Source organism: Dama dama, chromosome 5, assembly GCF_033118175.1.
Source record: "Dama dama isolate Ldn47 chromosome 5, ASM3311817v1, whole genome shotgun sequence".
Classification (NCBI taxonomy): domain Eukaryota; kingdom Metazoa; phylum Chordata; class Mammalia; order Artiodactyla; family Cervidae; genus Dama; species Dama dama.
In genome coordinates, this window is record NC_083685.1 from 114,528,494 (window position 1) to 114,648,920 (window position 120,427).

The 120,427-nt window shown below is 50.4% G+C and overlaps 2 protein-coding genes, 1 long non-coding RNA gene and 1 other non-coding gene across 17 annotated transcripts; 1 reads left to right on the top strand and 3 right to left on the bottom strand.

The window, feature by feature from the left end:
- Positions 1 to 18,028: 18,028 nt before the first annotated feature.
- Positions 18,029 to 55,416, bottom strand: ARHGAP27 (Rho GTPase activating protein 27). 7 transcript variants are annotated; one of them, XM_061144266.1, is made up of 18 exons: positions 55,215 to 55,415; positions 54,132 to 54,265; positions 52,187 to 52,861; positions 28,288 to 28,701; positions 27,849 to 28,031; positions 27,566 to 27,646; positions 27,404 to 27,493; positions 26,981 to 27,048; positions 26,594 to 26,684; positions 25,999 to 26,103; positions 22,140 to 22,238; positions 21,061 to 21,166; positions 20,800 to 20,922; positions 20,628 to 20,726; positions 20,358 to 20,435; positions 20,123 to 20,257; positions 19,864 to 19,969; positions 18,029 to 19,757 (listed from the first exon to the last, which is right to left on the bottom strand). In XM_061144266.1, the coding sequence occupies exons 3-18, from the start codon at positions 52,841 to 52,843 to the stop codon at positions 19,580 to 19,582; spliced, it is 2,613 nt and encodes an 870-aa protein (XP_061000249.1). In that variant the 5' UTR covers positions 52,844 to 52,861; positions 54,132 to 54,265; positions 55,215 to 55,415; the 3' UTR covers positions 18,029 to 19,579. The 7 variants fall into 7 exon arrangements, with proteins under 7 accessions (XP_061000249.1, XP_061000248.1, XP_061000250.1 ...); XM_061144265.1 differs by having other exon boundaries at positions 28,288 to 28,704; XM_061144267.1 differs by lacking the exon at positions 27,404 to 27,493 and having other exon boundaries at positions 28,288 to 28,704; positions 55,215 to 55,416.
- LOC133057594 (uncharacterized) lies at positions 33,572 to 37,406 on the top strand. Of its 2 annotated transcripts, none has more exons than XR_009693051.1 (2): positions 33,572 to 33,664; positions 36,187 to 37,406. It is a non-coding gene; the product is annotated as an uncharacterized LOC133057594 (long non-coding RNA). The 2 variants fall into 2 exon arrangements; XR_009693050.1 differs by having other exon boundaries at positions 33,583 to 33,664; positions 36,044 to 37,406.
- LOC133058083 (U6 spliceosomal RNA) lies at positions 48,112 to 48,218 on the bottom strand. The gene has a single exon (XR_009693207.1). It is a non-coding gene; the product is annotated as a U6 spliceosomal RNA (small nuclear RNA).
- Positions 55,417 to 56,886: 1,470 nt separating the features above from the next.
- On the bottom strand, positions 56,887 to 113,385 carry PLEKHM1 (pleckstrin homology and RUN domain containing M1). Of its 7 annotated transcripts, XM_061144277.1 has the most exons (15): positions 113,263 to 113,363; positions 112,777 to 112,907; positions 110,246 to 110,408; positions 107,448 to 107,604; positions 106,664 to 106,752; positions 103,051 to 103,298; positions 100,706 to 101,332; positions 92,139 to 92,544; positions 76,476 to 76,737; positions 72,432 to 73,352; positions 69,685 to 69,830; positions 66,182 to 66,375; positions 60,720 to 60,783; positions 59,824 to 59,981; positions 56,887 to 59,091 (listed from the first exon to the last, which is right to left on the bottom strand). In XM_061144277.1, the coding sequence occupies exons 5-15, from the start codon at positions 106,709 to 106,711 to the stop codon at positions 58,980 to 58,982; spliced, it is 3,186 nt and encodes a 1,061-aa protein (XP_061000260.1). In that variant the 5' UTR covers positions 106,712 to 106,752; positions 107,448 to 107,604; positions 110,246 to 110,408; positions 112,777 to 112,907; positions 113,263 to 113,363; the 3' UTR covers positions 56,887 to 58,979. The 7 variants fall into 7 exon arrangements, with proteins under 7 accessions (XP_061000260.1, XP_061000256.1, XP_061000257.1 ...); XM_061144273.1 differs by lacking the exon at positions 107,448 to 107,604; XM_061144274.1 differs by lacking the exons at positions 107,448 to 107,604; positions 112,777 to 112,907 and having other exon boundaries at positions 113,263 to 113,385.
- Positions 113,386 to 120,427: the final 7,042 nt, after the last annotated feature.

Below are 120,427 nucleotides of genomic sequence, written 5' to 3' on the forward strand. Positions count from 1 at the left end.
GCCTCCTGAAGGGTGTGGCATCACACAGGAGGAGGTACTTGAGATGGGCACTGAAGGATGGGCTGTGTGACCATCAGATAGAAGGGTGTCCCAGAAGAACAGACACTTGGGGATGCAAAGAGGTGTGAAACAGCAGGTCTTGTGCAGTGAGCATCAGGCAGCTCTGGGTGTGGCTCCGTTTATCATGGCCATCCTGTGTGCCCAGCACTGGACCACACTGTTTCACTAATCAAACCCAACTCGAAAGTGATCTATAGATGGATAAGCTGATGCCCAGAGTAATTTGTCTGACGTCCTATATAGCCAGTGACAGAGCTCAGGTTCAAATTCAGGCTCGTCAGGTTCCAAAATCTGTGCTCCTAACCACCACACTGAACTGCCCCATGACATGATACCTGAGAAGCTAGGGAGGACCATTCAGACTTGAGTACCAAGGGCAGAATTCCCTGAACACGTGCCATTTGAGCTCCATCTTCAGGAGACCTGTCATATCTTCAAATTTTCATTGTCTAAATGCTTCTCTTTGTTTTAAAATTTTTGTTTCTTTAGACTTAGGGACATGGGGAGAGGGGAGGAGAGGGTGAGATGTATGAAAAGAGCAACATGGAAACTCACATTACCACATGTAAAATAGATGGCCAACAGGAATTTGCTGTCTGACTCAGGAAACTCAAACAGGGGCTCTGGATCAACCTAGAGGGGTGGGATGGGGAGGGAGATGGGAGGGAGGTTCAAAAGGGAGGGGATAAAGGTATACCTATGGAGGATTCATGTTGAGGTTTGACAGAAAACAACAAAATTCTGTAAAGCTATTATCCTTCAATAAAAAAACAAATTAAAAAGAAAAAAATTTTCTTTCTTTATTTTTTTAAACTGCAGTCAGGATGATTTATAACGTTGTGTGAGTTTCAGGTATACCGTAAAATGATTCACAGTGATTCACAAACCTATTCAGGAAAAAAAAATACACACACACAAAAAAACCTATTCAGTAGGTTCTTGTTGGTTATCTAGTTTATATATAGTACTGTGTGTATGTTAATCCCAAACTCCTCATTTTTCCCTCCTGAAATGCTTGTCTTTATGTGTTTCACTTTTAAAAACTCAAATTTAAGTCATTTCTTCTTGACATACAACACATATGACGAAGTACACAAATCAACTAACTTTCACTCAAGTAAGAAAAAGCAATTTTTTGCCCAGGTCAATAACGTTATGAGCCCTCCGCCGCTGGCCTGGTACCACCTCCTAGACACAGACCCTCAGGTTACCACTCTCTGAGTTGTAACAACACAGATTAGTTTCATTTGCATTTGAACTTCTCATCATGGAACCATAAAGACTGCTCTTTTTATGTGTCTGGCTTAATTTATTCATTTGTGTAGTTTAATTTATTCATTGTCACTTTTATACAGTATTCCATTATGTGACTATAACAGGATGCATTTCTCCATTCTACTGCTGACATGTAACTTGTTTTCAGTTTTTGGCTATTATGAGTAGAGCTGCCATGAGTATTCTTATGCAAGATTTTTGGTGAACACACATACTCATTTTTGTTGGGTTTATACCCAGGAGTTGAATTCCTGGGTCAGAGGGCAATATGGAAATGCCCAGGTTCAGTGGATGTGGCCAGTTTCCCAAAGTAGTTGTTATAAATTACATCCTCACTACCAATGAGTCAGAGTTCCAATTACTCCACAGTCCTGTCAACATTTGATATTGAAAGTCCTTTTTCTTTTTAGTCCTGGTGGGTGTACAGGGATATCAAATTGTAGTTTTAATTCACATTTCTCTGATGACTAATGTGGTTGAGCATTTTTCATCTCTTCATTGGTCCCTTATATATCATCTTTCTTTGAAATGTTTAAGCCTTTTTTCCTCATTTTTCTATTTGATTTTTCACTTCTATTCATTTTCCTTGTTGACAAGAGTTCTATATATAATTCTGGATGTTATTCCTTAGATGGATATATGATTTATGATATCTTTTCCCAAATAAATTTATTTTATCGACCATGATTACTATGAATAAAAAAATCAATATCACGTGTCATGGATAGTAGGTAATTGCAAAATACAGAAAATAAAAAGCAGACAATGTTACTATATTCTAGCTAAATATCACACAGCTGGCAGCATGGCTAGAATCCTGTTAAGAGATTAGCAAGTGAAAAAGAGGTGTTAATGACATTCTAGCAGCACGTGGAGACTTGCCCCTTGATATCTTCAGAAGGCTGGAAAGAATTAGTGGTCTTCCCTGGCGGTTTCCTGAGTGGTGCAGTGGTAAAGAATCCACTTGCCAATGCAGGAGATGCAAGAGACTTGGTGGGTTCCATCCCTCCAGGGGGTTTAATCACTGAGACAGGAGGATCCTTTGGGTAGGAAATGGCAACCCATTCCAGTATTCTTGTTTGGTTCCCCGTTTAGGAGAGATCCTACATGTTGCATGGTGCACCCTATCACCAGATGGTCAACACTGAAATCAAATTGATTATATTCTTTGCAGCCAAAGATGGAGAAGCTCTATACAATCAGCAAAGACAAGACCGGGAGCTGGCTGTGGCTCAGATCATGAACTCCTTATTGCCAAATTCAGACTTAAATTGAACAAAGTGGGGGAAACCACTAGACCATTAAGGTATGACCTAAATCAAATCCCTTATGAGTATACAGTGGAAGTGAGAAATAGATTTAAGGGACTAGATCTGATAGACAGAGTACCTGATGAACTATGGACGGAGGTTCGTGACATTGTACAGGAGACAGGAATCAAGACCATCCCCAAGAAGAAGAAATGCAAAAAAGCAAAATGGCTGTCTGAGGAGGCCTTACAAATCACTGTGAAAAGAAGAGAAGTGAAAAGCAAAGGAGAAAAGGAAAGATATACCAATTTGAACGTGGAGTTCCAAAGAATAGCAAGGAGAGATAAGAAAGCCTTCCTCAGCGATCAATGCAAAGAAATAGAGGAAAACGATAGAATGGGAAAGACTAGAGATCTCTTCAAGAAAATTAGAGATACCAAGGGAAGATTTCATGCAAAGATGGGCTCAATAAAGGTCAGAAATGGTATGGACCTAACAGAAGCAGAAGATATTAAGAAGAGGTGGCAAGAATACACAGAACTGTACAAAAAAGATCTTCATGACCCAGATAATCACGATGGTGCGATCACGCACACTCATCTAGAGCCAGACACCCTGGAATGTGAAGTCAAGTGGGCCTTAGGAAGCATCACTATGAGCAAAGCCAGTGGAGGTGATGGAATTCCAGTTGAGCTATTTCAAATCCTAAAAGATGATGCTGTGCAAGTGTTGCACTCAATATGTCAGCAAATTTGGAAAACTCAGCAGTGGCCACAGGACTGGAAAAGGTCAGTTTTCATTCCAACCCCAAAGGAAGGTAATGCCAAAGAATGCTCAAACTACCGCACAATTGCCCTCATCTCACACGCTAGTAAAGTAATGCTCAAAATTCTCCAAGCCAGGCTTCAGCAATACGTGAACTGTGAACTTCCAGATGTTCAAGCTGGTTTTAGAAAAGGCAGATGAGCCAGAGATCAAATTGCCAACATCCGCAGAATCATCGAAAAAGCGAGAGTTTCAGAAAAACATCTATTTCTGCTTTATTGACTATGCCAAAACCTTTGACTGTGCAGATCACAAAAAACTGTGGAAAATTCTGAAAGAGATGGGAATACCAGACCACCTCACCTGCCTCTTGAAAAACTCAAGAGATCAGGTATGCAGGTCAGGAAGCAACAGTTAGAACTGGATATGGAACAACGGACTGGTTCCAAATAGGAAAAGGAGTACATCAAGACTGTATATTGTCACCCTGCTTATTTAACTTATATGCAGAGTACATCATGAGAAATGCTGGGCTGGAGGAAGCACAAGCTGGAATCAAGATTGCCAGGAGAAATACCAATAACCTCAGATAGGCAGATGACACCACCCTTATGGCAGAAAATGAAGAAGAACTAAAGAGCCTCTTGATGAAAGTGAAAGAGGAGAGTGAAAAAGTTGGCTTAAAGCTCATCATTCAGTCAACTAAGATCATGGCATCCGGTCCCATCACTTCATGGCAAATAGATGGGGAAACAGTGGACACAGTGGCTGACTTCAGTTTTGGGGGCTCCAAAATCACTGCAGATGGTGACTGCAGCCATGAAGTTAAAAGACGCTTACTCCTTGGAAGAAAAGTTATGACCAAACCTAGACAGCATATTAAAAAGCAGAGACATTACTTTGTCAACAAAGGTCCATCTAGTCAAGGCTATGGTTTTTCCAGTAGTCATGTGTGGATGTGAGAGTTGGACTATAAAGACAGCTGAGCACAGAAGAATTGATGCTTTTGAACTGTGGTGTTGGAGAAGACTCTTGAGAGTCCCTTGGACTGCAAGGAGATCCAACCAGTCCATCCTAAAGGAAATCAGTCCTGAATATTCATTGGAAGGACTGATGTTGAAGCTGAAGCTCCAATACTTTGGCCACCTGATGCAAAGAGCTGACTCATTGGAAAAGACCCTGATGCTGGGAAAGATTGAAGGCAGGAGGAGAAGGGGACGACAGAGGATGAGATGGTTGGATGGAATCACTGACTCAATGGACATGGGTTTGGGTAGACTCCGGGAGTTGGTGATGGACAGGGAGGCCTGGCGTGCTGCAGTTCACAGGGTCGCAAAGAGTAGGACACAACTGAGGGACTGAACTGAACTGAACTGAACTACATGTTGCATGGTGCACCCTACCCCCAAAAAAAGAAGGTTGGAAAGAATTAGAAAAGAAATAACTTTCTCATTTTGCAGCTCTATGTTAATTATCACCTCAGTCTATCCTTTGTCCTGAGCCTTCTATAATTATACCACCCACCGTGTGAGGTGGGCATAACTGTTAGGAGAGGTGGTTGCAATGAGGATTTTTAAAAATTGTAACTAAATTAATTAAGTTATTTTTTGGCTCTGCTGGGTCTTTATTGTTGTACAGGCTTTTCCCTAGTTGCAGTAAACAGGGGCTACTCTCTAGTTGCGGTGTGCAGGCTCCTCATTGATGTGGCTTCCCTTGTTGCAGAGCACCAGCTCTAGGGCGCTTGGGCTTTGGTTGCGGCTTGCTGACTCAAGGCACAGGTTCAGTAGTGGTGGTACATGGGCTGAATTGCTCCGCAGCATGTGGGATCTTCCCAGATCAGGGACCGAACTCATATCACCTGCTTTGGCAGGTGGATTCTTTACCACTGAACCACCTGGAAAGCCCCAAAGAGGTGTTTTTTTGTTGTTTTTTTTTTAACTAAGGGGTTGACATATTGAAGTTAATGTTTTAGAAAAATCATTTAGATGACAATGTGAATAAAGAGCAGAAATAGAAGTGAGGGACCCAAGTTAGGAGGAGATGAATAAGTCCAGGTGGTAAGGGTCAAGGGTCTAAAGCAGGAGTGAGCCAGGGACTGCGGTGAATGTGGGGACTGGAAAGAGGTAGAATCAGGAACAACGCAGTGGCTGTTGATTTGTTGAGAGAGTAAAAGGAGATGTCTAGGGAGACTGTGGGGGTTTTAAGTTGGAGGACTGGGAGGAGGGAGGTAGCAGAGACTGAAGAAGCAAATTGCATGAGGGAAGAGATGGTGAAATCAGTCTGTGATGTGTGAAAGGACAGGACTGTTTGCAGGACTTCACAGGGAGAGTCTCCCATTTCTTTATTCATTCATTCATTTCACAAATATTCACTGAGCACGTATGGGTGCCAGAGGTGCAGCAGTGAATCCAATGAATAAGACTTCTGCTCTGATGGACCTTAACATTCATGGGAAGGATGGGTGGTGGGAAAGACAGATAAGAACAAGCAAAGAATGCACAGGGCTCAGGGCTGTGGGGAGAACTGGGGCCCTGATGGAGTAAGCGCAGCAGATAAAGCTGTCGGTGTGAGTGAGCTTGCCTAGGGGGAAGGGCAGAGCGAACCAGAGGGGAGGGTGAAATGCCAGTGTTCAGGGGCAGCAGGGGAAGGAGCACCCTTTAAGTAAACCACAGAGGAATAATCAGAAGGGGAGGAGGGCAGAAGTGGATCACAGGAAGAGGGTCTCAAAGATCTTTCAACAGATGCATTCATTCATTTATTCAATCAGACTTTACTTGGCACCTTCTGAGTACCAGGCTCTGGGGAACCAGAGATGAATGTGAAGTCTCTGGGGGGAGGCAGTCGTGTAAACTACCAATGATTAGGCTACAAGAGAAAATTTCCATTATGGAATACACACAATGTATGTCCTGGGAGCACAGAGACTGGGAACTCCCACTTTTTGGACCTACTATGTGCTGGGTTTCCTAGAGGAGTGGGCACGGAGTTAGAGAATGGGGGGAGGGGAGGCAAGGGCATTGACAGAGGAGGACCAGCTTGAGCAAGGGCAGGAGGTGGTGAGTTCTGGCAGCTGGGCATCCATAAGCACCAGAGGGTGGAGCAAGCCAGAGGACCAGAAGGTTGGGACCGCCTTAAGATCATGCCAGGAGAGTGGGCTGAATTCAGAAGATGATGGAGCCTCTGCAGGTTTGGAAGAGAGTGCCTGCCAGTCGACACTGTTCCACCAGGCCCACAGGAGCAGAAGCCCCTGGGGACCGCACTTCTCTGCCCACCCCCAGCAGTTAGGGGGCGCTGCATAGAGGGCTGCTAGTGCCCACTCCGCAAGCCCCACAGAGCCCAGAGCCCCCTGGATGAACCCCGGGAGAGGGGGTGGGCTCGTGCTGAAAGGCATCTTTCAGAGAGGCATGCGAGATCCGGGTAGACTATGCAGAACTCCAGCGTCTTGGGAGCATTCTTGAAAGAGTGGGCTGAGAAGTGAGGGCACCTGTCAGGGATGGAGAAGAGTGGATGGGGCAGAAGGTGTCAGGGTCCAGCCTGGTGACCTGAGCTCCGAGCCACCCCCTGAGCAGGAGCTCTGGGCTGACGAAGGGCCAGAGCCCTCTCCCTCTGCATCTCCTCTTGGTCCACGTCTCACCTCACCTTCTCCCTCATGGCTTCCCTGGGGGCTCAGACAGTGGAGAATCTGCCTGCAATGCAGGAGACCGGGGTTCGACCCCTGGGTTGGGAAGATACCCTGGAGAAGAGAATAGCTACCCACTCCAGTATTCTTGCCTGGAGAATTCCATGGACAAAAGGGTGACTTAGAATACACACGTGCCTCCTCCCCTTCTATACAGTATCAACCTCATCTCCCAGCCTTGCAGTTTGGGGCTGTGCTGAAACTTGGGGGGTTGGGGGCTCTAGGGGGACAAGACTCTAGGTTCTCTTGGCCAACGCCCACAGAGGCCTAAAGCTCTGGGCAAACCCTCCCGGGTATTCAGGTTTGGGACTCACCCTTTGTGGAAAGGAGAAGGCAATGGCACCCTACTCCAGTACTCTTTCCTGGAAAATCCCATGGAAGGAGGAGCCTGGCAGGCTGCAGTCCATGGGGTTGCCAAGAGTCGGACACGACTGAGCGACTTCACTTTCACTTTTCACTTTCATGCATTGGAGAAGGAAATGGCAACCCACTCCACTATTCTTGCCTGGAGAATCCCATGGACGGGGGAGCCTGGTGGGCTGCTGTCTATGGGGTCGCACAGAGTCAGACACGACTGAAGCGACTTAGCAGCAGAAGCAGCAGCAGCTTTAGGGAAAAGACCTCTGGCGCCCCCTACTGCCAGCTGGGCTTCAGCAATCCCAATCCTCTCTCTCCCACCCGACCCTGACCCCTGAGGCCAGAACACACTGAGGCAGTGTGTTTCAGTGGCAGGAAGTAATGTGGAACCTCACGGGGACCCAGGTCTGGCTTTTGATGTTTACCTGGACTCTGGCAGCTTCCGAATTGATCTCCCTCCCCGCTTCCTCCACTCACAGATTAAAGAGAATCTCTTTAAAAGCATAACTGTGGAATCAATTCAGTTCAGTCCCTCAGTCGTGTCTGACTCCTTTCCACCCCATGGACTGCAGCACGCCCCTTCTCCCTGTCCATCACCAACTCCCAGAGTTTACTCAAACTCATGTCCATTGAGTTGGTGATGCCATCCAACCATCTCATCCTCTGTCGTCCCCTCTCTTCCTGCCTTCAATCTTTCCTAGCATCAGGGTCTTTTCAAATGAGTCAGGTCTTCGCATCAGGTAGCCAAATATTGGAGTTTCAGCTTCAGCATCAGTCCTTCCAATGAATATTCAGGACTGATTTCCTTTAGGATGGACTGGTTGGATCTCCTTGCAGTCCAAGGGACTCTCAAGAATCTTCTCCATCACCACAGTTCAAAAGCATCATTTCTGCGCTCAGCTATCTTTAGAGTCCAACTCTCACATCCATACATTACTACTGGAAAAACCACATCTTTGACTAGACGGACCTTTGTTGGCAAAGTAATGTCTCTGCTTTTTAATATGCTGTCTAGTTTGGTCATAATTTTTTTCCAAGGAATAAGTGTCTTTTAACTTCATGGCTGCAGTCACCATCTGCAGTGATTTTGGAGCCCAGAAAAATAAAGTCAGCCACTGTTTCCACTGTTTCCCCATCTATTTGCCATGAAGTGATGGGACCAGATGCCATGATCTTAGTTTTCTGAATGTTGAGTTTTAAGCCACCTTTTTCACTCTCCTCTTTCACTTTCATCAAGAGGCTCTTTAGTTCTTCGTTTTCTGCCATAAGGGTGGTGTCATCTGCATATCTGATGTTATTGATATTTCTCCTGGCAATCTTGATTCCAGCTTGTGCTTCATCCAGCCCAGCATTTCTCATGATGTACTCTGCATATAAGTTAAATAAGCAGATTGACAATTTATAGCCTTGACATACTCCTTTCCTGATTTGGAACCAGTCTGTTGTTCCATGTCCAGTTCTGTTGCTTCTTGATAACAAGTAATGAACTACCCAGCATGCAACGACTTAAATGGCTCTTAAGGACATTACGCTGAGAGCAAAAAGCCAACCTCAAAAGGTTACATACTTTATGATTCCATTACATAACATTCTCAAAGTGACACAATTGTAGAGATGGAGAACTGACCAGGTTGCCAGCCATCCAGGAAGGGGAGGGAGGGCGAGCCTGTAAAAGCGCAGCAGAAGCCATTTCTTTTAAGGTGATGAAACAATCCTGTATCTTGTTTGTGACGGTGGTTTGATGAATCTAGACATGTAACAAAATGCCATGGAATTATATGCAAAGACACACAAAAAATAAGTGCATGCCCAAAATGGTGAAATTGAGAGAGGTCTATAGTCTAGTTGTGTCTAATGTCAATCACTTTTCTGGCTTTTGTAACAAGCTACAAGTATGTAAATTGTCATCACTGGGGGAAGCTGGGTGATGTGTACATGGGACTTCTTTGTACTATTCATGTGACTTCTTTTGAGTCAATAATTCTTTCAAAATAAATAGCTTATGCAAAGGGGAAGAAAGCACACCTTTGTGTGCACAGCCGTATCAGCTACCTGTTTATCTCTGCCTTGTATCACCCGGTGGCCTACAGAGGATGAAGTCCGGTGAACAAAAAGTGCCACCTCCTTCAATAAACCAAGCTCTCCTCTGAGGCTGGCAAGGGAAGAATACTCCCTCTTGGAGGTCACAGGGGGCTGGGCCCCACAACATGGGGGTTGTTGTTCAGTTGCTTAGCCATGTTCAACTCTTTGCGACCCCATGGACTGCAGCACGCCAGCCTTCCCTGTCCTTCACTAGCTCCTGGAGTTTGCTCCAACTCACGTCCATCCAGTCATCTCATCCTCTGTGGCCTCCTTCTCCTCCTGCCCTCAGTCTTTCCCAGCATCAGGGTCTATTCCAATGACTCAGCTCTTCGAATCAGATGGCCAAAGTATTGGAGCTTCAGCTTTGGCATCAGTCCTTCCGATGAATATTCAGTGTTGATTTCCTTTCAATCCTAAAGATGCTGGATGATCTTCGTTTTTTGAATGTTGATTTTTAAGATAGCTTTTTCACTCTTCGTTTTTTGAATGTTGATTTTTAAGCTAGCTTTTTCACTCTCCTCTTTTGCCTTCATCAAGAGGCTCTTTAGTTCCTTTTCGCTTTCTGCCTGGGGAAAATTGCTTGTTAATTCCAGTTGGTCCTCTCCTGTATTGGCCTGAGAGAGCACTCTCTCACCTCTGATGCTCTGGTCCTCAAGTGGATAAAGCGCCCTTCTCTTAACACTGGGGGCTCAGTACTTTTTTAAAAAAAGTTTTTCTCTTAAAAATTTTTAACGATGACGTAAATTTTGTAATCGGAAACAAATTTTTTTAAGTTAAAGAATTTTGAGACATCTCAAGCTTCATATCCAGATACAGTCATGTATGAAAATCATATCTGAGCACTTAAAAAAAACTTAATTGATTTACTTTTGTTTATTTTTGGCTGTGCTGGGTCTTTGTTGCTGTGCTTGGGCTTTCTCTAGTTGAGGCGAACAGGGGCCACTCTCCAGTTGCAGTCCGAGGGCTTCTCTTGTTGCAGAGCGCAGACAGTAAGCGCACAGGCTCAGTGGTTGCAGCACGTGGACTCTAGAGTTCGGGCTCATCGTGTGACCCACGGGCTTGGTTGCTCCTCGGCATGTGGAATCTTCCAGTACCAGAGACTGAAACCATGTGCTCTGCATTCACAGGCAGATTCTTAACCACCGGACCACCAGGGAAGTCCTTAGCACTTTTCTATATCACTCTAAATCATTTCAATGGCTGTGTTCCTTTATATGATGTTCGAAGGCTAATTAAGCATTGAAAGGCAAACATTTCACCAGCTAAATATTTAGTCCTATTTCAGTAAGACATTTTATTTAAACATATTAATAAAATTTCACAAGAATACAGCCTGGGAGTGGGAGAACGATCCAGTGACAGAAGCTGCTTACATGTGTAACACAAGAATAAGCCTCTGTGAAAATGCTTCTGCAGGGGATGCTGGTATCCTCCTGGGTATCACGAATACATTCCTGGGGCTCAATCTTAGAGAAAAGGCTGTTCTGGACCGCCAGGAAACAAAAAAGCCATAGCCCAGTGTGCTGTCCTGCCCCCTGCCTGCACCCTGGGGGCTCCTCCAGGATGCTTCTATGGGTCCCATCATAGAGACTGTCTTGCCCCAGGACCCAGGACTCTCCCTGGGTCCGAGGAAGGAAGATTAGCAGGACTTCACCATGTTCCAGCACTAGTTTCTGGGCCACGTGTGTTGCACGTATCTCATTTTATAATCATAAGAAGTCTCCAAGGCCAGTGTGAATGTCCTGACCGTCCATATGAGCTATGGAGCTGTACAACCTGGCCAAGGTCCCTTGATGGGAAATGAGAGCTGGGTCTTGAACTCTGACTCTCTACCTTTTCATGTATTGGTTCATTAATGAGTATCTACTGAATACCTATCACGTGCCAGGCATTATGCTAGGTGCCAGGCATACACAGGTGAGCAATAACAGATTCCTCACCCTTCTGGGGCTTATAGTATCATGGGGGGTGCGTGTGAAGTCTCTAAGTCATATCCAACTCTTTTGTGACCCTGTGGACTGTAGGCCTGCCAGACTCCTCTGTCCAAGGGATTCTCCAGGCAAGAGTACTGGAGTGGGTTGCCATGCCCCCTCCAGGGGATCTTCCCAACCCAGGGATCGAAGCTGCCTCTCTTTTTATCTCCTGTACTGGCAGGCGGGTCTTTACCACTAGTGCTACTGGGCGTAGATAACAATAAATAATCATGATATATGGTTGTAAAATGCCAAGCTGAGATAAGAGAGGCACATGGGTCTCCAGTGGTATATAACCAAGAAAACTGACTGAGCTGGGCATTCAGAGGAGCTGCCTGAGGAAGGGTTGCCTAAGCAGAATGCAAAAAGAGGACTGAGCAAGCGGAGAACAGAACTGCACTCAGACCACTCCGACTCCTTGTGACCCCATGGACTGTAGCCCGCCAGGCTCCTCTGTCCGTGGGATTCTCCAGGCAGGAATACTGGAGTGGATTACCATTCCTTTTTCCAGGGGATCTTCCTTGACCTAGGGATCGAACCCAGGTCTCCAGCCTTGCAGGAATATTCTTTACGGTCTGAGCCACCAGGGAAGCCTGGAAGAGTGAGCAAGGACTGCAAATGGAGAGGAAGGAGCCAGCTGGATGTTGTGGTACCACCCAGGTGCCCCTCCAGGACTGAAGTACTAATTGCCCCAGCTTCAAGAAGGTTGGCAGCTGAGAGCTCTCATCTGAGCCTGTCTCTGGGACGAGCCCTGAGCTATAGAGACCTCTCTGCTCAAATTCATGCACCCCACCGCCAGCCCCACCTCCCCCAATTATCCGAAGCAGCCTTGATCCAATGACTGGTAGATAAGGCCTTTTACAGTCCTGGCCTCATTGCCACAATGGGGGGCCTTGCTGAGCGTGTCCCAGCCTCAGTTTCCTGCGGGGTTGGCTGAGGCCTGAGATGGGCCTGCATCACAGTTCAGCTTTTCCCTTGGTCCAGCCCTGTCACCGCCTTTATCCCACACAATCCTTGAACGCCCCCCAGTTAACTGCCTACAGGCTTCTCTCTGTATCCTGCAGAACTCAACCCGAGACAGCAATTAAAAGCAGAAGAGAGGAAATGGCCAGTGATGGGGGATACTCTCTGAAACAAAGGCAGGAGATGAGCTGTATGTACCCTGGAGAGAGGTCTGCTCTGAGGTATCAGGGGCAAGGAGGTGAGGGGGTTGTGGTGAGGGAGCTCCGAGCTTGATGGTGGGATGTACAAGAGTTCCCATCTTTTCTGTGACGTAGTGAGGTCACCTGTTGAGAGAGAGAGAGAGTGGGGGCAGGGGGCTGGGGAGAATGAAGGCTTCAAACAGATGTCACAGCCAGTGATAGAGAACAGAAACCTCCCACGTTGCAGGTTGGGAATGTACAATGATGCAATCAGCGGAGAAAACCAGAGTTTGACCAAAACTGCAGTTAACAGTTCCTCAAAAAGCTAAACATAGTTACTGTATGATCTAGCAGTTCCACTCCTAAGTATATATGGAAGAGAGTGAGACATATTCCTATGAACTGACTGTGTCCCTCCCTAAGTCATGTGTTGAAGTTCTAACTCTCCGTGTGACGGTGTTTGGAGGCGGGGCCATTGAGAGGTAATTAGGTTAGATGAGATCATGAGGGTGGAGCCTCAGGATGGGATTAGTGTCTTGATAAGAAGAGGAAGACATGGCTGATTCATGTCAATGTATGACAAAAACCACTACAATATTGTAAAGTAATTAGCCTCCAACTAATAAAAATAAATGGGGGAAAAAAAAGAAAGAAAAGGACCGGGAAAAAAAAAAAAAGAAGAGGAAGAGATGAGTACATTTGAAACTAACCCAACATTGTAAATCAACTAGAGTCCAATATAAAATAATTAAAAAAAGAAAGCCCTTACCAGAATCATTTTTAAAATAAACAAACTGATAAATTTGGCCCTGTGCGGTGCTCAGCTCTGTCTGACTCTCTGTGACCCCATGGACTGTAGCCCACCAGGCTCCTCTGTCCATGGGGAGTCTCCAGGCAAGAACAGTGGAGTGGGTTGCCATGTCCTCCTCCAGGGGATCTTCCCAACCTGGGGATCGAATCCAGGTCTCCGACATTACAGGTGGATTTTTTACCATCTGAGCCACCAGGGAAGCCCAAGAATACTGGAGTGGGTAGCCTATCCCTTCTCCAGGGAAACTTCCCAACTTAGGAATTGAATCATGGTCTCCTGCATTCCAGGCGGATTTCTTTGCCAACTGAGCTACCTGGGAAGCCAAATTTGGCCCTAAAATGCATTAATTTTCTTCACTATAGAACTATGCCACAAAAAGCTTGATTATAACTTTTCAATTGAATCACATGTACTATAATTAATTGGTTGATTCCTCTTATAGATAAATTCATAAAGGTGAAGCTGAAATAAATTATGTTTTCAGACAATGCAAAGTAAGTTTTTAAGGATATTGAGTGAGGCATTATAGTGAATTGGCTGGTTCCCATTTTACAGTGCAGCAGAAGATAACCAGAATGAATTCTCAAGACTTCATTTTCAAGACTTGAAAATGAAACTGGCCAATGGTAGTCAGTACTTGGCTATTGTTAAGTTTACCCCCCAAAATATTTGATAAATGAATGAATACTTTTTACTCTTTATTTTGAACTTTTTTGACTCAAAAAAAGAAAAAGCAAAGAGTAAGAGATGAACTTTCTCTCTCTCCCTGCCTCCCTGTCTGTTTCTCTGCTATATACGGACACAGCAAGAAGGCAGCCTTCTGCAAGCCAGAAAGAGAGCCCTGTCTACAACCCCACTGTGCTGGCACCCTGATCTCAGACTTCCAGTCTCCAGAACGGAGAGAAATGATTTCTGTTATTGAAGCTACCCAGTCTATGTTATTTTGTTATAGAAGCCCAAGCTGACTAAGACAGTATTTCCACATTAAAAACTCATGCCTGAATGTTCACAGCAGTATTATTCATAACAGCCCCCAAATGGAAACAATCCAAATGTCCATCAATTAATGTATGGAGAAAAAAAAAATGTCACACACATGTTTTTTTTTTCAGTAGTCATGTACGGATGTGAGAGTTGGACCATAAAGAAGGCTGAGCACCGAAGAATTGATGCTTTAGAACTGTGGTATTGGAGAAGACTCTTGAGAGTCCCTTGGACTGCAAAGAGATCAAACCAGTCAATCCTAAGGGAAATCAACCCTGAATATTCATTGGAAGGACTGTTGCTGAAGCTCCAACACTTTGGCCACCTGATGTGAAAAGCCAATTCATTGGAAAAGACCCTGATGGTGGGAAAGACTGAGGACAGGAGGATAAGAGGGCAACAGAGGATGAAATGGTTGGATAGCATCATTGACTCAATGGATGCGAGTTTGAGCAAACTCCAGGAGATGGTGAAGGACAGGGAAGCCTGGCGTGCTGCAGTCCATAGGGTCGCAAAGAGTCGGACGCGACCTAGCAACTGAACAACAACAAAATCTGTACAGTGGAATGTTATTTGGAACACGATGTAGCCCATGTAGCCAGGGGCTATATGGATGAATCTTGAAAACATGTAGCCCGTAGCCTAGTGGGGATGGCGAGGACATGGAGGCACAGTTACATCACAGGGAGGCAAGTGTGATGAGAGAGAAAGGCCTGTATGATCTGAGAAGAGGTCTGAGATCTGAGAAAGGGGGTGGGGGCAGGTGTGAGCTGAGGCTGGCAGGAGGAAGAGGAATTAGCCAGGGGAAGAGGAGGAAGACGGGAGACTGTGGGCCCAAAGGCAGGGAGGCAAGGAACATTCTGGAGTGGGCTGGGAGCTACACCCATGGGCACAGAGGTGTGCAGAGGCAGGAGGTGTGGCTGGGAAAGGCCTCAGGGATCTTGGTCAGATGGCTAAGGGGAGGATGGAACAGGAAGGGAAGGAGCTGGTCCGGATGAGAGGTTGAGTGGAGGTGGGAGAGGCGGAGTTGGGAAATATTTAGAAGGAAGAAGATAGGGACTTGGTGGCTGACTGGTTACAGAGGGAGAGGCGCCTCGGGTGCCTGGAGGTGCTGTGCCCTGAAATAGGGGGAGGGGCTGGTGTCAGTTTTGTTGCAGGCAGGCTGCACTTGGGGTGCCTGGCAGGCACCCATGTGGGTGGACATTTGCACTTGGAACTCGGAAAGAGCGCTTTGGGCTGCTTACAGAGATCTGGGTGATGTACATGCTGGCTTGGTGACTGAGTCCCCAGAGTGGATTGAATGAGGATCGTCAGGGAGGATGGAGGGAGAGAGTGGTGGGCCGGGGACATTTACAGGCTGGGCAAAGACTCATGTTGCTTTGAGCAAAGAATGGTGTGTCTCTAGGATGACAGGCAGTTCAGAAGTCCACTCATATGAGAGCTGGGCATGACCAACAGACTTAGCATCCAGGCAGGCACCAGAGGCTGTTTCTAGGGCAGCATCAGGGCAGATACCCGGCTGTCGGGCTTCTGCTGAGAGGGAGAGAGAGACTTGGGAAGGGGGCCCCCTGTGACAGCCCTTATCAGCTGTGCTACCCTCACTTATTTTTGTCTGTCCCCCGACCAGATGGCACTTCAAGACAGCAGATACTATTTCTATGTATCTTTATGTCTTCAGACAAAATCCAACTCATCTCATATGTATTCACTGTATACCTTCTGGCTTGCAGTGGAGGGTTTATGACTGAGCTCAGACTTCTGGTGGGCTCACAGTAGATGCTCAGACCGTGTACATGAAGCTCTGCTACCAACCTGCCCTGTGACCTCAGGTGAGTTATGACATCTCTCCAGGAGTTTGCTCATTGGTAGTAGGTAATTTCTTTCCTTCTTTCTCTTTCTTTTTTAAAAAAATAATTTATTTGGCACCAAGTCTTAGTTGCAGCATGCAGGATCTTTTAGTTGCAGTACGCAGAACCTAGTTCCCTAAGGATGGAACCCGGGTCTCCTGCATGGGGAGCTTGAAGTCTTAAGCACTGGACTACCAGGGAAGTCCCCAAAGCAGTGCTTTCTGAAAGAATGTGATAGAACATGATGATTTCGGGACTTCTGTGTCTGTGGCTATGTTACTGAACACCCGCCAAACTCCTGGCAGGGTCAAAAACCCAGCCCACAGGGGTGGGCTGGGGTGGGGAGCTGACACTTCCCAAGACCTTCCTGCCCCAGGTCCTCCTCCCACTGTCCTGCCACAGGTCCCCCTCCATCGTGGTCCCAAGGCCCTGAGCACTCTGCCCTCTGCCGGCCTCTCCAGCCTCACCTTCCACCCATGCCCCTGGCTTTGTGGGCTCCGGTCACCATAGTCTTCCCTCAGATTTTGTTCTCCCCACAAGCCTCCCTGCTTCAGAGGCTTTGCTCATGCTGTTCCCTCTGACTAGACACCCCTTCCCTGACTTCCTCAGCCTGTTGACTTCTCTTTGTTCTCTAGTGCTTGGCTCAGATGTGACTCCTTAGAGGCATCTTGGGCCTCTGGGGGATGGTCACACCCCAGTGACACGCCTTCAGAGCGCCCAGCTCCCATACAAACATGCTTAGCCAAGGAGTTCGGTGCCTAATATCCATCTAGTTCTGCCCTTAGACCTGTGAGAGGGGGTCCCTGCCCTGACATGGGTCTCACTTTAGATGGTTCTACTGTGGTACTGGAGAAGACTCCTGAAAGTTCCTTGGACAGCAAGGAGATCAACCAGCCAATCTTAAAGGAAATCAACCCTGAATACTCACTGGAAGGACTGATGCTGAAGCTGACATTCCAACACTTTGGTTACCTGATGCAAATAGCCAACTCGCTGGAAAAGATACTGATGCTGGGAAGGACTGAGGGTAGGAGGAGAGAGGGGCAAGAGAAGATGAGATGGTTGGATGGCATCATGGATTAATGGACATGAACTTGGGCAAATTCTGGGAGATGGTGAGGGACAGGGAAGACTGGCGTGCTGCAGTCCATGGGGTTGCAGAGTCGGACACGACTTGGCAACTGAACAATTCTGGACATTCTCTGTACCTCTCCACCCAGGATGAGGAATCTGTGGGGTCCCCTTAGAGCCTAGGCCCATCCCTTTAGACCATGCTCCTGACATGTGGGACCCCACGTCCCTTCCCTCAGAGAGTGGACCATGTGGGGTGACCAGGGAACAGCAGTTTGCACTCGTGGTTGGAATATCCACATGTGTGTCCCTCTCCTTGGGCCAGGGTGCCCGGAGGGTGGGAAGATTAGGGGTGGGGCTGGGTTGAGAGCAGAGCCAAAGAAGTTAACGTTAGAACCTGGCTTTCCAGGTCATTGTAAAAGTCTATTTGTCAGAGTAGGAGAATTACGACGTCCCTGGCGGTCCAGTGGTTAAGAAACCACCTGCCAATGCAGGGGACGTGGGTTCGATCCCTGGTCTGGGAAGATGCCATAGGGCAACTAAGCTTGGGCGCCACAACTACTGAGTCTGCATGCTGTAGAGCCTGTGCTTGGCCACAAGAGCAGACACTGCAATGAGAAGCCTGCGCACCGCACCTAGAGAGCAGGCCCCGCTCTCTACAACTAGAGAGCCGGGGCAGAGCAGTGAAGATGCAGCATGGACAAAATAAGTAATTAAATAACAATAACAAAGTAGGAGAATAGAACACATTTTATTGATTTAGCCTGACTTATAACTTTACAGCATGTTGACGTATGATATGAAGCCTCATTTGTACTCTTGCCCCAGGCCTGCTGGCAGTAGGGGTGGGCTTGGCTCAGTCCCGCCCACCAGGCCAGAAGCTCCACCAGGGAGGCAGAGGGCGGTACCCCTGCCCCACAGCACAGTGCCTGGCACAGAAGAGCAGATAATAAATATTGGCTGTGAGAAACAAGGGAGGTAATCCAAGTAGAATGCTTGGCATGGTACAAATGTCAATAAATACTAGCTTCTGTTGTTTGAACGCATCAACGGGTGAGCGGGGGAAGGAGGCTGAGACCCATAACCTGAGGTGGTTTGTGTTTAAGAAGGGAAGCGGGGCTGATGACGCCAAGGTCGGGTTCACACTTCCTTTCCTGAGGTCGTGCCTGCCTTCCCCCTACCCTGCAGATCTCTCTCCCAGTTCTTCACCACAAGCTGGGCACCAGGGAGGCACATCTGTCAGGGACGGCACTGAGCGGGCTAGGATAGCTCCTGCCAGTGCCATCATGCCCCCGCCCAGAGAAGAACGGCTGGGGCAGACTCCCTCTTTGCCCTCAAGGAGCTCCTCAGACAGAACCCACCAGCTTAGCTTCACTGCTTTACCCATTAGGCCATGCTGGTGGGGGGGGGGGGGGGCGGAATGTGGGGTTAGCTGAGAGGGCTGGTGTCAGCTTCACAGGAAGTTGTGCCCTGGTGTGACAGAAGGCTGAGCTGGGGAGTCCAATCACCCACCAGACCCCGAACAAGTCACTTTGCCTCTGTAAGCCTCAGTTTCCTCATCTGTAAAATGGGATTGTGAGTAGAAATGGTGTGTGTCAAGTGGCAGGAGCAGGGTACACATTTAGTGACCAGGAAGAACCGTCGCACAGAGCACAAAGTGGATCAAGGGAAGGCAGAGGACCCAGAACTCCAACTGGGAAAGTGGATGAAAATGGTGCACAGCCAGCCAGTGGCTAAGCCCGGCAGGAGCTTCGGCCCAGAAGCCTGGGGAAAGGCAAGTTCAGCCGCCCACTGGAGGCCCGGATCAGTCCTGTTTCCGCAGCAGGGAAGCTGTGGCTTGCTGCTTCATGATGGCACAGTGCCACGCACAGGGCCGGGGGCCCGCAGGGTCTCCGTGAAGGCCTCCACCAGGTGCAGGCCTAACGAAGCCAGGAAGGCCCTCAGCCATTTCCGCCCGGCATCAGCGGCTGTCCCAGAAAACTCGCCCCCAACCCTGCATTCTCGGACGTGCCCAGTAGGTGGCGCTGTGGTAAAGAACAGGCCCCAATTAACCTACGAACAGGCCAACTCCGGCGGAGGCGGGGGAAGCGCAGTTTGCGAACTGCCCACCAGGGGTCACCATACCCTCAGAACCGAGGGGGTGCACCCGCCTACGGTCTGGAGGGAGGCGGAGGTCTCAGAGATCAACAGTCCAGCCGCGTGGCCTCCAGCTGCCCATGCAGGCCCACTGTCGCCGCCCCCACTCCCAGGTCCAGCAGCGGGGGTGGGGCTGGGGGCCCGCGGTCAGGGCGGCGGGAAGATGTCCGAGCACTGCTGTAGGATGAGCTCTACCACCTGGTTCTGGAACACCATGGTCATGGGCATGCTGGCTTCCTCCGTCTCGGGCCGCAGCAGCGTGGGCCCGAAGACTATAGCCACGTTCTGCACGGACATGCGGTTCCGTTCTCCGTGCTCGATCACCCTGCAGCGGGGGTGATGGGGTTGGAATCAGGGCCCAGAGCTGGGGGGAGAGGGGTCGGGTCCCCTCAGGCCCGCCTGCCCATTCCCGCGCAGCTCCCAGCGCTCACCGGCACAGATGCTGAAAGAGCGCCCGCAGCGTGTCGTGATTGGGGGCGGGCAGCGAACGCACCAGGTCCCGCACACAGCGGAAACGCTTGGCCGGATCCTGCAGCTCTGGGCAAGGGACGGGTCAGAGGGAGGAGGGGGGGAAACAGAGGGCGCTGACTTCGGTATTTGGGGGAGGGGGGCCTGGTCACCGCAGGAGCGTGCGTGAGGCAGCCCAGCCCCACTCGGACCCCATCCGCCCCACCTCCCCCAGGCGCTCACTGATGGCCGCGAGGAACTGGCGGAAGTGTGAGAAGGGGAAGAGGGGCTCGGGCAGCTCTCGAAAGAAGAGTTTCAGGGCGCCGGTGATAACATGAACGTCCTCCCAGCGCCCGTCTTCCAGGTCCAGACGTTCATCTGCGGCGGGGGGTTGGGGGGTAGGGGGAAGGGAAGAAGAGGTCAGCTCATCCCTTCAAGCGCCTTCAGGCCTGGGGCAGAGCCAGGGGGCGGGCCTCACCGTGGTCCACCTTATAGCGCAGCTTCTGGATGGTGGCCAGATTTCCACTGATGCGGTACAGACCGTCGATGTCCAGCCCTGGAGCGGAGGGAGGTGCTGACCCCGGGTTCGGTGGGCTGGCGCTAAAGCCCTTGCTCTGATTCCTGCTCAGAAGCTCCCGTTCTTTCCCCCTCGACCCTGCGCCCCACCCCCTCCCTGGAGGTCCCCGTCTGGGGTTCTGGAAGGAGGCCTTCGGGCTCCGGGAATGCCCGGCCGGACGCGGTTACATACCCCGGGCCTCTACGGCGCGGATGCTCTGCTGCACGAAACGCGGCACTAGGCTCTTCTCGCGCTCACACAGCTCGGCCAGAGGACAGCCGAACACCTGGTCTGGGGGAGAGGCTCGTCAGCGCCGCCTCGCCCCTGGGCCACCGGCGCCCCGCTCTCCGGGTCCCTCGGGTACCTTTGATGTAGCCCTTTTCCCGCAGCGACTGCAGCGTGGGCCGCCTCAGCAGGAACTTGCGGAGCTTCTGCCGGACCTTGCTGATGTCACTCTCCAGGCCTCCGGGCCCCGGGGTGGGCGGTGCTGCCCAAAGCCAAAGGGAACGCGAGGGCTGGGTCAGTCGCTGGCAGCACGGCCCGGTGGCCCCAGCCGGGTGATCGCCGCTCCCCTAAAGGATGTCTGCCGTCCGCCTCCACCCGCCTCACCCCCACCCAAGCACACCTGCACCAGGCCGTGGCTCATCCTCCCGCCAGCTTCCTAGGCGCTCACTGGACCCAAAGTCCACGCCGCTGCTCTCACTTTCCTCCTCGGGAGACAGGTCTGCGGACTAGAATCACACAGTCTCAGAGAGGCAGAGTTTGGGGCCAACTGGCGGGGGCGGGGGGGTGGGGAATCCTTCTGGGATGGGGTGAGTGACTGAAATGCCCTCCCAGCAGGCCTGGACTGAAGACCCCTAGGCAGAGAGTTCTCTGTTCCCTTATCCAGGTCAACTCAGCTTTACTTCCATCAAGGAACCCCATTCACGCCCCACCCCTTAGCTGCATGGAGCCCTCCAGGTGTTGGAGTCAGGCATCCTGTTCTCCCCCACCTTTTCTCATCCTGACTACCCCTACCCACCTCCTGGTTCCTGGTCCCCTTTCACCATCATTTTCCTTAGCTCCTCTGTACACACTCCACTAGGTCAGCATTTCGCAATACGTGGCTCCCAGTTCAAGTTTGCAGTGTGAACTGGGACCAGAGCACTGCCAACCACCTCACCAGCATCATCTCTCTGGATCTGGATTCCTACCATTATTAATTCAGCCAAGCAGGGCATCCAATGTTGCCTATTTCCTTAATAGGGAATTAAGGATCAAAAAGCCCCAGGCTGTTTCCAGGTGAAGACTGGGCCTGCCCCATCTCTGCTTATGCAATTGATATATTGAACTTAAAAAAATGGTAGACCCATCAATTCAGTCCTTTTAAATGATGTCTTCTGGTTTCAGCCTTTCTCTCCAGCTTGAGGTTGTTTACCAGAGTATTTACTTTTCTCCTGCCTCAGCGTGGAATGGGTCACTACTCTAGGATATGTTCACCTGGACAGGCCTCCCGTAGGGCCAATCCCAGGGGCTGGATTCACTTACTTAAGAAAGGCTGTTTCTTCAGCAGCCCATCTGCATCTGCAGAGAGGACTACTTACCTACCAGTGTCATGGAGCTCCCAGTACCCAAGTGGAGGGCCCCACCCACAGTGGGCAGCTGCCCTGCATAATGGCTGGCCATCCCCTCGCCACCAGCGCCGGCAGCCCCAGCTCTGCCTACCATCTCCTGGATGCCCTGGGTGATGGCACTGTGCCAGGTGCTGATGATGGCCTCCGAGTCATGCTGGATCAGGTATTCTGAGCCGTCTCGGGTCCGAAGCTGGTGGGACACAAGTCACTCAGTCATCTCTGGTTTCCTGGGCCTGCCCCAGGGCTAAGCCCCAAGGGGGATACAGGGGTAGAGGTGATCTATTCCTGTCCCCAGGAACTCAGAGACTAATAGAGCCAGGGCCTTTCCCCAAGCCAAGGTATTCCATCTCCTTAAAGAAGTAGGTAACAGCATCTCTGTGTTACAGATGAGCAAACAGGCTCAGTGAGTTTAAGCAACTTCCTTGTGGACACACAGCCAGTGACTGATGGAGCGAGGATCTGGGTGCAACAGAACTGCATGGCTTAGCCATCTGGTGTGCCTTCCCTTACCCCATCCTGCCTCCCCATGGCAGGCCTACCCAGAGCACCAGCCAGCAAAAAATCAATGAAAGGAACTCCATGTGGCAGGCCCCGAAGCCACTACTCTATACTATTGAGTTGCAAGCAGATATTAACAGCCTGGGTTCTTTATCAGTTGACTGTTGTTTCCGTAACAAAGTCTACAAAGAACAAGGCTAACTTGGATGGATCTCTCTTCGGCCTCTGGCTCTGTGAACCAAGCCTTCAAGGTAGGTGGGAATGGTTGGTTGCGGCAGCTCATACAAGCCATGCCTTTGGGTCCTGTGACTGTCAGAGTCAGGAAAAACTGTCTGAGTTTCTTCCCTGGTGGTCCAGTTAAGAATCTGCCTTGAATGCAGCAGACACCAGTTGGATCCCTGGTCTGGGTACTAAGATTCCCCCATGCAGCAGAGCAACTAAGCCCATGCACCCCAACTAGAGAGTCCATGCACTGCAATGAAAGATCCAATATGACACAACAAAGAACCTGTATGCTGTAACTAAGACTCGACAAAGCTGAATAAATAAATAAATAGATAAAACTGTCTCAGACAGGTTATAGCTTCCAGACTCAGCGCAGTGCTTTGGCTGTCTAGTTATTTAACTTAGACTTGAATGGAATTTAAAATGCTTTCAAAGGCAAAACAAAACAAACCTGCATGTTCTACTCCATCCTCCTCCCTGCAAAGACCAGAGAACCTTCCGTGGGCAGAGAGCACAACCTCATTCTAATCTAAACTGACAGGGGCCCTATCTGTTATTCCAGAGAATGAATGGCCTAACAATGCTTCTAAAACAATTGCCATTCTTTTCGGCAGCTGTCTCAAAAGCGGTAATCAGTTCACATTCGAGTTTCATACAGAAGGCAAATCTGTCTAGTTATGTATCAGTATATTGTACAAGACATTCATTCTGTTGAATGCAAAGGCAGGCAGAACTCAAGCCAGCCATTGTCAGGGGATGCTAGGACAACTCGGAAGACTAGCCATCCTTGATGATACAGTATTCAGGGCGGTCTCTTGTAAAAGGGCTTCCCAGGAGGCACTAGTGGTAAAGAACCTGCCTATTAATGCAGGTGAGATGAAAGAGTTCTATATCTGGGTTGGGAAGATCCCGTGGAGGAAGGCATGGGAACCCACTCCAGTATTCTTGCCTGAAGAATCCCATGGACAGAGAAGCCTGATAGGTTATAGTCCATAGGGTCGAAAAGAGTTGGACACGACTGAAGTGACTTAGCATGCACACATGCTTGAGAAAAATCTGAAGTTGCCTATAGGTGGCAGGATTCCCTGAGAGCTCAGTTGATAAAGAATCTGCCTGCAATGCAGGAGACCCCGGTTCAATTCCTGGGTCAGGAAGATCCTCTGGAGAAGGGTTAGGCTACTCACTCCAGTATTCTTGGGCTTCCCTTGTGGCTCAACTGGTAAAGAATCTTCCCACAATGCAGGAGACCTGGGTTGGGAAGAGCCCCTGGAGAAGGGAAAGGCTACCCACTCCAGTATTCTGGCCTAGAGAATTCCATGGACTGTATACCCATGGGGTCACAAAGAGTCAGACACAACTGAATGACTTTCACTTTCACTTTCTTTCCACCTCTGAGTGGAGGGAAGATGACTGCCAGCCAGTGGGAAGCGGGGGACTCGAGGATTTCCATTCTAGACTGTCAGCCTTCCTGTCAGCTTGAGGCGCTTCCAAGAGCACCATCTGCCTTCTGGTCTTTGCCAGAAAAGACAACTCAGAAGTGTCTACTCTGAAACTTTCATCAAAAACCCAGTCAGAGAGGTGACATTCAGAGAGCACTGTTTGAAGACTTGCCCTCCAGTTCAAATATGATGTCCCTCCTCAATCGGATGTTCACAACAGACATAGCTAGTCGATCACAGAACTCTACTCGGTCGAGTCTGGAGAAGGCTCCAGACCTACTGATCAGAGCTCAGGAGATAGAACTGGTTTCCAGCTCTGCTCTGTGGATTGTTGTTGTTTAGTTCTTAAGTCATGTCACACCCCATGGACTGCAGCCTGCCAGGATCCTCTGTCCATGGAATTCTCCAGGCAAGAATACTGGAGTGGGTTGCCATGCCCTCCTCCAGGGGATCTTCCTGACTCAGGGATTGAACCCATGCCTCCCTCATTGGCAGGCAGATTCTTTGCCACTGAGCCATCAGGGAAGCCCCTGCTCTGTGGATACTCTGATTCTAAAACTGAGTGAAGCTGGGTGAACATCATTACACAACACACTCAAGCTCTTTGCAGAATTGCTTTTTCTGAGCTGAAATGGAAGGTCATGCATTTTTTGGCTTTCAGCAAAGGTTACCTGAAGCAACCCCAAGAGTCCCTTACTAAACTAGAATAAAGCTGCGCACTAAAAATTTCTTCTAGAGCCAAGGGTTAGGAAAAAGCTTTGATTTCCCTCAAAATCTACAATGGTTTCCTCCTCACTCCCCTGACCCAATAATGAGAGCCATGTTTCACTTTGGCTGCCAGGAAACCAGAAGCTGACTTTTTTTCAGCAACAATAACTGTAGTATCTGTACGTCCCCTGTTTCCTAATCCCACTCCACACTGCCCTCTTCCTCTAACTTGTTTTTCCTGCTCCTGGCTTTTCAGTAGCTTTTACCACCTCACCTATATGCATTTTCATTGTGAGCTGCCTCAAAACACTTGGAGACTGAGGTGAGGGTGCGTGCCTGTTTAATTTCTGTCATGTCTGACTCTTTGCGACCCCATGGACTGTAGCCCACCAGGCTCCTCTGTCCCTGGAATTTTCCAGGCAAGAATACTGGAGTGGGTTGCCACTTCCTATTCTAGGGGATCTTCCCAATCCAGGGATCGAATCCACATTTCTTATGTCTCCTGCATTGGTAGGCAGATTCTTTACCACTGTGCCACGTGGAGAAGCCCAGATGAGGATAAGAGTAGTTTAAAAACAAGACAACACATGGACAGTGCAGGGTGGGGCCTGAGAGGCTCTTGCCTGGGCCCCATCTGGCCTCTCTTCCTGAAGGGGAGCCTGAGAAATGTGTCCACTGTCCTGCCCTGGTTTATTCACTTCCGATTGGAAGCTGGGCTCTAATCAGCCAGAGGAGGTGTCCCAGGCTATCAGCCTGAGTAGGGGGGACCCAGCATCTCCTTCTGTCTCAGGCCAAAGCAGTGGGATGAGGACTGCCCTTCCAGGCATGACGGTGTTATTCCCCAGGGACCCCTACTCGGGGACAAAGGACTCCAGGGAGCTCCACTCCTGGAGAGGGAGCAGCAGAATCTTGATGCCTGGAAACACTGTGGACAGGTCCCCAAGGTGGGGGCAGCTTTGGTTTTGAGCCCCGAGAATTCCAACCCCAGCTCTGCCAGGGTCCCCCTGCTCAGGGCTTGCTTAGTGAGGGCCCCAAGCCATCAGTAGGCTCCTTCTCCTTCTCCTCACCCCCACCACTCACCTCCAGCACATTCTTCTTGCTGGATTTGTCTTTGGGGGCCCAGGCGAGAGAGGCCCCCTTCAGGTCCACCGTGAACTCAGGGGTGGAGAACTTGGAAGGCTGCCTCTGTGGAGAAGGGAAAAAGGGTTGGAGGGAGTATGGTTTCAGGACACCCACACCTCAGCTCTGGTCTGTCACAGCATCCTGGCTCCAATCCACCAGGCTGCCTTGGCTCTAGGCACAATGGGGGTCATGGCTCTGGAGGCAAGGGACCCAAGAGTTCCTAGAACCATGGAGCCTGGGGGCTGGCCGGTTGTTTGCTCTCTGCCCACCTAGGAGAGGAAAGGAAAAAGGAGTGCAGTCCCATCTCTGCGAGCAGGTACGTCCGGTTTCCAGCTTTCCCTGCCCACCAGACTGGAGCTGTCCATCCTCAAGGACTGGTTCCCACACCCGATGTGGCTGGACCTGCTTGTCCTGGGATGACCTGCTCTCATTGCCCCCTGGACCCTCAAATTCCATGGTCTCAGACCTAGCCTTTGGCAAACCTGATTAAGCAAAGCCCCTCGGGAGTCAGGAGCAGATGGGGTGGCCCCTGCCCTGGAGGTCTGGGCCTTACCAGGCCACCGGCAGCTGAGTTTTTCGAGTCTTTGAAGAAAGTCAGGACTCCGCCCTCCAGCACTGTCCAGGAGGCGCTCCAGTGCTTCTTCCTGGGTAGCGGCGGTGGTGGCAGGGCTTGGGTTGGTCCTGGGTTGAGGTGCCCCACCCCCACCCCCAGGAGCAGGGCACAGAGTTTAAGAACACAGCTTGGGGCACCCAGCCATGAGAGGCGGACTCCCAGGGCTAACACCTGGTAGTCAAGGGGCGTTGGGCAAATCATGTCTCTGTGCCTCAGGGTCCTCCCAGGACCTCATAAAGGGTTAATAAGAGCTTGGCATACTGGAGGTGCTCAGTGAACATCATCATTAAGGCCCACCCTGGGGTCTGGAGGCAGCTGAGCTCTCACCGGAGCCGCTTTCCTTTGTCCACTATCTTGGTGCGATGGAGCACGCCTGCCTTGTCCAGGGTCTTGATCTTAGAGAAAGAGGGTGAAGGAGGAGGCAGTTAAGGGGAGGAGCCACTCTTCCTCTTAGCCAGCAGCTCCCTACAGGTTGGGCCTGAGTCTCCACTGAACCCTCTTTGCTGGCACCTGGCCAGTGGTGGGGGGTGCTTGCTCCCACAGAAGCCCCAGAAGCAGGAGAGACATCCTTCTAGTTCCCAGCCTTGTCCAGCTCTGAGCCTGGGACAACCCAGAACCCAGGTTCCTTTAGCCCAGGGTAGTGCTTGGGCCTATGGTGGAGATGTGCTTCCAGACCTAATCGTAGATCCTCCAGAAACACCCCAATTTTTCTGTGGGGTCCTGCCAGGTCCTACATGCCCCCTCCCTTACCTTCTCTTCTGGGGGGGTGGCCTGGGCTGGGGTCTCACTGTTCTGGTTGGATTTGTGGATGTTTCGAGGGGCAGGGACGGGGACTGGGACCTGAGGAGAAAGACACTGTCATATTGAGCCCCCACCTCTCTCCCAGGCACTCTCCTTTCCCCAGGTAGTTACCTGGGGCAGAGCCCACTGAACGGAGGCGTCATCTGGGTTGTAGAAGTAAGGCTTCCCATGTTGGTTCTCCAGCCTCACCCACTGTGGGGAGAGGGATGGTCAGGCCGCTTAGCTCACAGGACAGGGGAACAAAAGTTTCCCTCCAGAGCCCCAAGGAGTTTAGAGGGGCAGGCGTGGGACACACAGTCTTGGGCTGGCATGGAGCCCGCGCGGGAACTTCAGCATAGGGTGTTTAGGGGAGCGACCCCACGGCTGTCTGCGCCCATCTGCCCGCTGCCCCTACCTGTTCTTCGGTGATGTTGTTGGTGTACACCGTCTGCCCATCTGGGCTCACATGGCGAGACCAGCCTGGGGGTGTGACAGAGGGAGAGGCGGGGCCGGGCTCACTGAGGGAGCCCACGGGGGAATAGTCTTCCTCTGGGTAACTGGCCAGCAAATCGGGGTAGTCCGTCTCGGGGGTGGGGGGCTGCAAGGAGCAGAAGAGCCAGAAATTCTCAGAGCCAGGAGTGACACCTGGCGCCCCGCCCTTTCGGCCCATGCCACGCCCCCCACCCTAGTTCCCCCAAGTTGAGAGAGGCGGGGTCAAAGGCCCTCAGTGATAGCCCCACCCACCGACGGCCAAGGCCCCTCCTTCTCGGACCCCAGACTGTGCGGGGGCAGGAGGCGGGGTCAGAGGCCCTCTAAGTCAGCCCCGCCCATCCTGACAAGGCCCCGCCCCTCACCCTCTGGTCCCTGGGGCTGCTGGGGCTCAGGCCCGGCTGCATCTCCTGCTCGTCCTCCGGCTGGTCCTCGAACTCGTCCTCCCAAGCCGTCTCTCCCGTCAGCGGGTTGTAGAAGAACACCCTGCGGCTCTCCTCATCCCAGTACTGGCCCCACTCGGTCTCGAGGCTCTCGTGGCTGCCCACCGAGGCCGGGGACGTGGCCGGGCTGGCGGCGCCCTCGGCAGCCTCGAAGGGCGACTCCCAGGTGGTCACGCCCGTCTCCGGGTTGTAGTAGTAGGGGCGCCCGGTGCCCGCGTCCGTGTGTGTCTCCCACACCGAGTCTCCCACACTGCGAGGGGCGGCGGCAGCGCGGGGCGATGTGGCCGGAGGCTGCCTCTCTACGTTCGCGTACACGGGCTCCGGGGGCTCGTCCACCTGCTCGAGGAGGAAGGAGACGTGACCTTCGGGCCTGCTCAGCGGTCACACTGTCCCCACTCGCACACTCGCCACTCGGGCGACTTTCAGCAAGTCTCAGCACCTCTCGGCCTCGGTTCCCCCAACTGCAAAATGTCTGCCCTGCCCTCGCTCTGGAAGTCGTAGTGAAGAGAGAATGAGGACTTGTTCTGGAAAGTGCTTTGCAAAATATGAAGTGCCCTAGAAGCGTGGGGCAGCTACATTAATTATTAACAATTGGAGAAGGAAATGGCAACCCACTCCAGTATTCTTGACTGGAGAATCCCAGGGGTGGAGGAACCTGGTGGGCTGCTGTCCATGGGGTTGCACAGAGTCGGACACGACTGAAGTGACTTATTAACAATAGTAAAATACTAACAGCTAAATTCTCCCAGCTGCACACTCACAGGTGTGAGTCAGACTGCGCAGGAACAGCGAAATGGCCTCAGGACACTTGGGGGCAGGGCCCTGCTGCCTTCTACAACCCCCACCAAGAACACCCAGCCCTCCCTCTTCCTTCTCCAAAAAAGGTCCGGAACTGGAGCCCACACTGCCGCCTCTGGTTTGGGGTTTGGAACTGACACTTCCCCAACACAGGGATTGCAGACCTCAGAATCAATTCCAGACAAGAGAAAGGGAAAGTGCCAGACGGGAAGGAAGAAAGAAGGGCAAAAAAAAAAAAAAAAGGGTTTGCGTCTCTCCCCACCCAACCAAAGCAAAGTGAAGGGGGAGAGAGAGGCGGGGTCAAGAGCCAGATCCGCCCACTCTGGCTAGGCCCCGCCCCTCAGATGAGGCCCCTCCCCTTACCCTCTGGAGGGTCCAGTTACACAGACTATAAATCTGGTCATGCTTAACGGCCTCAGGGTTCCCTGCTGCCTTCTGGGCAAAGTCTAAGCCCTTACCAGGGCACCAGAGGCCGTCCATCACCTGACTGTCTCCCCCCCATATTTCCTGCCACTCCTGGCCCTCGCCTTGAACTTTAAGCTCCAGCAGCACCCAGTTGCTGGAGGCCCCCACCCTCTCTGCTGAGTCTGCTACGGACGTCAGCTCATCCACACCCTGAACCTCTCCCCTACCCCTTTCTCACTTGGCTGACTCCCATTCCTCCTTTAGGACTTAGCTCAGGTGTCAGGTTTAAGATCTTTCCTGAGATTTCTCCTGTGTGACCACCACACCCAGCCTGCTGCTGCTGCTGCTGCTAAGTCGCTTCAGTTGTGTCTGACTCTATGCGACCCCATAGACGGCAGCCCACCAGGTGCCCCCAGCCCTGGGATCCTCCAGGCAAGAACACTGGAGTGGGTTGCCATTTCCTTCTCCACGCACACCCAGCCTAGTACCCATTAAAAAGAAAAATAATGACACTATCAAACTCCAGACAGCAGATAGCATGAGATTAATACTGTGTTCTAAGAATGCATAATGGTACAAGGGAAAAGCAGATTTCAAAATGGTAAACTCAGGGACTTCCCTGGTGGTCCAGTGGTTAAGAATCCATCTTTTCATGCAGGGAACAAAGATTTGAACCCTGTTCAGGGAACTAGGATCCCGCATGCCAAGGAGCAACTAAGCCTGTGTGCCACAACTACTGTGCTCACGAGCTTTAAAGCCCATGAGCCCCAACTAGAGGGAAGCCTGTGCACCCACATGCCATAATGGAGATTCTGTGTCCTTGCTGCAACTAAGACCCGATGCAGCCAAATAAAAAAACAAATTTTTTTTAATCGTAAACTTCGCACAATTTCCATTTTTAAAGTAACTCTCTGAAAAAAAAAAAAAGTAACTCTCTGAAATGTTAACAGTGGTTATCTCTGGGTTGTGTAATTATAGGAATTGGATTTGGTTTTGTTTCATTTTTTTTTTTTTCAGCAACAAATTTTTTTTTTTTTTGACAATAAATCTCTTTAAAAAAAAAACAAATCATAGAAGTTCCTCCACTGCTGTAACACCTTCACTCAGCTATAAACTACTCAAGAGGGGAAGTGTGTCCTGCTCAATGCAACCTCTCACTGGGCCTCCAAAAGCACCCATTTGGCCAGCAAAGATCTGCCTGCTCTGTGCCGGGCACAGGTCTGGGCATTGGGAATGCAGCTGTGGACAGTCAGACACAAATCTGCCCTGGTGAGGCCGCTACACTAGTGCAACACGCGTGTGATTGGTGGTGGGGTGAGCAGGGAACCCAGCAGAGCGGTAAGGAAATGCACTGCGCCTCAGTGATGACTGCTGCTGACAAGAAAGCAAAAATAGAAAGGGGTGTTACCAGTTTAGACAGTGTGACCAGTCCCAGGCCTGGAGGTGGCAAGAAGACTTGAGCATTCCTCCCAGTCCACTCTGCTCCCTCGCCCCACAAACTCCTGTCTGGCTGAAATGGGACCTTCCACACCACTTCTTTTTTCTCTCTGTCCACAACAGCTCTCCTGTGACATCCTGTATTCCAACCACACTGGCCTGCTGACCCTCCCCCAGACATAAAAGGCATCTTCTTAAACCAGTTCTCCCCCACCCCCAACCTGTGCCTTTGCTCCAGATGTTCCCACCCTCTGGAACCACCCCCGGTCTCAATTCCCTGTCCGTCCTGATCCTCTGCTGGTGCTCAGCTCACAAGTTTCACCTGGAGGAAGCATGCTCCCTCCGGTGAGAAGTCTAACCAGCTGGCACTCTGCTTAGTCACTCTGTTGGGCCCAGTGGCGTTCTGCCTTGGTGGTCTGTTCGTTGTCCATCCATCTGTCTACCTTCTCTGCCCCCTCAAAGGAAGGAGATTCTTGAGATCTAGACCCAGGATGATGTAACTGACCACAGTTGACCCCCCAGCAGATGATCCAATGCCCTGAGGCACACAGCCAATCCACCAAAAACACTCACTGCTTGAGTGAAAGTGATAGTGTTAGTCACTCTCTGTGATCCCATGGACTGTAGCCCACCGAGCTCCTCTGTCTATGAGATTCCCCAGGCAAGCATACTGGAGTGGGTTGCCATTCCCTTCTCCAGGGGATCTTCCCGACCCAAGGATTGAACCTAGGTCTCCTGCATTACAGGCAGATTCTTTACAGTCTGAGACACCAGGGAATGCAAGTCAATTCCATGCCAAACTTAGCGACAAGCAAAAACCAAGCATACCTAGCACTTGTGTGCCGAAACTAGAGAGTCTGTGAGCTGCGACGAAGGATCTTGCAGGCTGCAACTAGGACCTGACACAGCTAGATAAATATTAAAAAAAAAGAAAAAAGAAACCCAAACACACCTGACACTACAGGAGAGACTGGGGTTAGCTCTGAGCAAGAACTTCCTGAAAATGAGCATTCAGGTACAGAAACTAAGAAAATCCTTGGGAGGACAGGATGGAGGCAGCAGGTGGAGGCAGGTGGATACTTAGACATACCTCCTACCCACCCCAGCTGGACCCACTGCGGCAGTGGCCTTGCTCGTCCCTGGGACAGGAGCTGGAAGGGAACCAGTGAAGGAGACAGGCTCTTAGACATGGGGATTTGCACTTGGCCAGGCTGCTGGCCTTGGCTGAGTCCACGGGGAGTCCCAGGCTGGTCGGGCTGATGGGAATCTTGTACAAGGAACACCCCCAGCTGGTACAGAGGAGATCTGGGAGGTAGAAATTTAGAATCCCCTTGTGACAGGGCTGTCAGCAGGAAGAGAAGACACAGAATTACACCGTAGGGCTCCACACTGCAATCTGAGGCCAAACGGGGGCCGGGCAATGCACCTTAGAGGGAAGCTCAGTCTAAGGATTGGCGCTGCCCCAGAGACACAGGCTGCCTGGGCAGGTTGTGAGGGACCTTCTTGCGAGGTAGGCAAGTGGAGCCCAGCCCCTGCTAGGGTTGCCGCAGCCCTGCAGAAAGAGCTGGGCTGAAGTAGCCCTAAGGCCCCTTCAAACTCTAGAACTCTCTGTACAGCCCCCACAGTGCTACTAATAAAACAGAGGTGCCTTCCTCTCCTGGCGCAGCCACAGCCAGGTGCAGACTGGCTCTTGGAAGCCAGGTGGAACCAGGCTCTCCAGGCCCTCAGGCCTTCCAGGGGGGAGCTCGGCCAGACTGGAGTGGGGCTGCCTCCCCGCCCCCTACTCCTGGAGGCACAGGCCAGATGCAGACACAGCCCGTCCACCGGGCCTGCCTGGGGCACCAGGGGCTCTGGGGGCCCACACGGCAGGCAGGTGAGAGTCACAGGGGACACTGAATGGGAACGAAGAAGTGGTCTCCCACCTCAGAACCGAGAACAGAGCCAAGAGGGGCCCGGCTGTCACCACACCCAGCTACCCAGGTCCCCCAGCCCGCCAACCGTTCTCATCACCAGTCTTTCCTTTGCCCATAAGCAGGTGACAGGCTTGCCCCTTTCTCTGCCCCACCTCCCCACTGTCCACCATCCCCAAGCCATCACCGCCTCTCAGCATCCCTATGCCACCCCCGGGGAGACAGGTGGGGTCTAGGAGAAGGAAAGAGGAAAGAAGGGAGGAGTCCCAACCTCCGTGAGGCTCCCAGTTCCTGACTCTGCTCCCTGAGCTCCTAACGGAGCCAGAGGACGGAGGCCCGACCGGCAGCCCCTGGGCCCCACAGGTCCCTCTGCCATCCCCATCAGAGGCTAAGCTCACCCCCGGTGCCAGGGTCCCCTACCTGTCCCCGCAGCTCCCGACTCTTCCTCTTGGTCAGTTTGGAGATGATGTCCACCATCCTGTTCCCTCTGAGCTGCTGGGATGCAGCCCTGGGAAGGCTCTGGGGGGTGGAGTTAAGGGGTACAACCACAAGACTGGCACAGGCAACAGGGAAACAAGAAGTTGCCTTGAGATGGCGGGAGGCTGAGCCTCCAGCCCATTTCCTGTCAGGTCTGCGGAAGTGTTGCCTGAGACGGAGGTTGCCTGAGACAGGGTGGGGGTGCCTCCGGTCGGGGGTATTTTTATGTCCAGGGAAACCACGGACCACCCCACTCGGCGCTCTGATTACCAGTGAGTTCTGAATCCCAGGCCCAGACACAGCCATGGGGCAGGCTTCATGGAGGATGGCATTAGGCCTGCGGGGGGCGGGGGGGAGGGTGGGCTGCACAGATGGGGGCTGCCAGAGGGGGCAGCTGGAGCCTGAGCTGCAGGAGACTGGACAATGAGTGGCCATCGACTCCCCTAAGGCCCAGGGAGGATGTGACGGAAAAGAGGAAGCTTACATGTGGGGGGGGGGGGCGGGGAGGAATATCTCAAAGAGGAAGGGGTTTGGGCAGATGTGGTCTCAGAGGGAGCTGGGTCCGGATCCCTCCAGCCACGTGGAGGACCGGAGGGGTTCTGACCACACCGCCATCTACCCGCCTGACCGCCTGGGTCTGCCTCCTGCAGCCTTGGTCACCCAGACGCATATGTCCACCCCCGCGGGCGTGCCCACACACATGCACAAGTATGCCCAGGCCCCATCCCCACTCTCCATGGGCCAGAGAAAGGGGGCATGGACTAGCTCTCCCATCCAACCCTGAGAGCTTCCTTCTAGCCTCTTGTCTCTTCACCCCTCAGCAGGTGGGTGCTCACAGAGGACACAGCCTGTCTGTGGTCTGTCCTCCAAGCCCTTGGGTCCATCTTGTCTTCATTAACCCCCTCAGAGGTGCTTCCTCCTCAGCCCCAAGTGCCCCCGACCCGCCAGCCCGAAGGCGCTCCAGCAGTGGCTAAGCAGGAAGCTCTGACCTTCACCCTTTCACCGGGATCCCAGGGCCCTCATCTCCCATATCAGTCATCCTCTAGCCCCGAGCCCTGACTCTCCTTTCTCCCCGGCCCACATCCCCCGGCTCTCCTCCCCTGCGCCCACTGTGGGCTCAGCACGGGGACACCCAAGCAGAGCCAGGCCTGGCATGGATTCGGGGTGTGGGACACTTGGGGAGACCCCATCCAGAGCAAGTCTGGGGCCTGTGCCCTACTCTGCCCTCAGAGTTCCAGTACCGCCTCTCTACCATCGCCTGTGCCCCAACCTAGAAGCCAGCAGCCCAGGGACACACTCATCCCCTCCGAGAGGCCTGGAGTCCTCACACTTGTTACACGTATGACACGTCACTTTGTCTCCACCCGGAGGGCCAGGGTACACACACACACACACACACACAGCCACCTAGAGAGGTGCAGTCAAGCCGGAAGACAGATGGGAAGAGCCACTGTAAATTCCAGGGCAACTGACCAACTAGGGAGGAGCTGGGGTGGGGAAGGGAGACAGGAGGACAGGGGTGGGAGCCCAGGCCCTCGGTACTGTCCTGCAGGTGCAACTGGGGAGCAGGGTCTGCTTGCGGCAGGAACCAGGAGCGACAGGGTCTCCTGGAGGCAGAGGCCAGGATTGAGTGGCGGGAGGAGGCTGGGACCACAGGAAAGGCAGCCAGCACCCCACCCCCTCCCCTCCTCTGTAAGAGGCTTGGCTCCCAAACCTGGGCTCTCCCCCTGGGCTCTGGCCCCACACTCCAGGGATGGAGCCAACCCCACACAGATCCGGCAGGTCTGGGTTACAGAGGAGGCTGCCCCTCCCCCAGTGAGAGGAGGTGGTGACCACCGCAGCTCCCCCGGGACTCCCCGGGGTCCTCCTCGCTCACCACACCCTCCTGCCTCCAGAGGTACATGCTGGGGGAGGGACCAGAAGAAGTCAGCAGCATCTCACCCATCTTCCCAAAACCCTCACTGACATGTCCGGCCGGGAGCAGGTGCAACCGGAAAATCCCTTCCGGTCTCTGGGGCCAGAGGCAAGAGAAATGTCTGTAGACCAGTGCCTTAGCCCAGGGACTGGCCAGAGGGGCTGGATGGAGGAGGCGGGACAGGACCTCCTGGGCTGACTCTGGGCCTGAGAGCCTGCTTTCTGCCATCCAGCTGGGATGGGTGGGTGGTGGTGAGGAAATGAATGGTGATCTTTGCCCCCAGGGACTTAGCCGTGGACAGAACCGCCCCAGGTCTGGCGTCTGCCCCTCCTCTGAGCACGCCTTCTCCAGGACAGAGTCCAGGTCTCACTCCGTACCCACCCCTAAGCCAGAGCCACGCTTTCACCAACGTGCGGTGGGGAGGCTGGGGGTCAGCCGGCAGGGGTTCTCAAACCTTAGACTACAGGTAGCCATGCCTGGCCCCACCCCACCAGAAGCATCTAGTGTGATGAGATTCCAAATGTAAATGACCTGGGGTGAGGTTCTTCTGGAATTGGGGCAGAAGCTCCATTCAATTAAAAGGAAAAAAGAACAGAGATGGAGTCCAGAAACCTGGCATCTTGTGTAGACTCTGCCTCAGCTTCTCTCTGGGAGACCCCTGGGATCTCTGGACCCCTGGGATCTCTGGGCCTCAGTCTCTTTATCCAATGGGTTGTCATTCTCTCCTCTCTCATAGGGTTGGTTGGTGTGAAGGAGCCAAGCTGATGCCCTAGTTCCCACACCCGCTTGCAGTTGTGGGGAAGAGAGCAGGGTTACAGTTCTGCTTTTCTTTGCTTTGGGTTTTGATTGAGTGCCCTTGGTTTTGGACTCTGCCCCTAGCCTCTTGGTGACCTCGAGAAGCTGTCTGGTTGGCCTGCTCCTCCCGGGTGAGGCCTAGGGTGGAGCCCCTTCACCACTCACCATCGCCTGGGCTCTGAGGAAGGCTGGCAGACACCCAGGAGGTTTCCTGCTGCCGGGCTGGGAGGAATCAGAAGTCGTCTATCGGACTTCCCTGGTGGTCCAGCGGTTAAGAACCCATCTGCCAGTGCAGAGGACATGGGCTCGATCCCTGGTCTGGGAAGATTCCATGTGCCACGGGGCAACTAAGCCCATGTGCCACAACTACTGTGGCCTGCAAGAGAAGCCACCGCAAAGAGAAGCCGGAGCACAGGCATTAGAGAGTGGACCCCAGTCACCACAACTAGAGCAAGCCTGCACACAGCAATGAAGACCCAGTGCAGCCAAAACAATTAATTAGTTAAAAAGAAATGGCTCAAGGACCCTCCTGAGCCAACCTCAGGAGGTGGGACAATGTGGCAGGGTGGTCATCTTCTGCCGCCCCCTTCAGCCAATCTGCACCTGTGCTCACCTTGCCTTCTCCCTCCCCTGATGGGGGCTCAGGGTCCGCCTGTCCAAGCTGACCTCCCCAAGCTGAGCCCTGGGAACCCAAGTGACTCTCATCTGCTCAGGAGCTGCCTCATCTCAAATCTCCAGTCCCATCCACCTGACTGCCTCTGTCCCTTTGGCATTTCAACAAACTCAAGGTCTCTCCACCTTGGAAAAAAAAAAGTGTGCCCCTGGTGAAGGAGGAAAAAGAACAGGCTCTGTCTTGAAAGCAGGATTCCATCTTGGGCCAGACTGTGGACTTTGAGCCACAATCTCTGCGGTTTGCCCAGTATCTATGGAAACCACATACCAACTGGAAAACCAGGCCCCCGGAAGGAAGAGCCCCAGGGCTCTCCATCCCTAAAAGAATACCCTAATTATCTGTGAAATCGAATAGAATCATAAATTCTATTATGCTTATTGGGGTATGACCACAGGCCTATTGATAATTGTCCACTGTTAACTACCTAGGCTTAAGGCATATGAATCACAGGTTAACTTGGATTGTATCTTTCTTTTTCCTTTGTTCACACTAGGTTCAGGGAGTCTGGAGAGGTGGGTTTGGGCACATATGCTTAGGGTATATAAGGTTTTCACAAAAACTGGTTGGGGTCCTTGGCTAAGAAGAGACTCTGCCTTGTGCCCTCCGGTGTAATAAACTGAACTCCACTATCTGCATTGTCTTTCTGAGTGAGTTTGTTTGCTGGAATGCATGGCTACAACACTGGAACCAGCCCTCCCCTCCTTCTGTTCAGAGCCAACTTCTCAAAGGAGTCTGTTCACCTAGCATCTCGCCATCTGCTATCTCAGACCTCCTCAAGGTCTCAGGTCTCCCTCCCTCCCTCAGGTCTCCCACAACCTCAAGGGCAAGTTTGGTCCCGGTCTGGCCTGGCTCATCTCGTAGGTAGTCTTTATCATCCTCCCGCTCCTGGGTGCCTCAGGCTGTGGCCTCTTGGTCTGCTTCCTTCCTCTGCCCGTCTCCTGAGTGCTTGCTATCTCATCTCTGCCTCTCACCCGACTGTCCCGGGAAAGGTCAACCCACTCTATTAGGTTAACAACTTGCAACTGTATTTCCAGGTTGAGCAATCCAACTGCCCGGGGATGTCCTTGATACACTGAGAAGATACGCAAACTGAGTTCATCTTCCTCCTTCTCCCCATCTCAGCATCACCTCTGGTGCTCAAGCAGAGACCTACAGTCACCCTTGATTTCCTGTTTCTCTTGTCTCATCTGTCTCAGAGTCCTGGTGACCCTACTTATGGAAATCTTTCAGACTCACAAGTCCCCAGGTAACACCAGGGTTAGAGGAACATGGGAACATCACCACAGGAAGCCAACATTCAAATCTAAAACAGACATTCTGGGATGTCTCTGGTGGTCCAGTGGCTGAAACTTCGAATTCCCAATGCAGGGAGCCTGAGTTCAATCCCTGGTCAGGACACTAGATTCCACATGCCACAACTAAGAGTTCACACGCTGCAACTAAAGATTTCATGTGCTTCAACTGAATATTCCGCATGCCACAACTAAAAAAGATCTCCAATGCCTCAAGGCAGATCGAAGATGCCATGCACCCACTACTAAGACCTGGTGCAGCCAAATAAATAAATATTTTAAGAATAAATAAAATAAAACAGACATTCTACAGGAAAACTGGTCTGGTCTCTTTATCCATGTCAGGGCAGAAGGAAAAGGAAGGGGTTGTCTAGGGAGAGTTCAATCAGATGCAATGAATGCATAGGATTAGATCCTGGTTTGAACGGGCTATGAGAGACTTGTCTTAGGATAATGGGGGAAATTTGACTATGGCCAGAATCTTAGACTACATTAAGGCATTAATGTAATGGTATCACAGTTACAGAGAAAAAGATCATTTTAAGGAGATGCATGCTGAAGTTTTCAAGGCAAGTGAAGTGAAAGTCGCTCAGTTGTGTCCGACTATTTGCAAGTCCATGGAATTCTCCAGGCCAGAATACTGGAATGGGTAGCCTTTCCCTCCCTTCTCCAGGGGATTTTCCCAACCTGGGGATCGAACCCAGGTCTCCCTCACTGCAGGTGGATTCTTTACCAGCTGAGCCACAGGAGAAGCCCAAGAATACTGGAGTGGGTAGCCTATCCCTTCTCTCTGACCCAGGAGTCGAACCGCGGGCTCCTGCATTGCAGGTGGATTACTTTGCCAACTAAGCTATCAGGGAAGCCCTGATATCAGGAAAGTTTTCAAGGGTGAAATATAATGAAGCCTGGAATTTACAACTTTTATAATTTTATTCTTGGCAAAAAAGATAGAACAAACATGGAAAATAGTAATAATCTAGGTAATAGGTATAATTATATTCATGTCAGTATTCTTTTTTACTTTTTCATATGATTGAAAAATTCCATAATAAAAGGCCAAGAAAAAACCTTCAAAAAAATTTTTTTTAACTCTTCTTGTGTTACTACTCCACAAGGTATTCATTATTTCTTATCTGGAAACAGACCAGCCCTTCCAGCTCCCCTCTGTTCCCAATCTATCACAGACAAAGGAATTTCTCTCCCTTTAAGACACAGTTCTGGGGCCAAGGATTCTGGAAATATGGCAGCTTAAACATGCCCTGCTTCTCTTGCCCTCCTAACTGCTACCCTCTACTGCCCAAACCAAGTGGGGCCTGGGGAAGATGAATGGGTGGGACCTGGCTGGCACAGGTGAGAGGCCCTGAGACAGGCTGGGACCTGGGAAACCCCAGGGCAAACTATGCCTGCCATGGGACCCTGGAGTGAAGGCAGGGTGAGCCTTGTCCAGACCCCTTGCCCCCAGGAGCTAATGGGGAGCCAAGTAGGTGGGCCAAGCAGCCTCTGTGCTTAAGGCTGGTCTTGCCAAGGAGGCGGGAGACCACTACTGCTCTAGGGACCCCCACGAAGTGGGGCGTTCTAGCATCTCACCTCCAGCCCTGATGAGCCAAGATATCACTTGGCTCTAATCACTCCTCTGATGGGGCTGGAGAAAGGTGGGACAAATGGAGCTACCAAACAGGCCACTGCTATCAGACCCCAGCATGACCAGGACTCAGGACACCCTAAAGACACCATCACAAATCATGGCGGGAAGAACTTGTCAGTATAAAGGGGGATGGGACAACTGGGTGACCATCCAGGAAAAAAAAGACAATTAAAGATGAGTCTATACCTCACCCTGTCCACTCAGACATACCCCCAAAGCATCAAAGATTCATGTTAAAAGTGAAGACATAACAATACTCAAGGAGGAAAATATGAGCAAAATTCTCTATTAAAAAAAAAAAGCCTTTGTAGCAATGTTCTAAATCTAAACACCATAAGATAAGTGGTTTATACACTTGGCTACACAAATGTATTTCAAGAAAACTTGAGTGGCAAAAAAATATCATTAGCAAAGCCAAAAGATGAACTTTGACAAGGGATTACAGCTCATGTAATAGGCAAAGGGCTATTTTCCCTATAGAAGGACCACCTAGAAATCAATTTAGAAAAAAGACCAATAACTCAATATATAAATGGGCCAAGGACAGGAACAGACCATTCACAGAAAAAGAGAAACAAATAGTCCTCAGATACATAAAAAGATGCTCATTCCCACTGGAAAGAGAAATGCAAACTCAAGCTACCTTAAGATAATGTACTTTATGATCAGATTGGCAGAAAATGATATTTTGATGACACTCAGTTGGCAAGGCTGAGGGGAGACAGGTGTGTTCATTTGTGTTGGTGGGAGAGCAAATTGATATAAGCCCTGAGTGCAGCAATTTGTCAACATCTAAAAAATACCTACTGTTTACCCTTTGCCCCAGCAACTGTACTTTTGGGATTTCACTGTGATTTACCTGTACAGGTTTAAAAGATTATTTATTATAATGTTGTTTGTAATAGCAAAAGATAGGACACAATCCAAGCGCCCATCAGCAGTGGTTTCTGGTTAAATGATTTAAGCTACGTCCCTACAATGGGAAGCCATGTAGCTATAACGAAGGATACTTTCTATGTACAAGCTCCAGGGCACACGGTTAAATAAAAAAGGCAAAAAATAAATAAATAAGAAACAAGATGTCCTGCATACTATTGTCAGGCGAGTGTATGCTCCTCGGTTCTTTGTCTCGTCACAACAAAAATTTGGAGTGACGGACCTTAAAGCCCCCTCGGCGGGTTACAGCTCTCGGGTCTCGAACGGACTGTGTTATAGCTCTTAAATAAATCAGTGTTACAGCTCTATTTTGTTTAGATAATGGCAGGAAAATCCATCTTCCGAGGCATGAGGGCACGTCGACCCAAAGACGCGAAGAGAAGAGCACCCCATCGCGCGGGAGAGAGACAGAGAGAAGAGGGCTTTGGCTCCTCTTTTTATGTTTCTCTGTTCCTGGGCCTGTCCTACGTAAATTGGGCCAGCCAGGAGTGTTGTTTGTTTTACCTGAGGTTCTCACTCTGGTCCTCGGACCTTCCTTTGTTCTATTTTCGCGGGCTTTTCCCTTTCAGTTCTTTTTAGCCACCGCCATTCTGGACTCCTTTTCCCTATTCTAACTAACACTATCTTTGTGTAAGACAGACAGAAAATAATCAATATATTATACTAGTCTGTGTTTGCAGAAAGCAATTCTGGGAGAATAGAGAAAGAAATGATTAAAGTGGTAACTTTTAAGCTGATAAAGAACAGGGCAAGGAAGCCATGATGTGTATGAGAATTATTGCTATATACTTTTTAATGCTTTGATTAAAAAAAAAAAAAACACGTAAGCATATAACCTAGTTTAAAAGAAAAAATGCGTACCTTGAGGCTATTCGCAAGATAGAGGGCTGGAAAATACAATTACAATGTGAACAACAAGAAGAAAAAACTCTCTGAGATTCAAGTAAGGCACAAAAGAAGAAGAAAAGGACTGCTTTAGAACTTTAAAATATAGTGTTGTACTACTAATTGGAGGAGAAGATAGTTACTCTTGATTTCAAATGTGTGGCCTGGGAGATCAGGCCACACATATCTCTATATCTCAAACCTCAGAGCAAAAGCACATAGAGGTGGAAGTGAAGAGGGAAAAGATAAGAAACTGGGAGATCCAGCCAGGAGAGCCAACATGCAAAGGAAAAAGGAAAAGAAACAATAGTCATGTTAACAAGTAGATTTCCCTAAGCTGAAAAACAGACCCAAGTCTACAGACTGGCAGGGATCTGTGAGTTCCAGATGGGTCGCTGAAAAAAAGAATCCTCATCACACACATGCTCTAGAACACATTGGATTAGGAGCCGGAGGGAAAAACAGAAGCCACTAATAATGAGGAAAGTACAGAAAGACAAGAGATTAACAGAAGGAGAAAAAAGGGAATCAGTAGCAACCTCATCGAAGGGGAAAAGAATACCACAAGGTAAACCAATAAATGTAACATAAACCACTAGTAATAAAATCAAGGACAGTGTATCAATTGTTAAATGAAATGTGAACAGACTGAATTATCCCATTAAGAGACAGCTTGGGTTTAAAAAGCAGTGATATGATACACACAAGAAATATGCTTTTTTTTTCAATTAAAAAATGATAATGGTTGAAAATAAAAGGACACAGAGAGATACAAACAAGTGAAAAGCTTAAACCTGAAATTCTACCTTTCTGTTATTAATATGGTCATACTTCCTTTTTATTTCATTTTATTTTACCTTTTCACTTGCTGGTATCTCTCTGTGTCCTTTTATTTTCAACCATTATTATTATTTTTTTTTTTTTTAAAGAAGGCTGAGTATTGAAGAATTGATGCTTTTGAACTGTGGTATTAGAGAAGACTCTTGAGAGTCCCTTGGACTGCAAGGAGATCAAATCAGTCAATCCTAAAGGAAATCAATCCTGAATATTCATTGGAAGGACTGATGCTGAAGCTGAAGTTCAAATACTTCAAATATTTGAAGCTGAAGTTCAAATACTAATGCGAAGATCTGACTTAGAAAAGACCCTGATGCTGGGAGAGATTGAAGACAGGAGGAGAAGGGGATGACAGAGGATGAGATGGTTGGATGGCATCACCGACTCAGCGGGTATGAGTTTGAGCAAGCTCTGGGAGACGGGGAAGGACAGGGAAGCCTGGCGTGCTGCAGTGCATGGGGTCGCAAAGAGTCAGACATGGCTGAGCTACTGAGCAACAGGCACTAAGCAGGATAAAAAGGGATATGACATAGTGATGCTGCTGCTGCTAAGTCACCTCAGCCGTGTCTGACTCTGTGCTACCCCATAGACGGCAGCCCACCAGGCTCCCCCATCCCTGGGATTCTCCAGGCAAGAACACTGGAGTGGGTTGCCATTTCCTTCTCCAATGCATGAAAGTGAAAAGTGAAAGTGAAGTCGCTCAGTCGTGTCCGACTCTTAGCGACCCCATGGACTGCAGCCTGCCAGGCTCCTCCTTCCATGGGATTTTCCAGGCAAGAGTACTGGAGTGGGCTGCCACTGCCTTCTCCTATGACATAATGATACAAAGACACAATTTGTGATGACAAGACAGTCAAAATCTGTATGCTCCCAATAGCATTATAGTTAAATCGAAGAAGCAAAAACTATTACGAGAAAAGGGTTTCCCTGGTGGTCCAGTGGTTAAGAATCCAGTTGCCAATGCAGGGGACATGGGTTTGATCCCTGGTCTGGGAAGATCCCACATGCCGTGGAGCAACTAAGCCCATGAGCCATAACTACTGAGCCTACTCTCTATAGCCCATGCGCCACAAACAAGAGAAGCCCCCACTGTGAGAAGCCAGTGCACTGCGATGAAGAGTAGCCTCCACTCATCACTACTAGAGAAAGCCTGTGCATAGCAATGAAGACCCAGTACCACCAAAAATAAAAATAAATGAATAAATAAACCTTTTTTTAAAAAGCACATGAAGCACTTTATAGAGAGAATTTGAGATGGAGATTTAATAAATCTCTATCAGAATCAGAACAAAAGAAGAAAAGAAGCATATAAAGAAAATGTATTTGAATGATCAATAAACTTGATTTGATACATATGGAACCTTACATCCCTTAAGTATACAAAAATATTTGTATAGAAAATATACAGGGACTTCCCTGGTGGCCCATTGGTTAAGAATCCGTCTGTCAATGCAGGGGACACAGGTTTGATTCCTGGTCCAGGAAGATCCCACATGTAATGAACAACTAAGCCTGCAAGCCACAACTAGAGAGTTTGTGTGCTGCCAAGATCCTACAGGATGTAATGAAGATCTGATGCAACCAAAGAAAGAAAGAAAATGTACAGGTTTTCCCTGTCTTTGAAGAACTTTGAAAACTTAAAAAGAAAGATTATTATTAAAAAAAGAAAAAGATTATTTACTAGGCCAGAAGGAAATCCATAACAAAAGTAGAACTTTTACAAATCTAGGAAAAAAAGGAATACTAACTTGGTAAAATAAAAAAACTGCCAAAAATAAATAAAATAAAAAGTGACATGGCCAAAATTAACTAGCGAACCAGTGGAAAACCTGAAAAGACTAATTACCATTGATGAGCAAAATTAATAAATAAAATCTGCCACTGACAAAGCACCAGGTCCAGAAGGTTTCTCAGGAGGCTGAATTGTAGAAGTCGTTAGAATTCACCTCTGAGATCACCTCCTTGGACAGGATTGTAGATTTCCCTCTCACCTGAGAGAGTGGGATGGGGTGGGGTGCTTCTTGGACGTGTCCCCCCATAGCACTCTGCACTGGAATTCAACACAGAATAGTGTAACTGTCATTTATTTGTCAGTCACTCCTTCTGGAATGTAAGCTACCTTCATTCCAGGGACCGCCTCTGATTTTTCATTGTCTCCATTACCTGCTTTTTACTGAATCAAGAGATGTGGAAGCAAAAAAGTGCAGCATAACTGTCAGTGTACACTGGGACAATCCTATGTCTGTAAAACTCCCCAACATGTAAGCCTAGGAAAGCAGAATGGATGGAGAGAAACCACAACCCCGAATCATTAGATTGAAATCCCCCCCATTATCCAAATATTTGTAATGGGGTTAAACTACCTTTATGGGTTTTCCTAGTGGCTCAGATGGTAAAGAATCCACTTACAACGCGGGAGACCTGGGTTCTATCCCTGGGTGGGGAAAATCCCCTGGAGGAGGGTATGGCAACCCACTCCAGTATTCTTGACTGGAGAAACTCCATGGACAGAGGAGCCTGGTGGGCCACAGTCCATGGTCACAAAGAGTCGGACATGACTGAGCGACTAAACACACACACACACAAACTATCTCTATAGGGGAACGTGCCTGCTCACGCGCTTCAGTCGTGTCTGACTCTGCAATCCCATCGACTGTAGCCCTCCAGGGTCCTCTGTCCATGGGATCCTCTGAGGCAGAATGTGAAGGGAAAGTGAAAGTCGCTCATTGTGTCCGACTCTTTGTGACCCCATGGACTATACAGTCCATGGCATTCTCCAGGCCAGAATACTGGAGTGGGTAGCCTTTCCCTTCTCCAGGGGATCTTCCCAACCCAGGGATTGAACACAGGTCTCCCGCATTGCAGGCGGATTCTTTACCTGCTGAACCACAAGGGAACTGGGAGGTATTCTCCAGGCAATACACCCCATGCCCCCCTTCAGGGGATCTTCCCCACCCAGGGATTGAATCCATGTCTCCTATGGCTCCAGCATGGCAGGTGGATTCTTGACGCTGAGCCACCGGGGAAGCCATAATGGGGGAAACAGTACTTTGCAAATTCAGACCAGGCAACAATCCTCCAGTTGTATAATGAGGAAGGAAGATGGCTGGCAGGATTGGAGGCAGGCACCTCTCGGGCCCAAGTGCCTGCAGCCTCCAGGACAGACACGAAGCCTAGACACATACCCCTGACCTGCTCCCCTTCATGCTTGCTGTGGACCTTCAGGCAGCGGAAGGAGAGATGCAGGGCGGCCGCATGGAGCCCAGAGCTGGGGCTGGACAGAGGGCCCTGCAGACCTCACCTTGCCAAGGCAGCAGCTCTGGAAATCCCCCAACACCACAATCCTTCCTCAGTTTGGAAACAGAGTCTCTGAGTGTTAGCAAGCACCCCTCCCCGGGACCCAGCCCTAGCACCCCCATTACCCTGGACACCAACAAACATCAAGTGTCCCCTCACTGCTCAACCTAGTAAAAGTGGTGTTAGTCGCTCAGTCTTGTCCGACTCTTTGTGACCCCATGGCCTCACCAGGAGCTCACCAGGCTCCTCTGTCCATGGAATTCTTCAGGCAAGAATACTGGAGTGAGTAGCCATTCCTTTCTCCAGGGGATCTTCCCGACCCAGGGAACGAATCCCGGTCTCCAGCAAGCAGGCAGGTTCTTTACCATCTGAGCCACCAGGGAAGCCCCACCTAGATCCAGCTCCAAATCGCCCCAACACTGCTGTGGAACCGCGACCGTGTTCTGACCACCAGGTACCCCCAGTCATGATCATGGGCTTTCCCGTGCCCAGGACCTGACGCTGACCGGCCATCGGGGTTGGCATTCAGTACCGACTGCCCATCCTCTCCCACTATTGGACCGACAGCTCCAGGAAGAGCAGAGCAAATAAGAATAGGGTGAAGCAGGCTGCCGGAGCTGAGGGAGGAAGTGGGGAAGCAGGTGGGCTTGCCACGGGATTGTCTCAGGAGGCCTGGGGGCTGAAGGGAACCAGGTGAAACGAGACCCAGGCTAGGGGTGGGGTTGGGGGAGGGGGGACCACCCAGCGACAATAGTCTGCAGGGCGGGAGGCTGTGCCTTTCCACCTTGGGAACAGTGGGCAGGGAGGGCTCTCAGTGGCCAGGAATGTGGATAAGCATGGGAGGGAGGGTCCCCTAGGACCTACTCTTTCACAAACCAGGTCACAGGCTGGGCAGCGGGGCTCTTGGGTCAGCTTGGGGCTGCAGATGAGTCATGGGAGGGTGTGTTCAGGCCAGGTGTAAAGAAACCAGCCGGGCCACCCTAGGACAGCTACCCTAACAGGGCAGTGGGGAGAGCTGTTAGAAGAGGGGGAGGACGGACAAGGGGACGCGTCAGTCCCTCCACTTGGCCTCCGCGCCTCTGTTCTGACCAGCCCCTCCTTTTCAGAAGCCCCCTCTCCTGCCGGCTGGTCCCAAAGGGGGATCTACCTGGGTCTGTCAAAGATCAGTTCCCTCATCTCGGTCACAGCTCCCTGGGGCTGCCCTTGGAGTCTGTCCCATGGAGTGTGGGCCGGGATCCACAGAGAAGGGCAGGGCTCGTGGCAGCAGGGGTCCCCGGGTGGGTTCTCTTCTGGGATGGGCTCACGGAATGATCGGGAGGGCACTCAGGAAGGTGTGAGAAAACCACTGAGGCGCGCCCCTCCTCCCCCAGGGTCCCGACTCCAGGGCACATTTCCTGGTCACTCACCAGTCCTGGCTGAGGAAGAGGAAGGAGCGCCCTGGGGCTCCTAGCAGTCTGGAACCTGCTCAGGTGCGGCGCCTCCTGGGCTGTTTGCCTGAGACACTGCGGAGGCCGGGGCTGTGACCCCTTCCTGCCAGTGGCCAATGCCCGGCGGCAGGGGCGGGCTCCAGTCCAGGTGGCCGGCTTGGCCCTTCCCACCTCTGAGTCATTCTAGGGTGTGGTGGTGACCACACCCTGGAACCCCCGGGGCAGGACGGCCCCTGGCCCAGGGGTGGGCCCTGCAGTAGTCTCTGGGGAGGAGTCACAGAGGCCCCTTCCTCACCTGGCTTCCCCAGGCTCCCAGACTGCCTCCTGGCAGCACACGTGTGTGTGTGTGTGTGTGTGTGTGTGTGTGTGTGTGTGTGTGTGTGAATGGTGGGGGGGTGCGGGGAGGGCGGGTAGAGTCCTCCACTTTCCTCCCCCTCCTCCCTCTCTCCCTCCTCGGAAGGGGTGCTTCTTCCTCTCTCCTGTTTAGTTACCGATTGTGTCCGACCCTATGGACTGTAGGCTCCTCTGTCCATGGGATTTCCCAGGCAAGAACACGGGAGCAGGTTGCCATTTCCTTCTCCAGGGGATCATCCTGGACCAGGGGTCGAACGCGTCTCCTGCATTGGCAGGCGGGTCCCTTATCACTGAGCCACCAGGAAGGTCCTCTACCCTCTCCTGGGACATCTCATTCTCCCACCTCACCATCAGGCGCAGAGAATTCCTGCCTCCTCCCTGCCCTGGTGCCCATGACAGGGCACCTCTGAAAGGTGAACACGTGTTTGCTTTGGGCTTGTACTGTCCTTGCTGAGGGGAACGGGGTGGCCAAGGCTGAAAGCCTGGGACTCAGCCGGGGTTTGGGGTCTGGAGGAATGCATCTGATCTTGACACCGCCTCCTCCTGGCTATGTGACCTTTGGTCAGTCACTAAACCTCTTTGAACCTCTGTCTGTACTCAGGGCAAATGTGGGGTGTGCCCAGGCCTGCCTTCCGAGCCACTGGGAATGAGTTGTTTTGTTTTTGAAATATGGAACACTTCACGAACTTCCGTGTCATCCTTGTTCAGGGGCCATGCTAATCTCCTCTGTATTGTTCCAATTTGAATTTATGTGCTGCCAGGGTGAACACTGGGAGGGTGAGAACTCACAGGATGAATGAGAGCTCATAGAACTGTTAGCCCCTTTGAGACAGGGGTTGTTGCGTCTTCCCAGGCCGTGTGTCCCAGTGGCCAACCCACAGCAGGTGCCCACCATGTGCTAACCTAGCTGAGTGACTGGTGAAATGCCCCAGGTGGTACAGTCCCTGCCTCTGCCAATCATCCTGCCCTCCTCACCACCCTCTCCCGTCATCCGACGGTCCATCCACTGGACACTGTCCCCACCTGCTCTGATGACCCCACGTCACCTCCATCCACACATCCCTCCCCCTCCTCCCCTTCCCCCCTCCTCTCCCCCCTCCGCCTCCTCCCCCTTCTCCCCCTTGCTCCTAGCCTCTGCTCCTCACTTCTTTCTCCTGGGGTGGAATCTCTTCATTTACCTCCTTGCCATCCTCTGCCTCCTGTCTTCCTGCCCTTCTCAGGAGATTCTGGGGAGCCTCCACCCAAGATTTACACCCACATCTGGCCACACAGCGTCTCCCCTGTCTAGTTTCTGAGAATTGTCTTCACTCTGCACCTGTGTCCTCAACCTTCATTCCTCTGCCCCTTTGCTCTCTGCCTTCAGCAACTCCTGGACCAGCTCCTGATAAGGTAGCTGCGGACCTTCTGGCGGCCGCTTCTGATAAAAGCTCAGTGGCCTTTATCTCACTTCTCTTTTCTCCTGGACACTCCTTGGCTTTGGGGCCAGTACTCTGCTCGCGTTTCCTTCTTGTTCCCTGGCTGTTCCTTCCTCTTTCGCTCCTCTCTCCTCCCTCTATCACCCAAACGCTGTGGCCCTGGGGCTGTCTCGAATGCAGTGGCCCCGGGACTGTCTCAGGTGCTCTTGTCCACACCCATCGCTCCACTATCACACACCGAGGGCCTCCTCCTGGGCAGCAGTCCTAGCTGTCTCAGACTGGAACCAGGCACGGACAGAGTGGGCATCGCATCTTTCCTCCACCGCCTCCTCCCCGGTTATCCAGGCCTCAAACAGCACCACTGTCAGGGCCAGTGTGAAAACTGGGAGACTGGAACTCCTCCTGATTTCCTACCCACCCCCTCAGCCCACTGGCCACCAGGTCCCACCCAGCCTGCCTCCCAAATCTTCCGCCATCGCTGCATGCCTGGGAGACCATGAAGGTCCTCATCATTCTCCAAGGCCCAGCCGCAGAGGTCTTCCCTCAATCCCCTTCCCCTCTCTGCTGAGAGCTCTCCAATGGCTGCAGGATAAAGTCCAAATTCCTGCCAAGAGCCCATGAACCCCTGCTCAGCAAGACACTATCCACTCCCGACCCCACACTCCCCTCCTGAGCCCCACCTGTAAGATCCCAAAGGTGCCACATCTTCTCACACCTCGCCTCTGCCCACGCATCTCAGCACCTCGAGTGTAGCTCCATCACAGACGGCCTGTGCCCCACACTGAAGATCTGTCCCTTCCTTCCAGTCTCCCAACCCAGACAGTGAACCCCCCCAGAGCTGGAGCTGTGCCTCGGTCGCCTTTAGATCCAAAGGCGGGTATTCCATCAATTCATACTTAGTGAATGGAGGGGAAAGGTGGGAACTTTCTCCTCCAAGGAGGTTATGGGCAGGCTCGCCTTTCAAGAAACTCCTTCTCTAAGTGCTGCTGTGAACAGAGAGCAGGGTGGGACTTCCTTCCCAGGAGGGAACCAACTCCCTTCCCCTGGAGTTTGTCCTGGATGGAGTGTAAAGGGAGGCCGATAGCTGACACTCAAAGAAAACATGGCCACAGGGAGTGTGGTCTTATCTCCACTACCCCAGGGAGGAAACAGGACCAGAGATGCTAAGTGACTTGTTGAGGTCACACAGCGAATTAGGGCCAGAGCGGAGGCTGAGCAGAGCATCTCGGTGGAAACCCAGGTCTCTGGCAGACACCCCAGTTCCTCCCTGCACAAGCCCTGATCATCTATGTCCATTGACTCCTACATACCACTGCAGCTGTGGGAAGCTGGAGGCTCGAGGCGGAGTGACCCTGGCAGCTGGGATGAGTTTTCTTTGAGCTCAGGAGGTACTGGGATCTGGACGGGAGGTCTTCCTCTCCCACCGTGGTCCTGGGTTCTGCCGTGGTGCCCCTTGGGCAGACTTGCAGAGCCTGGGTTCATGGTTAAGGGAGCTGCCTCTCCTCGTCCCTCCTCAGCACATTCCATAAGGCTCTGGCTCAGGCTCGATGCCAGGAGCTGGGGTTCAGAGAGCAAGGCCAGTCCCCCACCTCTAGAAGGGAGGAGTGCACCTCCAAAAGCCAAATAGATATTCCCACCATCACAAGGTCAGAGAGTGTGGAGAGGTGCGAGAGCCTGCCGAAGAAACGGAGCGGCGCCGAGGGCAAGGAGAGCAGGCGTGCAGCCATATATTCCAGAGAAGATGGAATAGATAGATGGTGGGCTGGCAGAGGCGCTTGGCGCAAAGGTTCCACTCCATCACCCTCCACCTCCTCTGCTCTCTCCCCTCCTGGTCCGGGTCCTGATCTCGTTCCTTACACGCCGCACGTTGTTCCCCATTCTGGCCACCAGAGGGCGGGTTGCCTCTTGCAAAAACTGTAGCAAAGGCGGAGCGGGCCCAGAGGAAAAGATACCCAGTGGGACCTCAGCCAGTCTTGGCAGACCGCCTACTACGTGTCAAGCACGTCCACGCTTCACCTCTTTTAAGGCTCTGAACAACTCGAATCCTTTGATATTGTTCTGCGTGTACACAAGAAGGCGCCGTGGTGGGGGGAATGAAGTGACTCGTTTAGCAGTTGGCAGATGACCCAGCAGAGTCAAATTCGAGTCTGTGTAGCCTCAGATCCTGAACACTGCACTATAAGAAGGCCAGGGGCCTCGCAGATGGGGACGGTGCCTCCTTCCTCTGGGCATCCCAGACTCAGCCTCTGCACGTGGCAGGCATCAATATTTATTATAATCATATCGGGTCCAAAAAAGGAAATCAGAGACTCACAGGTTTCAAGAGTCATCTCTCCACCGTCCCCTAGCCTCTTGGTCTAAACGCAAACAGACTCTGAGAGAGGAAGTGGATTGCCCATAATTACACAGCTGCGGCAGATGTCAGAAGGGGCCCTGTGCAGTCCCCCCCACCCCGCCCCCCGCCCTCACCCCATCTCTCCCGCAAAAGTCCCTAAACTTGAATAAGTCTGGGCCAGCAAAGGATTCTGAGGTTGTAAGACTTTTTAAAACGTGCCCCTGTTTTAAAAATAATATTTAAATATTATTTCAGAAATCCCCAAATTTACATAACCCGATTCTGAGGCGAAAAGAATATCCTCACTATAACTGGACTTATTTCTGAAACAAACCCATCGAAATTGAAAAAAAAAAAAGGAACTAAAATGTTGGAACCAGCCAAAAAAGGAAGCAGACCCCTGACTTTCACATCCATTATCACCTCCGACACTCAAGCTCATGTGAGAAACGCGCGGCAGGTAGAGCCGGCGGCGGTAGTCCGCCACCATCTCTTATTTCATTCCAGATGTGTTTTGGAATGGTTTGGATTTTAGAAGGGTAACGGGCCCGCACCTGCTACAGGTGACGTAATGCTCCCAGCAAGGCTTGGGCGGCACCGTATGATCGGGTTTACTTGCATTTCTACAGCAAAACTTGAATATTCACACTAAATGGGGTATATTAAGGCTGCCCACGGCCGCACATCGGTTCAAGTTAAATTCTGCCGTTAACTGAGTTACAAAAGCTCTTTGAGCGCCAGGGAGCCTTGGCATTTGGGAACTGGAGATAAGAAATCTTGAGTGAGTCTGTACCCCTCTGGTTTCGTGGTTGAGCAAAGTTAGGCTCGGCGAGAGCGAGCTGGTCCAAAGCCGGCAGACACTGCTGCTCCGTCGAGCCGAGACGTAAGGCTCAGGGGGGTCTCCCAGCGTCCAGGCTTTTAGCCGGCGGAAGTAACCCCCGCCCCCCCGCCCCGCCCAGTCTCCCCACTCCCGGCTCCGGTGGCGTACCTGCTCCGGCCGCTGCTCCGTCGGCGGGCCGCGCACGTCCCGGATGGCCTCGTAGACGTTCTCGGAGTCGCTGCGCGCCAGGGGCCGCGGGCACACCCATGAGCCGGCCACGCTGCAGGCCTTGAAGCCGCCCCCGCTCCCGAGGAGGCCGGCAGGGGGCGCCGCGGTGCGGGCCAGGTCGTCCAAGGACTGCGCGGGCCTCACGGGCGCCGCGGGCCGCGTGTACAGGCAGGCTGGCGAGCCGGGCGCCAGGCTTCGACGCTGGGTGGCCGCGCCCGGTCGAGCTCGGCCGCACAGGGAGCCCGCGCGGCCCCGGGGCTCGGCTGGGGCGCCGTCGGGTTCGGCAGGCGCCGACGCGCTCACGAAGCGGTAGTCATAGGCGAGCGGTTCGGGAGCTGCGGGGCCCTGGAGGGGCGCGGGCGGCGGCGGGGCGGGCGCGGGGTGGCCGAGGGCCGGCAGCTCGCGCACGTACTGCGCCGGCAGGTAGAAGGGGCGGCCGCCCGGCTCGCTCCGCACGTGCCACCAGTGCTCCGTGCTGCGGCGCAGCAGTCGGTAGCGCTCGTTGGGCTGGATGGCGACGCGGCGCCCGTCCTTGCCCGTGTACTCGAAGGGATGCTCCACCAGCACGTACACGTCCCCCTCGACGTCCGCCGCCATCGCGGCCGCCGCGTGTCCCTGTGGGCGACGAGGAGGAGGGGCGCGGAGGTCAGGGCCGCCGACAGGGCCGCGCTCCGCACAGGGGAGCCCGAAGACTTCGAGTCCCGAAGCTACAATCGTTGTGTACGTTCGGGCCTCGGTTTTCCTATCTCGAAAACGCGGGGCTTGGATGAAATAAATCTCTACGGTTCTAATTCTTACACGCAGCGATGGAATTAAGACAGCCCGTTCATTCTGCGGCCTGGAGTATAAAATTCTATCCCTCGGTGGGGAGACGGTGGCTAACACCGGTCCGGCTTTAAAGCCAGGGAAGCGTTAAGGCTGGTTGGGGGGGTACTGCCCGTGATAAAGTTGACATCACCTGTGCATAAAAACTGACTGGGCCTCAGTTCCCGCATTTGTAAAGTGGGAAAAATAGCCTATACCTCCATCCCGCCCTGTCCCGACACTTCCAGGAGGCTTCAGGGGATCGCGTCCTTGGCAGCTCCTCTCGCCCCAGCTACGCACCCCGGCGCGTGCGCCCCAGGCCCGAGGGGGACAGAGTTGGGGCGCCAGGTTCTGGGAGCGGCCCCCGCTTCGCTCTACTCTGGGAGTGTCCCTGCCCTGCGTAGTCCAAGGGCCTTGGCATAAGGGGCCGCGACTGCCAAGGCCGGGGAAACCGGTTCTCTTGGTTTCTCTTTACTTCCCCGGCGGCTTAGCCACAGATGTGACCCCGGAGCCCCGCCCTCCCAGACCGACCAGCACCGCCCCCTGCGCTCCGGCTCCCACCTCCACGTCCAGAGAGAGGCTTGGCCTTCGCGGCCTGCCCCCTGCCCGCGATCTCTATATTGCCCCACGAGAGTGGCCCCTAGAGAATGCACTCTTTGATAGTGACTATCCGTGCGGTGTACCCAAGGGACCTCCTAAGTTCTCCCGGAGTGAACACCACAACCCACTCTCCTGGTGTGTCGGGGGAGCGGCGGTCACAGCCCAACTGGAAGCCCGTCTATGAGGCTGGTCCCTCCAAGCCTTTACATCGGCCACACCGACTGCCCCACGATGGTGACCTGGGACCAGCAGGTGCAGGTGGGAGCGCGGCCTCTGGTTGAGTCTGAGGGACCCGAGGCACGGGGTCTGGCCGCGGGGCGCCCAGCGCTCCTTCTCTACTTTCTCAAGCTTTCCTCGACGGGGAAGGAGTGTAAACTGAGCCACTGAGCACTCTGGGCCCTGGAGGCGGGGTCCTTGAGCTGACTGGAGCTAAGCCAACCCTTCTCGCCACCTTCCCCCGGAGCCCCTGCCGCTCACTCACGTCGGCAGGGCCGGCCTCGCGGAGCCCATGGGCGGGCTGGGTGGAGCCGGCGGATGGATGCAGGTTAGGGCCCTGCCATCTCCTTGGGCGGGGTTTTCAGACGGCTTGGCTGGAGAGACTTAAGGGAGCTGGAGCTGGCAAGGAGAGCAAAGAAGGTGAGCGACGCTCGGAAGGACCGCCTTCAATTCCCGAAGCGGCGGTGTCTGGGAGGGGCGAGGCGGGGCCTGAAGAAATCCGCCTGGGCCGGTGGGGCCTTGGAGGCGGGACCCGAGCAGGAGAAGGCCTGAGGGAGGGGCGGGGGCAGGGAGGGCTGCGGCCGAAGGGGCACGGAAGGTTCACGAGTGGAGCCAAGGGAGGATAGGGTCCGGCCCCCGCCGCGCCCCACCCCCACGCTCGGGATACGGCTTCCAAGAGGTTCTGCGTCCAGCCGACGCGATGCTTCAGGACTGCTCGCCCTGGCTTGCGGTCTAGCCGGAGCGTCCCCAGTTCTAGCAAGGTTATTTGCATCCTGAACCACCCAGATTGCAGGCACTGCCGCTCTGGTCCCATCCTCGTCCTCCCCAGGCCCTTTCCGAACTCAGCTCGGCCAGGCCTGGAAAAACTTGGAGCGGGGTTCCCACTGCAGAGACGCTCCCCGGAGCGCGTGGTCACTGACTGGGTGGGGAGGGGACCCGGTCCTCGGCTCCTTCCCCGATCCTGGGGGGAGCGAAGAGGAGAGGGATCGGGGAAGAGGGGAGGGTCCCTGGAGCGCGAGGACCGACCCTTCACCAGGAGGTGCCCTGCGTCCACGGCTTGGGAGACAGACAAGAGTCGCAGCGGCGCCCACGCCTGGGTCGTCGCAGGGGGCCTGGACCTGGGCCCCTCCTGCCCCAGGACGGCGGGCAGCCCTTCGCTTCCCACCTCCTCCCGAGCGAGGGGAAGATCCGTCCCGAACCGCCCTCCTTCCAAGACCGCGCAGCTCCCGCTTCTGCGCGGTGTGCGAAGGGCTGACTCTTGGTGCTGCCGGGTGAGGACCCCGCCACCTGCAGTCCCCCTCCCCACCCCAGATCAGCACCCCCGCCCAGTCCGGCCCGGCCCAGGCACCTCGGGGTGTCCGCTCGCTGGCCTGGCCTCCACTTGTCCTGGCAGGCGCGCGGGGGGCTCGGCGTCCCGTGCTCCCTCCTCCACAGCCCAGCTCCCGCGCTGCCCTGTTTCCTGTTCAACAATATAGCGAGGGAGGCACCCGCGGAGAGCACCCGGCAGAACTTCCTCCCGGGGCTGGGGCTGCGGCTGCGAGAGACAATCCCCGGTGTCCTGGCTTCCTGTCCTCTCTGGGACGGGCCAGCGCCCGAGGAGCGCAGACGCCACCCCCTTCCCCTGCACCTCCCGGGGATACTGGGCCACACCTGGCTGTCTCCTGGAGGAAGGCAGCAGAGCCAGGACGGTGGGATGAGCGGGGAGGAAGCCGGGCCAGATTTCCCTCCACTGCTGCTCTACTCCATCCCCTTTCCCCCACCCCTGGCCTTGATCCTTGTGGGGGAGGAGCCCCCCCCCCCCCCCCCCCAGCCAATCTGTCAAAGCTCAGGGCAACCTCCGGGGGTTGTACTCAAGATGCTTACCTTATCTCTGCATCTCAGTTTGCTGTCATGTAAACTGGGGACAGTAACACCTACTTCATAGGATTGTTGTTGTTGCTGTAAGTTGTGACTCTCTGTGACCCCATGGGCTGCAGCAGGTCAGGCTAACGTATTATTATCATCACATTGTAAGAACACACATCTGAAGAGTTATTATTATCACTAGTTTTACTATGAGATGAGCCCTCCTCTTTGGGGTTGAACTGGGGTCTCCAAACTCCCCATCTGCCATCCTCCTTTAGGCAGGAGGGGGAAGGGAGAAACAAGTATTCTCAGAAACACCTTGCTAAGGATGGACAACTGAGTGTAAAGGCAGCGCATAGGCCGTGTGCTCTTCTGGGCCCGGCCTCTTCACACCAGGTCCCTCAGGGCTCCTTGGAGCCCACCACCTCCTGCCCTCGAGGGAAGCTGGGGCTCCTGTGATGGGCAGAGGGCACTCCCTCAAAGGCTGAAAGGCTGCCTCAAGGACAGGAAACTGCAGACATCAATCTTTCAGTCCCAAGTTCCTGCACCCTGATTTCCCTGGGAATTAGCCTGTTTCCTTCTTCTGTCTTTACAAGGGCAGCAGTGGGCTTCCTCCTGCAGGCCCTCCCCACCCCCAGACTTCTGCTGGAACTTCAGAGGAAAGCTGGCAGCCAAGGCCAGGTGGAGCCCTAAAACCATGAGCCCTGAATCTGGCCCTGCTCACAAGCCTTTCCTTCCGGAGCCTCTTCTCTCACCTTGGATGACCAATGGGGAATGGTTTCACACGTTCCAATGTCAGGGGTCTGTGCTTTGACATTTAAGGAACAGGAAAGAAGCCATCACAGTGGGATTCCAGGCATTCGCTTCAGTTACATGAGTGTATGTGAATAAACCTCCCCAAAGGCCCTGAAATCCTACCCCATGGTGGGGGGAGGGCTGACTCAGAGGAGAGGCCAGGTGGGGGACAGACTGAAGAATTACTTCTACTATTCTCCATGCTCACTCCTGGCACACAAGCCCCCTGCTTGCAAATGTTTACCTATAACCACCCCCCTCCAGCCCTCCCCTGTGCCCAGGGACTGACTGAGGCCAGTGGAGGCTATCAGACAGTATCTGAGCGCCTGTGGTCTCCCCCAGTCAGTGACAGCTTTCAGATTCAGAAACCAGACCACAGATTAGAAACAGCAGGTCTTTACTGCAAAATCACTCAAAAGTCACATGGCCGCAGTTCCTCCGATACATGGCAAAGCACTTCTCAGGGCCAGGGCCCTCTAGAAACAGGTTATTGCATAAAACGAAATTTTAAAAATAGTGTGGGCACTACTGAGGTTCATACCAGCTTTCCACTGGAGGTGAAGAGGGTGAATCAACTCATCTGAAAGCATCAGCAGCTTTTTGGTGGTAGGGAGGGGGGCGGTCAGCTTTAATGCTACTGATCCCGGAGAAGGTAGGGAGTGTGGTATGCCAGCCCCCACTGAACCAAAGTGGACTTCTCCAGGGCCTCACTCCCGCTGCCGCCTAGGGATCTTCTGGGATACAGAATACACTCACAGGGCTGGGCTGAGGCAGTGCTGCCCGCCCCAAGCCCACCAATTATGGCTCTGATCAGGCTGTGTTTCTGGTGGAGCATTAATGCTGGCTGGGGGTGGGGGTGGGGGTGGGGCTAAGGATCCACTTTCTGGTTTAGGAGGCTGAGCACAGGTGTGCACCAGCTTCCGTGATGGGGACAAAGAAGCTATGTGACAGCCCCTTCCCTGACCCGCCCACCACCTCCTCCATTCTATTGCACAATTTATCCAGCTCTACAGGGCTGGGCAGGTGACTCAGCAGCCGAATCACCCCAAGGGAGAGGTGGGAGTGGGTTCGTCTCTTGACAGTGAAGGGGGATATCTACCTGAGGCCTCCAATCTCAGCTGAGCACAGATAAGATGGTCAGGAGGGCACCAGGGCTGAGGGGGGCCTGCTGGGTCCAGGAGAAGTGGGGGGAGGCAACAGAGAAATCATGCCCCCCCACAAAGCCCCAGGGTCTAAATATCGCTTTGAAAACAATTTCAGGCTCCACCCAAAGACCCCCTCCAAAGGCAGTTGTGCTCCAGTGAAATGTTCCAATCTCTTGGCAGCAGCCCTCCTGGGTTAGTCCAGCAGAACTTTGTGAACTCATGGCTTCATAAACAGGCTGAGCATCCTTCCACGGGTGGCTTCTCCTGCATGTCCTTGCGCATCTCTGCAGCAGGGCTGGCGCTCTTCATGGAAGGACGGCGGGGGGCAGTGTGGACACAGTCTACCTCGGTCCCGGCGGGGTCCGTCAGGCGGGGGTGCATTCCTGAAATGTGTCTGCAGCAGCCCCCTGCCCATCTGGCTGCCAGTCGGGGGCAGGAGTGAGGAGGGCAGGGGGCTGAGGGGTGGGCTAGATGACGACGATCCTCCCCTGGACCAAGGAAGGCTCAAAGTGCTGACAGTGCTGGTTCCGAGTCATAGCCCTCCTCCGTCGGGACCAAGATCCCAGGCTACAGGAGAGCCGCAGGAGGGGTGGGGGGTGGGTTTGACACAGAGAAATTGACGGGCTTTTCAGGTGGAGGGGGGACCAGGGAGCAGATTGGGGGTGGGTGGAGATCGTGATCCTCAGGACTGAGCCCGCCTGGCCCAGGGCAGTTTGGCACCTTGTACAGGAGCTGTCAGCAGCAAGCGCCCGGTGAGGGCGAAGGAAAGGCACCCACCAGCTGGTGGGCTCTGTCCTGGGGGGCCTGTCCACCCGGCCACCACCCACCTCCAAGCTGGGCCTGAGCGGTTTCTACACATCCGCTCAGGGTGAGAACCTGGATTTCCTGGGTGACTTGTGGAGGGTCAAGAATAAAAAAATATTTTCTGTCGAAATATGAAGGGAAAAAAAACCCACCTTAAAAAAACTAGACCTTTTAATCAGGAATGTGGAATTGAAAATGCTCCCAAGTCTTGTTTCCACAGTGTTGAACAGCCCTCATGGAGATGGGGTGTCAGTGAGGGGAGCCGGGCCGATTAGTGCAAAGCCCCCCTCCGCCCACACCCTCGGACAGGGGGCACCTGCTGGTGTCCGCACCTCCTGGAGCAGGTGGGTGGGGGGGCAGGAGGTGTCATCAGGGGCTCCCGGGGCTCCCTCTCGTAGGCCAGTGCTCTGGTCTCATCCGAGAGTTTTCCTGGCTCTGTGACACCTTGAGAGTGTGGCCAGGCTGGTGGCCAACCCAGCTGGGATGGCTGAGCCCTGGGTCCCGGGTGGGGACAAGAGGCGGGATTAGGTGAGACTGCTCTGCTCCTGGTATTTGCGCCGGCGGGCACAGCGGGGGCAGCCCTTCTTGACCACGGCCTGGCAGGTCTGGTGGAAGACAGTCTTGCATTCGCCGCACCTGGGAGAAAGCCGCAAGCGCAGCTGGGACCTCGAGCCTCTGGGGCTCGAGGCTGTTTGGTGCTCCTGACCAGAGCCAGCCACCCAAGGCATGCGGCACTGCCTCTCCATCCTGGGAAAAAAGGTTCTCGCCGCGGTGCTGATCTCTAAGCCCCACGATGCACACAGATGCCCTCTATTGTATTTCCCTTCTTAGAAATACTGCGGAGACTCAATGATTCCTTGCCTGTGTTCCAAACACTCTACTGTTTAAGAAACTCAGCCCTAGGTCTTTTCGGGGGGGTTGAGTCTGGGTCTGGGGACACCTACTGAAAATGAATGGATGCTCCCACTGGCTCAGTTTTCCACTCCCAAATGGGTTGGAATGGAGGCTTGGTGGAGGCCTCTTTCCATTTAGAGGCTTCTGATAATGAGGGATGACTGAGGACAATCGTTACGGGGCAGAGGCAGTGGCAGGTACTGCCCACCAGGTGCCCACTTTGTTCCCGGCCTTGTGCCAACACTCTAGGCCAGTAACTCACCCAGCCCCTCCTCCACCTGTTTGCAGAGGACAAAACCAAGGTCCTCCCATGCGACTCAAAGGGGCAGCAGCTACCTCTTCTCTAGGAAGATGGGCGGCTCGGGGGAGGCAGGGAGTCCTTTGAGGGCTTGGCTTGACCCCTCTCAGTGGCCCCTGGGACTCGCCCCCCACCCAGGGGTGGGAAGCAGGGGGGCTGGCAGAGCGTCTGCATACCTGACTGTGGTGTCAAACTCAAAGGGGAAGATGATGTCATGGTGGTGGCAGATCTGGCAAATGAAGCCACGCTGGGTGCACAGGTCGCAGTGGTAGACATGCTGGGAGGCAAACTCGATCAGGGCCTTGAGGAAGCCTTCGTACACCCCGTCCGCGATCTGTGGAGGGCAAGCACCGGCTGCCAAGGCCTTCTGAGAGGCCGTGTCAGGCCCGAGGCTGTCTGCAAGATGTGGCCTGCTGCTCCTCCTGGCATCCTGCCTGGAGTACTCCTACTCCAAGAGAAGTTTCCTTCCACTTGGGCAACAAAACCTCCCCAAGTGAGGCCGAGCCACGCAGGCGTGCAGTCCTTGTGCACACAGGAATCCACGGTCCCCTCCCTCGAGGAAAGGAATGTCCCAAACCCTCACCCTCCCTACGCCTTCGCAGCCTGGAAGGGGGCTGAGCCCTGTGATCCTGGGCTTGGCTGTGGTGCCTGCCTGTCCCAGTGGGGCCAAGGGCTCAGTTACTGCCCCAGGAAGCGTGGACGGCCAGACACCCATTCTGAGCTGCTGAAAGGCTGAAGATGGGTCGTCCTGCCTCCATAAACTGCAGGCAGCAGCCCCCGCCCCAACATCTCCCTTTCTGATTTCTCCAGGAATAAGTTTCTAGGAATTAGGTTCCTCTGGGCTTCCCTGGTGACTCAGACAGTAAAGAATCTGCTTGCAGTGTAGGAGACGCGGGTCCCATCCCTGCATCGGGAAGATGCCCTGGAGAAGGGAATGGCAACCCACTCCAGTATTCTTGCCTGGACTCTTTGTGACCCTACGGACAGAGAGCCTGGCAGGCTACAGCCCATAGCGTCGCAGAGTCGGACATGACTGAGCGACCGACACACACCTCAGGGGCGGCGTTCTCACCTGCTGGAGGTCGGCGACACTGTACTTGTGAGGCGACTCCAAGAGATAATTCCTGTGGTTGAGCCTTCAAAGAAAAGACAAGAGGTTCCTCAGAAGGAATCTGGGCCCACCTGTGTTTGTTTTCACTCCCTCTGTGCTACTAACCAGGGAGAAACAGCTTCAGCCTGGGCTCGGGACCTGGACTTCCAGGTGACCAGGACCTTGGGCAAGCTCCTTAACCTCTCTGAACCTCAGGTGTCCTCACCTGAGCAAGAGAGCTCTTTTGGGGATTAAATAATTTATTTAAAGCATTTGGCACAGTGCCTTGTACATAGTAAATGAATAATTATTAACCACAGTTGATAGCATTGTATTGTATAATTGAAATTCAAGAACAGAACTCAAATGTTCTCTCTCTCTCACACACACACACTATACAGGTGGCTCAGATGGTACAGAATCTGCCTGCAATGCAGGAGATGCAAGTTCAATCCCTGGGTCGGGAAGAACCCCTGGAGGAAGAAATGGCAAGCCACTCCAGTATTCCTGCCTGGAGAATTCCATGGACAGAGGAGTCTGGCGGGTTACAGTCCCTAGGGACACAAAGAGTTGGGCATGACTGGGTGACTAACACTTTCACTTTTCATATATACATTATGTATAATATGTATAAAATATGTGAGGATGATGGATGTGTGAATTAATAAGATGGGAGGAACTCTTTCACAGTATAATTATATATCAAATCATCACAAAAAATACTATAAATATCTTACAATTTTGTAAATTTTACTCAATAAAGTTGAAAAAAAATTTTAAAGGTATTTTAAAAAGTCTAAAAAATAATGAGGAGGAGGATGATGAAAGCTAATGCTTGGAGCCAAGAATTGGACTAAGAGCTTGATATATTAATTCATTTAATTCTCACAAGAATCCTCTGAGGTCGACGCTTTATAACCCTCATTTGAGAAGAGGAAATGGAGGCACAGAGAAGTTAAAGAACTTGCCTGTGGTCACACAGCTAGTAAGAGGCACAGCTGGAGTCTGAAAGCAGTAGGCTGGCTCCAGAGCCTGCGTCCTTATCTCCCAGGTGAATGCCTAGAGGCTGTTATTAATAGTTGTCATTACTGCCACTATCACATACCATGGACAGTGCTGGGACAGAAATGTACAGGACATGGCCTCTGCCTTCCTACTGTAGCCTCTGGTCTAGCTTGCTGCTGCTGCTGCTAAGTCACTTCAGTCGTGTCCAACTCTGTGCGACCCCATAGACGGCAGCCCACCAGGCTCCCCCGTCCCTGGGATTCTCCAGGCAAGAACACTGGAGTGGGTTGCCATTTCCTTCTCCAGTGCATGAAAGTGAAAAGTGAAAGTGAAGTTGCTCAGTCGTGTCCAACTCTTAGCCACCCCACGGGCTGCGGCCTACCAGGCTTCTACATCCATGCAATTTTCCAGGCAAGAGTACTGGAGTGGGGTGCCACTGCCTTCTCCATGGTCTAGCTTAGGGACAGACATTTAAGCATCTGGTTTTGGCGCTCTGGGAGAGGAGTGGAAGTGTCCTGAGTGCATAGATCCCATTTCAGCGGTAGGGGTGGGAGGCAGAGGACGAGGGCTTAGCTGCCAGCAGCCTGGCTCTAGTTGCCACCTCACCAATGGCAGAGATCCCAAGGGTTACATCCTGAGAGATGGACAGGAAACACCTGCAAAAAATTCCTGCCTGGCCTTGCTGTGTGTCTGTACGGTAGTGGGGTTGGGGGTAGAATTCTCCCAGTTCAAGGACGTGCAGGAGCCTGCCCCAGGGTGCTCCGGACATCTGGAGGCAGGAAGGTGCCCGGCCCCGCGGCATCTGGAGTGGGTGCTTGGCTGTGCCCACCCCAGGGCACGGCCCCGGTTCCAGGAGGAACCCCACCAGGGGCCGAGGTGGCGAGTTCCACCAGGCAGCCCGTGGTGTGCTGCCAAGTGGCCACTCAGCGCAACGTGCCGGTCTCCCCGGGAAACTTCCGGCTTTCTGGGAACCGGAAGCTGCCGTTTATCACCAGGAAAACGCAGGGGGAGGGGCAGAGGGGGCGCACAGGCTGTTCTGAGCCGGCAGGAAGGGTGGATGGAGAGTCCTCTCTGTCGTCTGCCCTCTGCTCAGAGTCGTGGAAGCCCAGGGGGCCAGCCAGGCCACCTACCCTGGGCCTGTGAGGCCCTCAGTGAGGCCCTCCAGCTGCTGTGGAGGGGAGGTCAGGGCAGCCCCCTGAGAGAAAGGGGATCCCAAGATCTGCCGGTTTCTCCTCAACCCTTCCTGTCCTCTCAGCCTCCACTCCAACCACCTCAGTCCAGGCCTCCTCACCTCCTGCGCCAGGTACCACACCAGCCCCTACGCCCCGCTGCTGCCAAACTGCTCTTGATGGGAGTGTGACCATCCCGTGCTCAAAACTCCTCAACAGCTCCGACTGCCAGCAGAATAAAATCCTATGCCTTTGTGGTGGCACAGAGGGTCTTCGAGGTCTAGCCCCTGTACCCACAACCTGGCTGCGCTGAGCCCTGCGAAGGTCCTGGCAACCCACGCTACCCCCCTGACTCCCCACCCCCACAGCATGGGTTCCCTGCAGAAAAGCCCGCCCAGGTTTCCTCTGGTTCTTTCGCCAAACCCTGGTTCACCACACGCCATTTGTGTTGGGGCAACTCCGCTTTCCTGTGAGTGAGGACAGAGTGTGATCTGGAAGTGCTTACAGTACCGACAGTGGCCGGACTGGAGAAGGGTGACCCCAGCTCTCTGCTTGGTTCTCTTTAACACTACTTGAATACTATGTTTGTAAAGAAGAAAAGCATTTTTTTTTTTTTTTCTTTTTAAAAGGAAAAAGAAAACTCCACAAACCTTCAGCTGATGCCACTTCCTCCAAGAAGTCCCCCTGGCTCTCTGCACCCTGCCTCCTTCCCTCACAGCACACGCCTCCCTCACCCAGGGCCATCTGTTCACCTGTCTCTGTCCCTCCCTGGACACTGGGCCCCTCATGTGGCCCTCACCACAACTCCGGCAGGTCACATGAACATGGGGATCACTGGCCCATTTTATAGACAAGAAAACTGAGGCTCAGAGAAGTGAAGCCACTTCCTTGAGTCACACAGCAAGTCTGGGGCCAGGTGAAGGCTGCTCCTGAGCTCTTTCTTCACCCTATGCTGCTTCTGAAATGGGACTTCTGCAGGTCTGGTCCTGCTTTCATGAAGGCTGGAAATAGCAGCCAGAGAGAAAGAGGCAAGACAGTCCCCAGTGCCCCGACAGGGCAACCTGGACAGGCCAGTAAGGCTGCTGACCAATCTCAGCAGGGTAGGGATGGGCAAGTGAGGCTGGCACCCAGGACCCGCCCTACAGGCAGCAGGTCTACTCAGGTCTGCAGACATCCCTGAACTGAAGAGGGTCGCAGGGTCCCACCTGACCTGAGATTTCACCACCCTGGACAGGGGGGCAGGAGGGCAGACTCTGGGGCCCTGGGTCCTGGAATCTCAGAAAGGGGGAGTGAGTGGGACCCAGGAGCCACTGATGATGGAGACAGCAATAGCCTCTCCAGAAGCAGCCATCTGGGTCCCTCATGGTGGCCCCCAGAGGGTTTTCTGCTCTTCCAGGCCCTGTGCAGGAGACCAGGGATCAGCCCGCTGCTCTGAGAGCCTGTGATGGGCCAGCCTCTGTGCTTTGCCTAAGAGAGGGCTCCCCACAGCATCTCTCTGATGCAGAGCAGCCCTGGGAGGACAGGGACCAGGATTGAGCAGGGGAGCCCAGGAGACAGGGGGTCTGTACCAGCCCTGTTGGGAGGCTGCACGGGGAATGTGGAGGGGCTTGTGAGCTGCTCCAAGTCCCCAGAAACCAGGAATGAAGCCTAGCTGGGCAGCAGGCACCAGCTTGTGCACCCGAGGTCTGTCCTCCTGGGGCCCCAGGACAGCATAGCCCCACAGAAGGTGTCACTCCTCACCCCCAACTGAGCACTGAAAGTCCCCCCAGGCACTGGGTACCAAGCAGCTTTGTGAAGGGCATCCTGAGGGTCCCTCCCCAACCTTGTCCCCTTGCAAGGATTTGGGGAGGGCTGCTGCAAAGCCGCCGTGCGGCGGAGGGCTGATAGGAACCTGGGGAACCAGGAGACCAGTCCCTCTGACGTCTCTGGTCTCCTCTCACCACATCCCCACTTCCCTTCTCACTGCCCAGAAATTTCTCCCTCTTCTTTCCACACATGGGGCCTTCATCCACAGCCCATACACATTCACTACTTCTGTCTGGAACACTCTTTCCTGCAAATCCCCTCTTTCCCATTCATTTCGCAGGTCTCACACTGGAGGTCAGTTCTTCCAGGAAGCCCCCCACCATCGGCCCCCTCCAATATGGGTCAGACCCTCCATTCCGCTGTACTTCCAAGGGCGTCCTGCTCTCTCCTCCACCCTCACTCCTGGGGGTAGCCGCGGCCCTGCTCCTTGCTGTGCCCTCCAGAGGGCAGAACCCAAGTCCACTGTGCTCAGCCCTGGGGCCCAGACCCCTCGCTCGGCACTGAGTGCGTTCTCAATAAGCACTTGTCAAATGAATGAATGCATTACATGCACAAATAAAAGCCACTTCTAAACGCAGAGAGGGAGTCCTCCACCCAGCCCTGGCATTTCTCCCAAGAAGTTGCTTGTGCACTGACCCTGTGTGTAGTATATGTGTGTGTGTGTGTGTTTGTGTGTGTGTCTGTGTGTCCCTGTGTCCAGGCACTGAGCAAGCCACTCTTATGTGTGTCTGTGTATGTGTGTGTGTCTCTTTGTGTGTGCGTCTCTCTGTCTCTGTGTGTGTGTATCTGTATCTCTGTGTCTGTGTGTGTCTGTATCTGTGTGTGTGTCTGTTATCTCTGTCTGTATGTGTGTGTCTGTCTCTGTGTGTGTGCGTCCCTGTGTGTGTGTGCACCTGTGTGTGTGTGTCTATATCTGTGTTTCTTTATGTGTGTCTTTGTGTGTGTGTCTCTGTGTGTCTGTCTCTCTGTCTGTGTGTGTGTCTGTCTCTGTGTGTCTGTCTGTCTGTCTGTGTGTCTCTGTGTGTCTCTCTCTGTCTGTCTGTATCTCTGTGTCTCTGTGTGTCTGTCTGTCTGTCTGTCTCTCTGTCTGTGTGTGTGTCTGTCTCTGTGTGTCTGTCTGTCTGTCTGTGTGTCTCTGTGTGTCTCTCTCTGTCTGTCTGTATCTCTGTGTCTCTGTGTGTCTGTCTGTCTGTCTGTCTCTCTGTCTGTGTATGTGTCTGTGTGTGTCTGTATCTCTGTGTCTCTGTGTCTCTGTGTGTGTCTGTCTGTCTGTGTCTCTCTCTGTCTGTCTGTATCTCTGTGTCTCTGTGTGTCTGTCTGTCTGTCTGTGTGTCTCTGTCTGTGTGTGTGTCTCTGTGTGTCTGTCTGTCTGTCTGTGTGTCTCTCTCTGTCTGTGTGTGTGTCTCTGTGTCTCTGTGTGTCTGTCTGTCTGTCTGTGTGTGTCCCCGCCGTCCCGGTGCTCACCTCTTGCTCAGCTCCTTCAGGGCTCCGCTCCGGCACAGGCCCAGGTAGTCCCCCAGCAGCTTCAGCTGCTCCCGGCTCCTCCCGATGAGGCGCATCTGCTCCACGTGCTCGTATAGCGACGCGTTCACCAGCTGCAGGTTGATGAGGGGCTGGGCCCGGATCTGTGTCAGGAACCTCAGGGCCTGCCTGCAGACCTGAGGATACCACGGGGCGGCGAGGGAGAGACAGGAGGGCCATCTGGTGAGCGCCTGAGGTCGCCAGGCGCTGGGTCACCTACTCCCTCCCTCACCCCTCCAGCCACCTGCCGAGGGAAGCGGTACCATCTTCATTTTACAGATGAGGAAACTGAGGTTCAGAGAGGGGAAGTGACTTGGCCAAGGCCCACAGCTCAGATAAGTCAGGATTCAAACCCAGTTGATCTGGCTTCCAAACCCGCTCTTCCCCTTTGGCACCAGCGGCTGCCCCTCCCTGACCACGCGGGGAAGGGAAGGAGGGTCCACACGCCTCTCTGCCTGGGCCTCACAGATCCTTGCCACTATTTCCTGGCCTCCCCACCCCCACCACCATTTTTCTGCTGAAAGGAAACAGACATTACCCTGGGCCGACTCAGGAACCAGGTGACCGATCTGAGTCAGGCTCCAACCACAGGAAACCATGGATCAGATACAGCTGAACCAGAGGTTTCCCGAGCTGCTTCTGTCCTCACTAACAGCACCAACCAGGGCAGGGCCTCCCTCCAAGTCTCCATATGGAGTTGAGTGATCGATCTGGGTTTCTCCCACTTGATAGACATGGAAGGTTCTACCCTCAGCCCTGACCCTAATGCCAATTACTGAGCACCTATAATTTGCCAGACACTGGGTTAAGGACCTTGACCACATCCTTTCTTCATCCTCACAACAACCCAGAGGGGAAAGTGTCATCATCCCCATTTTACAGATATGGAAACTGAGACTCAGAGGAGCTAAAGTGACTTATCAAAGCCACCAGAAAGAAAGCAGAGCCCAGGTCTGAATTGAGTGCTATCTCTGCACCCTTGGCCTCCTCACTTACAAAGAGAAGTCCCTTCCCCTGCAGTCTCTTTGGGGAGGATAAGCATGGAGGAGCTGAGATGTTCTCCACCATCAATCACTCTGCAGTGCTTAGTCCGGCTTTGGATCCTGGCTCCACCCCTTCTCAACTGTATGACCTCAAGAAACTTACTTAACCTCTCTGTGATTCAGTTTTCTCATCTGTAAAATGGGGGAAAGAAAAGCACCTACCTCATGGGATTAAGTTTAGATTAAAAGAAAATCCAGGTAAGCAGCTTCTCTGTGAATGGGAGCTGCCATCAGACTCTGTGGGTGTCTGTATGGTTCAGGCATCTGTCCCCTGGGCCCGGGGGATGGGACAGGGCCAGCAGGAGACTGTTAGGCCAGGGGCTGCTCTACCGGCTTCACCAGCATTTCTCACCTCACTGATATCTCCATCTTTCCCCATTTCCCAGAGCCCTGAGGAACCAGCCCCCAGCCGACAGGCATCCCACTGGCAAAGGCCTGGTGAGTCACTGACTCAGGTCAGACTGCTGTTGCCCAGCCCTTCCCACAACTCAGCTCCAGGCTTAGGGTGAGGCCCAGATGAAATAACATGCAGGAATTCGCGCTGAAAACTGCCAAGTACATAGACAGGCATGAGCTTTGAGCTCCCCTGGGACTGTTCCTCCCCTACGGGTGGAGGAGACAGACAACGGGAGAAGCGGCAGGCTGGGGCTGACATCCTGCCAAGTGCCAGCCAGGCCTTGCAAAAGTGGGTCAGCCAGACAGTGGAAAAGGGGCCCCGAACCTGCCAGCCAGCCACTTCCTATTCTGAACCTTCCTGTCTTTCCCAGGTCTGGCATCTTTGAGAGAGTTGGATGCTTCCTGACCTTAGGTATGCCGAGGGAATTGTTAGAATTTTCTAGTTGGAAAAAGGAAGTGGCACCAAAATTACAGCAGTGAATAGGGAGATGGCTCAACAGGGGCATCCGGATGTTGTAAATGGTGAGAGTGTTTTATGTCCAGAGGGTTCTTTGCATTTGTGGTCATCTTGAGGTTTAATTTTTCTCCATGTAGTTAGTTAAATACTTAACACTGAGGGCAGGGGTAAGGATGAGGTAACCAATAAAAAAGCCAAAGTGATGCTAATGTTGGGACTTCTCTAAGCTAATGTGGCCCAGTGGTTAAGATTCTGGGCTTCCAACGCAGGGGGTGCAGGTTCGATCCCTGGTGGGGAAACGAAGATCCCATATGCAACATGGCCAAAAAAAGAGAAAGAGAACCAAAGGGAAGCTAATAGGTGTTCCCATCCCCAGGGGTGGAGGTCAGGGTGGTACTGGTTCTGAGAATTATGCTCTCTGGGCTCTGATGGGGACACATGAGGAGACAGTGTGGCTGGCAGGCCTGGGTCTCAAGAGAAGTAAACAGCTACTTCCTCTGTTTCTGTGTCTTGTCTTAGCAGAAATCTGTGCCTTTGGGAGAAAGCCGAGCCTGCACCCCTTGAGGCAGATCCTGACCGAATGAATCAGGGGCAGAAGGTGAGGCCTTAGCAAAGGGAAGGAGCACCATCTAAGTGACTGGTGGTTCTGTTTCCTTTAGCCCTCACTGCCCAGAGACAGGCACTGTAATTAACCACCCTTGATGGACGAGGAAACGGGAAGTGGAAGAGTTTGCTCAGGGTAACACAGCTATGTAAGTAGATAAGCTCAGCTGAAGAAGAGGAAAATCTGAAAGACTGTAGAATACATCATATTTAAAAGCATTTGGTGAACATCAAAAAGTATCCAAGATGTAATCTTAATTGAACAAACATGTTATAAAGCAGTATGAGCCCAGTATGATTCCAAAAGTAACAAAAAGTAGATGCCTGTATGCTTGGAAAAGGTTGACTGCTCCCAGGGGGAAGTGTGCCAGCTGGCTGGCCAATTCATCCATCCATCCATCCATCCATCATCTACCCATCCATCCATCCATCATCTACCCATCCATCCATCCATCTACCATCCATCCATCCATTATTTACCCGTCTACATATTCATCCATCCACCCATCTATACATTCATCCACATATCTATCCATCCATCCATTCATATCCATCCACCAAGCCACCCCTCAACCCATGCATGCAACTACCCACCTAACCCATCCACCCATCCTCTATATCTGATCTATTCTATCATTTCTGCCTATCTATCTATGCTGGTGCTCTAAGCAGTTTTATCTGTGCCCATGGAGAGCTACAGTGAACCATCCTGATTCCCACCTGAGGGCCAAGGCAGGCGTGGACAGAGCTCTGCCCAGGTGCTGTAGACCAGCACCAAATTACTTTTTTGGTCAGCTCCCCCACATCATGGGGCCTAAACTAGTGACCCTGGCTTCTCTAGAGCCAAACTCCCCCAAACATATGAACGGCAGCAGCAAAGAGGAGCAACCACTTCCCTGTCGCTCAGCAGCCCTGTATGGCCATGACAGGCTGGGCTCAAGACTTACCAGGCGCTTGGTGAGGTCCCAGTTGTGGATGATCCTGGCCGGGATCACTGAGGCATCGTCTTGATGGCAGATGTCACAGTAATACAGGCCAGAGAAGGCACAGAGCTTGGGTCGTACAAATGAGAAGCCGATCTGCCGGGAGCAGCCTGGGGAGAGGAACAGAGGGAGGGTGAGCAGCGGTGGGGCCAGAGTCAGCTCCTGAGCCACAGAGCAGCTGCCAAGGTGAAGGGCCTGCTAGCTAGGGAAAGCAGCCAGATTAGAAAGGAGAGCGTGAAGATAACAACTGCCATTCATACTCCCACCAAATCATAATCAACTCTGGTAATTAACCTTTATGACAAAACTCTGTTAAGAATTATTGTCACTGTTTCCCAGCTGAAGAAACTGATGCAGAGAGGTTAGGAAACCTGCCCAGTCACACCACAACTGGGTGCACAGATGGAGTCAAGTTTGGGTCAGGTTGGAGCAGAGCCCGCGTTCTCTCATTCCTAACTGCCTCTGTTCGATGTTTCCACTGCTTGTCCACCAATCCCAGCCTCCGCCAGGCTCACCCCTCCACCGGGGCCCAGGAATGGAAGCAGGGAGTCAGGATCTCGGCAAGGAGGACAGGAGCTGGGGACACGGGGCTGGACACAGGGAGCCAGAGGGGAGGCCACCTGGAGATGGTGGACATGGTCTGGTGCCAGCTTGAAGCCAGGGCCTGTTACCTCGGAATGGGGTGCAGGGCCCAGATTCAGCCCCTCTGCTGAAGCCCCCCAAAGCAGGGGGCAGAGGGGATAAAGTAGGGTGTGCCCAGGGCGCCAGAGGCAGGGCTGAAATCCTGAGCACAGGCCCTGCCTCCTACAGGGCCAGGAGGAGTCCCTTCAGCCTCCTGGAGACTAGAAGGGCTGGTTCTTTGGTGTATGCGCTGTCTCATCCTGACCCTCACCGAATTTTTGCAAGGTTCCAATTCAGCTACTATTTGCTACTTTGTGGGGGTTATTACAAAGTTTAAATGAGGTTTTGAAAGTAAACTATGAGATACAAGTCAGATGTCAGAGGCTGGTGGCCGGACCACAGAGCTCTGTGGGCAGAAAGAAGGCCCAGGCTCCCCCAGTTTCAGCCTGGCTGGCTGGGGGCTGGCAGGGGTGGAAGGAATAGTGGTGGCAGGGGTGGGGAGAGCTGCCTGCCAGCATCCACATCCCCAGTGGGGAAGCCCTCCTCCTAGCCCTGGGGGCCTGGCCTCCTCTCTGAACCTGAAGCCCGTGGGTTAAAGGGCAAAGTGTGAGTGTTAGGGGCTGGCAGGTGGGGGAGGGGGGCAAGGGGTGAACAGGGGCTTGAAGACTTTTTTCTGCAAGAAGCGCTGCTCTGCATAGCTTCTCCATCCTCCGGGGGTGGGGGGAAGGGGGACCAACCGCAGACCACTTCCTTCAGATGCCTGAAGCAGGCTTTCCCCTCCAGTCCCACATGCTCCACCCCGACGGGACGGCTCCTAGACCGCGCACAGCTGCGTCTCCCCGTGCAGCAGGGCCACCTCCTCACAGCTTAGCTGGAGGGCCCGGGCTGAAGGAGATGGGTGTCTGGACTGGGAAGAAGACCTAGAAATGGGAGGTGAGCAAGGGAATATCACGCGGCCTTGAAAGCACGGGAGTGGAGAGGCCCTGTGGACGTCTGGCTAAGAGCACAGGTTCTGGGACCACTAAGTCCTCTTCTGGATCCACCATCACTGGCTGTGTGAACCTGAGACAGGTACTTACCAGTCCTGTGACTCAGTTTCCTCAGCTATAAATAGAGACAAATCCCAAGGGGGTTGTTGTGAGGATTAAACGAGACAATCCAGGGAACACATGTAAATCCATGGCTGATTCATGTCAATGCATGGCAAAAACCACTACAATATTGTAAAGTAATTAGCTTCCAACTAATAAAAATAAATGAAAAAAATAAATAAATAAATGAGACAATCCAAAGAAAGCATCTGGCTCAGTGCCTGGCATGGAAGGACTGGATCTGATGATGCTAATGACAGAGCAGAGGTACTGATGTAGAAGAACATGCATAACATATTCCTAACTGGATTAAAGCCAAGCTGCAGAACCATAGATATAGCTGAGCTGTCTAAAGTTGTGGCCACAAGCCACAGGTGCCCATTTAAACACATTATTAAAAAGGATTTCCCAGGTGGCTCAGTGGTAAAGAATCTGCCTGCCAATGTAGGAGACCCAGGAGATGTCGGTTCGACCCCTGGGTCAAGAAGATCCCCTGGAGGAGGAAATGGCAACCCACTCCAGTATTCTTGCCTGGGAAATTCCATGGACAGAGGAGACTGGTAGGTTTCAGTCCATGGGATCGCAAAGAGTCGGACACGACTGAGCATGCACATACATATATTATTAAAACCAAATGAAAATTTAGTTCCTTCCACACTAGGAAGCCACACGAAGTATTCAGTAGTCACACATGGCTTGTAGCTACACTATTGGATGGCACAGATTCTAGAACATTGTCATCGTCACAGAAGGTTCTATTGGCCAGCATGTAGTATGAGCCTATTTTTGTAATTAAATACCTGTGTATACTTGTAAAAGCATGCAAAAATACTTGAAGCCCTGGCTCCAGAAGAATATAATATGATCATGGAACAGCTTAATTTGCTGCAACATTCCCGGGGCAGTACGGGGGCACCTGTGGGGAGCAGGAAGGAGTGCAGAGCCTAGAGCAGGAACCCCAGTGCGGGCAGGCTGGAGGTGGGGACAGAGAGTCAGCACCTGCACAGAAGCAGCCCTGGGAGTCGAGGCCTTTCTCTGTGGGGATGGCCACCAGGTACTGCAGCAGGAAGCCATTCTCCCGCGTGGCGAACTTCAGCACCTCCTGACAGTTTTCATCCAGGCTGCCGCCGAGAGTCACCGCCTCCTCGGCCGTCTCCAGGTAGGACGCCAGGACCTTGCGCAGTACATCCCTCCACAGGGCGGCCTCCTCGGCATTCCCGGCCTGCAGCTTCAGGATGGCCTTGGCCGTGATGATTTTGAAGAAGGCTGGGCCCCCGAGGCTCGTGTCCGGCAGGATGTCTCGGATGGTCTCAACTCCGTGGCTGTCACTTAACATCTTCTCGTTGTTTCTCACGCGGAAGCACTTGAGGGACTCCAAGGACAGGGAGAAGATGTAGGGCATCCACATGCGGTCCGTGTACAGGTAGAGCAGGGACTCTTTGATAGCATCGGGCTCAGGCACCTGGGAGAAGGACCAGTCGAACTGCGGGCCCTGGGGGGTTTCAGCCTCCATGTGCAGATCCGAGGGGGCGGGGTGGCCACCCTGGGGGGCCTCTGGGGGGTCCTCGGGCTGCTCTGGGTACTGGATGGTCACCCACTCCTCCTCCTGCTGGGGCCGGTACTTCTGCAGTGCCTCTCGCACCCGGTCCAGCCAGTCCTCGGCTTCATCCCGGGACGAGGCGCGCAGGGTCAGCTTCTTGCCAGAGAAGAGCAGCTCGAAGCGGCCGTCGCTGTGGGCCGGCCCCACGGACTCGCAGCGCAGCAGCGAGCAGGTCTCCATGCAGGTGCGCTCCTTGCCGCTCAGGTAGAGGCGCAGCTCCAGCGGGGACAGCTCACAGAAGAGTTCCTTCCAGATGCCCATGGCCCCCCGCCGCTCCACCGTGCCCAGCTTCAGGAGACCCCGGAATGGGTTGGACAGCCCTGCGGGCAGAAAGAGGTGCTTTAGATGATAGGCCTGGCCCTTCACCACCCTGGATAATCTCCGGGACCCGAGTCCTGTCGTGGGTGTGGACTCCGTGACCACCCAGAGAACACAGGCCACCACCGGCTGGATGGGAACATATTTTGAGAGCCTCCCTCCCAGCCTCACCCCAGCTGATGATTGAGTTCCTGAATTTCACTGAGAAAATAAAAGCACTTCAACAATCACCTCTGTGTGCGCTTTATTACAATACACTTGCCCCTTCCAGCATCTGCACCCACACTCTGAGCTCCATCGCTGGGGATGAACTGACTGTGCTCCTTTCTGAGGCCCCCCTCCCATCTGTGCAATTGTGCAGGGGTCCCCCCACCACCACCCTTCCTACTCAAGGACAAGGATGTTTCTCCAGCAATCTTCTCTGCCCCTCCCACGTCGCTGTCTTCTCCCTTTCTCCTGGATCATTCCCACCAGCCCACAAACACGCTGTTATTTCTCCCAGCATTAAATATCTCTCCACTCTACTCGCATCTCTAATTACCACCCTGGGTCTCTGTCCCCTTTACAGAAACCCCCCTGGTGAGGTGTGGGAATGTCTCTGGGCCCCCCTCCTTCTGTTCTTTCTTGAACCTCCTCTGAGCAGCCTTCTGTCCCGAGTCCACAGAATTTGCCCTTGGGAAAGCTACCAGGCCTGCCTTGTTGCCAAGTCCTAAGGCTAGTCGTTGGTCCCCAAGTGGCCTGGCCCATCAGCATCACTGCACACAGCAGAGCCCCCCCTTTCCTGGGGTCTTCTCTGTCATCACTGGCCCCCCTCTCCCATCTCCCGGATGCTCCCTCCTCTCACTGGCCTCTTTATGGAGGCCCTGGACTCAGCCCTGGTTCTCTTCTCTACTAATACCCACTTTTCCTAGCTGATCTTCCCTGGTCTTGGGTCTTTATGCCAACAACTCCTCAGTTTTTATCTCCAGCCTGGACCTCGCCCTTGAGCTTTAGATTCCGATCTCCATCTGCTCCGTGTATGTCTAATAGGCTTCTCAAAGTTGACACGTCCAAAAACATGTTCCTGATTCTCCCACTCCAAACCCACTTCTCTCCTGATGTTCTTCATCTAGTAAAATGGCAAACTTCAGCCTCCCAGATGCTTGGGCTAAAAAGTTTGGAGCTATCCTTGATTTTTTTTTTCCTTTCACACCCCACATCTAATCTATCAGCAAATCCTCTTGGTATATCCAGAGCCTCCCTCCACTTCTCACCGCCTCCACCACTACCTCAGGGGCTTGGTCCACCATCATTCTTGGTCGGGCTTATGGCTGTGGCCTCCTGACTGGTCCATGTCCCCCTGAAGCACCTCAAGAAATGAGCCAGGATGACTCCCCCGGAGAGTCCCCCAAATCAGATCACATCTCTCTCAGAGCAAAAGCCAATGTCCTCACTGTGGCCCACGAGGCACCCCATCACTCTGACATCATCTCTAGCCACCCTCTTCCCATCGCCTCTGTTCCAGCTACTATGGTCTCTGCTGCTTACTGGACACATCAAGCATGTTCCTGTCGCAGGGCCTTTGCACACATTCTCCCTGCTTGAAATACAACGATCGCCTCGTGCCTCTCCCCACCTTTCAAGTCTCCTCAAATGTCACCTAATTTGTGAGGGCTTCCTTGGCCAGCCTTTATTTATTTATTTACTTTCTGGCTGTGCTATGCAGCTTGCAGGATCTTCATTCCCTGAACAGGGATGGAACATGGGCCCCAGCAGTGGAAGTGTGGAGTCCTAACCGTTGGACCATGAGGGAAGTCCCTGGCCATCCTTCATGAAATAGTACCCTGCCCACCTCCCCAGTTTACTATTCCCCACAGGAATGATCACCTGCCCCCACTATATGTTTACTTGTTCATCTGCTTATTTCTTGTCTCTCACACTAGAACACAACTCCCATGAAGATAAGGACCGGGCTTCATTTCCTGTTGTGTCCCCAGCACCTAGAAGAGTACCTGGCACATCGCAGGTGCCCAATAAGTATCTGTTGAGTAGGGAGTATGTGTACCACACAGAGCCCAAGGCTCCTTGATCCCTGGGGGCTAGCCACGTTCCTGAACAAGGGGGTCCAAAGGACACACAATTCTCTATCCCAGCTTGGACTAGCCTTAGAGATTTCAAACCATTGTGTAGGGTCTTCCTATCCTTCCATACCTGATGATGCAGGCATAAAGCACACCTTCTCTGGTATGGTTGTAACCATCACATGGGCTGAAAGAAAAACCTAGGAGGAGGTGGCATGGAAACCACAGCTGTGCCCAGACTCCCCGAGCCAGGGCCCCAGAAACCCAGCCAGCATTCTCTGCTGGGTCACTGCAAACAGAGAACGAGGAGAGAAACAGACGGACTCTAGGACACACTTGCACATTTGTCTGTTTCTGAGGGTTACAGAAAAATTAGGTTATGGTTAGTTAATGCTTTATGGAATTTCACAGGGTGTGGAGGCCAAGCTGGCCTCCTTGTGAACTGCACACAGAGGACACCCAACAAACTGTAGATTTGATAAACCCCACCGGAGCTGCTAAATAAACCGTCTGAGAGAAAGGCCTTAGGGAGGAGCAGTGGAAACATCTGAGCCTTCAAGAGGCGGGGCTTTCGTTCTGGGCTCCAGAGTCCAGAGGCCTGTATAGTCATAAGATTATCTTACGTATCTTACATATAATCTTATATATAATCATTAAGATTTATAGAAGAGTTTCAGGGAAGTTATTTTCCATTTCTGTGTATGAAACAGTATTCGTGTACTCTGTAGGCAGTTTTGAGCATTACTTTCTTAAGACTTGAAGAGTGGATGTATGTATCTGTGTGGCTGATTCACTTTGCGGTACATCTGAAACTAATACAACATAGTAAATCAACTATATTCCACTAAAATTTTTTAAAAAGATTTTATGAGAAAATACACTGCTCTTCCCAAAATGCCTTCCTGAATTACTCTGCAAGGGTGCTCCTTATTACATTTTGGGATGAGGTTTTTTATGGGAGAAGATACTGCCCAAACGGTAACGCAAAACAGGACTTGCCACCTGCGCTCCGCAAGGCACTGCTCATGCGCAGTGCGGCACCCAGAAGCCCGCAGAGCTGCCTACCCATCTGCCGGCGATGCACCACCCTGAAGTTCCTGTGTTCCGGCGGCGCCGGGGCAGCCCTGCTTCTCCCGCTTCCTGGGGAAGGCGCGCAAGCTTTGTCTAAGGCCTCCATGGAGCAGCTTCGTCTTGGTTCTTGCACCAGGAGGCCAGGCCCTGACTCAGGAATCCCCCTGGGAGAAGCTGTGGCGGCATCAGGACTGTCTGTGGGCTGTTCCCGGGGAGGCCGGTAGAAGTCATCTTCTGAGATCCAGCTCTTGCTTTTCTATTAGGAAAGAAGGAAAGGCAGGTTTGTTTGTTTTTAAAAACACCTTTATTGAGACACGATTCACATCATAAAATTAAACCATTTAAAGTGTATAATTCAGGGACTCCCGTGGCAGTCCAGTGGTTACGACTCCCACCCTTCCACTACAGGGGGAGTGGATTCCATCCCTGATTGGGGAACTAAGATCTAGTATGATGTGACCAAAAAAAAACAAAAAAAAAGTGTGTGATTCGGTAGCTTTAGCATATTCATGGAGTTGTGCAACCATCACCACAATCTATGTTTAGAACATTTTCATTGTTCCATAAGGAAACCCCATCAGCAGCCACTCCCCGTTTCCCCTCAACCACTCCAGTTCTAGGCAATCAATAATCTACTTTCTCTTTCCATGTGTGAGGGCTCAGTTGTGTCCAACTCTTTGTGACCCCATGGACTGTAGCCTGCCAGGCTCCTCTGTCCATGGGATTCTCCAGGCAAGAATACTGGAGTGACTTGCCATTTCCTCCTCCAGGGGATCTTCCTAAGCCAGGGATCAAACTCACCTTTCTTGTGTCTCTGCATTGCAGACAGATTCTTTACCCCTGTGCCACCTGGGAAACCCCCTCTGTTTCCTTAGGTTTGCCCATTTTGAATATGTATAAATGAAATTTTACAACATGTGGTCTTTTGAAACTGGTTTCTTTCCCTTAGCATGATGTTTTCAAGGTTTATCCATGTCGTGGCATGTATCATTACTTCATTCCTTTTTATTACCAAGTAATATTCCAATTATGGATTTATCATGTTTTATATATCCACTTCTCAGAAGATGGACATATGAGTAGTTTTCTACTTTTTGGCAATTATGACTAATGCTGCAGAGAACTTTGATGTACAAGTTTTTCTGTGGACCCATGTTTTCTATTCTCTTGGTACACACCTAGGAGTGGAATTGATGGATAATATGATAACAAAAAAAATCTTAATGACCCAGATAACCACGACGGTGTGATCACACACCTAGAGCCAGACATCCTGGAATGCAAAGTCAAGTGGGCCTTAGGAAGCATCACTACAAACAAAGCTAGTGGAAGTGATAGAATTCCAGCTGAGTTATTTCAAATCATACAAGATGATGCTGTGAAAGTGCTGCACTCAATATGCCAGCAAATTTGGAAAACTCAGCAGTGGCCACAGGACTGGAAAAGGTCAGTTTTCATTCCAATCTCAAAGAAAGGCAATGCCAAAGAATGCTCAAAGTACTACACTCATTGTACTCATCTCACACACTAGCAAAGTAATGCTCAAAATTCTCCAAGCCAGGCTCCAACAGTACCTGAACTGAGAACTTGTGTTCAAGCTGGATTTAGAAAAGGCAGAAGAACCAGATATCAAATTGCCAACATTTGTTGGATCATAGAAAAAGCAAAAGAATTCCAGAAAAACATCTACTTCTGCTTCATTGACTATGCTAAAGCCTTTGACTGTGAGGATCACAACAAACTGTGAAAAGTTCTTCAAGAGACAGGAATACCAGATCATCTTACCTGCCTCCTGAGAAACCTGTATGTAGGTCAAGAAGCAACAGAGAACCGGACATGGAACAACAGACTGATTCCAAATCGGGAAAGGATTACGTCAAGGCTACATATTGTCACCCTGCTTATTTAACTTATATGCAGAGTACATCATGAGAAACACTGGGCTGGATGAAGCACAAACTGGAATCAAGACTGCCGGGAGAAATATCAATAACCTCAGATATGCAGATGATACCATCCTTATGGCAGAAAGTTAAGAGGAATTAAAGAGCCTCTTTATGAAAGTGAAAGAGAGTGAAAAAGCTGACTTAAAACTCAACATTCAAAAAACGAAGATCATGGCATCTGGTCCCATCACTTTCTGGCAAATAGATGGGGAAACAATGGAAACAGTGACAGACTTTATTTTCTTGGGCTCCAAAATCACTGCAGATAATGACTGCAGCCATGAAATAAAAAGACGCTTGCTCCTTGAAAGAAAAGCTATGACCAACCTAGACAGCATATTAAAAAACAGAGACATTACTTTGCCAGCAAAGGTCCATATAGTCAAAGCTATGGTTTTTCCAGTAGCCATGTATGGATGTGAGAGTTGGACCATAAAGAAAGCAAGAAAGCTGAGTGCCGAAGAATTAATGCTTTTGAAATGTGGTGTTGGAGGAGACTCTTGAGAGTCCCTTGGACTGCAAGGAGATCCAACCAGTCAATCCTAAAGGAAATCAATCCTGAATATTCACTGGAAGGATTGATGCTGAAGCTGAAGCTCCAATACTTTGGCCACCTGATGCGAAGAACTGACTCATTAGAAAAGACCCTGATGTTAGGAAAGATTGAAGGTGGGAGGAGAAGGGGACGACAGAGGATGGGATGGTTGGATGGCATCACAGACTCAATGGACATGAGTTTGAGCAAGCTCTGGGAGTTGGTGATAGACAGGGAAGTCTGGCATGCTGCAGTCCGTGAGGTCACAGAGTTGGACACAACTAAGCAACTGAACTCAACTGATGATAACTACGTCTAACATTTGAGGACTTTCCAAACTGTTTTCCTAAGTGGCTGTACCATTTTACCTTCCCACCAGCAATGTATGAGGGTTCCAATTTTTCCACATCTTCTCCATCATTATTATCTGTACTTTTGATTATAGTCAGATGAATGTATGGCTAGAATATGAAGTGTAAGCTTACAGTTTTGATTTGCATTTCTCTGATGTCTAAAAACACTGGGCATGTTTTCATATACTTATTGGCCATTTGTATATTTTCTTTGGAGAAAGGTCTATTCAAATCCTTTGCCAATTTTCAAATTGGTTTATTTGTTCTTTTGTCATGTTATGGGTTGAATTGTGTGTGTCCCCCCCACAACCCTGCAAATGATATGCTGGAATTCTATCCCCAAGTACCTTAGAATGTGACCTTATTTGAAAGCAGAGTTGTTGCAAATGTGTTAAGATGAGGTCATACTGGGGTGTGGTGGGCCCTTCATCCAATGTGACTGATCTACTTATAAGAGGAGAAAAGAGAACACTCAGAGAACACCAAGCGAAGCCAGAGAGACAGAGGGAGAACCCCGTGTGATAAGAGGCAGGGCCTGCAGTGATGCGTCTACGAGCCAGGGAATGCCCAAGGCTGCTGGTGACACTCCAAGATGAGAGAAAGGCATGGAACAGATTTTTCCTCAGAATCTCCAGAAGGAACCAACCCTGCCAGCATCTGGACTGTGAACTTCTGGCCTCCAGAACCATCAGATACACCAGTTCCCCCTTATCTATGGTTTTAGTTACCCACAGCCAACTATATTTTCCACAAAAACATTAAGTGGAAAATTCCAGAAATAAACAATTCACAAGTTTTGCACTGTGACCATTCTGGGTAGTGTGATGCAATCTCTCATCGTCCTTCTCCATCCTGCCTGGGACGTGAATCACGCCTTTGTCCCGCCATTAGTCACTTTGTTAGTAGCCCTCTTGGTTACCAGATCGCCTGTTGTGGTATCGCGATGTGTTCATGGAACCCTGATTTACTTAATAACGGCCCCAAAACATAAGACAAGTGATGCTGGCAATTCGGATCTGCCAGAGAAGTCATAAAGTGCTTTCTTTAACACGGTAAAAGTTCTCGACTAAATAAGGAAAGAAAGAAATGGTATTCAAAGTTTGTTAAGATCTACGGTAAGAAAGAGTCTTCTATCTGTGAGATTATGAAGAAGGAAAAACAAATTTGTGCCAGCTTTGTTGCTGCACCTCAAACTACAGAAGTTATACCCACAGCACGTGAATAAGTGCTTAAAGTTAAGATGGAAAAGGCATTACATTGGTACAGTAAGATATTGGAGGGGCTGAGAGATCACATTCACATAACTTTTGATTTTTTTGGTCACCAGGCATGTGGGACCTTAGCCTTCCAACCAGGGATTGAACCTGCACCCCCTGCGTTGGAAGGTGAAATCCTAAGCACTGGACCACTAGGGACGTCCCTTACTGTGCCTAATTTATAAATTAAACTTTATCACTGGTATGTATGTATGGGAAAAAGTATAGTACATATAGGGTTTGGTACTATCCACAGCTTCAGGCATCCACTGGGGATCTTAGAACATATCTCTGTGGACTTCCCCGGTGGCTCAGACAGTAAAGCGTCTGCCTACAATGCAGGAGACCCAGGTTCAATCCCTGGGTCGGGAAGATCTCCTGGCGAAGGAAGTGGCAACCCACTCCAGTATTCTTGCCTGGAAAATCCCATGGACGGAGGAACCCGGTAGGCTACAGTCCATGGGGTCTCAAAGAGTCAGACATGACTGAGTGACTTCACGCACTATAATACATTTCTGTGGTTGCAAGCCATCCAGTCTATAGTCCTTTGTTACAGAAGCTGCTGCTGCTGCTAAGTCACTTCAGTCGTATCAGACTCTGTGCGACCCCACAGACAGCAGCCCACCAGGCTCCCCCATCCCTGGGATTCTCCAGGCAAGAACACTGGAGTGGGTTGCCATTTCCTTCTCCAGTGCATGAAAGTGAAAAGTGAAAGTGAAGTCGCTCAGTCGTGTCCGACTCTTAGTGACCCCATGGACTGCAACCTCCCAGGCTCCTCTGTCCATGGGATTTTCCAGGCAAGAGTACTGGAGTGGGGTGCCATTGCCTTCTCCGGTTACAGAAGCCCTAGGAAGCAAATACAAGTTGCAAGGTTTCTTTATAAGTTCGGGATACTAGGCCCATATCAGATACATGATCTGCAAATCATTTCTCCAGTTCTGTGCGTTACCTTTTAACTTTTTTGATAGTGCCCTTTAAGGCTTCCTTGGTGACTCAGAGATTAAAGCATCTGCCTGCAATGCGGGAGACCTGGGTTCGATCCCTGGGTCGGGAAGATACCCTGGAGAAGAGAATGGCAATCCACTCCAGTATTCTTGCCTGGAGAATCCCACGGACGGAGGAGCCTGGTAGGCTATAGTCCACTGGGTTGAAAAGAGTCGGACACGACTGAGTGACTTCACTTTCACTTTGCACTTTCTTTCTTTAAGGCAGAAAATTTTAAAATTTTGATGAAGTACAATTTATCTGTTTTTTCTTTTGTCTCTATGCTTTTGGTATCACACTTAAGAACCCACTGCCTGGGCCTTCCCTGATGGTCCAGTGGTTAAGAATCCACCTTCCAATGCAGGTGACGCAGGTTCAATCCTTGGTCAGGGGACTAAGACCCTATGTGCCATGGGGCAACTAAGGCAGCATGCCACAACTAGAGAGCCCCCGTGCTGCAATGAACAGCCTGCGTGCAGCAATGAAATGCAGCATGGGATTCCACGTGCTGTGGCTAGGACTCAGTGCAGCCAAATAAATATATACATAAACATTGAAAAAAAGAAGAAAAGAAATCATTGCCTAAGCCAAGGTTACAAAGATTTACTCCTATGTTTTCTGCAAAGAGGTTTACAGTTTTAGCTTTTATGCCTAGATCTATGATCGATTTTGAGTTACTATTTGTATATGGTGTAAGAAAAGGATCCACCTTTATGCACATGGATATCCGGTTGTCCCAGCACCATTTGTTAAAGGGATGTTGAATTTTTCAGCGCTGCTTGTAGGGTTTGAGATGGAGGAGGCATGGGCAGGCAAGACCCAGAGATATCACTAGCTCCTCTGCCTCTGCTTCCCATTTCTGAGCAGGTCCCCAAGGCTCCAGGCAGCCAGGCCATGCCCCTTCCCTTCTGCTGCTATCTCCCTGAATCTGATGTCGCTCCCTGGGCTGAGGGAAGTGCAGTGGGGGTCAGGAGGCTTGTGGGAATGAATTCTGGCTCTTTTTCTTCACTATTTCAAGTGCTCCCTGTCTTTTTGTGCCTAAGCATCATGGGAGAGCAGAGGCAAGGAAGCTGGCTGGGTGCCCTCGGTGGCTGCCTACAGAGAGGAAATGAGTCACCCAAGGGCTGCGACCAGCCCAGCTGTCACGTTAAGTGCCAGAAACCTCACCCTGATGTTGCTATTTCCAAACCCTAAATTAAGACTGCCCTCCCCACTCCCACAGACAGGGAAGGGGAGCAGGGCCGGAGCTGCCCAGGACGTCAGAAGGATTGGTTTGAACTGCTTAATCCATTCAGAGGCTCTCAAGTTCCTTAAGCCAAGAGTGGTTAGTTCGGAGTCAGGAGCTTGGTGGCAGGGAGGCTCACAGAGCTTGGCTTCCAAAGCTTCTTCCAAAACCCTCAGAACCAGCAGGTGCTTCCTTCTGCCAGTGACAGGACAATGTGTCAATCAGGGTGACTGCCAGGGACCACTCACAACTCAGGATTCTGAACAAAGCCTGTCTAAGTCATCAAGACCCAGGGGAACTCCCCAAGGAAAATGGGCTGCAGGAGCAGTCCCACGGCCCTCCAGGGAAATTCCTGGAGCCTGGTGCACACAACCTGGGAAACCCTTATGGGAGAGACCACTCTTCCTTAAGACTCAGCTCAGAGGTCATTCATCACCTCCTCCTGGAAAGCTGTCCTTACTCATCCTCAGCCTACACCCCCTCCAACCCACCCCCAGGTAGGTTTGAGATCCCTTCTGGGCTCCTATGGCATTTTACGCTTACCTCCATCCTAGTACCTACAAAGCTGTTTGGAATGGCCATTCTTTGTGCCTGGCACAGAGTTATAAAAGATGAGGGGGGTACTTCCCTAGTGGTCCAGTGGCTAAGATTGTGCACCCCCTAAGCAGGGGACCTGGGTTCGATCCTCGGTCAGGGAACTAGATTCCACATGCCACAACTAAAGATCCTACATGCTGAAACTAAGACCCAATGGAGCAACTAAGACCCAACACAGTAAAAAAAAAAAAAAAAGAAAAGAAAAATATATATGTATATATATATATTTAAAAAGTATATATACATATATATATATGTATATATATATATGTATATATATATTTTTTTAAAAAGATAGGGTGGGAATTCCGGGGTAGTCCAGTGGTTGGGACTTGGTGCTTTTCACTGCTGAGGGCCCAGGGTTCAGTCCCTGGTTGAGGAATTAAGATCCCACAAGTCACAGGCATAGCATGGTCCCCCCAAAACCCCCAAAAGATGAGGGAATAAATCTTGACTATCCAAATGTTTTCAATGTAAAATAATAAAGGTGGGGTGAGGAAACAAGGAAGGAGACAGATGTGGATTTTGTGATGCTGTATGCTGCTGTACCATATAATTGCCCTTATTTCACACGCTGCCAACATTTATTGGATCGAGAAACATCTACTTCTGCTTTACTGACTATGCTAAACCTTTTGAATGTGTGGATCACAGCAAACTGTGGAAAATTCTTAAAGAGATTGGAGTATGAGACCACCTTACCTGCCTCCCAAGAAACTTGTACGCAGGTCAAGAAGCAACAGTTAGAACTGGATATACAACTGACTGGCTCAAAATTGGGAAAGGAGTGAGTCAAGGCTGTATATTGTCAACCTGCTTATTTAACTTATAGCAGAGTACATCATGCGAAATACTGGACTGGATGAATCACAAATTGGAATCAAGATTGCTAGGAGAAATATCAACAACCTTAGATATGCAGACAATACCACTCTAGTGGAAGAAAGTGAAGAGGAACTAAAGAGCCTCTTGAAGAGGGTGAAAGAGGAGAGTAAAACAGCTGGCTTAAAATTCAACATTGAAAAAACTAAGATCGTGGCACCGGGTCCCATCACTTCACGGCAAATAGAAGGGGGAAAAGTGGAAGCAGTGACAGATTTTATTTTCTTGGGCTCCAAAATCACTTTGGACAGTGACTGCAGCCATGAAATTAAAAGACATTTGCTCCTTGGCAGGAAAGCTATGACAAACTTAGACAGCATATTAAAAAACACAGAAAAAAAACACAGACATCACTTTGCCGACAAAGGTCTGTATAGTTAAAGCTACTGTTTTTCCAGTAGTTATGTATGAATGTGAGAGCTGGACCATAAAGAAGGCTGAGTGCCAAAGAACTGATACTTTCAAATAGTGGTGCTGGAGAAGATTCTTGAGAGTCCCTTGGATTGCAAGGAAGTCAAACCAGTCAATCCTAAAGGAATTCAGCCCTGAACATTCATTGGAAGGGCTACTGCTGAAACTGAAGCTCCAGTATTTTGACCACCTGATGCGAAAAGCTAACTCATTGGGAAAGATCCTGAGGCTGGGCAAGAGTAAAGGCAAAAGGAGAAGGGGGCAGCAGAGGATGAGGTGGTTAGATAGCATCACCGACACAATGGAATTGAATCTGAGCAAATTCCCAGAGATGGTGGAGGACAGAGGAGCCCGGCATGCTGCAGTCCATGACTTACCAACTGAACAACAACATGCTCACTGGTGAGGGCCTCTCTCTCCATGGAGAAGAGGGAGACTGCTGAGAAGTGTCCACACATGGCCCAGTGACCACAGGCTGTCCACCAGGAAATAAGACTCTGGGGAAAACATTTTGTTCTCTTAAGTAATAGAGAAAAACAGTGGGAACACTGGATCCTTGGAGCTTCTGCACATGGGCCTGGACTGAGCTCTATAACTGTGCCCCACTCCAGGATCCTGAGTTATTATAGGGAGTGGGGAAGCACACCACTGTCCCCCCTCCCCCCACCACTTTCCTGCCTCCTGCTCACTCAGGGCCCCCATCTGGCCCGTTCCCTGTGGGGGGAAATCACCACTGACCCAGGATCTAAGCCACAGCAGCACCTGCCACCAGCACCCAAGATGGAAGAATGCCACGTGGAGTTACTACAGGTACCAGGATGCCACGCACAACAGCTGAATCCCTGAGAGGGGTCTGGCAGAGGAGTGAGATGTCAGGTCTCTAGACCACTTTCAAAACATCCCTTTTATTCAGTCTGTCCTCATCATGTCAGGTGAAAGGACTGCCTGTAGCCTGACTTGGCGGAGGGGACCACATTCCAGAGGTCAGTGGTCCCTGAAGGGAGTGATTAGAGCCAAGTCTTAGAAGTCAGACTGTCCTCTGGGAGTCAAACTGAGAAACCAACTCACAACCTTCCAGATGCCACGTACGCAGAGTCACTCCAGTCCTTCCCAGCGCTTAACACAGGTGTAAGTATGATGCAGAAGGCCTTTGTCTAACCCAGTGTCTGTCTCCAGAGAGCAGGGCCTCTGTCCTGCTCCATCACTCTACCAAGCGTAGTGCTGGGCCCATAGCTGGGGCTCTGAATAAAACTAAGTTTTAAAGAAAGGCTGAATGGCTCTGGGATAAGCAGCAATGACTAAGTGTGAGCAGCATAGAAAGAGTCGAATCCCCGGGGCAGCACAGGGGCTGTCTCCTGAGCGAGGGGGATGGATGGGCACACAGCTGCCCCTGGGGACAGGCCCTGGGAGGGACCAGCACCTTACACTGGGCTCGGCGTCTGGTGCTCTGATGCCCTGTTCCCCAAGCAACCCTCCAGCAACCAGACTCCCCTGAGGCTGGCCAGGAGGCAGCGGGTGACCTGGTTGGACTGACCTGCCTGCCCCATGCACCCAATGGAGCATTCCTCCATGTAAACTTACAAGCTGGCATCTTGAGAGTCTTTGGAGAACTTAAGAACTATTCACTGATACCTACTCTCTCTCAGGTACAGCGCTCAGAGCTAAGGGACCAGGCATGGTTTTTTGTATCATGCAGATAATATTCTAGACAGAAATAAGGCAATAAACAAGTAGACAAAGATGTAACAGAATCTAAGCAAGTGAGGAGTGTCATAAAGTGAAGCAGGTGAGAGGGAAAGAGAGTCACTGGCGAGGGTGTTTTTGAAACAGGGTGGTCAGGGAAGGTTGAAAGGACACAGGAAAAGCAGTGAGATGGGAAACAGTTCAAGCAGAGGGAACAGCAAATGTAAAAGCTGGGGGGACTTCCCTGGTGGGCCACTGGTTAAGAATCCACCTGCCAATGCATGGGACACAGGTTCGATCTCTGGTCCAGGAACTAAGATCCCACATGCCACAGGGCAACTAAGCCTGCAAACCACAACTACTGAAGCCTAACAGCCTAGGGCCTGTGCTCCACAAGCGAAGCCACCACCATGAGAAGCCCGCGCACTGCAACAAAGAGCAGCTCCTGCTCACTGCAACTTGAGAAAGTCTGTACAGCAACGAAGACCTGGTACAGTCGAAAATAAATAAATGAGTAACCTTATTCAAAAAAATGTAAAAGCCGGGGCTGGAAGGTGCTAGGTTTGTAAGCAGCTGCATGGAGGCCGCGGTGGAGTCGGGGGAGGTGTCAAAACTTGGTGAGCAGAGGAAGATTTTTGTTGACAAAGCAAGCTGTCCCATCCACCAGCTTTGGGACCCTGGCAAGACAGGATGTCTGAGCCTGCAAAGCAGAAGCCAGCCCTGGACAGGAGTGAAGGCACCCCGGTCAAGGCCACTCTGGGGAACCCTGTTGGAGCCCACAGCCACTGACCCCAGGGCACATCCCTCTCCTTTAGTGGGGGCCACAGAGCCTTTCTCTTCAACCTCAGCGTGTGCTGCTGGTTTCATAGTCACAGACTTCAGGGCCTTGTGACATTCTGGGCTTGAAGTCACCTTTGGGATGGCAAAAACAGAAAGTCTGATCCACACGTACATGGCTCCATAATTTATAGTCGTATTCAATAAACGGCGCGAGGTCAACCTGACATCCATGTGGAAAACACCTACCTCATACCAGATCTAAATAAGCTCAGGCGGATCATATACCTAATTGTAAAAGGTAAAATAAGAAAGCTTCTAGAAGAAAATACAGGGATTTCCACAGCCTTCATAGCCTTGGGGTAGAAAGAGATTTTAAAAATAGACATGAAACACATTGATTGAAAAACAGAAAGACTGATAGGACTTTCCTGGTGGTCCAGTGGCTGAGACTCGGCACTCCCAACGCAGGGGGTCCCTGGATCAGGTCTGATCCTGCTCAGGGAACCAGACCCCACATGCTGAAACTATATTAAAAAAAAAAAAAAGACTCCACATGCCACAATCAAAGCCCAACATAGCTAAATAAATAATACTAAAAAGATACCATTGAGAGGTTGCAAAGAGTCGGACACGACTGAGCGACTGAACTGAACTCAAAGGCCAGCCATAGATTATATGAACTTATTTGCTATATATATATATACACACATATATATATATATGTATTTTTTTTCTCCAATAAAAGACACATCCATAGTATATAAAGAACTGCTACAAATCAATAAGGAAAACACACAATTCAATTCAAGAATGGGACAATGACTTTAAAAAATGCTTCCAAAAAGCAAATGAAAAGCTATCAGTATCATTAGTCATCAGGGAAACGCAAATTAAAACCACAGTGAGACCCCACTATATACCTACCAGAGTAGCCAGAATGTAGAAGATTGACAATACCACTGACTATGACGAAGGACAATGAAAATGCTCACATTGCTAATGTGAGTATAAGTTAGTACAAGCCCTTTGAAAACTGTTTGGCAGTATCTTAGTTCAGTCCAGTTCAGTTCAGTCACTCAGTCACGTTCGACTCTTTGCGACCCCGTGGACTGCAGCACGCCAGGCTTCCCTGTCTAGAGCTCAACACATGCCTACCCAGTGACCTAGCAACTCCATTCTTAGATGCACACCCAGAAACGGATGGAGAAGGCAGTGGCTCCCCACTCCAGTGCTCTTGCCTGGAAAATCCCATGGACGGAGGAGCCTGGTGGGCTGCAGCCCAAGGGGTCGCTAAGAGTCAGGCATGACTGAGCGACTTCACTTTCACTTTCCACTTTCATGCACTGGAGGAGGAAATGGCAACCCACTCCAGTGTTCTTGCCTGGAGAATCCCAGGGACGGGGGAGCCTGGTGGGCTGCCGTCTCTGGGGTCACACAGAGTCGGACACGACTGAAGTGACTTAGCAGCAGCAGCAGCAGCAGAAACGAATACATGGATTCACTGAAAGGCAAGTATAGGAATGCTCATATCTCCTTTCTTCGTAATAGCCCAAACCTGAAAACAACTCAAACTTCTGTGAATACATTACGGGAATTGAATATACGGGACGTTGTGATATATTCTATGGGCTTCCTAGGTGGCGCTAGTGGTAAAGAATCTGTATTCTTATGGTGGCATACTACAGAACAATGGAAAAGAACCTCAGGCTATAGATGAATCTCACATATATAACGTTCAGTGAAAGCACTAAAAGAATATATACTATGTGATTCTATCTATATAAAGTTCAACAACAGGAAAGACTTTATGGGCTACAAGTCAGAACTGTGGTTTCCTTTGGAGTGGGGGGGCAGTGAGTGGAAGAGGGCAGAAGCGAAATTTCTGGTGGCTGGAAATGTTCTATATCTCAATCTGGATGGTGGTTACAGAGTGTGTGTGATATATAAGCATCCACTGAGGTGTACACTGAGGATCTGGGTGCTTTAAATACATTATTCCTCAAAAAAATGTTTAAAGGGGAAACTGGGGCAATTCAACAGGCAAATAGTAGTCTTTCCAGGGACTTCCCTGGTGGTCCAGTGGTAAAGAATCTGCCTCCTAATGCAGGGGATGTGCGTTTGAGCCCTGGTTGGGGAACTATGATCCCCAACTAGAGAAGCCCTTGAGCTGTGGTGAAGATCCAGCACAACCAATAAATAAATAAAAATGTTTAAAAAAAAAAGTCTTTCCAACAAATGGTGCTTGTATAACTGTATAAGCACATGTAAAAAAATGAAGTCAGGTGCCATTCTTTTACCAAATACAAAAATTAACTCTAAGTGGATCACAGATTTAAATGTAAGAGATGAAACTATAACATTTAGAACACATGGGAGTAACTTTCCATGACCTTGGATTAGAAAAGGAGTACTTAGAGATAAAACCAAAAGTACAAGCAACAAAAAAGAGACTACATCAAAATTCAAAACTTTTATGCTTCAAATGATACCATCAAGGAAGTGAAAAGATAATGCACAGACTGGGAGAAAAATCTGCAAATCATTTATCTAAGAAAGGCCTAGTGTCTAGAAAATACAAAAAAACTGTAATTTATTACATAACCCTATTTAAGACTGGGTAATCTTTTTTTGGCCGTGGCATGTGGAAATCTTAGTTCCCTGACCAGGGACTGATCCTGTGCCCCCAGCATTGGAAGCACACAGTCTTAACCACTGGACCACCAGGGAATTCCCAAGAATGAGCAAATGATTTGAATAGACATTTCTTCAAAGAAAAACACAAATGGTAATAAGCATATGAAAAGATGCTCAACATCATTAGTCATCAGGGAACTATAAATCAAAACCATAATGAGATACCACATATAATAAAAAAAAAACAAAACAGCAAGAACTGTTGGTGATGATGTAGAGAAATACACTGCTGGTTGAAATATAAAACAAGACAACTGCTTTTGGAAAACAGTTTGGCAGTTTCTCAAAAGGTTAAATATAGAGATACAATATGATCCCAAAATTGTACCTCAAGCTATGCATCCAAAAAAGTTAAAAATATATGTCCAAGCAAAAAATTATACATGAATGTTCATAGTAGCATTATTCATAACAGTCAAAAGGTAGGAAAAATGCCAATGTTCATTAACTCATGAATGGATAAATAAAATGTGACACATCCGTATGATGGAACTTACAATGGGATATTAAAAAAAAAAAAAGACAAAGTACTAATACATGCCACAACATGGATGAACTTTAAAAACATTTTGCTAATTGAAACTAAGCCAATCACAAATGTGATTATACAATTCTACACATGTAACATGTCCAGAACAGGCAGATCTATAGACAGAGTAGATTAGTGGTTGCGTGGGGTTGAGCAAGGTGAGGAGAGGCAGGAGTGGGAGGAAAGGACAGGAATCATTGCTAATGGGTAGGGGGATTCTTTTATGGAACATGAAAATATTTAAACTGAGACTGTGGTGAGGGTTGTACAACTGTGAATTAAAAAAAACTGAATTATACACTTGATTAGGTGAATAGTATGGTATGTGAATTGTATCACAATAAAGCTGTTAAAAGAGGGGGTGGGGGTGTCTCCTATAGTCTATTTCACGGCCCTGGCCCATCCTGAAAATCTAGAAGCTACAGGCCAAAGGAGGGACGTTTGTGGATGGAGCTGAAAGAGTAAGACTGTATGCCCAACACGAGCCCCAGACACAGCTGGGATGAGCTCTGGGTTTTGTGTGGGTACACGTGCACTCCAGTTCCTACTTCTGCTTTTCATGACCCAGGAACAAATGTGAAATGGCATAAGAACTCGAGTTCACAGTTTGACTACTGCTTCACAGTAGTAGGGCCCCCAGTTCCAGCCTCTACCCTCAGGGCTTTTTCCAGGCCAGTCCCAGCGCTGGCTTCTTCAGGTCATCAACACACTAGAATAGCTTATTCCAGAACAGTGTCGTCCCACATAAACAAATGCAAGCCACACAGGTCATCTTAGATGCTCTAGAACCCACATTAAAGAAAGTTAAAAAAAAAAAGTGAAGTTAATTTTAATAACTTTAATTAAAACCTTAATTAAAGTTTTATTTAATTAACTAAAACTTTAATTTTATATTTTATTTAAAATACATATTTAAAATGCTTTCATTTTAATGTGATCAGTAAACACACCTATGGTTGCCAAGGGGAAGAGAAGGGATAGTTAGGGAGTTTGGGATGTTATATTTAAAATGGATAACCAACAAGGACCTACTGTATAGCACGTGGAACTCTGCTCAATGTTATGTGGCAGACTGGATGGGAGGGGAATTTGGGGGAGAATAGATACATGTATATGCATGGCTGAGCCCCTCTGCTGTTCACTTGAAACTATCATAACATTGTTAATCAGCTATACCCCAATACCAAATAATAAGTTCAAAAATTAAAAAAAAAAGAAAAGACACAGTGGCAAAAAAAAAAAAAAATCTGCCTTGCAATGTAGGAACTTGGGCTTGACCCCTGGTTGGGGAACTAAGACCCCACATGCTGTGGAGCAAGTAAGCCCACGCGCCACAACTAGAGAATCCCTGCACCACAACAAAAGATCCCACATGCTCCAACTGAGACCTGAGGCAGCTAAGTAAATAAATAAATAGTAACAAGCACCGAGGAGGAGACCAAAGCTCAGTGAGGCAGAAGCTGGGTGAGTGTCCGTGGTGAAGAGCAGAGCCTGTGGTCGGGAGAACTACCTTCTCCAGGGGGCAGGTGATAGGAGACACCCGTGGGAAGTGATGGGCAAAGAGCCCGGCTTCCATCCACTACTCACACCCCATAGAACATTAGCTCCATCACCTCAATGTTCTATTAATACCAAACCATACGAGGCAAGGGGGCTCAGAGGGAGAAGGCAGAGACCACCTGGGGTCACTAGCTGGGGAAACCCCACACTGGTTCTGAGACAAGCACCAACACCCTCTCTCCTCCCGTCCCTTCCCCCCAAAACTCAGCTTATACCACTCACCGGACTGGTGGGGGAGGGAACTGCAAGGCTGAGCCAAGGTCCGTCATCCTCCGTGGGCTTCTGCTGGCCGCTTTCCTGGCCAGCTGCTCTGGTGGCCTCTCTCACGGGACGAGAAGGCTGCTGGCCTGAAGCGCTCCCCGAAAGGACAGCTTGGGCAGGACCCAGCTGCGGCCAGCCCAGGAGGCCAGGCGCCTGGGCAAGCGGCTCCCGCTTGTGGTCCCCATCTCCAGTCCCAGGGGAGGCCTGGGCATGGCGGGGCTCTGCTGGTTCCTCCAAGTGCAGGGATGTGCTGGTGTCGAGGCCAGGGAGGGGGAGCGGGGCCTGCAGCGTGGGAACCTCCGTTTCTCGGCTCAGTCCGTTGGCTGGCACAGAGTTTACCTGGGCTTTGCTGAATTCCGACAACACCCTAGAAGTTTTTAAACAAAGAAACCCGTGTGATGGGGCTGTCAGCTGGAATGCCCAAGGCTAAGTAGAAAACTGCTGTTTTGTGATTGAACAAAATAACCCCCTTGGTCATGGCGGTGCTCCCAGCTCCCACACACAGACCCTCCCACCAAAGTTTTTCTCCAGCTGGGACTTGGGCAGGTTTGGTGACCAGGTGAGTTGTGCGGCCCAGGGTCTCAGGTGACAAAGCTCACAAAGCTTTGAGGAAAGGACTCGAGGCGAACAGGAACTGCCTGTCTTTTACCCTCTGAGCAGGCTGACAGTGGGTCTGGCGAGTCTGCTCAGCCAAATGGCTGCGTGGCCTGTCCCCGCCCCACGCCGCCCTTGGCAGAGCCTCGGTGAATGGTGTCTCCGGGCTGGGCTCCAAGACTGCTCCCTGGGATGTGGACTGGGGTGAAGTGAGGATCCTCTTTGTCCCTGGAACAGTAAGTAACTGGGCAGCAGGGTTGGGGTGACGGGCTGGGAGTGGAGCCAGAGAAGCCTCACAGTTCGAGAAGCTGCTGCTGGAGAACAGTGTATACACGCTATGTGGTGTGTGTGCCCACGTACACGGGGTGTGTGCCTGATGGGACTGGCACTTCCTGCCCCTCAGTGGTACGTCTGGGGCCAAGGGAGCCAATGTCACTGCCTTTGTGTACACACACACACACACACACACTGCTATACCTTCTGGAATGTGCACTGGCTAGTAGCTGCTCCTCCCTCCCTCCCTCTCCTGAGGTTTCAGAGAATCCAAGTTCTGTTTCTGAAGTAAACCTATTTGCTGTCTCCACCTCTGCTTATGAATCCAGTGAGGAACCCATAGACAAATGCAGGTTCTAGTGTCAAAAGAGCTGTCTGGAGCCCAAGAGATTGCACACATCTGCCTTAAAGGCTTAGAGTGGGTGCAGAAGACACATCAAGCTCCCCTCCATGTGGGCTTATGGAAACAAGGATTTCAGATCTCAAGTTTTCATCTGACCGCCTTCTAGGTGAGCTCTGCTCTTATTTATGCCATCATAACCCCAAACAACATCTTAAAGCATTCTAGTTAAGAAGAGGTGACCAACCCATGCATTTCTGGGCAACTGATTTTCAGTATAGCTGCTGAGACATTTCAGTGGGGAAAGAACAGTCTTTTCAACAAATGGTGCTGGAATAAGTGAATGGTTCCATGCAAATGAATGAAATTGGACCCCTATCTCACACCACAGAAAACAATTAACCCCAGGGGACTTCCCTGTTGGTCCAGTGGTTAAGAATCCACCTTGCAATGCAGGGGACGTGGGTTCAGTCCTTGGCTGGGGAACTAAGATCCCACGTGTCACAAGCAACCAAGCCCACAAACCTTAACTTGAGAGTCTGTGTGCTGCAACTACTGAGCCCATGGACCACACCTGGAGAATCTGTGTGTTGCAATGAAGTTCCCACATGCCACAACTAAGGCCTGATGAAGTTAAATAAATGAATGGTGAAGAAAAAACAAATTAACCCAGGTAATTTCCTGGTGATCCAGGGGTTAGGATTTGGCCCTTTCATTGCCTTGGCCCGGGTTCAACACCTGGTCTGGAAACTAAGATCCCACAAGCTGCGTGGCACAGCCAAAAAAAAAAATGTAACCCCAAATGGATCAAAGACCTAGAGGTAAGAACTAAAACTATAAAACTCTTGGAAGGAAACAAGCATAAAGCTTCATATCTTTGGATCAGGCAATGGTTTCTTAGATATGACATCTAATACATAAGCAACTAATAAAAAATATATCTAATAGAAATATTTGCATACAAAATGTGCAAATATTACCATATATCCAAGGGTCTAGTACCCAGAATATAGAGCTCTCACAACTTAATAATAAATAACCCAATTTAAAGCCATTTAAAAAATAGGCAAAGGGTTTGAATAGATATAACTCCAAAGAAAGCATACAAATGGCCAACAAAGACAAGAAAAAGTGTTCAAAATCATTAGACGATAGTGTAATGCAAATCAAAACCACAGTGAGGTGCTACTCTATGCCAGTAGGATGGCTATAATAAAAAAAGGCAGAGAATAACAAGCATCAGCAAAGATGCAGAGAAATTGGAACTCTTACACATTGTTGGTGGAAATGTAAAACGGTGTAGCTTCTGTGGAAAACGATTTGATAGTTCCTCAGGATATTAAACATAGAGTTACTACTGGACTCAGCAGTTCTATGCTTAGGTACATATCCAAGAGAATTAAAAACATGTCCACACAGAACACTTGTACATGATTACACATAGCAACATGACAGCTAAAAAGCAGAAAAAAAACAAATGCCCATTAACTGATGGATAAATAAACTGTCGTATATTACACAATGGAATATTATCTGGCCATGATATGTGCTGTAATGTGGATGAACCTTGAAAATATGGTACTCAGTGAAAGGAGACAGTCACAAAAAGCCACATATTGTACAACTTGATTGACATTAAATATCCAGAATAAGTAAATTTATAACTAATGGGTAAGGGATGAAAATATTCTTGAATTAGATAGTAGTAGATGCTGGGGGATCTTCTGGTGGTCCAGTGGCTAAGACTCTGCACTCTCTGTGCAGGGGGATTGGGTTCGATCCTTGGTCAGGGAACTAGATCCTACATGCTGCAACTAAAGATCATGCAGGCTGCAACAAAGATACAAGATCCTGTGTGGTGCAACTAATACCTAATGCAGCCAAGCAAATATTTTTTTTTAAAAGATCGTATAGATGTTGAATTCACAACCTTGAGACTATAGTGAAAACCACTGAAAACTACACTTTATTTATTATTATTTTTTTTTTAACTACACTTTAAAATGGTGAATTTTATGGTATGTGAATTCTGTCTTGATAAGTAATTGCGGGAGACCCGGATTCGATCCCTGGGTTGGGAAGATCCCCTGGAGGAGGGCATGGCAACCCACTCCAGCATTCGTGCCAGGAGAATCCCGACGGACAAGGAAATCCATGGGGTCGCAAAGAGTCGGACATGACTAAGCAACTAAGCATGGCACAGCAAATAAATGGATGAGTCGTCAGAGAGAAAGGTGCGGTTCTATTTGTGGGAGAGTTATGGGGGAGGCAGGTGGGGGCTCATTCTTGCTCTAAAGCTGCACTCTAAAAGAGGCCCATGAGAAATCCAAGAGTGCGGCTTGTAGGGAGAAGGCAACGATGAGTTCTGGAGAGAAAAGGGGACTTTCCACCAGCAAAGGAGGAGGGGACATTTGCTAACCAACTGTATGTGTCCAAACCGCTGGGACAGAATGGGACCTCATCTGAAATGAACTAGCGAGGCAGATTTTTGACAAGGTCCTCTGTGAGGTCTCAGGAGGTGTTGTGGTGAGTGATTAAGAGCAGGGCTCCCCGAGTCCACCTGGCCTTGGTTAGCATGTGGCTGTGGGCCCCACAGTGTGAACATGAAGTTCATGGACATAATTCCCTTATCTGAAAAACAGATGTGGTAACAGCATCCACCTTTTATGACTCTGACAAAGATTAAATGAGATAATACAGGTAAACTGCTTAGTATGGGGTTTGGCACAAAGTAACACTAACCTCATTATCACTGATAAGGCTGCTTAGCCTCCCTGTACACAAACATAAAAATGTAAGCAAAGGAGAAGATTTATTGAAACACTCACTAGCATTGCCAAAATGGTTATCAAATAGACATGAATCCTGATCTATAAGAAAGATTTTAATGACAAGAATGGATGGGGTGTTAGAATAAGTGAGTGATTTAATGCCTAGAGAAATGCCACCAAACGGCAAGAAGCCTGTGTGATCAATTACAGCTTCTGTCAAATCAAAACTAAAGGCAAGCTGAAATCAACTTCACAGAGCTTCACCAGAACTGGTACCAGTCTTCAGGACCCAGTGAGAATAAGAGATATGTACATAGAGTGGGGAAAAGGGATAGAGATGAGATTGTGAAGCAAAGGCAAAGAAAGAAAACTGTCAAATATTTTGACAGTTTTATATTTGTATTTATAAAATACAACACAGAAATGAAACAGTGAAAAAAAAGAAAAACCAAGAAATGAAACTGTGAAACTGCTACAGTCCTTCCACTGGGGTCTGGTGCAAGGCCCTGTTTACCAAAAACTTTCTATTTGAAAAATTTCTAACTCCGTGCTTTCATTTAGAGAGCAATCTGGTGGGAAAATATATGTATTATGAGTACTTATATGTGTAAAGTAAATAAAAAGCATGGCCTGGAGAGTCTGAATGGTCACCTTATAAAGGACCCCTGAGGAGCAATTCTGAGCCTGTGGTTTTTTTGAACATGCGAACTGTGGTGGTGATATACGGTACTATTTGGCAGTCAAGAGCCACTAATAAAAGCACAGAGGTGGGATGCATATACTAAGAATCATTTCTCCCCTAAGGGAAGGCCTCATGACAGTGACCTCTGACAAATATTACTAAGCAAGGTTTTTCAGCAGTGGATACGGGGACAAGCAGAGCTGATATCACAGGTACCCAGAAGTTAAATGACACCACCACGTGGTCAGCAAGCATGCCGAGTCAGACACTGTTCTAGGCATATGAAGGTCTCTATTTGCCGCATTACCCCAGCATTCCTTTGAAGCATTCTCACCCCCATTTTACAGATGAGGACATCAAGGTCAGAAAGGTTTACTAACTTGCCTGAGGTAGCAAAGCTGGTTGATGGAGGACTCAGGCAGTCTGGCTCTTGAGTCTACACTCTTTACCACGAGACTGTACCTGTGCTTCTCAGCGATAATTATAATTCAGACCCAACGAATGCCAAAGAAGCCGTGAGAGGCAGTTAATCCTTTCTTCACAAGGTAAACGGTAAATTGGTTTCTGCCAAACATTAATAAATTTCATTTGAAATGGGTTTTGCAATTCATGTCTGATTTGTAGTTTTTTGTTTTTTGTTTTTCCTATACAGCCCAGCTTGCTGGATCTTAGTTCCCCTACCAGGGATTAAACCCTGGGCTCAGGGCAGTGAAAGCATGGGGGTCTTAATCGCTGGACCACCAGGGAATTCCCAATTTGCAGATGTTTTGATTTTACAGGTGTAAGAGTTTAAGCCCAATGTGTTTATGCCCAATTGTAAGTTACATGCATTTAAGTAACACATTAACTTAACTCCCTAAGTGTTGGTGAGAATCTCCCTTGAAACATACACTCCAAGAAACGCTGGTCTCTGTGGATGCTCTAAGAACGGTGGTGCTGGCCGCGTGCTTCTGTGTGTGTGTGTGTGTGGTGTCTGGTTCCCCACATCACTGTCCAGTGTGGGTTTATGCTTCCTGACTTCTTCCCTTTTGTTCCCCCAGAATACCCAGGACAACACTTCCCCTGAAGGAGGGTGGATGGTCACTGATTCAACAACCTTAAGCTGGAATTTTCCAATCATAAGACACATGAAAGATAAAGTCAAGACACATGACAGAGAGGACTGGCTGGTCTGTGGGGGAAGGGAGAAGCACCAAAGGCCAGGACAGGTGGCTGACAAGCAGTCACGCCTCGGGCCCCACCGCCTCTGGGGCAGCGCTTGCGTCTTCTCAGCACATCATATCTAATCCTTCCGTTTGGACATGTGAAAATTCTATCTGATGTGCTCGATGTTCAGAAGCCGTTTCTGGGAACTACCACACATTCTTATGTGTGCAATGATTGATGGGCATCTCATTTGACTCTCAAATGGCCCTATGAGGGAATTTCCACTTTAAAGATAAAAAGCAATGAAACAGTAACTACAGTAACAATAAGGGCTTACTGTATAGCACAGGGACATCTACTCAAAACTCCAATGACCTATATGGGAAAAGAATCTAAAAATGAGTGGATAGATGTATATATACAACTAAACCCCTTTGCTGTATGATGGAAACTAACACAACATTGTAAATCAACTACACTCCGGGAAAAAAAAGAAAAGATAAACAGAACCTCAAAAAGAGTCAGCAATATGCAGGACACCACTGTGCTTGTAAGTGATGGAACTGGCTGGAAACTGGATCTGCTTCCGGCCAGTCCAAGACGCCCAGTCCTGGTGTGATTCCCACACAGGTGGGAGCCCTGTAGAGACCTGAACCAAGGAGACGGGGGAGGGCGGGGACAGCAGTTGTGGAAAGAAGGTCCTAACCACAGTTGCTGGAAAAACAGGTCCTACCTGGAGGGAATGCTTCATAAACAGCTACTGTTTTTACCTATTAGATGAGGCAACATCCAAAAGTTTGCTAATACCTTCTGTTGTCAAGGCTGAGAGGACACAGGCATACCACTGGTGAAGTGTAAATAGGAAACATCTGTGAAAATTACTAATTAATCTACCCCTTGGTTCAGTAATTTTTCTTCTGGGAATTTACTGAACAGAGAGAACTCGCGTAGACCTAAAGGACCACATTCACAGGTTATTTGTAGAAACCCTGGACTCCAATGTCCATTAAACTCAGGGATGATTCAATAAACTAAGGTACATTCATTCATATAGTGGACACAAATATAATAGAAAAAGAAGCTCCGATATGACACGATCTCCCAAATAAGGTATGTATGTATGTGTTAATCACTCAGTTGTGTCTGACTCTTTGTGATCCCATAAACTGTAGCCTACCAGGTTTCTCCAGTCATGGAATTCCAGAATACTGGAGTGGGTTGCCATTTCCCTCTCCAAGGGATCTTCCCAACCCAGGGATCGAACCTGGGTCTCCTACATTGCGGGCAGATTCTTTACCATTGAGCCACAGGGAAGCCCTGGTAAGGTATAGAATGGTGTATTTATAATTTATACTAGCTTTTGTGGAAAGAAGTGGGGAAATAAGGAAGACGAGATAAAGGACTTCCCCTGTGGTCCAGTGGTAAAGAATCTGACTTCAATGTAGGGGACGTGGGTTTAATCCCTGGTCAGGGAACTAGGATCCCACATGCCACGAGGTAACCAAGCCCGTGTACACCGACTACTAAGCCTGTGCTCTAGAGCCCATGAGCCACATATGCCACAACCAGATAAGCTTGTGTGCGTCACAGCTAGAGAAAGCCCATGTGCAGCAACAAAGACTAGCGCAGCCAAATAAAGAAATAAGAAAGATAATAACCGATAAAGGAAAAGAATCTATAAAAGGATATATATATATGAAGCTAACACAACATTGTAAATCTATACTTTGATTAAAAAAAAAGAAATAAGAAAGAAAAAGTTCAAATCTACATAGTCACACATAGTATAGCTGGATTTAGAGACATTGGAAAAATATGTAAGAAATTAATATTTATGGTTACAGGGGTAGGAGAGATTTTTCATGGTACACATTTTAGATTTTTTTTTTAACCATAAAAATAATTATCAAAAATCAATGTTAAAAAGCCTGAATGAAGGAAGGCTCTGCCCAGGCTCCTGTCTCCAGTCAAGTCTGTCACTCCATGTCCTCCTCCTCCACACACTCGCTTGTCTCCACTTGCCGGCCACTCCCGTACAAGCATCACCCAGGTCTTGTGTCCTCCAGAAGACCTTCCATGAGGTCCCAGAAGATCACGCCGTGCACTGTGCTTCACTGAATTTTTTGGAAGTTGTACACAGAGCTCTGAACTATTGGTTTCCTTCTCTTTAGATGAAGATGACAGTGATATTTGACACTGAAACTCAGAGAGACTAACTAACTTGTCACAGGTCACCTAGGACAGAGCTGGGGCTGGAACCAGCTCTGAGCCCCATCTAAAGGCATTCCAGGGATTTCCCTGCTGGACCATGCTAAGACTCCATGCTCCCAATGCAGGGGGGCCGGGGTTCGAGCCCTGGTCAGGGAACTAGACCCGACATGCCACAACTAAGAGTTCCCATGCCACAACTAAAGATCCTGCATACCACAACGAAGATGGAAGAGCTCAAGTGTTGCAACGAACTTGGCACAGCCCAATAAATAAATAAATATTTTTTTTAAAAATGCATTCTATGCATTCTCCCCACTAGCCCCAGTTTGCCTCCAGGTATAGCTCCCAGCAACTCTGGTCCCTGAGGGAGAGTCTGTGACCTCTCTGTCTGTCTTCCTGCCCTAACAGAGGCCTGAGCTCAGTGACAGGCAATCACATGCTCCAGGAAGGGCGGGAGGACAAGAGAAAGAGAAGCAGGAAGGCAGGGGAGGGGTGGGGGAGGGGAACTCACTCTTGCAGAGACATGTCCGAGTCGTCAGCATTGGCCATCCCCAGGTCCGAGTCATAGGACATGGGCTCCTCGGAACGGTCTGGACTCTTGGAGCCATTCTCTTGGAGGAGGCAGCTGTCAGAATTGAGGCTGCAGGAGAGCTGGGATGAACTGGCCGTGTCCAGGCTGAGGGAGGAGGCGGTGAGCTGCCGGTTCCGTCGGATCTTGTGGCCTGAGTGCTGGACCTCAATGTCCTCTGAGCCCGAGGAATGGGAGATGGAGTCCAGTGACTCCTTCCGCTGCAATTCAGCTCCAGGGGTAGTAAGGGGGTCGAGCTCTGAGAGCGGGCAGAGCCCCGAGAGGGCCAGCGGGGTGAGTGTCCACTCGTTGAGGATGGCAGACTTGTAGGAGAGCTCAAAGGACAGGGACGTCAGGCCCTGAAGGAAGCTCAGGAGGAACTCTCCCTCCTCGGCGTCACGGAGCAGGGCCGTGGGCTGGTAGTATTCGCACAGGCGGGCCTGCTCCTGTAGCAGCAGCTTCAGGTAGCACTCCATCAGGCCGTCGTTGAGGGCCAGCCGCAGCCAGGCCCGGCAGCGGCCCACGTCCGTGCTCACAAAGATCAGGTGCTCCAACTCCGAGATGATGTGTCTGGGAAGATGGAGAACAGACATATTTCAAGAAACGACTGCCAGTCACCGAGATGTCATGTTATCCACTGGTTAGCAAGAGCCAAGAACAATGACTGCAAATATACCTAGGCATGAAAAATTCTTGGATAACAGCATTTGAAGGGGAATTCAGAAAGATTCAGCTATAACCCCCAATGTTCTTAGGTTGGTATCATGAAGGATCATTGCCATTTTCAGGACATCTGTCTGGCCCGACAACATCTGCTCATCTAGGTCATGTCTGTTGAGCCCCCAGGGCAAGGTCTTTGGAGCTGTGAAGACATGGGGTCAAGACATGGTCCCTACCCTCGGTCCAGGTAATGACTTTTCAAGGGCATACTGAGGTAAACCCTACTGTTAGGAGCACTCTGGTGTGGGCCAAGCAATCATTTCTGGGTTGGAGTAAGAAAAATGCCATAGAAATGGGGTCTCTGCACTGGGCCTTGAGGGATTTCAAGAGGCAAAGATGGAAGGAGAACTTTCAAGGCACAAGAGACTGATAGAGAAAAAGACATAAAGGGGAGAAAAGCTACAGACTATAACAGGAGTGGGGAGTGCTCTGGTTACAGCTTGGGGAGGAGGATGGGAGATTGGGTTGCAAGGCGAGGTAATAATACAGGTCTCGAGTATCACACGGGGGAAGTAGAGTGGGGCAATGGTGCCCACACCTGGCTGTGCATTAGAACTCTGTAGAGAATGAGACCAGGATACAGGTTCCCAGGCCCCAGCCAAGTGAATCAGACCCCAGCCTGACATCTGGGAGCCTATGGCTACAGGGTTTTGCTCAGGAAAGCTACACGCCCACAGTTATGCAGACTTCAGGGTAGGGTGTTCCATCCCGGTCCCATGTCTACCCAACTCAGCTCCTGAAATGTCTCTGTCTGCTATAAATTCCCCTCCTCTGACTACACTATCCCCCGTGCATGGCTCCTCCACGGGAGCACTGACCATACTCTGCAGAACCCACGGATGGAGCTCTGGTCAGCTTAAGCTCACTAAAGGCTGGCTGACTGACCAAAGAAGGAGATAAGGGGGACACTTAGAAAGGCACTTCCACCCAGAATTAAGGTAAGAGCCTGAGACAGGGCAGCGGCAGTAGACACGAAAAGGAAGATTTGAGACCGACAGGACACCTTGGGGCAGGACTGACAAGACACCAGGGGCATTTAATAGACCAGAGAGGCTCCATGCCAGCTGGCTGCTCCAGAGCCCAGGCGGTTCAGGGCAGGGCAGGCAAGCCAAGCGTCTCAGGGCACACATTCAGATGCTCTGGCTGGACGCTGCTTCTTAAATTAAAAAAAAAAAAAAAGAAAAAGCCGACCTCCTTACAAGTATGATACTTAGCACACAAATATGCAAACGTCCTCAGGAAGGGTCAGCAAATTTCTGGAAAGGGGCAGACAGTAAAGATTTTAGGCTTTGCAGGCCGCGCAGCTTCTGCTGCAACTACAGAATTTGCCAGAGGAGGAGAAAAGAAGGCTCCTGCTTTCACTCAGGGTGCCTAGCCCAGGGGCTCAACAGCGCCTGAGGGGCCTGCTGAGGCCTGGCCTGACACTACCCTCCCCTGGGCCATCTCCTCTCCAGGACACAGGGCTCCCTGTGGCTTTCCACAGAAAAGTCCTGGAAGGAAGAGCCCAGAGCCCCACATACTGAAGCCCCACCCCGACGTGAACCCCGCCCCCACCCAGCGGCTCTCACTTGTGGGTGACAGCTTTCAGGAGAGGCCAGAAGACGGGCTGAGGCAGAGGCTTCTGGTGGGCGCCTTTTTTCCTCTTCCCTCCGGCCTCAGCGCGGATGTGCTTGGCGTGCAGGCCGTGAATGAAGACGGCCTCCAGGGCGCTGCACATGCTGTTGGCATCTCCGTCTTCGCTCGTGACCACCGCGTCCGAGGACACGTACTGCTTCTGCAGCGCCTTCACGGAGCCCACTAGCTTCTTCTTGATGACCTAGGCGGCGCCGGACACAACACGGGTCTTTAGAGGCTCCTGTGGCAACCCCTGCAATGTCACTCTGCTTGTCGCCAACCACGTGGGTCCCCATGCAAGCTCAAATCCGTGTATCTATGCAACAAGACTAGGACAGGCTGGGACTTCCCTGGTGGTCCAATAGCTAAGACTGTGCGCTCTCAACGTAGGGGTCCCTGGTCAAGGGGCGAGGGCCCACATGCCACAACTAAATATACTGCATGCTACAACAAAGGCCCAGTGCAGCCAAATAAATAAATTAAAATTTTTTCTTTTTTAAAAATTTTTAAGAAGAAAAAAATTTTTAACTGAAAAAAAAGAAAAAATTTAGTACAGGCTAATGGTAGAAAATAAAGAGAAAGAAGAAAAAGAAAAAAATCACACAGAGAGGTGTTGTTGTTATTGTTATTATTATTATTTTGCAAAGATATTTGTGGGGTTTTTTTGCTTGGTTTTCAGTTTTTAAATTTATTTACTTATTTATTGACCATGCTGCGAGGCTTACAGGATCTTAGTTCCCCAACCAGGAATTGAACCCAGGCCACAGCAGTGAAAGCACCAGGTCCTAACCACTGGACTGCCGGGGAACTGCCTGTTTGCTTGTTTTTTAAACCAAACTTCAGTGAGGTGACAGCCATATAAACCTTGTGTTTAAGTACTGACTCCATCATAGTTACAGATATGGGAGCTGAGATAATTCATCTAGGGCGGGAGTGAGATTTTTCCATCTTAATCATATGACCAACATTCCACAGACAGTCAATAAGTTAAGAGGCAAAAAGTGCTGCGTTAGAACAATAAAAACGCCTGGAAACAGGAGCATGGTTTATAGGAAGAAAGATCCTAGACCTGGCAGTCACAGCCTGGGTTTAATCTCAGTTCTGGTAGTCACCAGCTGGGTCACCTCAGATATTCCACCTAACCTCTCTGAGCCTCAATTTCCTATCTGTTATACAGAAATAATACTCTGTGATTTGCACTTGAGCGGGGGAACTCTTTGAGGGCAGGACTAGCTTTTTATTCATCCTGGTGCCCTCAACAATGGTCCTGGTTCTCGGCATGTGTACTCGGTAAATGATTGCTAAATGAATAAATCATAAAACATACATAGGAGTCTTCCCTGGTGGTCCAGTGGTTAAGAAGTCCCCTTTGAATGAAGGGGATGCCTCCAGGGTTCGATCCCTGGTCAGGGAATTAAGATCCTACATGTCTTGGGGCAACTAAGCCCAAACACTATAACTAAAGAGCCTGTGAGCCACAACTGGAGAAGCCCACGCACACTGCAACTAGAGAAAGCCTATATTTAAATATACATAAAGTCCTTTGTAAATACAGAGTTAAGATTGTCCTAAAAAAAAAAAAAAAAAAGATTGTCCTAGCATAATAAAAGTACCTATGTCAAAATTACCTAAGGGTTTGGAAAAGGACTGGAAGGGATTACAGAAAAACTGGTTTGAATTATTAGGTGAACATTATGGACAAATATGTCACTGGTTTTTATTTTAGACAACACAATCCATGTTAATGTTCTTTGAAAAGTTATATGTTCTTTTGTTAGAACAGCTTTAATGAGACATAATTTACATATCATAAAATCCACTCATTAAAACACACAGCTCGGTGGTTTTTAGCACATTCACAGAACTGTGCAACCATTGCTACTATCTAATTTTAGAACATTTCATTGCCCTCAAAAGAAACCCTGTACCCGTTAGCAATCACTCAGTATTCCCTTCCTCCCCCAACCTCTGGCAACCACCGATCTACTTTCTGTCTCTATGGATTTGCCTATTTTCTGGACATTTCATATAAATACAATCACACAACATACAGCTTTTCTGTCTGACTTCTTTCACTTAGCATGCTTTCAAGTTTGTTGGTGTTCTAGCTTGGATCAGTAGTTCATTCCTTTTTATTGCCAAATAATATTCCATTGCGCAGATATATCACATTTTATTTATGCACTCATCAATTAATAGATATTTGGGTCATTTCCACTTTTTCAGCTGCAATGTTGCTTGAACATTCATGTACAAGTTTTTTTTTTTTTTCATGTACAAGTTTTTGTGTAGACATATGTTTTCAGTTCTCTTAGGTATATACCTAGGAATGGAATTGCTGGGTTGTATGTAACACTGTTCCACTTTTTGAGGAACTATCAAAGTGTTTTCCACAATGGCTATACCATTTTACACTCCCACCAGCAAGGGATGCGGGTTCCAACTTCTCTACAACCTCACCAACACTTATTATTGTCTGCCATTTTCATTACAGCCATCCTGATAGGTATGAAGAAGTATCTCAATATGGTTTTTTTTTCCCCTGACACTGCTCGGCATGTGGGATTTTAGTTCCCTTACCAAGGAGTTAATCCACACTCTCTGCAATGGAAACTCAGAGTCTTAACCACTGGACAACCTGGGAAGTCCTTCATTACGGCTTTTTTTTTTCCCTTACTATTTTATTTTAAAAATTTTTATTGGCATATAGTTGATTTATAATGTTGTGTTAGTTTCAGGGGCACAGCAAAGTGAATCAGTTATATATATATATATATCCACCCTTTAAAAAAATTATTTTCCCATATAGGCTATTATTGAGTATTGAGTATTGACCTTTGCTACACAGCAGGTGCTTATTGTTATTGTTGTTGTTCAGCCGCTAAGTCGTGTCTGACTCTTTGCAACCCCATGGACTGTAGCACGCAAGGCTTCTCTGTCCTTCACTATTTCCTGGAGTTTGTGAAGGAGAGGGAGACACATCCCCAATGCATGTCCATTGAGTTGGTGATGCCATCCAACCATCTCATCCTCTGTTGCCCCCTTCTCCTCCTGCCCTCAATCTTTCCCAGCATCAGGGTGTTTTCCAATGAGTCAGTTCTTTGCATCAGGTGGCCGAAGTATTTCCTTATTAGTTATCTATTTTATATATAGCAGTGTGTATATCAGTCCCAATCTCCCAATTTATCCCTCCCCTACCCTTATCCCCTGATAACCATGTTTGTTTCCTACACTAGTGACTTTACTTCTGTTTTCTTCCTTATGGCTTTGATCTGTCTTTGTCTAATGATATTGAGCATCTTTTTATGTATTTATTGGTCATCTGCATATCTTCTTCAGAGAAATCCCTGGTCTTCCGGTAACCTATATTCAATCCCCATTATTTCTTGTAAATCCCCATTTTATCACCAATAAGATGATTTTGGGCAGGATCTTTTGTGCGCAACTTTTTCTCAGCCTGAGGCTTCTCTTTCTAAACAGGGCTAATTCATTTCAAAGCAAGAAAAAACAAAGGCATGGCTGTCCCAGGCACCCCTTCCCCCACCCTGATCGTCCCTTGTTGCCTACCGGGATGGCAGCCCGGGGGTCCAGTCCATTCTCCACCCCTGAGAGCATTTCCACTCCAGCAGCAGCTCCCCAGGAGAATCACATGACACCTGCAGGGACAGACATGGCCACAGGAGCAGTCACTGCGCCAGCCCGCCTGTTCCCCACACCTCACCCCCAAAAGTGCAACTGAAAGGACTTTGAATACAAACATAAAAACTGAGAGTGGATTTTAAGGAAGGAAATAAGGAAGGAAAAAAAGGCTGATGGATTGGACCTCATGAGGAGAGGAGCCCTGGGTGCCAAGGGTGGGTCTGTCCCAAAAGGCGGGTAGAAAGGGCCCTTTGTACTTAGTTGCTCAGTCACATCTGACTCTTCTCTGACTCTATGGACAGAGTAGCCTGGCGGGCTACAGTCCATGAGGATTCTCCAGGCAAGAATACTGGAGTGGGTTGCCCTGCACTCCTCCAGGGGATCTTCCCAGCCAAGGGACTGAACCCAGGTCTCCCACATTCTTTACCATCTGAGCACCAGCGAAGCCCAAGAATACTGGAGTGGGTAGGCTATCCCTTCTCCAGGGGATCTTCCCGACTCAGGAATCAAACCAGGGTCTCCTGCACTGCAGGCGGATTCTTTACCAGCTGAGCCACCAGGGAAGCCCAGAAAGGGCCCTTTACACCACACCAAACACTGGCACCAAAAGGCAGGGGACGAAAGGCAGATCTGATACAGAGCTGAGGGTGCAAGGGGACTGCTGCAGCTGAAGGCGCCAAGAACCCACAGGGGCTGAGAAGCAGGAACTCACAGTTCACATTCAGGGCCTGGGCCCTGCAACTGTCCCGTGACTCCTCTCCTAGCCCAGGCTCGGCCAGCTCAGTGGGGAAGAGTACAACTGACATGGCTTCAGATGAATGGCACTCCTGCCACACTGCTGCTTCTCCTCTGGGCCATGAGGGCCTAGGCTGAACAGCAGAGGCACATGTCTAAAGGGTAACAACATGGGTTCTAATCTTAATTTGCCACTAACCAACTTGGCACACCGGGGCAGGTATCAGACCTCTCCGATGGAGACTATGAGTGTGGACAGCGCCAAGCACAGGGCCTGATATTTACCAAGGATAAATGGTATCTCTAACCCTAGTGGACGTGGCTGTCCAAATTTACCGGCAAAGAATGCCACTGCCCAAATAAGTGCGTGCAGGCAGCTCAAGTCAGTATGCAGAGACATTTCTTGGGGCAGCTGGCTTTCTCCTGAGGCAACTAGGCCAAGGGTGGCACAGTAGGGGATGGTGGGGACTTCGGCCTGAACCTGAGGGGGCTGCTGCCTGGTGCCACCGCAGCAACTTGTCCAGACCAGGACTGGACAGGCACACTCACATCTATACAAACCTCGAATGGCCACACAGCTGAGCATGAGAGGACACCAAAAACAGAATAGCAAAAAAGGGTTATTGCTGTCTCTGTTTCAAAAACTCATGCCCCAAGGGAGTCCCATGGCAGTCCAGTGGTTAAGACTCCATGTTTCCATTGCAGGGGCTGTGAGTTCATTCCCTGGTTGAGAAACTGAGATCCCACATGCCATGTAGCACAGCCAAAAAAACAATCAACCGAAACTCATGGCCCAAAGACGTTACTAAAATCAAGGCACGCTCAATGGGTTTTGTACCTTTTACATATATCGCCTCATTCGTTTCTCATAACCACCCTGGGAGTGTTTTATTGTCTTAGTGTTTATTTCTGTCTTTATTAACAGAAGCTGATGCAAGTCAAGGAAATTCCCAAGATTTCGAGGCTGGTAAGTGGCCAACTCCGCCGCCCACTGCCAGGACAAGGGTCACCCCTGCTCAAGGGAAACCCTCAGCCTGATAGAGTGTGATCACCTCCCTTCTGGAAGAGGTGGGCGTGGGTGAGGGCTAAGGCAGGGAGGGAAAAGGGGGCAGGGAGGCCTGGGGGTCCAGGTGAGGGGCTGCAGGGGGACACTGAGGTCAGCCTGGCAGGAAAGGTTTACAGGAGGATGTGAGCGCGACACTTAGAAGTGACAGAGGCAGCACAGCCCTTAACAGTGGGAGATGGTCTGATTCAGTCCCTGGTCCCTGGGGCTGGCAGAGGGTAAACTGGACCCAGAGCTGACCTCCCGCAGTAAATACACAACGGAATGAGGGAGGAGTTTGGAGGGTGGCCCCTGCAGAGCCAGCCCTGGTCAGGGCGTGACGGACCACAGGATGCAACCCTTGGCCTCAGGCCCTGTCTTACTGCCTCACCCTCACCTCATTCCCCCTCCCACCTACAGTGATTCTCGGGCCCTCGTCCAGTCTCCCGCCACCAGCACCCCAGGCAGAAGGACCGGTGTTGCAGACAGTCCCTCTGGACAATGATCCTTCCAGGCCACCTTGTGCGGCTCAGGAGGCCAAATCCAGGTGTTCTGGCTCCAAGACCCTGGGCACCAATCCCCTTCAGTAATTCCAGCGGCCACAGGCCTCCCCTCAGGCCACAGGCCTCCCCTCGGGCCTGCCTCTTCTGGAAGGAGCCTCAAGCCCCACAGCTGCCCTTCCCTCAACCAGCCACAGGTCAGGACAGAAAAGGCTTAGGCCTCAGCAACCCAGAACAACAGCCTGGGTTCATTAAGGCCTCATAATGAATTAACTGAAAATAATATTCATGGGTAGGGAAGAGGGGGGTAGCCCTGTTAGTAAGCAGGTGCTTCAGGCCAGTAAGGGTCTCTCACACATAGACTGACGCTAAGAGGTCAGAGCAGGGCCAGACAAGTACCTGTCGCTTTTAAAATCAAGTGTCAGAAAGGCTGCAGAGTGACAGTGTAGAGTTCAGAAGGCAACGGCCACTTGATATGTCACAAAATGGGACTGAGGCTTTGGGGTTCATGCCACACTTTGGGGCACACCTTCCTTTGCAAGAAGCCAAAGCACCCCACCTATGTGGGTCTGCCCCAGCATGCCTCAGGGAGGCAGCAAACAGCTCAGAGGCAGGAGGGTGATGGTTGATGGCACGAGAACTTGCTGATGGAACCAGAATGGGGCTCGGTCTCCTGACTGCTGGGTCAGCAGTCCATCATTCTCCAGGCTCCCCCAGTCTACCTTCCCATGAGACGGGTTTCACTTCCTGTCCTCAGAACACTCTTCACTGACACCAAAAACCAAACCAAAGCGGGGGGGTGGGGGCTGCAAAGAGACCTAGGCTAAAAAGAGTAAGGGGATAATGTGGGGAACACTGCTAAAAGGTTCTTCAAACACCACTGGTGGAGTTTGGCAGAAAAGGCGACTTCTGTCTGCCCCTGAGGCAAATCCTAACCTTGAAAAGTCTACCTCTCCCCTAAGGAACAATTCACCCCGACTCAACGCTTCAAGCTTCTCTAATCTCATGTAATTCTTAAATCAATCCTGTCAGAGAAGGCTGATTATCCCCATTTTACAAAGGAGAAAACTAAGGTTCAGTAGGAATAGAACTCTGGTTTCCTCATTCTAAGTCTTGTGTCTTTTGCCAGATCAAAGTGTCTCAGGTCTTTGATTCCAAGAGTTTCAGGCAAAACTTATTACTTTCGAACTAAGTAATAATTAACTTTACACTCAGAAACTCAAACAATCTTACCCATCAAGTCTGTAGTCCCAACCAGCTGAGGCCAAGTCCTTTCCATGGTACCCAGGTTTCACAGTTGTCTTTTCTTAAATGTTCCAACACACAGGAAGGAATTGTTCTGGTTGCTTTTCTTTCTTATGCTGCCTGGCCTTCTATGTATGCCCAATTTCACTTCCTCCAGAGACCAAGGAAGAAAGAAAAGAAAAAAATGGCTTAGATGAGACTTACACAAAAGGAAGAAAAGAACTGCTGGGCTTCTCCAGTTCTGAAACATTCCATCCATCAGTAAACAGCAGCCTCCTCTCCTTGGAGACTTCCCAGCTATTCCCAACAGCCTGCTCTCTACCACCTGAATCCAGCCCTGTACCGGGCTATTGAGAACAGTCTGGCATTTAAGCCATCCAGCTGCTGTATGAACTGATGAGTCATGATTTTCAGTTGGAAAAGAAGGACAAAGTTATCTTCTGACTCAGAAGGGCAGCTGATCTTTCAGACGTGTGAGTGCGGAGTGAGTAAACTATACCTCTTTCCACCTGAAGACAGCTGCATTTCTGGACAAGTGTCCTGAGGCAGGAGAAGGGAGTGGGGAGAGTGTGGAACAGCCTTTGAAGTCATCAGATGCCAGCTAGAGGGACAGAAATCTCTAGCCCTGTGATTCCCAAACTAAAGGCTAGTGAGTAAGGCCAGAAATGTGAAGTCAGTGAAGACAGAGCAGCTTTCTTTCCTCCTTCCTTCGTTCCTTCCATCAATAACACCCATCTCCCCCATATTCTTGTCCCATCCTTAGGATTCCAGCAAGGACCAACTCTGAATGAATGATAACAGGAACTTTGATTCATTCACCATTGTATTTCTGGTGCCTAGAGCAACACACAGCACATAGTCATGCTCAAGAAACATCTACTGGATGAACATTAGAATAAAACAAAAATAAGGCTCAGGGCAGGAATCTCCATTTCACAGGCTGAGGGAAGCTGAGGTATACAGTTCTCAGCCAGGATGGAACACCTTACATTAAACCACCCTGCCGGCTGGCTAAAACTATTTCAATGTATCCCACCTTAATAGGGTGGGGGGTGGACATTGAAGGGAGAAGAGCATTCAACTTTTCAAAGGAGCAAGACTATAAATAGCAAGAGGGCTTCCCTGGTGGTCCAGTGGCTAATATTCCATGCTCCCAATGCAGGGGGCCTAAGTTTGATCCCTGGTCAGGGAACTAGATCCTGCATGCCACAGTTAAAAAGATCCTGTGTGCTACAACTAGAACTCAGTGCAGCCAAATAAGTAAATAAATATGGGAAAAAAAAGATTATGAATGGCAAACAAAGACAACAGGTCCTATTGGGGACCCTTTAAAATTGCTACCAAATGGCCTCTAAAGCCAGGTCATCAGAATTTGAAAAGAATGTGTACCCCCAAAGCCCAGGCGATGATAAATGCTGAAAGTGGGGCCTCAGGAATGTCCCTCTGCCTCAGCCACTCAGATATCTGGGCTCCCCATGTTCATGGGTAACCAAATGGCCCAAACTCAAAGATCCAGCACCTGCAGAAAGAGGAAGTAATTCAACAGCTGCTATACCCGCCTGAGCCTCTGCCTCCTGGGAGCCCTCTCACCTACGCTCTTCACAATGTGTAACATCATCTCTGGCATCCATTGCATTCCCTGTGCTCAGGACAGGTCTGCTCTCAGCTCTAGCTGGCAGGAGCACCACGAGCAGGTCCATAACAAGTAACAACACACATGGACATGGCTCTGTGAACACTGCCACACAGTGGTGCTCCCGGAGCTTATTCCCAGCCAGAAAACCAGCCAACAGGAAGTGATGGCTTCCATTGCCCCAGGCTATGTGGGAGCCAGGTGAGTGGCCATTCTTCACCTTCCAGGTATCTGGTGACACCTACCATTCCGGAAGCAGCACAAGTCATTTAATATGAATGTTAGACATACAATTTCAGGGGGCAAGTCCAGGGGACCAGACAACTGGGAAAAAATTCCCTGACCCTGACCCAAAGCAGGGAGCTCAACTTCTCCACACTTACCTACCACATGAGGCCCTGCCGGCACCCATCAAACCCCTCAGTGTCTAACTGCTGGGCTCCCAGAAAGCAGTGACATTTGGCTGTTGAGGGGCAGCTGGTGAGGTTGGCAGGGGGACTCTGCACTGATTCTCAGACTGAGTGGGGACTGGGTTAAGGGGAAAACAGGTGTAGAATTGAGCTGGGGATAGCAGAGGTGAGAGGGCAGGAGACCTCATTTTTAATAAGATTGGGTGAGGATGCTAAGAACTGGGCACCAAGAGTCAGGGGCAGTTTAGCAAAGACTTAGGGACAGGAATGTCCTCTGATGGTTGGAGATGGATAGGAAGTCTATGGTGGGCTAGGAAGTGAGAGGTTGAGTCTGAAGACAAGAGGCGTGTAAGACTTGAGAAAGGGCTGAGATCAGAGTTATCAAAAAGAAAAACGTGTGCTCAACAGGGCGTCTACTTTGGTGGTGGGTCTTAAATGAGAGTTGGACAGAGTTGGGGTATTCAGGATGGGCATACCTTGGGGAGCTGAGCAGAGGGTGTGGAAGATTCGGATAAGAAGGCTGATCATGAAAAGGGCTAACCAAACCAGAAGAGTCCAGTGTGCGGCATGAGGATCGCCAAAGGGGTTGAGAGGTGGATGACATGTGCTGGGGGGGAAGCAGAGGCATGTGGTCAAGGTCGGGGTTGGAACTGGGCTACAGTGAGGTCAAGGATGAGGCTGCATTTACGCAAGACCGGTGGTGGGGGGGTTGGGTGGTAAGCGCTAGGGTCAGGTCACGAGTGGCAAATGGAGGGGACAGGCCAGCAACGGCGGTGCGGGCCGAAGGCTAGGGTCGAGTGGGGCGCGGAGCTTGGGCTGGGAAGGGTGAGGGCTCAGAAGTAGGGCAGTCTCAAGGCAACCAGGGGTCTGGGCTCACGGAGAGTGCTGGTGTTCCCTTGCTCATATGCGTCCCGGCCTCGCCGCCCCTCTGCTGCCCGCCTCGCCCCGGATCCTTAACTCACCGAAGGGAGCGGCGAGGGGGCGGGGGCACTGCCAGCCGCTGCAGCCCCTAAGCCTCGGATGGGACGCCGCGGCCTCCCGGCCACTGACAACAGGAAGCGGCTCCCGCGGCGCCTGACGCCGTCACGTCACTCTGCGTCCGGCCCCGCCCCTGCCCATGGAGCCAATCGTGGGGCCCGGAGGGGCCTCTGGGCGGGGCCAGCGCTCGCCGGTGCCGGAGGGTTCTCAGCCAGGGGGTAGATACGTGTTCTGGGAGGCTCACGGTCAACGTACCCCAGCGGGGTGCGGAGAAGCAAGGCCGCCGGCGCCCGGCGGAATGCGTCCTCACTGCCCGCCTCCCGCTGGATCTGTGTCAGACGAGATCCTGGCTTCTGAGTTCCTGACCGCGTCTGCGTAGAACTGGGGCCGTCACTTGGCCTCCAGTGAAGGCTCCCCGCTTGGAAAATGGGACCAACGCCTACCCTCTTTTTGCCTCCCTCAGGGCATCAGTGTAGCCAGATGGGCAGAGCCCAGGCCCAGCTTGGAGCTTCTCTCCCGCCTGGCGTTTCTCAGGAAAAGCGTGTATGTTTTAAGCACAGCTTGTATCAAGGGAACACCTTGAGGTCCCCTGGGCATTATCTAGTAACGTACCATCATGCCTGCGCCACCACACTCGCTCAAGCAGTTTTTCTCACGTAGCCTTGTAGTTGTTTGCTTTCCGTTGCAGAAGTGATATTTCTCTTTCGAATGGAATCAGAATAGGGACTTCCTTGGTGGTGCAGTGCTTAAGACTCCATGCTGCCAATGAAGGGGGTTCCATCCCTGGTCAGGGAACTAGATCCCAGAAACCAACGAAGACCTGGCACAGCCAAATATTTTTTTAAAAGGGGTGGTACTGAGAACCAAAGGTCAAAAGTGGGGGTTGGGGGGCGGGTCCTGCCATACTTGAGACATTTAACACGCTTGGGTTTCAATCTAGTGAGACTAAGGCCTGCGTGTGGGAAGAGGTACCACTACATGCAGGGCTTCCCACTACATGCAGGGCCGTGGGACTTTGGGGTGGTTTTACAGGACTGGGGGATGGGGGACACACCAGTCTTGGGAGGAAGCTCCACTGATCCCTGCTGGGGTATTATGCTCCATCCACCTCTTCAGAGGTGTCCTTCACATCCCTGGGAAGGTTGAGGTCCTAGTGTAAGCAGATAGGATGGGGGGATGGGGAAGTCCTAGGAGGAAAATAACTCAATATAGCTTTTTGACATAAGAGAAGCCATTTTATGCCTAAGCTGTTTTGTGATCTAAGCCTGGCCACAATGCTTGCCCTTGAACAGGTCTCAGTAATTAATGATCTGAAAGGAACAAAAGATTGCAATCAAGAAACAATAATTCAGCCATGAAACAAGAATCCTAGGTCCTCCTCAAGGGCTGGACATAACAATCTGACACACCTCTTTGAGTTGTGCTACAGGAACTAAGTCCCCCTTGCCCCCCTCACGCCCCACATCCCCACCCTCCCTCCCACCAGGTGGAGGGTGGTAACTGCATGCTCAGTTACCAGCCTGGAGGAAAAATAAGGAAAGATGATGTTGACATTTTCTGACTTTGTGACTTCAATCAACTAAAGCTTGAACTCTCTCAACATTTTCCCTTATTCTATGTTAAATCCCTCTGCTGAAGCCCCTTCATGAAGGTGCATACACCACCCAAGCCCCTTCATGAAATACCCATGTTCAGAAAGGCAAAATGGTTGTCTGAGGAGGTCTTAGAAATAACAGAAAAGAGAAGCAAAAAGCAAAGGAGAAAAGGAAAGATATACCCATCTGAATGCAGACTTCCAGAGAATAGCAAGGAGAGATAAAGTCTTTTTAAGTGAATAATGCAAAGATATAGAGGAAAACAATAGAAAGGGAAAGACTAGAGATCTCTTCAAGAAAATTAGAGATACTAAGGGAACATTTAATGCAAAGATGTGTACAATAAAGGACAGAAAGGGTGTGGACCTAACAAAATCAGAAGATTTTAAGAATAGGTAGCAATAATACACAGAAGAATTATACAAAAAAGATCTTCACGACCCAGATAATCATGATGGCGTGATCACTCACCTAGAGCCAGACATCCTGGAATGTGAAGTCAAGTGGGCCTTAGGAAGCATCACTATGAACAAAGCTAGTAGAGGTGATGGAATTCCAGTTGAGCTATTTCAAATCCTAAAACATGATGCTGTGAAAGTGCTGCACTCAATATGTCAGCAAATTTGGAAAACACAGCAGTGGCCACAGGACTGGAAAAAGTCAGTTTTCATTCCAGACCCAAAGAAGGGCAATGCCAAAGAATGTTCAAATTACTGCACAATTGCACTTATCTCACATGCCAGCAAACTAAGGCTCAAAATCCTTCAAACTAGGCTTCAACAGTATGTGAACTGAGAACTTCCAGATGTACAAGCTGGATTTAGATAAGGCAGAGGAACCAGAGATCAAGTTGCCAACATCCATTGGATCATAGAAAAAGCAAAAGAATTCCAGAAAAACATCTACTTCTGCTTCATTGACTATGCTAAATCTTTTGACTGTGTGGATCACAACAACTGTGGAAAATCCCTAAAGAGATAGGAATATCAGACCACTTTACCTGCCTCCTTCAAAACTTGTATGCAGGTCAAGAAGCAAAGTTAGAACTGGACCTGGAACAATGGACTGATTTCAAATAGGGAAAGGTACATGAAGGCTATATATTGTACGTCAGCCTGCTTATTTAGTATGTCAGTTCAGCTCAGTTCAGTTGCTCAGTCGTGTCCGACTCTCTGCAACCCCATGAATCACAGCATGCCAGGCCTCCCTGTCCATCACCAACTCCCGGAGTTCACTCAAACTCATGCTCATCGAGTCGGTGATGCCATCAAGCCATCTCATCCTCTGTTGTCTCCTTCTCCTCCTGCCCCCAATCCCTCCCAGCATCAGGGTCTTTTCCAATGAGTCAACTCTTCGCATGAGGTGGCCAAAGTATTGGAGTTTCAGCTTCAGCATCAGTCCTTCCAATGAACACCCAGGACTGATCTCCTTTAGGATGGACTGGTTGGATCTCCTTGCGGTCCAAGGGACTCTCAAGAGTCTTCTCCAACACCATAGTTCAAAAGCATCAATTTTTTGGCGCTCAACTTTCCTCACAGTCCAACTCTCACATCCATACATGACCACTGGAAAAACCATAACCTTGACCAGGCAGAGCTTTGTTGGCAAAGTAATGTCTCTGCTTTTTAATATGCTATCTAGGTTGATCATAGTTTCCTTCCAAGGAGTAAGCGTTTTTTAATTTCATGGCTGCAATCACCATCTGCAGTGATTTTGGAGCCCCCCAAAATAAAGTCTGACACTGTTTCCACTGTCTCCCCATCTATTTTCCATGAGGTGAAGGGACCAGATGCCATGATCTTAGTTTTCTGAATGTTGAGCTTTAAGCCAACTTTTTCACTCTCCTCTTTCACCTTTCCTGATATTTAGTATGTCAGTCCTTCTTATTTAATTTCTATGCAGGGTACCTCACGGGAAATGCTGGCTGGATGAAGCACAAGCTGGAATCAAGATTGCCAGGAGAAATATCAGTAACCTTAGATATGCAGATGACACCGCCCTTATGGCAGAGAGCAAAGAGCCTCTTGATGAAGGTAAAAGAGGAGAGTAAAAATGTGGCTTAAAACTCAACATTCAAAGAAAGAAGATCATGGCATCCAGTCCCATCACTTCCCGGCAAATAGATGGGGAAACAATGCAAACAGTGACAGACTTTATTTTCTTGGGCTCCAAAATCACTGTAGGCAGTGACTGCAGCCATGAAATTAAAAGACACTTGCTCCTTGGAAGAAAAGCAATGACAAACCTAGTTCAGTTCAGTTCAGTTCAGTCGCTCAGTCGTGTCTGATTCTTAGCCACCCCATGGACTGCAGCATGCCAGGCTTCCCAGTCCATCATCAACTCCCAGAGCTTACTCAAACTCATGTCCATCAAGCCTGTGATGCCATCTAACCATCTCATCCTCTGACGTCCCCTTTCCCTCCCGCCTTCGATCTTTCCTAGCATCAGGGTCTTTTCCAATGAGTCAATTCTTCTCATCAGGTGGCCAAATTGTTGGAGTTTCAGCTTCAGCATCAGTTCTTCCAATGAATATTCAGGACTGATTTCCTTTAGGACTGACTAGTTGGATCCCCTTGCAGTCCCAAAGAGTCTTCTCCAACACCACAGTTCAAAGGTATCAATTCTTTGGTGCTCAGCTTTCTTTATAGTCCAACTTTCACATCCATACATGACTACTGGAAAAACCATAGCTTTAACTAGATGGACCTTTGCTGGCAAAGAAATGTCTCTGCTTTTTAATATGCTGTCTAGGTCAGTCATAGCTTTTCTTTCAAGGAGCAAGCATCTTTTAATTTCATGACTACAGTCACCATCTGCAGTGATTTTGGAGCCCCCCCCCCCCAAGAAAAAAGTCTGCCACTGTTTCCATTGTTTCCCCATCTAGTTGCCAGGAAGTGATGGGACAGGATGCCATGATCTTCGTTTTCTGAGTGTTGAGTTTTAGGCCAACTTCTTCACTCTCTTTCACTTTCATCAAGAGGCTCTTTAGTTCTTCTTCACTTTCTGCCATAAGGGTGGTGTCATCTGCATATCTGAGGTTGCTGATATTTCTCCTGGCAATCTTGATTTCAGCTTGTGCTTCATCCAGGCCAGCCTTTCACATGATGTATTCTGCACATATGTTAAATAAGCCGGTGATAATATACAGCCTTGATGTATTCCTTTCCCAATTTGGAACCAGTCTGTTGTTCCATGTCCAGTTCTAACAAGTCAACAGCTTCTTGACTTGCATACATATTTCTCAGGAAGCAGGTAAGGTGGTCTGCTATTGCTGTCTCTTTAAGAATTGTCCACAGTTTGTTGTGATCTACACTGTCAAAGGCTTTGGCATAGTCAATAAAGCAGAAGTAGATGTTTTTCTGGAACTCTCTCGCCTTTTAGACAATCCAGCGGATGTTGGCAGTTTAATCTCTGGTTTCTCTGCCTTGTCTAAATCCTGCTTGAATATCTGGAAGTCCATGGTTCATGTACTGTTGAAGCCTGGCTTGGAGAATTTTGAGCATTACTTTACTAGCATGTGAGATGAGTATGATTGTGTGATTGTTGGAACATTCTTTGATGTTGCCTTTCTTTGGGACTGGAATGAAAACTGACCTTTTCCAATCCTGTGGCCACTGCTGAGTTTTCCAAATTTGCTGGCATATTGAGTGCAGCACTTTCACAGCATCATCTTTTAGGATTTGAAATAGCTCAACTGAAATTCCATCACCTCCACTAGCTTTGTTCATAGTGGTGCTTCCTAAGGCCCACTTGACTTCACATTCCAGGATGTCTGGCTCTAGGTGAGTGATCACACCATCATGGTTATCTGGGTCATGAAGGTCTTTTTTGTACAGTTCTTCTGTGTACAAATCTAGATGGCATATCAAAAAACAGAGACATTACTTTGCCTTCGAAGGTTACTGTATAGTCAAACTATGGTGTTTCCAGTAGTCATGTACAGATGTGAGAGCTAGGCAATAAAAAAGGCTGAGTGCTGAAGAACTGATGCCTTTGAACTTGGTGCTGGAGAAGATTCTTGAGAGTCCCTTGGACTGCAAGGAGATCAAACCAGTCAATCCTAAAGGAAATCAACCCTGAATATTCATTGGAAGGACTGATGCCCAAGCTGAAGCTCTAATACTTTGGCCACCTGATGCAAAGAGCTGTTGAGACGGGAATCTGAGTTCTTGTCCACGGAGCCAAAAAATAGAATTCAGGTACATGCAAACACTCATGGTAGCAAGTGAATAAAATTTATTAAAGAGGAGGAAAGTACAAAGTTTTCAGCATAGACAGTGAGAGCAGGTAGAGTCCCTCCAAGGTGGGACTTACAGCAGTTTTTATATCCTTCCTTAAAACACATTATTTCTAACCAGTCAATTTAAAGGTCAAGACACATAACATCTTTGTAGCTTCTCTTGATCCTTGGATTAAGTCACCACCCTTTTTTATACCCTCTGGCCATTTTACTATGGACCAGATGTGTGGGCTTAAGATTAATGATCACCAGTTGTTTTTCCTTCAAGCATATGGAGTGAAAGTCACTCAGTCCTGTCTGACTTTTTGCAACCCCGTGGATATACAGTCCATGGGATTCTCCAGGCCAGACTACTGGAGTGGGTAGCCATTTCCTTCTCCAGGGAATCTTCCCAACCCAGGGAGGGAACCCAGGTCTCCCACATTGCAGGCTGATTCTTTACCAGCTTAGCCACCAGGGAAGCCCCCAGGCATATGGAACCGAGTTTAATTACTGCCTTTCCCTGGATCTGTGTGCTGATAATTCATCAGACTAAAGACACATTCTAGGAATTCAAGACAATGGAGCAGGATATTTACTGAAAACAAGACCGAAGTCTCAGAGTTCTACAAGACCGAAGTCTCAGAGTTCTACACTGACTGCCTAGTAATTTCTACTTCACTGTTTTTGTTGTTCAGTCGTGTCCGACTCTTTCGACCCCACGGACTGCAGCACGCCAGGCATCCCTGTCCTTCATTATTTCTCGGAGCTTGCTCCAACTCATGCCCATTGAGTCGGTGATGCCATCCAACCATCCTGTCTTCTGTCGTTCCCCTTTCCTGCCTTCAATCTTTCTTAGCATCAGGGACTTCTCCAGTAAGTCAGCTCTTTACATCAGGTGGCTGAAGTATTAGAGCTTCAGCTTCAGCATCAGTCCTTCCAATGAATATTCAGGGTTGATTTCCTTTAGGATTGACTGGCTTGATCTCCTTGCAGCCCAAGGGACTCTGAAGAGTCTTCTCCAATACCACAGATCAAAAACATCAATTCTTCAGCACTTAGCCTTCTTTATGGTTCAACTCTCACATCCATACATTGGAAAAGACCCTGATGATGGGAAAGATTGAAGCTAGGAGGAGAAGGCGAAGAAGGCAATGGCACCCCACTCCAGTACTCTTGCCTGGAAAATCCCATGGAAGGAGGAGCCTGGTGGGCTGCAGTCCATGGGGCCGGTAAAAGTCACATACGACTGAGCGACTTCACTTTCACTTTTCACTTTCATGCATTGGAGAAGGAAATGGCAACCCACTCCAGTGTTCTTGCCTGGAGAATCCC

Excerpts from the sequence above, each read along its gene's own strand:
- PLEKHM1 (XM_061144274.1), bottom strand. The coding sequence starts at position 106,711 with ATGCTCTCAGGGGTGGAGAATGGACTGGACCCCCGGGCTGCCATCCCG. Across the intron at positions 103,299-106,663 it reads ACCCCCGGGCTGCCATCCCG|GTCATCAAGAAGAAGCTAGT; the intron begins GTAGGCAACAAG and ends GGCGCCGCCTAG. Across the intron at positions 92,545-100,705 it reads TCGGACATGTCTCTGCAAGA|GGTGTTGTCGGAATTCAGCA; the intron begins GTGAGTTCCCCT and ends AAAAACTTCTAG.
- ARHGAP27 (XM_061144265.1), bottom strand. The coding sequence starts at position 52,843 with ATGGCGGCGGACGTCGAGGGGGACGTGTACGTGCTGGTGGAGCATCCC. Across the intron at positions 28,705-52,186 it reads CGGAGCAGCGGCCGGAGCAG|CAGGTGGACGAGCCCCCGGA; the intron begins GTACGCCACCGG and ends TTCCTCCTCGAG. Across the intron at positions 20,727-20,799 it reads GGAAAAGGGCTACATCAAAG|ACCAGGTGTTCGGCTGTCCT; the intron begins GTACCCGAGGGA and ends CCTCTCCCCCAG.